The 144179-nt window shown below is 36.4% G+C and overlaps 2 protein-coding genes and 1 long non-coding RNA gene across 3 annotated transcripts; 1 reads left to right on the plus strand and 2 right to left on the minus strand.

Moving 5' to 3' along the window:
* Positions 1-3765: 3765 nt before the first annotated feature.
* LOC134136792 (uncharacterized) lies at positions 3766-23542 on the minus strand. The gene is made up of 4 exons (XR_009957553.1): positions 23458-23542; positions 10226-10289; positions 5440-5537; positions 3766-4465 (listed from the first exon to the last, which is right to left on the minus strand). It is a non-coding gene; the product is annotated as an uncharacterized LOC134136792 (long non-coding RNA).
* PFKP (phosphofructokinase, platelet) lies at positions 23520-69269 on the plus strand. Its single transcript, XM_062568882.1, is given in 23 exon segments — positions 23520-24008; positions 32928-33001; positions 39386-39407; positions 39410-39462; positions 40335-40524; positions 43133-43298; positions 43962-44006; positions 44104-44212; positions 44648-44743; positions 45917-46009; positions 46420-46545; positions 47126-47190; positions 48676-48745; positions 49968-50114; positions 50965-51035; positions 51460-51547; positions 52498-52650; positions 63637-63801; positions 64893-64954; positions 65948-66059; positions 67355-67454; positions 68110-68215; positions 68736-69269. Coding segments are annotated over 23 exon segments (2352 nt in total). The 5' UTR covers positions 23520-23923; the 3' UTR covers positions 68890-69269.
* A 686-nt stretch (positions 69270-69955) lies between these two features.
* On the minus strand, positions 69956-97053 carry PITRM1 (pitrilysin metallopeptidase 1). The gene is made up of 27 exons (XM_062568881.1): positions 96960-97053; positions 96627-96729; positions 95685-95791; positions 94376-94527; positions 93847-93961; positions 93651-93747; positions 93087-93247; positions 91632-91758; positions 90797-90885; positions 90117-90245; positions 88143-88256; positions 87678-87774; positions 85095-85229; positions 82928-83066; positions 81711-81827; positions 79987-80119; positions 79172-79292; positions 78254-78330; positions 77781-77946; positions 77555-77655; positions 76409-76529; positions 75906-75977; positions 74471-74583; positions 73794-73919; positions 72742-72887; positions 71025-71127; positions 69956-70404 (listed from the first exon to the last, which is right to left on the minus strand). Exons 1-27 carry the CDS (start codon positions 97004-97006, stop codon positions 70311-70313), a joined length of 3102 nt encoding a protein of 1033 aa, XP_062424865.1. The 5' UTR covers positions 97007-97053; the 3' UTR covers positions 69956-70310.
* Between the last annotated feature and the right edge of the window lie 47126 nt (positions 97054-144179).

Here is a 144179-nt window from a genome sequence, read left to right on the forward strand (position 1 = left end):
TGGAAATTAACATACCTGAACAGATATAATATTGAAAGAAGAAGGAGTTTCACTCTGCATCAGCATCTCAAAGGAGGCGGTCAGAGACTTCTCAAAGTGGGAGAAGAACATTTAAAAGGGACTGAGATGCCTGATCAAATGGTACCCCAGGTGCCCTCCAGAAGAGCACAACCAGGAGCTGAATCTCATTCACCAGGTAGGTTTTGAATATATTGCTAAATTATTTTTTAGATGACAACAATTTACTCATTTTATTTTTCCAAGTGTGATACCAAATGTGTTTCATGAAAACTAAATGTGACTACAATGCAATCTTGTATTAAAAAACTATTATTTTAAATCATGTTACAAGTTATAGGGAACAACTGCAATTACTATAAGGAAAAAAAACCCTTTTTCTATTGTTCAATTCATTAGTTAGTTGAACTTGCAGTAGTTTGGTTACATTTACTGTATTAAATAATATGTCAATTTTCTAGATGTTACATGTGTTTTTCCATACAGAAATACAGGAAAAATAATATTTTAGAAAGCCCCTAAAGTCCAAACATGATTAAATATATATTATATATATATATTATATTAACATATAAATACACATAACATATATAATATATATATGCATATTTATAAATAGTATAAAAATTAAGTTTTCTTGAATTATTCTTGCAGCTTATAAATTGGATAATATATTTATTGTAAACTTTCAAGTGTTATGAAACAAAAATTGAACTCATTAGGCCAATTCTAGGACATCAATTACACTATCTTCCTATTGGCTTCCATCTTAGGGAACACCATGTTTGCTTTAAGATACCGAACTAAATTCTTATCAGGTTTAAGTAGATGCAACTGCACTGATTAAATATAAGTCCATTTAAAGTTACAGTTATGGCCTTTGCTAGAAATATTACAGAGTAAAAGTGAACAAGCAGGAGCAAATAATCAGCTGTACTTGCATGACTTTACAAATCCGTAAGGCAATCCTCATTATATTAATGTTTTGTCCTTGTCTTCGTTGTTCCAGAACTACAAAATGTATTTCCCCAGGAACTACTTCTTGCTCTTAACTGCCTGCCTAATTGCTACATCCCTTGGTAATCACCAAAGCAGCAGACACTGGTGCTTCGAAAGAGTGCAATGGAGTAAGCTCTTGAAGGAGATTGAGAAACTGGTACGCGAATGTGTAAAATACTGTCACAATATATAGCTGTAGCTTTTAACCTTTTTTTTATTCAGTTTGGAGATAAAGAAGCCTTTCATAAGGCTTAATTATGAATAATAATTCATAATTGTCAGATTGCAACTTTTTTACATTCTTTAAAAAGTATATATGAGCCATAATGCCCCTTCTCTACTAGGCCAAAAATCTTAGATTTTTTAAAATTTGAATTCATTTTGTTGAATCTATGACACTTGTGTGTCTTCCTAAAGAAAGTTCCACATCCACTACAGAAACGTCACATATTCTGGAGTCCACAGCAATCTGGGATCCTGCTAATTGGCATCCACTGAAACCAAAATATCACAATTTAGACCAAGCTACCTGGGACATTTTAGAAAAGCACAAAGAGCTAAAAAGTCCTGCTACAAAAGCAGTTATTTCCTCTATTTTAGGTAAATTTGGAAACTAGAAGTGAAATGAATTTTTCATAGACCCTCATGAGACATGTAGCGTCCTGTACTGATACAGTCCTGTACTGATTCATTGTTAAGAGTAATTGATTATTTAGTGATTTTCCTATGAATTGTTTCCAAGATAAACTTAGTTTTATATATGCTTAAAATATCTACACTGATTTTTTTTTAAGAACAAAAGAGGCTTTTCTTTGGAGTGCGAGAAAGTAAGCAGTGAAGATTTGTGTTTCCCTGAACAGATGCTAAAAGCAGTAAGTAGAAAAATACATGTATTTGATATTATTTTATTGTAATATCTCTGTCTCATACAGTTCATGTGCCTTGTTATGAGATTTTTATATCTGAATTACAGCACAGTGAACTACAGATTTAAAGGATAAAACTGATTTTTGACTTTTCTTTCGAAGTCCCTTCTCTTCAAGGGTTTACTGGCTAAAAGTAATGACACCCTATGCAGAGAAGACACATTTTGGAGTCCACAGTAGTCCGGGATCCCTCCTGACTGAATCAGCTCAAACTGTAATATCACAATTTACTTTACAAGGACATAATCCCACTCAAAGAAAAGTACTTTCATAGCTGTGAAGAGAAGTTTTTGGCACAAACACTCTCTGAAGGTGTTTCTGGAAATCAGCTAAGTGAAAGACAGGTTTCCTTTCCTGACTGCCTCCTTTTTTTTTTTTTTTGCTCAGCACCACATAGACCATAAAGCTAAGTAATGACTTAGCCAGTTAGGTAGGTACTTTCTTCTTCCTTAATATCACATTTTCAATTGCAAAGCCTGTAGCTCTGATAGTGTCTCCTTATATACCTAGTTTTTGCATTAAGATGAGTTCTCAACTGCCTTCCACATGCCATTCCCGTAAAATTTGGAAGTAATGACCAGAAAAGGAAAGGCAGAGAGCTCTGATCTTTTGTTTTTCCTATTGTTTAAATGTAAGCTATAATACCACTTTCCCCAGAAAAGGGTTAGATTCTTTTTTGTTGTTCTTGCTGTTTAAAGTGGACAATTAACAGGAAGTTAACAAAAGTAAAAATGATTATAAAATAAGGTATGTTTTCTTATGTATCCAATGGTCTTATTTCTGAAACAGGAATTAAATTATGAAACTAACAGAAAGGCCCAATGCCTTCAGTTTCAGTTAGAAGGAGACTACATAAAATTAGTGCAGGGGATAGTTGATGTACTACATGGTACATGCATATGCTTTATAGCTACAGTCCACTTTCAGACCAGGTCTGCAATGACACAAAATAAGAGTGTGCTTGTTTGAGAGTGTGCCACTGCTCCAAAGCAATTCATGCAGCCCACTTCCAGCTCCTCTCTTTAAGGGAGTTTCAGAAACCAGCCAGGGAACTAGCAAAGCGATGGACAGCAGCATCAGCCTCTTTTCTATTTCCATCTGCTCTGAGGCAGAGGGAGCTCCCCTTCATGCTCTCCTCCAGATATGTACTGTCCTTGCGAGGAATGAGCTGAAAATTCCTACTCTAGATTCTTGGGTCTGAATTTAAAAGACCTAGTTTTGCCTCTTGGTTGCTTCCCATATATTGTATAATATTCAACTATACTAATGTAGTCCAAATATGCAAGATAGACTTACATTACAAAACAAGGGTACAGCTTAAGAAAGCAAAAACATGTAACTGGGAATTGTACATACAGTTCCTGATGTTCCAATAAATATTGACTCTACAATGCATATTTCATTTCATAGTTTTTGTACTTAAAAATTTTAGAAGAATACCAGAAAGTGACAAAAATCATGGAAAAAAATCATAATCAGACTGGGCAGTTGGAAAATGTACTGTTAAGTGAAACTTAAATGCAAAATTCAAAAAAACCCTGTAGTTTACATATTCATTTTTTTCACATTGTTATAGGTTAAATATGATTATGCAGCCATTGCTCACATAGTTCATGAACTTGCTGAGTTTTTCAAGAGACCAGATGCTCCTTTTCAAAATAAGAATATTTTTCTAAGAGGAATGTATGAAGCTCATGCTCAGATCAGGACTTGTGTAAGTATGGCCATTTTTTTCATAGTATGATATTCAAGTCATAAATATTCATATTGAGTGAAACTCATGTACTGCTAAAAATGCAATAGAAAACTTTAATGGATACACTTTCAAGCAACGACACTTGAAACATTTGCATATAAGGAATGACATATAACCTTGAGCATATTTACTGACCTGTAAGATATCGGTAGTTTTAAATTTTACCTGTATACCTTTGGAGACTTAGTTCAGACACAATGCTGAAGAACTATTTAACTTGCTTCTCCTTAAAGAGTCTACTAGTTGTACAGGACAGCACTTACTATTTTCAGTAAATATCAACTTCATGGGTATGGTAATGAACGTATGCTTTTCTTCAACTACTTACGACTTCTGCCAAGACAAGCTGAAATAAAGAACTGCATGCAAATTTTATGTAAAACAATTCAGAATACATTTAGATCTACATTCAGTCTGTTTCAGCTGAGTAAACTGTTTAAACATATTTGTAAGAAGTTCTTTCAGTAGAAGTCACTTTAAAAACTATTTACAGACGATGAAGCCTCTGATCTATAAAAGCTTGCCTTGCAATAACATCCATCTTGCATGCCAGATTCACCAACAAACCCATGAAGTGAGAAATAATGTTTGCACACAAATATATACCCTAACAGATCCTTTTATGTTGCCGTAGAGGGAACCCACAATACACTTTTTCTGCATGACAGAAGGAGTTACATGAGTAGACATATTCCTGAGCGGCAGCACCCAAACCGCATTGCTCCTTCTGAATGTCTTCTGATCCAGCCAAAGCCTAGGACAGCATCTGTAACAAAATAATAATTTGCGCTTATTTAAACACATTGAATAGTTCCATTTTTTTAATGAAAGAACTTAACCACATAAGTGTATCTCTGATACAGTATGTCAAATGACCATCATTATCAGTTATTCAGAAACTAGTTTCCTTCAAAAACAATATACAAAACCAGCATTGTCATTGTCATAACACCAATATCTTGAGTATTGATATATTAATTTCCTGATCTATTCGTAGACATAGGTAGTGTTGTACACATTTTCTAACATTACTTCCTTCAATTCCTACTCAAATCAATTAATTCCTTAATTCCTACTCAAGATTTCACATGACACAAGCATTACAGTGCTGTCAGTCACCACTACATCTATCAGAGGGTAGTGCTTTATTGAGTCATGTTAAACTTGTTTTTATTTCAGTTTTCAAACTAATAGTTTATTTTCCCTTAAAAATAACAGCTGAAGTCCAGACTTAACGTTACCCATGAATCCATAGTGAAAGAGTGCTTCAAGAAAATGAATACGTTTGTGCTCAAGGTAGGCATGCTGGTTCTTTACTTCAAGTTCACTTTAAGGAATCTTGAAGTTACAGAAGAGCTTCTTATTCAAGCAGCCCCATTACTGATCATAACTGTAAGAATCTGTCAGACAGGGCCACACTGCTAAGAACTACATATTTTTATTCACACAAAATCTTTCGGCCCTTACCTGCTTCAAGGTCAATATATCATCTCTGGCTTTTACGAATAATTAATTAATAGCCACACATCTGATGATATCGGTTTCAGCTGGAACAGTACTTATCATCTTATATACAAAAGAACATTTCAATCTTAACTGAGCTCTAAGTGATTAGAAATATTTTCTCAAATTCCTTTTCCAATGGATTTTTGCATGCTTATTTTCAGTTCACATCCAATTTGCCATTATATTGAACATCATATTTTCACTGTTAAAAAAAAAAAAAAAACTAATATATACTTTTTAATGATCTTTTCTTCACAGTCAAATGATCTTTGCACTTGGCAAGAGATTCATGCACAATCCAGAGAGATACTTCAAAGAATTGAAAATTACTCCTTCAAGAGAAGAGAAACACATTAGCAAAGACAGTTTGCATCAAGTACTTTGAAGACCTATCATCATGTTGAGATAGATTGTTTTATTTTTCTAATAAATTAAAGAAAGTAGTCTATGCACGGTTTCCTATTTAGACCTATAAATCATTAACTTATTTGTCTCAAGACATTTGTTACTTATAATAACTTTAGTCTTAATAAAGAGACTATAAAGGAACATGGCCAGATGCACTCTTGTGCTCACGCTAAACAATAAGCTTCTAAGTAACACTACTTATTACTTATTTTATAGTATATTCTTCAAGGTATGGGAATCTGAACATATGACAGTCTAATGCTTTTTCATTGCACTTTTTCCACTGTAGTTATAAGGGCACCTAAAATTCCATATGTGGAAGGGATTGCATGTTTCCACAATGCCAAGCCATCAAGTTTCCAGAACTACTCAGGAAGAATTTGTAGATTTGAGTTTGATGATCCATATTTAAATTATAGAAATGACCATTCCATTATCTAGAAAAGAACCTAAATAGCTAAACACCTTTAAACTTTCACATGGTATTGAATAGGTATTGACAGCACTGCGTACTGGCATATTTCTCCAAACAGCTCACTGATTATTTGAAAGCCTGTAAAAGTGGATAATGTCTATGAAATCAACAGTCTTGAAGGAAAGACTGGAGGTGTACTGGGAACGAAGCGTCTCATAACATCTTTTGGCAGTGAGACAAGCCTTATTCCCATGATTCCAAATTTCTAAGCACTGGCTCACAGTTACAGAGAAACGCAGATGTTGAAGCAGATCAGAAAGTGGCTTTGCAAAGGATTCTAATATTTATGCATAATTTAGATTGCACAAAATAAACATATATTTACAGGAAAAGAGTAAAAATACATGTAATTATTAATAATTACATTAATTATTAACATCTGTCTCCCTTACTACTTTTGAACATTTTTTTACATCTGTTTAAGGTCTTTATGTATAGTCAGGTACCCCACTTTCTCAAATCCCAAGACACCCTGTAAGCTTTCTTTTCAAAAAGAGCTTAGGAATATTTTTCCTATAAATTAGACTTATAAGGTAATCAAGATTAACTCCTTTAGATCTACTGCTTTGTCATCAAGCTCAAGGACAAACATAGTTTTCATGCTTTGATTACTTTTTGTACCATATTCATTACATTTCTTTGTTCATGTGTCAACTAAACTGGAACCTATTTGCTCAGTTCAGCCCTGCGTCACAGATCAGTGTACAAACTAGAGTGTTCCAGCACAGAAATTAACTCTTTGAAATCATACAGCAATCAACACAAGATTCAAACTTGTTTAATGAATAAAATAAACTAAGACAAATAATACATTAAAATGCAGGAAATTCCAATATCTTTGATGACATACAGCCAAGCAAGTGCTTTTGTACCCACCGAGGTTTTAAGACTCATAAGATTGATGTATGTTACAGCACTTTGGATATGGTTCCAAATCTTCCATCATAAAAGGTATACTGTCAGTGTAAACACATTATATATATACAAATAGCATTAAATATTTTAATTTTTAATGTAATAATTTAACTTTTAATGATTTTTCTTTCCTTTACCTTCCCAGTCAATGAGTTCTTTGACTATAGTTCAAAAAACTGTTGTTTTATCCCTCCAGATATGCCACTTGTGAACTGAGGTAGGATATGATTATTATGCTAACATTTCTGTCTGAATAATTACTTTCCTGGCAGGCAGAGCTCATTTTAATTAGATTAGAAAGAACATTAACTATTTAAAATGTTTAATGCAGAAAATATAAACATGCAAAAACAATTTTGCAAAATAAAGGAGTGAAAAGATTCACTGGACTTTAAAACTTTAATTTTTGCTGGAAAAGTCTGCAATTTCTAACCTTAGATGTTCATTGAATTAAACTTGTATTTTCTCTGTACAAATACAGCTTCCTTTGTGTTCACAGATATGCAGGCAAATTAAAGCAGTATATGCCACTATGAAGTCTACATCTGTTTTTTGAAAGAAAACAAACAATGATAAATCATGGCTGCAGAATACTGCGAATACTAGATAGTGACAAGAAGCTTGAACTGGCAGCTACCTCCACTAAGGACTGAGAGTATGTCTAAACAGCACAAGGCAGTATAGAAATACCTGAGCTAGTTCTAAAACACATGGCCACAACTTTACAAAAACTAGGCCAGAGACAATAATATCAGTTCTCTACCTAGTCAGTGAAGAGTAGACTAACAGCAATCCCAATTTTATGCCACACATGCAACATGAAGTAAAAAATACCAGTGCCTAACTCACTTTCAGGAACTACGGAAAATTTCTTTCTGGAAAAGTGTTAGAATTGCTAAAGCTTTTTATGTTTTGGTAAAATACAAGAATTCATCAGCATCTTCTAACACTAATCATATGTGCACTAAGACAAAAATGGGACAAGGTAAAAAAGAGATTTTTAAAATGAAGAGATATGAAATTATAAAAGAATGATCATGTTAATAAACAGCCTGTATTTTGTCTCAGCAAACTTCAATTACAGAATTAAATATGCCTTGCCGTATACGGCATATTTTTATAAATTATTTCATTATGAAAGCATTTCAGGATATAAATACAGAAAAAACAAACTGTATGCAGTATGAAAAAAGCACTTTTGGAAAAAAACTATGATCAATGCACTTCATGCACATTTCACATACAGTCTGTCTACAGCATCGTGAGAATGAACAAAATGACTGGAAGAACCTACCTTGGAGTGGTTCCACGGGGTCACGAAATGGATGGCAGCCCAGGTCACTTACATAAAACAGCGGTGGCCACATTGCTGCTCTGAGCAGCACACAGACAGTAAGCAGCTCAAGCATGGAGGCCTGGCCCGCACTGCATCACATGACTGGGTAGTGATGGCACAGAAATTGCTTGCTAATCCCAATTTCTTTCAGTGGGAGGGAACTGACATAAAATTCCATATGCATCATAGCGCTATGAAAGTTAGCCAGCCCTGTTGTTAGTCCGCAGCATGAAACTCTAGACAGTCTGCTTAAGAAAGATGTCTATCCCAAGATTTTGCCAAAAAAGATACTCACTGCTGCCAAAATAAATTCAGCTCTAGGGAACTAGTAATACTGCTTAAAATGTTTAAGAAGTTGTCAAAGAAAGAGGAATGAAGACTGAAGACAGCTAAGTCATTTAGATGAGTATAAATAATGTTACAGCTTTAGATACAAAAACAAATTAAACAGTATTCAGTAACCCAAAATCTAAATTTATGTATTGAAGTAACTGAAAAACATAAAAAAAAAAAAATCTATCATCCCTAACTTACCAATAGTAATAGCTCTGGGAAACTAAGGAATCCATCCATTCACATACAGATGAAACTGAAGCAAAGAAGGCATTCTCAGCCTTCACCATGTCCTTGTCATCAAGCCCCTGCTCCATTCAGCAGCAGGCCCACATTTCCCCTTGTCTTCTTTTTGTTACAGATGTGTTTATAGAAGCCTTCCTTGTTGTCCTTGATATCCCTCCTAAGATTAAACTCCAGATGGGTTTTGGCTTTCCTAGCCCCATCCATGCTACCTGGACATGTTTCTGTATTCCTCCCAGGCTTACCTGCCCCTGCTTCCACCTCCTGTATATTTTTATGTCTGAGTTTTGCCAGAAGCGCCTTGTTTACCCATGCAGGCCTCTTGAGCATTTTAATGCAGGTCTAATATTGTTTACTGTTTGCTTCAGTTGCACTTTGGCTAAGAATGAAAGAGTCTATACTCAGATGTAAAGACGGGGAAGTGAGAGTGCCACAGCTACTAAGCAGAATTGCGTAAGATACATTAATAATTTACATAGTCCACTCATAACAGCAGTAAAAGACCCCCCCAAAAAAAACTCACAATATTAAAGGTAAATGCAGCATAGTGCCCTTATTACATCAACACATTTAATACTTCTTTTGTCACTACCTGTTTTTCTCCAGCAGTGAATACATCAGGCTATTTTTCAAGTAATGCATGACAGTTTCCTGTCCATACGATAGAAGACTGATACATATTCCTTGAAAATTAAAGCCTTCATATGTTCAATATTATGTAACACCTGCTTTGTGATACACAGCTTGTTTGTTTTCAGCTAAGAACAGCCTTGAGTCTGAGACATACCTTGTTTTATTTTAATGGATTATTCAGATACAACTGAAGCCAAAAAAATCTGATCTGATAAACCCAAGTTTAATTCAATTGATATTTTACAGATAAAATAGTAACTAAAACATTTTTTTCCATTAAGAATAAAATAATAAAATGCTGAGTACTCAACACTAGTACAGAAGTTAGTATTTTAAACTAATTTCTAAGCTATTTTAAAATAAAATTAAATCATAATTAATATTTTTTCATGGCTGTTTTCTTAGCTTTTTTCTCAGCCATAAAATCAAGAGTGTATTGTTTCTTTTTCCAAAATAATGTATATTTCATATAAACTAATGCACCATAAAAATATGAATTATAAGACCATTTTCCCCCCAATTCATCAGCTTTACTATGTATTCAAATATACACTGCTTTCTTCTTCATGCTTAAAGAGGTTATTTTTTCAATAGCTATCAAAGCCACTGCAGTTAAAGATATGGTGAGTCAAATCACTAAAATTACCGAGTTCCAAGGCTTAACCAATGTTACTTACCATTCGAAACAAAGAACCCTTCTGGTACTCCGACACTAACAAATTCATGTCAACAGTATTTTGGCTGAAGAAAAATTCAAAATAACAGTAATTGCAAGGAGGAAATATAACTATCATTTAGTTTTAACAATTAAGCTTGATTGTTAATGAAACAGTAAGTTACCAGAAAATAAAATATGGAGAATAATTTCACATCATCAAATGATAGATAGGTAGGGGGCCTTGCCACTTCTCTCAAACTTTTATGAGCTTACTAAACTGCATTTTCATTTTGGATAGCAAAGCGGAAAGGAATAGGAAGAAAAATTTGTAACTTTTGAGTAATTGTCTGTTATTACATGCAAACAAAAGCATTTTACATGAAATGAAGTTTAACTTGAAACCCTAATACACATCAGATTGGAGCATGCACTGCAAATGTGACAGTACTGACTCATTATACGACCAGAACGGTTGTAAAATTGAAGCAGCTCCATTAAAAAGCAACGGAATACAAATCTCTTCCATATGCTCTTTTAATGCTCGCCTTGTGCTGGACACCTGCTCTGCTGTCTTTCCTTCCAAGATCCATATTATGTCTTTCCCATTACGAATTGTTATTACACCTTGTCCAAGTGTTTGCTGACTCACTGTAGCCAGAGGGTACCTTGCAAGGCATTGCTGCTCCAGACCTTGCCGCCATACTGTCAGGCCCACTCTACAAATTATTCTCAATTTCATTTCCACTACCATCTGGACTCTTTAACAATAGCATATAACTTGATCATGCAGCAGCACAGACCATGACTTCTTGCCAATGTGCCTGGCCACCTGAGAAATTCTAGGCCTAACAATTACAAGTAAAAGGATGGCAATTTCAATGATTTTGGACTCTCCATGCTCCTAGGTATGCCCATTGGAAAGGATTCCTATTTTCTAAAACTACATTGATTCTTTCTTAAAACTGAAAGATTTTCAGAGCTGCTGCAACTCAGTTGTCATTATAGCAGATGCTTCCTCCTTCAGATACTTTTATTCTGTAATTGATATCCTTCTTTTCTATGTAAGCTGCTATATCCCCCAATATTGTCACATTCTACACTGAAGAATAGGGGAAAAGGCTAGCCATTTCTGCACTAGAAACAGGAATCTTCAGATTTCCTGGGGAACAAATTAAAGATATCTATTCCATAACATTTGTAAAAGCAAATCAAAAGATCTGCTTTGCCAACCCTCCCTCCCTCATCCAAAAAAAAAAAAAGTCAGAACTTCACTACTCTGAATTTGTGACAGTGCATGGAGAAAGGAGAATTACTCTTCCTGTGTTCTTCCAGTGAAGGTTTCTCCATGTTACAGGAATTGTGGCACAGGACCTGATCCACTGCACTGGACATTACTGTTATGGGAAGCTATTAGAATTGGATTTCAAACTCTTGCAGATATAAAGCAGTCTTAACTTAACCTAAGCAGACTTAACTGTTCTGTGTGACTGCAGCTAACAGAGGGAGCCAACAGACGCAGCAGTTTGTGCAGCAGTTTCTGGGCTCTACTTAGATCTTCTGAGAAGCTTGTTGGAGATTGTAGGGAATTTCTGGGAACCCTCTGAAGAACTAGAGAGTGTTTACTGCTGACACCTAAGGAGAGCTAGGTATGGACTGCTATAGGAGGCATTAGCTTCTGAGAAGCTCTAGCAGTTTAGCTGCTGCTGCTGAGTCAAAAAAGGCTTCTGTTTCAGCTGACCCTTGATTTGGGAAGGTCAAGCACCTTCTTAGACAGTGCTAGGGAGAGGTCCTATATAAGAGCCAGGTCTAGAGCACAGCTCTATGAGTACAGCCAACAGATACAGCAGTTTGAGTAGAAGGATACAAAGAAGAGGTCCTCATCCTTGTTCAAAGCAGCAGATGCATTCTCAGGTTGTGACACACCACAAGGCGCACTCCCCAGTTGGAGTTACTGTTCTCGCCATGTGGGAGGCTTTGACTCAGAACTTCTGATGCAGCTCTGCAAGTTTCAGGCTGCAAGGAGCGCCTGGGGCTGTCTGTGAGGCTGGGGCTGACACTTGTCTTTCTTGCAGCAGGTGTGCTGTTGTTCAAGGTCTGTGTTGCCAGGTAAAGCAGTTGCAGGAGGAAGTTGGCAAGCTCTTTATTGTTAGAGATGACAAGCAAGAGATAGACAAGATCTTCTCAGACACTCTACAGATTCAAGAGTCCCAACTGCAGTGCAGACACAGGCAAAGTCTGTGCCTTGCATTAACAGTAAGTGGTAACTTATTGAGGAAGACGAAAGCTGGTGACTTCTCATACCAGAAGGAAGACTTCTGTTCGTTCTGAAGGTTTGCAGACACTGATCAGATTCACTGCTCTCAGAGGAGGAGACAGGTATGCTTTTGAGAGAAGCAATTGGGCTGATGGACCTTGAGCCATGTAGGAGCACCTGGGGGAAGTGATGAGTGATGGTAATGATCATCACAGGGGACAGACACACCCATTTGCTGACCTCATTTGCTGTCTAGAGTTGTCCTCTGCCTGCTGGGGGCTTAGATCCAGGATGTTGTGGAGATACTGCTAAAGCTTGTCTGTCTGGCTATTACCCCCCATTCTCTTCCATGTGAACACCAATGATACCTCCAATGACAACATGGAAAATATCAAATATGACTACAGAGCTCTAGGGGTGGTGGTCAGGGGTAAGGAGGTGGTTTTCTCCTCAATCCTGCCAATGAGGGAGGAAAATACGAGCAGTCGAAGAATACTGAGAGTCAATAATTGGTCAAGTACATGAGGGGATAGCAGACCTTGACTTCAGTAAAGCTTTTGACACTGTCTCCCGTAATATCCTCATAGAGTGGCCAATGAAGTATGGGTTGGATGAGTAGACAGTGAGGTGGGTTGAAAAATGGCTGAACGGCCAAGGTCAGTGCATTGTACTCAGTGGCACAAAGTCTAGTTGGAGGCTAGTAACTTGTGGTGTCCCCTACCACTCAAATCTGAGTCCAATCCTGTTGAACTTGTTCATCAATGACCTGGATGATGGGGCAGAGTGCAACCTCAGCAAATTTGCTAATGATACAGAACTGGGAGGACTGGAAGATACAGCAGAAGGCTGTGCTGCCATTCAGAGCAATCTTGACAGGTTGGAGAGATGGGCAGAGAGGAACCTCATGAAGCTCTGCAAAGGGAACTGCAAATTCCTGCACCTGAGGAGCAATAAGCCCATGCACCAGTACAGGCTGGGGCTGACCTTCTCTGCAAAGATGGACCTAGGGGTCCTGGTGAACAGCAAGTTCAGCATTAGCCAATAATGTGCCCTTGTGGTAAGAAAAGGCTAGTGGTATCCTGGGCTGCTTTAGGGAGAGCATTGTCAGCAGGTTGAGGGAGTGATTCCCTCTACTCAGCCCTGGTGAGGCCACACTTGGAGTCCTATGTCCAGTTTGGGGCTCCCCAGCACAAGAGAGAGATGGAGCTACTGCAGCAAATCCATCAAAGGGCCACTAAGATGATTAAGGGACTGCAGTATCTCTCATATGAGTGAAGGCTGGAACTGTTGAGCCTGGAAAAAAAGAAGGCTTGGAAGGAATTTGATCAGTGCATATAAATATCTGAAGTGAAGGGTGTAAAGAAGATGATTGAACCAGACTCTTCTCAATGATGCCCAGTGACAGGATGAGAGGCAGTGAACACAAACTGAAATACAGAAAGTTCTGTCTGAACATAATGAAAAACCAGTACATATGTGATCAGCAATTATTTCTGGATCTCAAGATAAGGACAATGGCATTGCAGCAGAAGTGTTTCAGGGGAGTGATGAGACTTCTGTTCTTCTCAGTCACCTACCAAAATGGAGCTACTCTGCCAGAAGTGTCTGATTCATGCTTTGCCAGCATCCCCTTGTGCCACTAGAATGGAAAGAAGCTTCACAGGAGCAGAACTTGACCTCACAGAGAAATTAGACTGACTATGGACAAATACATTAGGGAGGAGGGCTAGAAGATCTTGGCCCATAGCTTCCCAGAATTAATTAAAATGCTACTAATTTCCTAGGGCTCATCCTCCTCTGGAAGTCAGCTGGCCAGGCCACCACCTATTATTCCCCAACTCCCACTTATCTCTCCTACTCCTGTCTACTCCCTTAGAATCTATCCAGCAGATCACAACATTGAGTTTTGCTGCTGCAAACTACTTTGTTCTTCATCACTTGATAGTAAAACTCAGTCTGACAAAGTTCTGAATTGAGTAAGCAATTAATTAACAAGAACTAATTTTACATCTATCTAGAATATTCATTTTGCTTTTTGACAGTAGAAATTTTATTTTGAATGTCTCTAGTTAGCTATTTTCGTTGCACTTGTTCTTATAGCAGTTCTTTATAATTTTTAAAGCAATCATTTAATACTTATTATTTATATTTTAAAGACACGAGATTGCATGAGGCATTCAGTCTCAGAAGCAAAACTGGCATTCAATATGGAAGAAATATGCCTTCCTGGAAGTGAAAACATGAGGCAAAGATAGTTGCGGTTTTAGATGTTCCCCACTGTAAACATTAAATATGCTCCATCCATATCTCATTACAACAACCATCATTCCATTTATCTACAATATACTAAATATTTGGACACAATGATCCAAACTGAATTATTCAATTATATCATAGAAAGACTTTGGTCATTGTTTGAACAATCTAATAAATCAGTTCTTTCCTTTCTCAGGAGTCTAAAAAATTCCAAGGAATTGTAATGCCATTACAGGCAAAGATAATCAGTATTTAAAAAGTCTAAGTATTTGATGTGTACTTAGTACTGGAATGTACTTTTAAATACTAAACCCCATATAAGTTTACAACATTATTAATTCTCTGTAAATTAAAACAAAACCAGTCTGTTTTTTTCCCTAGTTCTCTCCCATAGTTCAGATATGTTGTTATTTCACCCCTCAGGTACGCTAGGCAAAGTATTTCTCAACCGTAAGTTCTGGCATATGACCATATGACTTTGTGTGTGCGTATGTGTGTGCACGCATGTGTGCTGCAGAATGTGAAATAAAACTTCTGGTGTGCTTATGAGATGAAAATGTACGTGAATGTCTTTTTACAATAAACCTTTATTAAATGCATCTCTACTATTTAAATTTAACAAAGATAAATGGTAAGATGTTATTAATTCCCTTTGCTGATAGCCTTCATCACATAAGGAATCCAGATTGGCTTCTTGCAAATGAAAATGGCTCTGCTAGTCATTAAAGGATATTTTCTATTCCACAAATGGGAACATTCTGTTTCTCATCATCAGTTATGGTCTCAAAGGAATGTCATCAAAAATATTTAGAAGAAAGCATATGTAATTTGTACTAGTTAATATACTAAAACTACCAGAGGAGTGAAAAAATGATTCCTCTTAACATTCTTAGCATCTTCAACATTAGGAAAGGAAGAAGAAGAAAGATGGAAAAAAAGCAGCAAAGTAGAGAAAGTAAGGAAGACCAAAAGGAAAAGCGCTAGGAGAAAAATACATGGAAGGAAGGTGGAGTGGAAAAGAGTGACAGAGCACTGTCCGTATGTGAGAAAATAGTAAGTACTGACTGACTAGGAAAGAAGAAAAACTAGGGGAAACAATCCTTACTATTACACATTATTCATAACATCATAGCAAAAAACTCTCAAACAAACAAAAAACCCAAAACCCAAAAGGCAAAGACAGCTTTTCCAAATGCAAACTATTTGGACCGAATATCTAGCTTTATCCTTTAATTACTCTTGTAATCTCTCTCAAAAACTGCTGGCTGCTAAGAAACAAGCGCTATTGTAGGCCCCACTATCTGCTTTACTGCCAAAATTCCTCTTCTAACCTCCTCTGTTCTGCAGAAAGACAACTTTGTGGCAATGTACTCTGCAAATAGTTTGTGGAGGACACAAAGAAGTCCTGTATTTTTAACTCAGGAATATATTTGCATTTTGACTAGTTATTCTCTCCACCCTTCCCCCAAAATAATGTTTCCCTTCTATTCAGCCTTTTTGAAGAATGAAACGTTTTACAATCCAACAGTAGGGCACTACACTGAATAACAGACACCTGTGATCTTTTTAACAGTACATTTCGTGAGCATTTCTCAGATGAACATTTCCTTAATAAGGGTTTACACATAAAGTAGGTTTCCATTTCACAAATACAAGAGTAGTAATTTATTTATATATGTATACATATATACAGCATTCCGTTATTTACTGGCATGAAATACTGAATTTCATAGAAAGAAATAATCCAATATGCATATGGACTTGCAAGTTGCTACTAGAATATGGAAGTGAAGCAATGATATTTTTTACCATAAATTCATATGCCATGAATTCTTATTTATACCTTAAGTGTAAGAGAGGTTTTTTTCACAGTAAGACCTTTTGAAGGATTACTGTTAAAACAGCTACAATAAAAAATGCAGTCTCATAGCATATTCTCTCTTTGAACTGTACAAAATACTTCACTAAGGGCTGTCTGAAGTCTTCACAACCATCTAAATTAATGTTAGCATTGCTAGGGCTTCCATTTTCTCCTAAGTCACAAAACTGTGAGGAAAGTAGACATAATCTCTATTATGAAGAAGAATGAAATCCAACTCGAAATGAAAAAAAAAATCCCATAAGGACTATACAAAAATCTATTGTAGATGAATCTAACAAAATCAATACTATAATTTACAAGAAAACATAAAGTAGGAACTTGAGTGTTTACAATGCAGTGGAGAACAAGTTTACGGTTTTATTGTAAACTACATTTGCATTACCTTAAATTATACTGTCCTGTTAATTCAGGATTATATTATCTTTCCACAAGCCTTTGTGGAAGGAAGCAACCTTGTGAGATCTGTAGGATGTAAGAGCTTATGTGAAAGAAGAAATAAAATTACAGAAAATAAACTACTTGATTTATATTAGATCAGATCATTACTTACGGTAGTCCACTTCTTGAAGTATGATTACAGGCACATTGCTTTAAGTAGCAAAACATGTCTGTTTTTTTTTTTTAATGAACCCCAAGGTCATAAAATAAGAGAGGGTACTCTTCCTTTAAGCAACCCTAAGGTAAACAAATCATGTAGTTCCTCTCTCTCCTAATTCTTTCAGAATTTCTTTTTCCTTGCAGTTATTTCCACTAAGCCTACTGGGGGAAGAGAGATAGCTTCAGGCCAAGTTATCCATTTTGGCCCCAATCCACATAAGCACTTAACTTGATGCCTCTTTTATTCATGTCCTGTCAGAAATAATGGACTAAGCACTATTCCATCCAAACTCTCCTGAGGAATGTGATATAATAAATTTTTTAGAGAACTCCTAAAATCCGCTCTTCAACAGAGGTGACCTCCACATAACATTTCACAGTGCTTACCTGTTATATAAAATAGCCTAACAAATACAGCACAAGCCCAGAAAGTGACGCTGTTGAGGTCAGTTCCCTCTTTTGTCCTAAGTATGTTAAAGCTTTCCTCCACAATCTGCCCTATCAGTCAGGACATTTTTGTACAAAGCCTTTCCATATCTCCTGCTGAAGCTGCTACAAGAATTCACTCCAGAATAGTGGAGTCCAGAAATATTGTGCAAAAGTTAATACTCTTTAATAATCAAGTAGTTAGGGCACTCATACAAGAACAAGAAAGTGCTCTGCTCTAGCCACTGTTCTAGGGATTGTTTGTATATTTTTACATTGAACAATAAATATATATATATATATAATGCACATTACATAAATAGTAAGAATTCTCCTGGATATCTAGAGATCATTTTTACTGCTTAAGAGAAAGCCACAGAAGGATATTCTGAGAACAGCACATTAATTTTTATCCTCTTAGTGCAAGCTATAGACATATACACATGGCCATACTCATCTCCCAACCACTCATACATTTTTGTGTCTTGTAGTACTGAAAGCTCACAAATTATCCTGTGGCACCAAATGATGGCTCGCAGTGGAAGTTCTCTAGGTGAGAAAGAAAGACTTGCATATTTTCCTCCCCTTAACCAGGAGAAATAATTTAGTCCATTGTATGATTCACTAATTCTTTTATTAACACATTGTTTCCTTTTAATGAAGTAGCTTGGGCAGTTTTTTCTGAGTTTTTTTAAGCCTTGGAGCAACTATGACACATGTGTGACTAGCATGGCTCAATCATTCTAAGCCCGGTATATCTGACACAACATATCTTTCACAATAACACAACTCCTCTTTCATCTGCAATATTTTTGGGCGGTGCTCAGCTCAGTCATGAATTTTGCTACAAAATAAGAAAACAAGAAAAACAAATTTATTAATTTATTGTGGACTCCAGGGTTACTGATAGGTCATGTCAAGACTGTGAAGGATGTATTTTTAAGGGGCTTAGAACCATGTCTTTTCAAGAGTCAAAGTTTACAATTTAAATAACCAAGAAATATATAGCATGTTAAAATTATTTGTTCAGTGGTAGTACTGAACAGTGAATTTTGCATCTAGTAGCAGGAGGAAAAGAAACAATACTACATAATGAACCAGCTAACACCACATTAGAAATCTTTTGTACATATCATTCAAGGAAATGTATGTCACTTTATAGTGGAAGAAATAACTCTCAAGCCTGAAGACCACACCAACACATTTTCCATGTAACTATTGACAGAACAGTTTCCATAAAAAAACACGGAAGCTTCAAACCTACCAAAAGCTGAACAATACTTCTGGGGTTTGAAATTATATAACAACATTCCTATTAAAAATATTTTCAGTAGGAATTAGTTTGCTAGGGATTTATCATGGTTTACATTTGGATTCTGACATAAGTAAAAGCATTATGGGTGAAATAATTTCTAGAAAAATATTGCCTCTTCAATTTTCTTTTTCTTATAAAGAACAATTATAGTTAGCTAAACTTACAGATTTGATTTGTGCTTTTCTTTTATACAAGGCCTGATTCAACTACCATTAAAAACTCTTGCCATTTGATTTTAGCAGGAATTTCACCGATGTTTTTAGTACCTAAACTCTCAACTGAATAATTGGCTACTGCAAATTCAAAGCAACAGCCACTTGGCAATCAAGAAAAAGTTCTAGCTGATGTCCAATAAATGATTTTCTTTCGTGAGGAATACAATGACTTTTTATATTATCTTCCTTCACTGAAAATAATATAACAGCCTTTTCTAGATGGTATTTTTCCTCTCCCACTTTTGGTGCTACTTGGGCAGTCTGACTGGTTTAAACTCAGTATTGTATGTTATTAAGTATTTTTGACCCTGTGTAAAATGAGCATATTCATAAATGAGTGATACAGATTTTGTCTCTGTCAAAAGCTGATATTACAGTAATTCAGGATATTACCTAACTGGAAAGAAACAGGTTAATATTTTGATTACCTATTCCATAATATCTGCATCTGCTGGAATTTTAAGTAAATTTCTCTCCAAGGCTGCTTTATCTGCAGTTCTCTCCTTAACAAATTCAGCATGAGTTAGACATAAAAAATACATTAGAAAATCTTGTTTAAGTATTTATTAAAATACTTCACTATTCTGGATACAATCATCTCCCCTTCTAAAATCTGTGTTAGTTTTTCCTCTGCCCTCATCTACTTTTCTCACCCATCCCTAACAGTAAGTCCTTTCCATTTTTAAATCTCTTACAGATTTTTCTTTCTCTTGTCCGAACTAGCTCTAGTTCTAGACTTCCTCTCATTTACACTATGTATTTTCACTATGAGAGAAAGTCTAGTGGACATCACTGCCACTAGGACTGTCAATATATAAGATTAAATAAATAAACAGTAAAATCCAATTCCTGCACAGTAAAAGTATACAGAGTTTAGATGAAATACAGTAAGAAAGAGAAAGATGAAGTAGCGCAAAGGTTTAGATGCAACAGGTAGGGACAAGGAATTCTGCAGTATTAATGAAAGAAAGTTATCAGCTCCTTAGCAGAAATCACTGTCACTATCTGCCCAGAAATGATATCCTGATGACTTTTTCCTTCCTTGCTCACTTCATGCCAACTTGTGCATTTCATGATTACCCTGACTCAATTTAAAATGCTGTAACTTCTACAAATCCTTCCATCTCATTGTTTCCTGTTTTTAATAATATTCAAAAAATTAATACATAAAAGTTAATTGTATTTATGTTTTATAAGTCTCACTAAAAACTGATAGCTGGGTAGAAGAGACAAATCCTAAAGAATGCTTCAAAAAAACATGTACTGTAAGCACATGTACCACTAGATGCTAGAGAATCCGTATTTGAGAGAGAGCTCTAGCGACAGAAAATAGCTTCAGCTTGAGTTTCTTCTAGGTACTAAAAGCTGGAAATCCATTTGGAAGCCATTTTTCATCTCTGTTACTCATGTAGTAACCTTGTCCTTTTCAGAAATGGCTTGTTCTTCCTAGCCAATTTCAATGGAAAACTTTGTGCTAAATGAAGTACTGGATGCATCTGTGATACTACTTCCACAATAAAGAATTGTTCTGTAGTTCAAAAACATGTTCAAAGCATGTTTAAAGAAACTAGCATAGTAAGTTAAGCAATACAAAGAATTTTTAACGGGATGATTAGGATTTCTTAGGTAGTGACAGAATTTAAGCATAGGCTGATAGCCTTGATGGCATGGGGAGTAGGCAAGGGGAGCAGGATGCAGTAGAGCAACTGCCACAGTCACTATTGGGGAAGAGTCAGAACTCATCTGTCTTGTCCCCATCCCATATAAACTTGATCCTATTAAATATTTAAGTAGGAAGACAATTAGAGCACTCAATGTAGTGTGCAAATAAACTGCTTAGGTTTTATTCAGAGATGCAGTTTCTTTAATTATCAATTTACATATCCCAGAAGAGTCTATTCTCTTAGTGTCAGTACGATTTACACAGATGTACCTAACTGCATTGCTAGCATAACCCACAAGGTTAAATAAATAGTTTCCCCTAACAACCTTCAATATTTAAGCCAAGAAGTCACTCCTTTTAAGATTATAAGCATATGTATTTCTGGAAGATCTGCAAATATATCAAGAAAGCCTCAAGAACAAAAAGTTCCACATCCTTTCCTTTCCTCCCACCTCTATTCTAATGATCTGACACAGACAAAACACAATTCTTTCTTGAGAGCTCTGCTAAAGAACAAGGAGTAGCTATAACGATGAAAACAGTGAAATCATAGGCAGTCTTCCAGTTAGAGAAGAAAAAAAAAGAAGATATCATTTATAAGGACAGAGTTCATTATGCTAATAATGAACTTTCATAAGCTAATCAGTGTGAGAGAGAGAGAGAGAGAGAGAGAGAAAACACCTTCAGAAAATAATAGCTTTTTATCATTAGGGGTATATTTGAAAGCAAGAGAGACAAGTTTACTTCCAGAGAAAGTGCAAATGGTTTAAATGCACTTAATAAACAAACATAATAAGCCAATTCTAAATTAGGGCTAAATATCCACATCAAAACAAATAATCAAAGCAAAGCTTCCTCAAAGACTCGTTGAGATGAGAAATTAACATTGGTCTAATAGAGTCATGATAGTTAATACTAGCCCAAGATACTGCTTTTACAGGCTTTAGATCAAGTCTGGAATCATTCAGAAACTTACTTTAGCTGTGGAGCTGCTCTTTAAGAAACTAATATTCTGATTCAAACTAGAATATATGAGACGTATGGGATAACTTTATGGAGCTTTATGTATTTTTGTAATAAAAGTTCACCTTACTGATAAGATCAGACATCAGCAAAAAATATAATAAGTTCCATATAGAATCAGTATTTCGGCTACTTACAAGAATAAAGTGTTTGTGAAATGGGGCAGGGAAAATATTTGAGATTTTTTTTTTCCATTGTTAAATCATGCACACTCATTTTAACCTGTGAGTAGCTTTGCAAACATGAGTTGCCTACATGTAGGTATCTATTTGCTATATAGAAACTCTATTTGGTAGGACTTTTTCAAAGTTATCTATGAGTAATTTTGACTTAATTACTCAAATGATGGTGCTTCTAAGTATGTCTGTGTGAAAGTTGACAGGATGAGAACATGTATTTTTAGAATGTGAATTAAGTCTAAGATGTGATGAAAATGTTGAATAGAAACAATAATTATACAGCAATTAAAGTATAAAACATGAGTCAGCATTTTGCTTCTGCTCCTGACTCTCTCTTTGACTTGCTTTATAATTTTGGGTAACTTGGTCCTCGATTCTGCAAATACTTTTACTTATGCTAAATACAAAGAACTGTATATGGGATAATATAGCTATGTGTTGAATTAACAAGATTAGAGTGTTAAGCTGCTTCTGTGACTACATGCATTGCTATTATCAACAGAATTATAGCAGGTGGCATTATAATAATGTGAGTTTAAGACAGCACTACTGTATCAGTACTGCCCAACAAAATCAGTGCACAGCAGAATGAGCGCAGAAGGGAATGCAGAAAGACAGGCACTTTCTGCAAGAATCTCAACTGTTTTACCTCTACTGTGTCTTTAGACTCGACCTTTGTCTCTAAGCTGTAAATATTTAAAGGAAATATCTTTCTTGTTCTACATATGCAGCAAAACAGTGCCTGAACATCAGCTACAGCTTCTAGATGTCACAACGATAAGACATAGCAGAGGAGGGATGGCAAAGGCCAAGGAGAGAGGCGCTTTGGGTTTCACCGCCCCACAAGGCAGACACGGCTGGTGAGACATAACCCTGTCCTGTGATGGCAGAAGTAACTCTGATCGCTCCCGCTTCACTCACAACACGAGCTGTTTTCATCACTCACTGAACATCCTGGAAGCAACAGTGCAGCACAAAAACGAAGGCCAAACCGTATTAGGAGAACAGGGCAGTAAGTAACTGGATACACTGGAGATTTCCTATCTGAGCCTCTAGTGGAGATGGGTGGGATCAAGCAGCGAGCCGCCTGCCACGCCTGCAGGCTTCCCACGGCGCGATGGGAAGGCACTGGCGGGCAGGCAGCGAGCTCCAAGGCAGGGGCTCCGCGCCCGCCCCCTCCCTCAGCCCAGCGCCACAGCGAGGCGAAGCGCTCGCTCGGCGGCGCAGAGGACGAGCTAACCCCGGCCCGTGGCGCTCCCCCTCCCCCGCGCTCCCCGCCCAGGCGCCGGCCATGTTCCTCACGTCACCCACCCCCGTCCCGGCGCGGCGCGGCGCGGCGCGGCGGCGCTGGGGGAAGGGCGGCGCCGCCGCCTCCCGCCCCCACCTGGGGCCCCTCCCCCCGCATTCCGCCGCTCCCTCAGCCGCGCGCCACCTCCCCCACCTGCGAGCACCCCGCAACGGCTCCGCCCCGCCGCAACGGCCGCGGCGCGAGGCGGCGGCCCGCCGCCCGCTCATTGGCCCCGTGGCCCGCCTGTCAACCGCCGCTCGCGGAGGAGCGCGGGGGCGGTGTGGGGCCGCGTCCTGCGGTGCTGTCACAGCGAGCGGGCGGAGGAAGCGGCGGCGGGGGAAGAGGCGGGTGGCCGGGCTGGGATGTGAGAGCGGCATCCCTGCCTCGTGCGCTTGATCGCTCTTCCCCTTCTCCTTTTTTTTTTTTCCTGAGCTTTTTTCACTTTCCCCCTTGTTTTGCTATAGAAATATACATAAATATCCGACTACGCTGTTTCCACCACCTGCGGAAGCCAAATATTTAATACCCTAGAGAGCCCCGCGGCCAAGGGCTCCCTCAGCGACCTCGCTCCGTCTCGCCCGCAGCCCGCCGGCGCGCCCGGCGCCTCCCCGGCTGCACCATGGATCACCAGCCGAAGTTTTTCGAGAACCTCTCGGGCAGCGGCAAAGCCATTGGCGTGCTGACCAGCGGCGGTGATGCCCAAGGTAGCTGCGCACTCCCCGCGGACCGGGGAGTGCGGAGGACAGGCAGAAGGTGGAGGGGCGTGAGGGCGGAGGGAGCTGCGGACACGGTGGGGCAGCTGAGGCGGGGAGGCCGAGGGTGGAGAGCTCCTCGGGGGGTGGTGTGAGGGAGGGAGAGTGCGGAGGGCCTTCCAGGCAGGCAGGGTGCCAATGCGGGAAGCGTGCGCCGGTGCGGGAGGCAGGGGAAGGAGCCGGCGGGGAGCAGCGCCTGCGAGGAGGCCGCTCCGGTAGGGGCACGGTGAGGTGCGGGGAAGGGGGCCGCGGAGTGGGACGCAGAGGAGGCCGGATGGGATGCCGTGGTCCTCGGGTTCCTGCTGCCGTGCTGCTCTTTGGGCTGAGCTTTTTTTTTTTTTTTTTTTTTTTTTTTTTTTTTTTCCTGAGTATTTAAACTCATTTTTGCGTGATCTGAGCTGAAAACGTGCCCTCATCCTTCCTTTTCTCTTCCTCTTTAATCGCATTTTAAAACGTCTTATCTTCCACGAGCTTGCCTTCGACAGGGAAGAGGATAGAAACGCTCCACTAACTTTTATCACCGAAACGTCTTCACCTCTCGGGTGATGGTGGGGAGAGGGCAGTGGGGAGGGAGAGCGGCTGGTTGATGTGCGCGGGGGAGGAGGTCATGGTGCATTGCAGGAGGGGTGGGAGGATGTCTGTGCTGCTGGGGTTCTGCCAGTCCTCGTCTCATCTCATTTTCACTTCATTTGGGCACCAGAAACATGATTTACGTTCCTACACATGATTTAGAAAACTCAGATAGTAGTTTACACTCCAGCCCAGTAGAAGGATGTTGGAAACGTGTTTCACCTCCTTAAATCGCTACGTGTAGAGGGAGTCCTGGCCACGGGAACAGGAGGAATAAAAGACCTATAGATACAAAGAGGGAATGAAAAGAAAAGAAACTTCATAACAGTGTACTTCAGTCATTTAAAAGCATATTTTCTCACATGTTGATTTTCCCTTTTGTACCAGAAAACCGCGTGTTTATTAATAGTTTGAAATTTAACCGTTAAAATTTTAAATATGCAGTGCCTCGTGTTATTTGAGAGTATTCTCTATTCACTTCTACCGGGAGAGTTGTTTCGTTAATATGCAAAGCTATGCTGATTGTTTTTAGCTTCTTTTCAGTTACTTTTTCCTTTTCCTGAAGAGTGTTTCGAAAGTCCTTTCATCTAAAGTCAATAAAAGTAATATTTGCATTTATGGAGTGAAGAGGACAGAAAGAAAAAAAAATGTGTCTCTTCCTTTTCTTTGTGTGGATTCGGTAGTATAATGACCAGTTTTCCCTGCTTGCTCCATTAGAATGTGCAGGGACCAAGATCATTTTGCAGTGGAGGTGTTCGGTCTGATTTTCCAACCTATATGTAGGTAAAGGGACTAAGTCTCCTCTCCGCTCACGTTTCTGCGCGTACACGAGATACTAGTTTGCATGGACCAGTGCCTCTGCGTTCCCTCCCCTCCTCTTGTGTGTACGTGATCCGGTGCGAGTCGCTGCGGATTCCGCCTCTTTGCGTCATGTGGGCTGGAAGAAGCATCCTCCCTCCCTCCTTTCCTCCCTCCTTTCCTCCTTCTCCACGCAGGAGTAACGGGGTGCCCCCTTGTTTTACTTGAGATTATCTGAAGCCCTTTCTAATCAGGAATGAAAGTGAGGAAAAATGTTGCCATTCCGGAGAAAAAGAAGGCTGATTGTCTTAGTTTGGTTTCTCTTTCACCGTCAGTTTGGTTGCATTTTTAAAGTTTCTTTCCACAGTTTGTTCTTCAGACTCATAACTTCCGCTGCTAAGTCATTCTAGGAGGGACTGTGAATTGAGGCATCTCTGTTTTAATGGTCTAGCCTCCAAATCGCCATTTTATTTTCAAAGTGTGACAGGGCATGACCCTAAACAGCAGAAGCATGTTCAGGGAGAGGCTGAGCTTCTGCATGGCTGGCGATTATGTAATGTCAGAACAGCAGCAGATGTGTCTCTCCTTACAAAGTATTAATCTGCATTTGCCACTATGTGAATTAAGGCATTTAAAGGACTTTCAGGATCCAAGGGTAATACCAAAGCTTAATTGTCTGACTGCAGTTGCAGGGTATTTCATGAAGAGGTAAAAAGTTTGTTAAAGTTGCTGTCTGCACAGTGAGACCGTCACAAAAACGGAACAAAATGAACTGGACATCTTCCAAGCATTTTGTAGGCAACGTTGGTCTTTTGACTTAGAAAAAATAAAAAAAATGCAGTATTAGAACATGAAAATCTTTTTGACTGAATGACACAACACAGCTGAGGTTTATAATCCTATCTTGAAAACAGTACAGAAGTGTAAAATTAACAACCTGTACTCTGCACTGTACACTAGGGATTAGAACAAGGGACAAAATGAGTCATGCCCTCTCAAGGTCATTTGCCCTACATAAGGCAAATGTCCGGGAGAAGTGAAGTCATGAACTATAAGCAGAAGGAAATAAAAGAATTATTACTGTCAAACTGTTTGAAAATACATATTCAAGAAAAGTGTAGATCAGGCGAAGCTCTGCTAATGCTGTTAAATTACTACTCTTTATCTGCTTTAAGAATGTTAATCACCTGCTTCCTCCAACTTACATTTGTTGGATAGAAGTCGTTAGGATGTTTGTAATACAAACCAAACTTATCAGGAAACTGTAGGGGACACCTTTAATACTGCAATAAATATCTTCGTATCAGTAGATAAATTGATTTAGATAGGAGGGCTGTAAAATCTTAGACCACAATGAAACATGATAGTTATTATTTCAAAATAAAAGTTGCTACTTTTGGTGCTTTTGTACATTTGAATAATTTAGAAGTAGCACTATCTAAAATACACAAACCTCTATTTATAGAAGATGCTAAGGTTTAAAACTGCTTCCCCACATTTGTGGTATTTCCTTGCAAGCTTTTTTTCTAAAAAAAAAAAAAAAAAAAAAAAAATCTAATTATTATTATTTCCTTTAGCTGCCTATGAAATATTAAAGACTATAATGTATTTTTTGTCTTACTGGAATTACTATGATTTAGTTTCCATACTTTAAATACAGATACATGTTTTTCATCTGACGAAATTAAAGAATTTATTGAGTTTATTTTGCATGGAAGAGATGGATATCTTGTACATTGACAAATTTAGTACCATACATATTTTAATCTGTCACTTTGAGTGGCCAGCTGTTAGGGAACTAAAACAAATATGTTAGGCCTTACTCAGAACTACCTTGAGAGGCAAAAGAAATTTTCATAATTTATTGTCAAAATTTACAAGTTAGTCTAGATTCTGGACTATTTTTTAATTGTAGTGGTTGCAGCTCAGGAAGGTGGACTAAGAAATGAGTTTTTAAGTCATGCTTCTGTCTTTGTTTTCTGTGACTCATTGGCTATGATCTGCTCCAGGTGACGAAGTAAGTTTGTTGTATTTTATGCTTGTTGCCAGTGGCTGCCACAGGCAGTTTTGACAGCCATAGTTCACTGATGCATTAATGTGGCCTCCAAACTGATTTGCTTATTCTAGGACTATGGTAGGTATGGCTCAGCAGCAGGAGTAATATAATCTGAAAAATTTCTAGAGAAGGCAATTCTGTGCTATTCAGAAATGAGTTTGTGGCTACTCTGGTTTAGGATTATTATATGGTCACACTCAAATATAATACTGAGGTAGTCGCTAAAATAGTAAGATAGTCTCTAAGGTTCAGTGTTGTGGAAGATGGCGTGAGTGAGGGAAACATGGATTACATAGTAATGCTGTTCTAACTCCAGTGTGAAAACTGGCAGGTTAATTGGGTTTTAACATACTAAGACATGTATCCTTTTTAAATAAGACATCCACCTCACTGTCATACACAGGAAATGTTTGTCTGTTTTAAATACAGATTTTCACAACAGGATGAGTCAAACATACCAAACATACTTACAAAATCTTGACATTTTTCCTGGGCCTATGTAGTGCTCCTTTTTTTTTAAGTCTGCTATTCCGAAGAGCTCATAAATATTTAAAAAGTATTTAAGTATTTAAAGGTAAGTTTTTTATTTATTTTTCCCCTCTTAATTGGTGTAGAAAAGTAGTCAGCAAATATTGAGCTTTTAAACAGTGCTAAACAAAAAACAATGGCCTTGCGGATTACATAATTCTAGAACACCATGACTGGAAGGAAAGAACTGCGTATCTTTTAAGCTTGAAACATTACAGGTATCGCAGGAATATTCCAAGACCTATTAAATATGGAAGTGTAGATGTACACTGCTTGTCCTAAAGCCTTACATTGGAAAAACAGTTTCTGTAACTGAATAACGCTCCCCCCACCCTCCACACGCTTCTCTATGTTCTTCCAAATATAGAGTTTATATATGTGATTTGAAGATAGTCATGGAATTTTTGGAACTGTAGCAAAGTGGAAGAGAAGATAACATCAGCTTTTACAGCAAATATTGTATTTGTGAGTGGGTGTGTAGATACACACACAGACACATATATATATGTGTATGTGTAAAGTACATATTAATAAATGTTTATATATGTTAAATTAAGGAATGTAGTTGGTAACGAATGAGAACTATTTCAGTGCACTTAATGTTTTGGAGGATCTGCTTCTATAGTTAGTGAATTCTATGATTGAAACTAATTTCCATTTTTTTTATTTTGAAGAAAGATTGTAGTCTAGTTGTTATGCTAATGTTTATGTCTACACACAGTAGAAAACTCACATCTAATATGGTGTTGATATTTAGAAAAATGCCCTCTATATAGTATTTGCCTTTATGTATCCATAATCAGCGTTGTGATTATGTGCAATGGAATCTGTTATGTAAATGGAAGTAAATGGAATAAACCCAAACTGTTTTTATTAGTAATTTTTACCCTTTTTTAGTTGGTTGGTTAGAATTTTTTATATGATTGCTTCTTCTCACCTTTTTTTCTGATGATTATAATCTTTGAGGACTTTTTTTGCTGCCCTCTGTCTTTTCATTACAGATATACCCATTTATATTATTTATACTCCTTATCTTGTAAGAAAGTCTTCTGTTCAGCTGTGTTAATACATTTTCCTCAGTTTGTGTATTTTGCTGCATAGGTTTTTTTGTTTAAGTTTGTATCCTTATTCAGGACATACATCTTAAGCCATTAAACCATTACGGGGGAAAGAAGTGGCTTTGAAATAACTTAGATTTCCAAAATAGTGTTTGTTACCCTGCTATGAAAATTATTATTGCTTCCAAAGACAATTGAATCGTTAATATCAAGAAGGAGGATAGTATATTATCAGCTCAAAAATTAATTTCAGGCATTATGTAAAGCCATATAAGTAGCTGCAGATTACTTAAATCTTCACTAAATTCTATAGAGCAAAATATATCTTTTTATTTTACTCCTTTTCAAAGGGTTTAATAGAAAAGCAAGCAGTAACTGAGAAAGACTTCAAATGATTCTTAAAATATAAGAAGTATTGGTTTTCCCATGATTTACTTCTAAAGCTGCTTTAATCCTATGTATAATCAGTACTGTTTTGTGTTTTTCAAGACTAAGTCCATGATTGACTAGGTACTAATCTGTTTTTTTTTTTTTTTTTTTTTGATAATAAGCATGTAATTATATTTCATAGATATTACGGTAATTTATAAATACTACTGTAAGAGGCTGCAGTTAATGAAATAGAGCAGCATTTTGTTACACAAGTTATGCAGAGACTTCACAAAGTTCTGTGTATTGGCATACTTGAATGCATTGTAAGCAGTGTAGTGTATTGGGATTAACTATCCAGTGTGTAAAAGTCTAAGCTACACTCAAAGTGTCAGTATTTTAGTTAAATTTTTGTAGATACCAAATTATAACATTCTTCAGTCCTCAGATATTCTGAAATGTAAGCCACTTCTTTATGGCCCTGCCTATAGACATCCAGTCTTGTCTTACCTAAAGAGGTAAAATATACATCACCAAATAATATTCAAATGTTATGCAAATTTAGAGTTTAATTGGTGATATTGAGAAAGTGCTTTCAGTCTAATTCCTGTGTTGTGTTCCCCTCTCCGAGCTTTTGCCCTTTCTTGCATCAGGTAAGTTATGAATCTCACCAGTTTGTCATATAAGGCACATGGAAAGTAGAAAGTGTTCACTAGGAAAGTATGTGAATGTGTTCTTGTGAATATATTCCCTTTGAAAGAATGAATAATTTGCCGTTTTGAGAAATAAAAGCTTGCATCTCACTCAGTTTTAGAAGTCAAAAAGTTAAACCCAATCAACATTTGTAGGCTAGTCTATAGGTAACAAATACGACAAATGGAGAATTTGGAATGAAGACAGAACAATTACATGTCTTTAAAATAAACTGATTAAGAGATGTGTGTTGAAGATAAAACTTGAAGTTAGAATACGTGACCAATAAAGCAGAAATCTGAGTAAGAAACTGATGAAAGACAAACATATGCCAAACATGTGCCTTCAGTAGGTATATGGATGTTTGTATTTAATGTTCTCCAATTTTACTAAATATTTCTTTCAATTGACAAAATATTCTACTTTACTTGTTTGAATTGTAGCCAATCCTTGTTATTTTACCCAGATACTTGTAATACAGAGACTGCTGATGAGACACCAAAGACTTTATTGATGAATGTTTATTAGATATCTTAAATGTCTTAGATTCTTCTCAGTTGCCATATAAGAGTGTGGAAAAGTTGAACTCCAAGAACAGACTGAAGGCTTTTAAGGAGCAGTTCTGAGTAATCCTTACCCAGCGATGGCGAGCCTCTTTCCTGCAGAGTCAGCTTTCTCATACTCTGCTAGAATTTTGCAGCCAAACAGATGATGATGATAAAGGTTATTTGTATCATTGGAAAAAACAAAGAAACCCCCAAATAAATCTTTATTGCTGTGCGTTATGAGAATTATGTTGTGGGCTTTCATTGAAGGAATAATTTGTGGTTGTCTTCTCAGTTTGCAGAAAGTGGCAGTACTGTGATCTGTGTTAATTTTAAGAAAGAGTTTTCTTTTTTGTTACAGTTACGGTGTTTGATCCCTGCTTTTCAGGGGAATATCACTCCATTGTCTTGAGCTTCCTGGGTGGGACGGGGGGTGTCTGAGAAAGCTGTCTTGTTGAGAAGATACCTTTGCTCTATGTAATAGAAATTATAATCTGAGATTTAGCAAATTTTCTTTGCAGTGCAGTCTTTCAAATTAGACTCTCTGCTCATTGTTGGCATGATCCAAATCATGGTCTAAAGGTACAGCCTTAGCTGTGTTGGCATTTGAGAACCTTTTTATGCTCAGCAACAAGGCTGACTCTATCAGAGATACGTGTTTGTTTATGTTACACACAGCTTCCAGATTTTTTGATGTGATCATGTCATTTGATCTGTGGGAAATGTGTTAGTGTAGATGAAGCACCAACTCAAAATGGTGAGAGAAATGTTAGTATTGTTTTTGACATTTATTTCCTAGTATGGAATTGATGCAAAGACACAGTTAGTAATGATTTTTTATTTAATCAATATAGGCATCTTTAATCTTAAGACTAAGTGACGTCTGTACAAATAATACAGTAGTTGATGTAACTTGTGTTTGTCAGCCTTAATTTCTTATGTTTGTGTTCAGCAACCTCAGTGACCTTTTGGTATGTTTTCTAAGTAATAAGTCTTTGAGAAAACTTAAGTCGCATTGATATTTGCAGCCTCAGTGATTCCTCTATTCAGACTGGTAAGCTTTTTTTAGCTTAGTATTTTTTCTAGTGATGATAGATATTATAGGGTTCTTCAGGATAGGTCTTTACAGCTTACTGTGTTTTAGGCTTTCTTACTCTGTTTAATTATCCCAAATTGGGTTCGGGTGACCTACACTGACAACAAAGCTGATCTACTTTGCTATTTTTATATTAATTGAATTCAGATTTAAAGAACGGCTGCCCGGTATTTTGGGTTGTCGAGTATCTGGCATCCCTTTTCTACTGATGTGCTCAGGATATTTTTTACAGTATAAACTTCTTATGTCCTCAGGCTTTTGATGCTCAACTGCCCTTTTTACACTGTATAGAACTAGTATATGATTTATTATGACTTCATGAATAACGAGTGAGTTGCATTGCAATATCAAAAGGCATGCATTATGATCAAAATTCACTTGAACCATGTAGGGGACCAATGGAACTTACACAAATCATTCTGAGAAAAATATTTTTTCCTCAGGAGGTCAGAAGCATTTGATCCATGGGGACTTGAGTGGAAGATTTCATATTTGAGTGGAAGTGTCATATAATTTGTCAGTTGTCTGTGAGCAGAGAATTCCAGGGTGATCTTGTCGTTCAGGAAAGCAGAATGTCATTTAGACACTTTGCTGGAGCATATCTGTGAAATAAGTCCAAGTACTATTGCTGGTGTGAACTTGCTACTTCTTTCTTTTAAGCAGGCAGGTGATATCAGGAGCTTTGGCTGCACTCCCCACTACATACTGTATTTGCAACTGTGTTGCTTTGGAGAACTAAAGGGCTGTTGCGGCATAATCTTTCCTTTGAAAAAGCTAAATTTTGATTGCTCGCATGTTTTGCACTTCAGACTGAAAACTAAAAAAATAATTATAAGGAAATGAATTTACTTTCTGTTAGATATAAAATCAGTTGCTCTTACTTTTAAAATGCTGTTTATTATGATTGGCATTTATATAATTACTATAACAAGACAAATAGGTCTGCACCCTTTGTATTTATGGGCTAATTCCACTAGCGTTAAGCAAACTTCTGTTAAAATAGATGCTGATTATTGTCTTTAGGAATGAGTTAATATTTCCTTTTTTAAGGAGGCTGAGAAAATCTGGGACTAGAAGCTTTCTTGTTGACTACTATTTACAGTATATAAAAGGAAAGATTGGATAACCTGTAACTGTGAATTTGCTTTCTCTTCCCAGGTATGAATGCTGCTGTGCGCGCGGTGGTACGCATGGGAATCTATGTTAAAGCCAAAGTATATTTTGTTTATGAGGTTAGTTTTTGTGTCTTATTCTATGTTTATCTTTTGACCATATTTGAACCATTTTGGTGTGGGATCCTCATATAGAGTAAATAGCATAAAATTTAAAAAGTTGTAGATATAATTCCCTCCAATATTAATATTTTATGTTTTTTATTTCAATGGAAAGTACTTCTCACATGGTATATACTGAAACAATTTAAAATTGTTTTCTAAGTAAACAGAATTCTTCATGTGCCTGCAGAAGCTTGAAAATACTGAGAAAAACAGAGGTAGCTGTCACCTAGCATTGAGCTATGCATTTATTATACCTATCTGGCCCCAATTATTGTACTGCATAATTGCCTTTTTAAACATGATTAAATTACTAGTTCTCAAATCTTTGACACCTCCGCTGCCATGGTTTGTTTTCCCAAGGTATGATAGATTTGTGCTATTGTTCCAGTTTCACAGCACAGCTCCTTTTTGACCAAGGGAACTGTCAGGTTTTTGTCACCTGTCCTATTTTAAAGATTGAAAGGCTGTAACAAAATAAAAATAAAAATAAAAAAAAATAATAATAATAAAAAAGAAGCTTCATCAATAGTTATAATTGCATGTAGATGAAGACTTACATAATGTAATAATTACTAGACATTAAAATTTAGAACACTAATAAAGATGTTACAGTATTTTTTCAATAAAATATGTTAAGTTAGACTTTAATATGAAAGTCATTTTCAATTAGTATAAAATGTGGATTCCATAATGCAGTAAATGGTTTTTTGGCAAAAAGTCATTCTGTTTACAGTAGAATTCTGGTGTAACTACTTACCAGTTTGGGGTGGTTACAAATGATAGCAACCATTTAATAGGGGACAAAACATGGTGTGCAACATTCCTGGCAAAATGTGATTTTTAATATTTAACATAAGTCAGAATGCTAGAATTCACAGCAGCAGTATAAAGTACTCTGTTTTGTTCTGTGCATGCAAAATATCAAATAACTTTTTAAAAAGGTATTTACCCATTTTCTTTCTATATCTGCTTATTCCTAGAGTTCATTTACTGAAAAGATCTGAAGTATATTGACATGCAAACAAGCACAGTACTGTACTCAAATTCTTTTGTGCTACAGCAAGTAGCTCTGAATACTTAGTGTGTGCTCATTACATTGCCAAATTCTAGAATTCTTTGTGTTCAGCTGCTTAGTAGGCTCACTGAAATGGGTCAAATATTTTTGTGGAAATAAGACAGGTTGCCAAAAAAACCTCCTTTAAAGTCAGAATATGGATTTTTTTGAAACTATATTTAACTTAAGAATTATCATCTTTTGAGTTCATCTTATTACTATAACTACTCGTTTCTGTTACCTGTTTAAAAACTGTCTATATCATGTATTCAGTGATAAGTTTCTAGAGATCTTTTTTTCCCTGAACTTACTGAAATTCTATTATTTAAAGTTATTATACTCCTCAATTATTAAAATTTGCCTATATGAAATCATAAATACTTTGGAAGGAACAGTGATTAAAAAAAAAAAAAAATCAAGCCACATTTGGAGATTTGGCTTTCCATCACATATTGTCATTCTGTCTTGTTTGTACCATGTAGTCTGGGGCAGAGATGCACACGTTTCACTATAAGTATGGGAAATACCTCTGAATGAGAACTTTACTTCTAGATTAATTCATTCAGTCCTACACTTCAGAAAGTGCCAGATATTGAGCTTTTTCATCTCTGTGTGTTGATTAAAATATTAAGTCAGTTTTCTTTTGAAGCGCATATTTATATCTTGAGAAACATTGTTCTTCCAGAGCTTTGAAATGAAACAACTATGCAATTTGAGCACTTTGAAACAGGAAACAAAGGGAGGTGATAATTGTAGTCATGATAAAATCTGTGGGTGTAAGACTTACTACTAATGATCCCTAAAGGAAACATATTTTCACATGTACTTGAGTTGGTAAATTATAATTTAGGAAATCCCTATTAAAACTATTGAATATAACAAATGTAGAATTCAGTGCATTAAGCAAAGAGAATAACACATGGTCAAAATGAGGTGATAGCTGGTTGAAGTTGCTCTAAACGTAAAGGAAAAAGCCTGAACTACCAACATCCTGAAAGTGGGCTTTTTTTTTTTTTTTTTTTTTAAGTTGGATCCAAAAATGGTTTAAAGGCGTCAGTTAAGATTTAAAGAACCTACTTTGTTCTAATTGTTCTACACTTTCTCCCGCAATCTTTGTTTCTCTTGTAAAATCATCTTGCACTGTAAAATCATCCATCTATTGTAGCTGCAGACAAAAGTAGCTCCATGTTCCAAGTAAAACTCTTAATTTTCTGTGCTTCATTTTAAGGCACCATATATTAACAAGATAAATGCATAGAAACTTGTGAACTAGGACTAAGTAATTTTATAGTATTTTGTGTGTGTTTCTTTAAATCAGGCTTATCAAAAAACACGTTGTTTACGTATAAAGTATTTGTACATAATTGATACTCGAAATGGAGTGTGAAACAAATACTAGCTATACAATATAAAAAAATGTTTCTTTGAAATAAGCACATCTGAAAATTCTGCTGTTCAGTTGTGAAAATGATGCTTATTCTAGACAGTTTTCATTTTATTGAATGTTAGTAGCTTTACCAGTACCAAGTATGGAGTAAAATACATCCTTCTATTCAAGACAGTGATAGGAGAGCTCACCTTTTCTGTATAATTCACTTAATATATTTAATCTGTAGTCAGCCTTGTTGACTAACATCATGTGTTTCCCCAAATCTATCTTTATTTCAATAAAATTTTAATACTGATGGATTTATTTCACTCGTGCTGTGGAAATCTGAGAGGTGAAAGTACATCTAAAAGTACCAGGCTGATAAGAGGTTAGTTTAAGTTTTGTCACTAATTTACTAGTTAGAGGCAATTATCTCCCTCCCGCTCTCCCTCCTACTCTCCCTCCCTCTCTTTCTCTCTGTGTGTGTGTGTTTGTGTGTATCTTATTTAATTCATTGCAAATGAGAGGGAAAAAGTGGTGCCTCTCAGGACAGTGAATCTTAGAATAGAATATTTATACAAATAACTTCCACTTTTTCCAGGACTGAAGTGCATAGTTCCCAGTGGATGCTTGCTCTTACCACTAAACTATGGAGATTTTAGATTCTTCATCTTGATTAAGAGTCTTTTTCACAAGAGGCCAGCATTGGAAATATGATGATATGCACTCATAGATTTCTGTGAGGAAACTTCATGTGTTTTATGTGGTGGCTTGTGCACCCAGCAAAATTAGTTCTTTATGTAGTAATAGCCAGAAAGCTGAGTAATTAAAAGTAACCATTGAAACCCCGTATGTCTCATGTAGTTTATGAGAAGATGGCTTGTTCTTTTTCCAAACTCTTTTCTTTGTAGAGTTAAGATTGGCAGGAAGGTTTGCCAATTCTGCTGCTCTCCCCACAAGTTACAGGATACGTATGTGTGTACTGTATGAATGCGTGACACAGATTCCCTCCTGCTTTTCTTAGAATTCTCGGATACTGGACAGAAGAAGAAGCAAGCATAAAAAGGCATTGATAATCAAGTATGGTGCCCCCTGTTTTGACATCTTATTTTTCCATACTTCTCCTGTAGTTCTGTATTAGCACTCAAGCTGCTGCCTTTGGAATCTGAGTAAGAATTCTTGTTTGGTTTTGTTTTGTTTGTTTAAATGTAAATTGACAGGCTCTTACCTTTTTTTTATTGTTAAGGTCTACATTTATTTCTGCCAGTAATTTTCAGTAATTGGCAAGTGTAACAGTACTGAATCTAAGATCTAGTTTGAAATATTTAATGAAGGTATTTCAACTTGAATTCAACCTTTACAATGGATTTCCCAGTCCCCAGGTTAATATCAGTATTTAAATGAAATAGACTACTAGTTAAAATGGTAAATAGCGAACACAGTCATTATTAATATTTCAGTTATACCTGGTCCATAGCGTTTTCTAGAAAACTCTTAAAATTCTGTTTGTACATGCTAATGGAAGACCAGAGTTAAAATTCCAGCTACGTTGTTTGGAGCACGCACCATTTGGCAAGTGGAACTGAGTTAAGAAAAGCTAATATAATAGAGCTAAAACAGATCAAGTTCCTTGTCCTTATTTTGTAGTGAAAGGAATTATTAATATAGCCCAATGTTACTGTTTTTCAGTACAAGGAAAGAAGAATCTATTTGGACTACTGATAGGAATGCATGAGTTTGTTCATTTAAAATACGTTTTGTAGAAGTCAGTCATAGTTTATCCTTAGCCTAGCTGTAAAACATTTCAAATCTTCTGGCAGATTTCAAGTAGCAGTTTCTGTTTGCTCCTTCCTATGATTTAGAGTTACTAATTAGTGATTTTTGGTCACACAGCTCATATGATGTGTCTTTATTGATATAATACTTTCTTGAAGTCTTAGATATTCCCCACCTGCATCACCCCCCCTGCCCCCACTTTTTTTTTCTCTTCCTCTCTTGAAAACATGGAAGGTGAATGACTGGAGCAAATATGTGAACTGTGTATGTATTTTTGCCAGCTTGTAGTGCAGCTTGTTATAATCTGTGGTTAAAGAGGAATTAGAATGAACTATTCATTTAGCTGTAATGAATTTCTGTGTAAGTGTAGTTGCAGCACTAATAGGAAAAGCTTTCTATCTGCTACTGTGTGATATAAGGAACATTGGATTTGTTGCAGGAAAAAAAAATTCTCTAATGGGGCAATTTACTAATTTGTTATCCTTCATCAGGCTTTGATTAGATCCATTGGAATGTTTCTGTCTGTGTTGATGCACTTTCTCAGATAAAGATTTTATTCTTTTAAAAAAACTTTTTTTTTCCCAAACTTGCCTTTCAATTTTGAAGGAAATACTCAAATAATATCTCAGTTTCAAGGCTTCTATTTTTTTGATATGCATGTATTAGATAAATATTTAAGATATGTGGAGAGTAGGCAAAATAATGAAAAGGTCTGTTGAATAAGAGAAATTGGAACCGTAAGTCTTTATTCATCCAGTCCTTTTCCTTGGTTATTTCATCCTCTTAGAATCTACACTTGAATTCTAGAAAGTTTGGTTTGAATAACTCATACTTCTGCATAGTTTTTTTTTTTCTTGTTTTTCTTATCCTATTGTGCTACTGAAGGACTTCAAATAATATTATACAATATTTATGTAATATTCATATGATATGAATAGCTTTTAAAGCCAGTTCAGATGTAGTTCATTTCAGAGTTACTGAATTAAGCCCACTTTTAGTCTGGATTGTATCAAAGTTAAGTGCCTCCAGTTTATTTTGTCAGTTTTGTTCTTCTAAACCTCCTTCTGTTTCTACTCCCACTATTGAGAAGCCTGTAGGTCAATACATACAGTCTTCTTAGTACTGCGTACAGAAGAATGTTGAATTTCTTGTGGACACTCATGCTTAGGAGCAAGTAGTTATCTAAAAATGATTTTTTTTTTCTCTAGCAGTTAAACAGTAATTCTATTTTCCCTGCTGTTATTATCAGTTACCTTTTTTAGGTTAGAAATCATTGCATTTCCCCCCCCTTTTTTTTTTCTCTCTCTCATCAGTGTCCAAAGTATCACCTAAAGAAAGTCTGTAATTGTCATTATCTTTCTTTTAATACTTATGCAGAGAGTTGATAAAAGCCAGGCATAGCAAACCCCTGCAGCTGCTCACTGGATAGTTTTCCTTCCTTCAAACCAATGTAGTTCTGTATTACAGTCCACAGTTCCTTTTTGTTTTGTTGTTTCTAAGACCACTTAGATTATGATATTTCTTAAATGTTTCACTGAAGTAGTTACATTCTTTCTACTAAATTTCTTTCATCTACTTATTGTGTAACTGCCTCCAAAACCAGAATACAGTTTGTGTGACCTGATTTCTTCTTTCTTTATGAAACACTTTTGTTTGTTGTTCATTGTTTTGCTCATATATCTTAGGGGCAAAAGTATACAAATTTCGGAGCTAGACTTTCTGAACAAGTGTCCTTAGAAAGCACGTTTTTATAATGATTTTCTAAGTCCTCTAGTCTTCCTTTTTTTCCCCCTCAAAAATAGCTGAAATGCTAACAAAGAAAAAATTACATTGCCATTCCATTTTATTGTCTGCATATTTTGGTGTGTTGCTTTAGCTTGGAGTTCTTTGGAACTGATGTTTTAAGAAGAGCTTGGATTTTTTATCGTTTTTGTTTTTCTCCTCTAATCTGGTAACTGCTTGAAGATTATTTCATTTTAAAATGAGTATCTTTCATTCAGTGTTTTTAATTACTTTAAAGTTATATTAAAAATAAAAGTTATAATATAGTAAAGTTATATTAAAATATACAAGGTATTACTACAGGGGAAATACTACACAAGCTTTCAAATCAGAATTCTGAAACATTTTTCTTTTCCAGGGTTACCAAGGAATGGTTGATGGAGGGATAATATTGTTGAAGTCTCATGGGAAAGTGTTTCAAGTATCCTGCAAGTGGTAAGGGTTGGGAGGGGACAGGGAGGGCAAACTCTCACTTTAAATAATGAACCGAAACCTGAGATCCAGACTTACATTTTCACCCGTAATTATGTAATTATAATGCTATGACTAGCATATACCACTTTTAGCACTGATTTTTACAGTGTGAGTGCTTAACACTTTCAAAATAAGATCTGTGGGCCCTGTATTTCGTACAGGGATGCAATCTTGAAAACCTTATTCCAGTTTTCAAAATTACAAGTTGTTAGTTTTTTAAATGCATATTGGCAAGCATATATTTAGTTAAATAAGAATAATGAATTCCCACAATATAGGGCCAAATTGTGAAATAAACGTATTTTGTAAGGCAAGTTTTTATGAAACACTGCTGGCTTCCTTTCTTGGGGGATTTAGAACTAGACCTTAGGAGTAATTATTTACCAGATCTCGGGTAATACCAGTGGCTTTGTTTTATATTGTATTACACAAGCAAGGTGGGCATTTGGATCTCTGTATATACTTTCGACATATACTTGGCAATGTATTGCTCTTACTATTATCATATAAAAGTAAAAGTAGTCAATTAACTAGAAATGAACTGCAATTTACTGCTGAAATTAATCTTAAATCACTCAACATCTTCCTTCAAAAATAGTTCGTTATCAGCCATCTTTGAGCATCTTTCCCTTTTTTTCGGTGTACATATCCACTATTGAGAACGTAATTTCTCACAGATTTGATAATTCTTCATTTTTCATTACTGTTTACTCAATGTAAAATTAAAGATGGAGATTATGCCTATTAGTAACCATTAGTAATTAGTCCAGCCAAAAACCCCACATAAAATACTGTATGAGATAAAGCAAGACTGATACACTTCCTTTCTCTAGGGAGGTACAGTTATTGGTAGTGCACGCTGCAAAGCCTTTCGGACCCGTGAAGGCCGCCTGCAAGCAGCCTACAACTTGGTTCAGAGAGGAATCACTAATCTTTGTGTGATTGGTGGAGATGGTAGCTTAACTGGTGCAAATCTGTTTCGTGAAGAATGGAGTGGACTTCTAGAAGAACTGGCACAGAAAGGTAAGTTTGCACTTAGACCTTCTAGACCTTTTGTCCAACTCCCAAGAAATTACATAGCAAACATATACGCAGACTATATTCAGAGCATATGTCATAGCTTTAAAAATCAAATGCATACATTCTAAGAAATAACACAGTTGTCCATAAAGTATTAGTCTTTGATTTCTGTACTTCCTCTCCTATATATAGCATAAAGGCTCAAAAAGATCAAATAATCTACTAGGCAACTGTCTATGTGGTATTCCTAAAAGTGCTTATGTAGTTCTACAAAATGGGGTGGACTTTGCTGTTGTCTTGGGGGTTTTCTCTTCATTTTTCCCCTGTATGAATCTTTTACAGGTCAGAACTTTGAACTTCTGCTTCTTCACTACTTCTGCTTGAAAATCTCTTTGCCCCCAAATCCACTTAGAGATAGTAATTCCTTTGCTACAAGTTAGGCTTTGTTTGCTGTTTTAATTTTCCTGCCTAAATATCATTTTTATTTAAGTTCAGGAAATTAAGTGGCAGTTGCTGAAGGTGTGTCCAGCCTGATATCCTTCTTTGATAGCATCCAAAAGAGTGTTTAGGGAAAGTATAAGAACAGGACAGACCTGTACAATGTTATATTGGTATTATATGATATTCAGAGCATGTAAGTACTCTCCTAGCTTCCATCCATTTGTGTCCTCAGGATTTCCTGAGCTAGACAGTGTTAGCAACCCTCAAAGGTTTCTCTTCCTTTAATATATATATGGTCTCCTTAAATGCATACAAAATTTTTGCATGAAAACATTGTGTAGCACGGAATTCTACAGTTTAACTAGATTATGAAGACTATGAAGAATCTTTTCCTTCTGTTTATTTTGATTCTGCTGGCTGTTAGTTTTATTTGATGTCCTCTATTTTGTGTTAGATCGAACAGTAAATGATCGATCCTGCTTCCTCTCTGCATGCCACTCAAGATGTTACAGCTGTCTTATTTCCCCTTCGTCATCTCTTTTCTAGATGAAAAGTCCTAGTCCTAGCTTGCTTAGGTGTTCCTTATATGTAAGTTGTTCTGTACCTTTGATCAGCTTTCCACTTCTCTGAACCTTTTCCAGTTCTACCATGTCCCTTTTGAGGTGGGAGGACCAGACTGCACCCAGTATTCAAGATGAGGGCAAACCATGGATTACACAGTAGTATAATAATCTTTGTTAATCTTTGTTCTCTGCGCCTTTCCTAATATCCTCTAATATTTTGATTTGGTTTTTTTTGACTGCTACTGAGTACTGAAGCTGATTTATTAATGAAAATAATTTCTTGTAACACTAGGGTTCAAAACAATGATTAAAAATCTTTATTAAAGCATTATTTTGTTTGTGATGTTAGGATACTTTTCTCATGTGTATTGATCTATGCTTATCTACACTGAATTCCATCTGATACTTTATTGCTTACTATATCTTGCAAGATCATTCAGCAGTTCTTAAAAGTCAGCCCACGCCTTAACTACCCAAATAATTTATCAAAAGTTTAATTGGTAAATGTAGCACCTTACTACTCATTCCCTTTTCTAGGATGTTACTGAATATGCTGAACAATACAGATCTTTGTAGAACTCCGTTGGTAACTTTCCGCACCTTACCATTTACTGTAGCGCTTTGTTTCATGTTGCTTACTCCATGCAAAAGCATTCTCTTTCTTATGCTATGTCCCCAAAGCCTTTGGGGACAGATCTTTTCAAAGACATTTTTGAAATCCAAGTATCCCTTTTTCGTTCATTATTAACTTAGCTAAGGAACTCTAGAAAAGGTTTGTAATAAAGGATTTCCATTTACAAAAGACATTTTTGAGTCTTCTTCAGTATGCTATATTTATCTGTATGGACACTAGTGTTATTTTTTCATTATGATTTCTACTAACTTCTCTGGTGTAGAAATTAAGCTTACTGGTATGTAGTTCTAGAATCCTTCTCTGATTGCTAAAATTTGGCATTTTATTTGCCACCATCCCATCCACAGAGGCTAACACAGTTTTAAGCACCTAAGAAGTTAAGGTATTTCATCCTTGAGTTCCTTGAGAATTCTTGGGTGATTCAGTGTTTTCACTGATGTTTCGGGAGATGCACACTAAGATTTAGAATAGGAGCTTTTCTGCTCTGTTTGCTTATTAATTGTGAAATCAGAGCCTTTCAGTGATGCAGAACATTTTTTTTTCCAGAAATTTAATGCTAACCTTTTATTTCTTCTGTTTTTTGATTGTTTGAATACGCCCAGTCACATATAGTTTGCGTCCTTTTGTTTTTTTGGTTACACATCATACACTGAGACTACTATTTGGATGCTATTCTTTAAGTGTGAAACACCAATTTTAGGATGATCACAAAACTTCATTATCTGTTTATCACTTTGAAATACTGAAAAGCTCTTGTTTCATCTTTTACTGTAAGGAGCTCTATGCAAGGTTCTCATGTGTGGTTGTTTGATTGGCTTTTTCTTTTTTGCTTTAACTAACGTTATTATCTAAACGTTAAATGATGTTCAATTAGATATGTTCAGTTTATAAAAACAAGAGACCCTAGCATTAAGTCTAAAATGTGAAAAATTTGTTTCATCTTACAGCTTTTCTTCTGGATATTTCTTTACAGGAAAAATTGATGAAGATGCAGTTAAAAAATATGCTTACCTCAACATTGTGGGAATGGTTGGATCCATAGATAATGACTTCTGTGGCACTGATATGACCATAGGGACTGACTCAGCCTTGCACAGAATCATTGAAGTTGTGGATGCCATCATGACGACTGCTCAGAGGTAAAGTGTGCATATACATAGAAAACTAAAACAAATATACAACTGTTTGCTTCAAATACTAAGTTTCCTATTGCTGTGTGATAGCTGAGGATTTACCTGGTATACATGATATATATGTGATATTCATAGGCTCTGAATAAAAGTTCTTTTTGGTTGTATTTCTCGCATTTTTTTTTTCCTTTTTCTTCCCCTCCTCCCCCCCCCAGTTGTTTTTTTCCTCATTCCTATTCTGACACTACTTCAAACACCTGTATGTACAGACTGAATCACCTACAGAGTAGACTTTTTAAATATTTTTAATGTTTCCCAGACCTACTGTTATAGAAAAGATTCAGGCACTACTTGAATCTGTATCTTCATATAATAGTATCAAGTAGCCTATATTTGTGTATAAGCTTTCCCTAGATAAAATTCAAGCAACTAAGTATTTTGAACACACAAAAAAGTTACACTATATCATTGCAGCTCTTAAATGATGCATACTTACAGTTACGCATCAAGTGAATGCTTAGCAAAATATAATAGGGATTATATTTTGTTAATGAAGTCTGAAACAAGTATGGTAAACCCAGAATATTGTCTGACACGTGCTGCTAATTGCAGGAATTTGGTTTGAATTTTTGAGTTGCAGTACTGGAGTTCATTATTTTTCCTATTTTACAGCCATCAGAGGACGTTTGTCCTGGAGGTTATGGGAAGACATTGTGGGTATGTACTGTCATAAACTATTTGTGTTTAGTGCAGATAAAACTATGAAAAATTAAGAAATCTGAACCGTAATTGTCTAATTACTTATGTTTATTAGGTATCTAGCTCTTGTTAGTGCCTTAGCCTGTGGTGCAGATTGGGTGTTTATTCCCGAATACCCTCCAGAAGAAGGATGGGAGGATTCAATGTGTGTTAAGCTTTCAGAGGTAATTTATTCCTATGTTTTGGATTTTATGTATACCTTGCAAATGCTTATTTAAATCACTCTATACTTTTTTAATAACAACGTTATTAGACCTTTCGGCAAGTCTTTGCTTTTGGTGATGTTTAATCTTAAAAAGCTCCTTTTTAGCCTTCTGCAACTGCTTGAAGAATGATATGATGTACTGTAGTGATTATGTAAGGTTATTTGTGTATAACCAGTGTGTACATTTCCTCGTTAATTTGATGCAAGACATTTCACTTTACCCATGTAAGACTCTCTTATGAGGGTAAAATGTAGGAGAACTCTAAAATAATCAAGCATAAAAAATAATTCTACAAATATGTGCAGTTTAAAATGTAACAATTGCTTTCAAATTTGTGTTGTAAGACATTTTCAAACTTTTTTTTACATGGATGTGCTTTTGGTTTTGTTACAGAACCGTGCACGAAAGAAAAGGCTGAATATTATTATTGTAGCTGAAGGAGCTATTGATTGTCACAACAAACCTATAACATCAGAGAAGGTTAAGGATGTAAGTGTCAACATCTTTATAATGTGATTTCTGCTTTGTCTTTTATTTAGGGCTTGTTAATAATAACATCCACTTCATGGGTGCCTTAATATATAGGGAATATGAAAATTTCTCAAATTAGTAATTACTATCTGATTTTACTTTATGCTTCTTGTGAAATTTAAATAATAGTCTGTCCCACTCATTGTGAAATAATAATGCCTATGTTATAGAAAGGTGGAGTTTTTTTTATTTTTTTCCCTAAACAGTTACATTGCCAGAAACTTTATTGGTGAGTAAGAAACATTTTTTGGGGCTGAAATTACTCTGTTTTTCTTGGAAATAGTCCCTTTTCAAAGAGAAATTGAAAATTCAGTCATTGACAGGAAAGAATTATGAAAATTCAACTTTAATAGGCTTTACTTGTCCTGTGGCTATAAAGTTTTGTTTTTTATATCTATCAGATACTTTTTAGTATCAATAACATGGTGCTCCACTGAGAGTCTTTGACTGTTAATATAGAATTATAGTTTTCCAAAGTCCACATTAAACTGTGCAGTATTAAATTCAATATACGTTTTTCCAAAGTCCATATTAAACTGTGCAGTATTAAAGTGAATATACGTTAGATAGCTGTTACTCGTTTATGAAAGAAGAAATGCTTGTTACAGACTCCAGCTAGTTAAAACTTGAAATACACACACACACACACACACACACACACACACACACACACATTTATTAATGCAAGGAGAAAGACAAACAAAAAAACCTTCTCCAACCTTTTAAAAAATTAACAAAATTAAGGTTACAAGTCTTAACTAAAGTTCTACTCATAGAATCTTTCAGGATATGTAGTGTTGCACATAGATGAAGCATAGAGTAAAGAAAACATACTGAAGTTGAACTTCTTTCAAGTTTTCTAATTATAAGATCTAGGCCTGTTGAGATTGAGGAAGGTTGAGAACCATGCATAAAGAAGCCATTGTAACTCTCTGCAGTTAAAACACTGCAGTCTAATGATTACATTATTAAGGAAAATGTTCCTCTAGATTAGGAACCTGGAGTTTAATTCTAGGTAGAATTATGTAGAATTTCATTACTTCAATAGCATTTAGAGCACAGTGTAATGCTAATGTATGCATATATAAAATAATGGCTAACAGAACCACTATATTTTGAAATTATTTGCAGCTTGTAGTTCAGCGGCTCGGTTTTGACACTCGAGTAACTATCTTGGGTCATGTGCAAAGAGGTGGAACCCCATCAGCTTTTGACAGAATTTTGGTGAGTGAACCTACAATAACTACTACACATGCTACAATTAGGCAGTTCACTTCTACTCCCTTAGCAGTTTTTATTAAAGTTTTGATTCCTCTCCCACCCTGCAAATGAATAATATTCTTCATTTGTTGAATTTGACAAATACAATTGTTGTCCCGAACTAACTGACTGAAGAGCTCAAGTTTGGAAGAGTGGAGCTTTTGAACAAGAGCAAGCTATAGCAAGGTTAAAAAGCAGAGAACAATCTTGCTTAATTTGTGTATCATACAGTATTAAACAACTTGCTGTAACTTCAGCTACCAAGGAGTAACTGGTTTCAACTTCATTTACAGAGAAATTGTGAGCATTTCTGTGATTGAAAGCCATTTGATTGTGAGCGCTTTCTTGAACACTCAAACACTTTCTGTTTTCAGGCAAGCCGTATGGGTGTGGAAGCCGTACTTGCTCTTCTGGAAGCTACTCCAGATACTCCTGCCTGTGTTGTGTCCTTGTCTGGAAATCAGGCAGTCCGTCTGCCTTTAATGGAGTGTGTGCAGATGGTGAGTTACTGGCAAAAAGCCGGTTTGTTCAACTACAACAAGCCACTGTACACAACAATCAATGGTTTGTTGTAGCTAACACACTGATGGGAATGTGTGTAACACTTACCAGCATTTAGGAATAATGAACTTTAAGCATATTCTGTATGTTATTACTTACTTGCAAACCACGAACAAACAAGAAAGAAGATTTTATTTTTAAATTTGTTTAAAAATAATTTCATTTCAGATCATCTGTCTTTTATCTCTACAACAAATTTCTTCAGACCTTGCATCCATTTGTGTCATACAACAGTCAGGTTTCTTCACCAAAACTATTTAATGCTACTTCAACTTAAACACAAGAACAACTGAAAATACAAAATAAATATATTGCCCTTTCATGGAGACCTCTGGTGTCTCTTCTACTCTGGTTTTCTCCTTTCTGCTATGATATGATAAGAGCATCATTAGTCAGATATTAGCATTTTTTAATTTTCACTTTAGAAAGCTAGTTCAGGAAGATCCATTTACAGAAATGTATTAAGTGATTAACTTACTTTTCTTTTAAATAAATTAAATATCAACTACTTCTTTTAAGACTCAAGAAGTACAGAAAGCCATGGATGAAGGAAGATTTGTTGAGGCTGTGAGGCTTCGTGGAAGGTATGGCCCATAATTCATACTGAAGTATTTGTTTTAGCAGAGGGTAAATTGCTTGCTGTTCAGTCAATGCTTGACGTCTCTACGTCTCTTCCTAAATAATTTAATTTCCTGTCTCTCCTTTTTTTTTTTTTTTTTTTTCATTTTTTTTTTTTTTGCATTTTTGATTTTTTTATTGTATTTGAGAAACAGGAGTATAGCTGTTGCAGGAAGAGTTGCTTAAAAAGAATATTGAAATTCTTAATTTTATATGTATAAATAAGAAAAAAAGAACAAAAATAAGATGACTAGTTCAGTAATGTATCAGATTCTACTGACTGTTTGATATTAGGATGACTTTCTAGCACACCAAGAAAAGAGCTTCTGTGATGCTTAAGCAGACTGATAGGAACCATGCGTATGTTTAAGCAAGATTTTTGAAGTCAATTCCACCTAAGATAAGTCTGTCTGTAGACAGCTGGCAATTTCCAACAGCAGTATTGAAGGGAATATTCTGCAATATTATGTGTTGACGAAGCGTTTTCTGTTTCAAATCATTTAATAATAAAATACTTCATCACAAATGTATAAAACTCACTTGCCTTCTGTAGAGTTGTTCTATATTTTCACAGTATTATCTTACAGACATAGGTGTTTTTTAGTGTTCTTTTTTCAGATATTAAAGAAAAACAGTAAAAACAGTAATAACATACTGGCCCTTATATTAGAGAACTGTTTCTAAAAACTTCCTTAATTCAGCTAGAGGTAAGGTTGGTTGATCAGACTACATGTTACGCAGTATTTTCAGCTAAGGATTTAGCAAGTATACAGTCTTCATCCTTAAAAACCTGTTTTACTTGTTAAGATAGTACTATTTATATAGAGTAATTACTGATAGTTGCAAGAAAGAAGATTAAGATTTTTTTAAATCCAGCATTGTAACGGAAGTTGCTGCATTTGGTATTATTTGCATTCAGGTTTAATATCATATATGGAAGGGCAGTTTTTATGTAGAACTTGCTTTCTTTTTCACTATATAAATACAGTAATTTTAGATAAGTGGCATGTCCTCACATCAACAGAACACATGAAAAATCTTAATGGTCTTTTTTGTAGATAAACACGCAAAGCTTGTCTGTTCATCTCAATTATGAACTTGCAGGTCTGCCATAGAAAATGGGATAGTGTTCTATTGATGAATTTTCTGGACATAGTGTTGCTTTGGTCGTGGATTTGGAAGTTCAAGTCTAAAGGCAGTTTGAAAAAAAAGAGATCCATCTTCTAAAGGATCATTTTTGATTTTTAAAAGAACTTTTTGTAAAGGCAGAATATTGGTTTTGCAGTTTCTATGCTAGGAAGTCGACCTAATTAAGATCTCAGATTTGTATAAAGAATTAACATTTCTAATACTTTTTATCAGTTTCTGAAAAATTCAGTAGTTTCTCTCAAATAATGATGAGTTGAAAGTTGCTACTGTTGATGTTGTTGTTGTTCTTAATATTTATATAGGAGCTTTGAAAACAACCTTAACACCTACAAATTACTTTCACATAAAAGACCAGATGCTGAGCTTCCAAAGGTAAATTACAGTAAATCAGCCATTTTAATTGGGGAAAAAAAGCTATATAACATGTTGTGGAAACTTATTTACAAATGAAAGAAAACCTGTCAAAAGCCTTTAAAGGGACTACAATAAAATACCTCAAATTAAAAAAATTTTTTTGATTATATTTTTATATTATTTACATTTTATATATATCTATATCTATCTATATAAGATAAATAATATTTACACCTGTACACCTAAAATAAGTATATAGACTAAAGCTATTTTGGTAGTATTTTTAGCAGTATTTCATAGCTATAATGTGTGAATATAGACATTTGGAATGTTCAGACTGTAGTGCTTACATCCATTTACACAGAATTGTTTTATCTTGAATAGAAGTGATAACTAACAGAAATAAATGTATACCTACAGGATACTTGTTATATACCAAAAATATTTGATATTTTTCTTCTACGCAGAATCTTTTCTTAAACTACTTGTGGTTAAATTACAAATGTATATTTGATGTCTCAGGCTTTTCCGTTGGAATTACTGCAACATATATAGAGCATTTACATGGGTCATGTTAAATTTACAGGAGGAGAGACAATATAAACACAGTTAACTTAAGTCAGCAGGAAATACTTTAAAAATTGTCACAGTGTAATATCGGAACACTTGCTATATATGAACATTGTGAAAGATCTGAGTGCTCCTGTTTACTACTCTTGCCAGTCAGTCTAAAAACCTGGCTGATGTTGTAATTTAAAAGTTATCATTGTTCTGCTTTGTGTATTAATTGATGAAATATGCTCAATTGCCGTGTTGTTTGAACTAATCAAACTGGTTCCTATGTTTTTCTTGGCTGCCTAAGGCGTATCTTGCAACAAACTACTACTTTGATAATATGAAACTGGTTGGATAACTTTGATCGCATTTCTTGAACCTAGCTGAGCTATAATATAAAAACCTGAATGACTTGACTGGCAAATCAGATGAAGCTGGTGAAAAGTCTTAAACAAACAAAAATTAAGATTCTCTTCTTTTACTGTTTGTTTCTATGTAGTGTTCCACAAATGGAACAAATAAGTTTATGTACCTTCTAGCTGACCTTAAATTTTGCATGGTTCCAGGAGATCTGAAAACTACTCTAGTACATTCCAGTATTTAGCATCTGCATATGTCGGAAAAATCAAACATGGTGTACAAATGAAAGTGTTATTAAAAATTGTTGTTTTTTTTCCTTTTGCAGACTAACTTTAATGTGGCAGTTTTAAATGTTGGTGCTCCTGCAGCTGGAATGAATGCTGCAGTGAGGGCTGCAGTAAGAGTTGGCATAACTGAAGGCCATAAAATGTTTGCTGTCATTGATGGATTTGAAGGTTTTGCTAGAGGGAAGGTTAGTATTACATGTGTGGATAATACAGTACTGTGTATCCCTGTCCACACCACCACCTCTGTCACCTTCCTTGAAGGAGCGTTTTGTGACATCATTGTGAGGAACTGATTCTAGAGACTCTATTTCACAAAAGTATGCATTGTGGCAGTATTTATAAATCGTAACAGTATTTCTAAATTCCACAAATTATATGTAGATTCATTTATCTTTAGTGTTGCTAATCACTTGCTGTAGAGAGACAAAATTAGTTCAGAAGAATCCCACCCTCAGTGTTTGGTCAATATTATATTTTACCATATAGTAGGTTTTCCACAGAACCACCGATTCTGTGCAGTGAGTTGTTGCATCTGTTTTCCTTTGCTGTAAGGAGCATCCAGTGGTGCTTTTTAAAGGTTTTTTCCGGATGAGTTAGTTTCTTCTGTTCCTCTGCTTTAAATGCTGGGTGTCAGTCGGTGTTCTAAGGAGAAAATGAATACAAGACCTGTCCATTTCTACTCCCTGGTTTGCCTAGATGGAGCCATAAGTCCCCAAACTAAGCTCAAAGATGTAGTTTTAGATTTTTTTTTCATCTCCAGTAAGAGACAATTTGAAAACAGGATCATGTGATGCATCCGACCTCCTTGTTTGCTCCTGACCTGAAGGAAGAAGAACAAATAGACAAAAATGGGACGAGAGAAGTTCATGAGAACTTAAGTTATGCTCTTGGTACTGTGTATTTTTTGTCAGGTTATTAATGGGTGCTGCCAAAACATCTTTACCTTAAGCAATACTTGGCAGTTGCTGCATATCAAGAGAAGGAATAACTGGATAATTATTTAACAGAACCTCCTTTTTTAACTTTAATTCCAAGATAAAGGAAATCAGCTGGGGAGATGTTGGAGGCTGGACTGGTCAAGGAGGATCAATTCTTGGTACAAAACGGTAATGTCAGTATTTTGGTCAATTGTTATGTTGAATTCTAGTATGCTATATACCCTGCATATGGTTTCGTGCTCTTTTCCTTCCATGGAATGCTTTAAATCTTTTAATATTTTTTTAAGTCGTCAAGTTCAAACTTTGTATTTTGATATTGAAGTATCAATTCTGAAGAGAATGGAAACAGGAATCTGAACCTGCACTGAAAAATTCCTTATGGTCCTTAAGACTTATAAGGATTTCAGAACTCTTCATTTCTTCACTGGTGACATGATTACTTACTGACAATCAGGAAGGAGTACTTGTATCGATAGATAAGTAAAATTAAAGCTATTTCATTGTTGTCTGAGAGTTTACTTTTTCAGCTTAGTAGTTATTGTTACTGCAGTGTCTATATTTTTACCTTTCCTCTGGCTTAATTATTTTTTAGTACTCTTCCTGCAAAATATTTGGAGAAGATCGCTGACCAGATGCGCACTAACAACATTAATGCCCTTATGGTTATTGGTGGATTTGAGGTACATAGAAATTTCTCCTTATGTCTTAAGTAGAACAGAATTTCTAAGAAAAAGAATAGACTGTTTTTTCCCCAAACTTCATGTAAAATGTTTAGTTACTACTTTATTTGATGTTACAGCATTAATATGCTGCAATATCATTAACAGCTTTTAGGATCAGAAACATGTCAATTGCTGATTTATATGGAAAGCAAACATTCAAGATAATCACTAGTAACTGCAAAATGAGGTGTGTTAAATGGATAAATGAGGTGAGATTTATTTAAAAAGTAAAGTTTTTAATGATTTCCTCAGTGCAAGTTCCAGATAATGTATTAATACTTAGAACATGCCTGTAGCAGTTCTTAAGCTTTAGCAATAGTTGTACTTTGGTCCCTTATTTAAGCCACTTGTTCTCATATATCATATTTCAAAATCTAAGTAATCTAGAAATGTATTTCTATTTTAACCAAAATATTTATTTGTGAGATCTTAATTCAGGACAGTGTTTGGGCAGTTCTTCCCCAGGAATAACGTACTTACTTAAATACTTTTTGATGAGGAATAGATCATGCTTCCCTCACCCAACCACCTTTTTTCCCCCACTCACCTTGTTAGGTATAACCCTAATTCAGTAATATTAAGATTTTAAAAGGAAAGAAACAGTACCTGAAGATTGGGAAACTAGTCTGTAGTGTATTTTTGTCCTGTAAAAAACATTTGGGTCTGGGTAAATTATGTACTCCCTTGCAAATGAAAATTTTATTTATTGTTTGTTTTTAAAGTTATGCCTATTTTTAATGCTTTCTTTTGTGTGTATGTGTGTTAGATTTTAGTGATTCTTTAATGCTTTGACTTGGAAGTGTGCTGTGGTAGAAATGGCTCCCCCTGTGGCCCTTCCCATTTTGTCATTCCAACCTTGCCCTTATTTTATTCATCCTAATTTTTCACCCGATGCCCGTGCCCAACAGGCGTACCTCGGACTCTTGGAATTGTCAGCAGCCCGAGAGAAATATGATGAATTCTGTGTTCCAATGGTTATGGTTCCTGCAACTGTATCCAACAATGTACCGGGTTCAGATTTCAGCATTGGTGCAGATACTGCTCTGAACACTATAACTGATGTAAGTCTATTCTGGTGTGTGCACTTATTAACAAAGCAGTTCTGGTTAAAACTAACTAAATTGGCTAGAACTGGATATTTTTATAGACCAGAACTTTGGAAATATAATCTGGAAAATAATGCAGTTACTTGATACAGCCACCTTTATGATACTCTTTAAAAAGAGAAGTCTCAATCACTTCTATTAGGTTTCTTCTGAGATTACAGCAATTTATTCTTAGGTTTTGTACTTTAATGCTTTTGGATTTGTAAACTACTAATTAGGATTATATACATTTACTTTATGTGGAGGAAAGGAACCTAAAGCTAAGACCTGATAATTTGATGCACTATAGAAGAAGAAAAAAAAAATCTTTACATAAAATATTAGAATACCCTAACAAATATTGAGTTAACATTCCTCTGTGCAGGAAGAGGTCATTATTTATACAACAGTTTCTTTAATAATAAGAAATAGCTGTGATCTGCTAATAAAACAGTTTTAAACAAAAAATTGAGATATGTTGTGAAGCATTAAAAATATCCAGTAGCATAATGCAAATTAAAAATGGATCAATTAGTACTAACCTCAGTTGGGAAGAAGTAACATTATTGACTCTTATGCAAAATCAAATTTAGATTTTTGTCATTTGCACATTTGCAATTATCTGAATTGCTTAAGAAATAGCAATTCAATATATTTCTGCAAAGAAGAGCCATTCTGTTTCCAAATTTCTAAGTTTTGTCCACGATGTAACCACAGTAATACTAAATTAAAAAGAAAAGTTTGAAAGAAGCATAATCTGTAGGTGCAAACACATGTTGCAGATATATTTGCAGAGTATAATAAAGCATTTTACTGCTAAATAGTAGTAAGTCAAATAAAGCATTTCCCTTTGAAATAGAATTTTCATTTTTAATTATGAAGTAATTCAGTACCTTCTCTATAGCATGTTTACTGAATTACTGTGTTAGAAAACTGCACATTCCACTTGATTTTTGTCATCAGTCATGTTGGAGCCAGCATATAGTTTGTTTGGTTCCTCCTGCCCCCAGATTATACATATTGACCTGCATTCTAATAAATGAAAAACAGTGAGCATGATGGTCATGCAGAGAGGGAATAGAATTTCACATTGCTTTTGAAAATGAAACATCAGTTCTTATTTTACTTTGACCGTTTGAAAGATTCCTCAAATCCTGTCAACTCCAAGAGCACTAACATAACTTTTGCACTTGTTGCTTTTGTTTACCTTATTGACACAAAAATATTTACTCTTGGTATAATAAACCTTGAGCTGTGAAATTTCAGTTTTCCTAACACCATTGGGTTTTTTTAGAACACTGTAAGCTAACTAAAATTTTTCTTGAAGGTACTCTTTATACACAATCTAAGTTATAGAAATTGACCTTGTTTCTGGTTCTGGTAAATAAAAATATCTCCAAAATGATTGATAACAAATTAAGGTGAGTAAATAAAATAATTGTGCATAACACCTGCTTTTCTTCTCTTCTACATAAGCTTTGTGTGTTTATCTAACTACCTTATTTTTATAGGCTATTTCATGTAGAACAAAAATAGTATAGTTTTTGTTGTGTTTTGCTCTATACTTAGAAGGTTTCTAGATATCCTCTCTGTCTTCATTAGATAGCAAATTGTCAGTGTCTCCTTATTTTTCATACAGTAGTTGAACAGATTTCCATCTTGATAGTATTTACTAATAAAAGCTTTTGTACTGTTCTTGCATTTGATTTTGACCAGATTTTTCTCTGAAATAAATATGAAATATAATTGCTTTGTAAGATTTGGATTCAGACCAACAGAAGACTGAGACCTCTTTTTTGGGGTGGAGCAGCAGGGGGAGAAGACCTTTTGTTGTGGAAATACTTGTATGTCATTTTCTCTTTGGTTCTTTGAACATATTCCACTCAAACTGGTAATGAAAAATGGATGCTTTCATTCTTAGGTTATATGTTCAGCTCAGGCAGTAGTGATACTGCCCTCTATTAAATGTGATTGATAGCCTCAAAACAAGTCATATAAATGACTGGTAAAAAGAAGTAGCAAATGGATATGAATGTCCATCGTATTTAGCTTACAGTATTTTTATTTCTATTTCCAACACTGGATGAATAAACTTGCCATAGTTCTCAATAATATCAGATTATCACCTCTTATAAACATCAAAATGTCACCACATTGTCACAGTTCTGCTGTGGTACTGTTCTTACTTCTGTGTCCATGCTCTTGACAAGTTTCAGTAAGGTAAGTAGATACTTTCCTGTTGGGCAATGAGGCCTTGTTTAGAGTTTGGCATTACTACACACTTCTCAGTGTTAAGCTGTTTGCAGCTTGTCCCAAGCATGTAAATGGTACCTTGAGACTAAGTCATATTTACAAATATGATGTGTTACAATGCTCCATTTAGATAGATATGGTAGTTAGTTTGACATCAGTTGTTTCTTACTTGGTAGAATCAGTAGTATATGATCTGTAAATAGTTACATGGATACAGAACTTCTGAATTAGAGGTCAGGTGAGAACATGCTTTGCCCTAATCGTAGGTTACAGATAATACTTAATGACTGATTGTAGATTTTTATAACCGGCTCTGTGACTGGCTTGAAATTCTCCATTTTTTTCCATTTTCATTGTAAAGTTGCAGACTTGAAATAAGTTAGTGTGGAATTCGACTTGTCTTTCAAATAGTGTTTTAAATTTACATTATGCTGTACTTTAAGTTCAGTTTTCAGAATGTCAGTGCAAACAATTGTCAATGAAAATTGCACAATATAAAATACCTGGGGAAGGCTGCAGATACCAGAATGAGAAGTCGATACACCTAGGGCTTTTATGTCTAGATTGACATAATGGATTATTCAGAAGTGCAGAATAAAAACATGAAGACTTCTATGAGAAGTAGCATCAGTAAAATAATACAACAAAAATATGAATATTCTCAACTCCATGTCGCTGATGTAGTGAAATGCTTAACAGTATTAATTTGGCTAGACCTGCAGAATACAGCCCAAAAGAAATGTTCTTTTTCTTCTTTCTTATATAATCATAAAGGCTAGAAGTTCTTCCTAAATGAAAACTGGCTTGTTTATTAAAAACACTGATCAGGAAGAAGGTTTAGCAGTACATTTTGCACTGATGGAACTAAAAACAAAACTAGAAATCTACTCTATAATTAAATAGTATATATATAAAAAAAGGAGGCTCTTTCAGCTACAGAATGTTGTAAGAGAGTGGATGAAAACTTAATTGGAAAACAAAGCCTACTGATTGGCTAGAAGATACTTACAGAAGTATAAATCAGAAAAAGATATGGAAGAATATAGATTTGATTCAGGAGATGGAGAAGTAAAAGGGGAATGGAAAGAAAACGTATCAGCTGGAGAATGGGGGAGCAGGAGAACTGAAGACAAGAAGAAGCTAAAACTCCCAAACATGTGCCTTTGGCAGTATACTTTTTCCCTTCCTCAGAAGGAAGGGTGCAAGTTGATGAACTAGTTTGACAGCTAAAGAGTCAGAGCCCCAAGAAGACCCTTCCTTGCTGCAGAGTAAAGGAAACTACAGTTAGATTGCCTTAATGCAGTCTCCATACAGTTCCTTTGGAAGTCCCCACCTCCCAGAGCTGGTACTAGCACACATGACTACACACTAATCCAGACTAGTGTTCTGAACTGGTTCAAAATTAATCCAGACAAATTAACAACTAGTTAAACTTTGATCCAGTGCAGTTTTGGCAACAGCTAGCTGTGGGCTAGGGCAGTTAATCTATCTCTTTGAATAGCAGTTTACATGCAGATCGACATGAAGTTAACACCACGCAGTCTGTGCTTGACCGCAGGGATTTTTACAGTGCCTTTTTGGTTACACCAATACCTTTAGTCTTAATAAGACTATGGAAAGGTTAATCCATATTATTAACATGATACAGTATTCCCTCATGATCTTGATCCAGCCTTCCTTTAAAAAAAAAATTAAATTTTAAAACCACTGGTGAATTCCTTGTCCTTCGAAATTGTTAAATCTATCCTTCATTGAAAGTGTTTTCCTGTTTCACTGCAGTGATGTGAAGATGTTGCATATAATCATCTAATGCTTATGCTGGGTGAAGGTATAATCTTTGGATATGTTTGCTAAAATCACTTGCATCAAATGAAATGATAATATTTAATGCAAGGAAAACATATCTTACACTGCAGACTAACTGTGATGGTTATTTCTCTAAATCTTCTTTCAACACTTTGACTAAGACCTCAGTATAAAACTTTTCAGAGAAACTCATCAGTGTTTTGCAGATCACCAGGAAACCTTGCAGTGCTACCAAACCACTCTGTGCATTTCTTTATTTTTAATAGTAATAAAAATTCAAAGCAGCCTGACTGAGCTGGATTGGGTTAGGTAATTGCTGCTTTGAGAAACTGAGAAGGTTGGACTTCTGTGAACATCAGTCTTTTCTGGGAGAAAGAGATGATTGACAAAAAAGGAATATACTGTGTGATTAGACTTCCTTGTGTAGAGTCATTACATAGATGGCAATTTTTTTAAACTTCCTATCATGACAGATGGTAAAAATTAGTTTATATTTGGAAGAATTGGAATAATACAACTAAAACAGATTTACTCAGTTAAAAGAAGCTATACAATCCTAACACTTACGTAGTATTTTGATATCTATTAGAAACATCTAATCCATTTTACATACTACACTTACTTTGTAGTGTTCGTAATCCTCCCAGAAACTTATAGATGCTTCTCTCAAATCTTTAAAACGTACTTGCAAACTTTAACTCGTCCATGTGCATGTGTGAGGTTGTTGGGTGGTTCTGGCCGTAAATCAAATTTATGGGCTTAGGAGTAGATATGTGGTGTTCATAGAATCTTGGAAGTCATAGGGTAACCTATTTCCAGTCAGATTAAAAAAGAAAAAAGTGTCTTGACCTTATAGGATAACAGTTTTTAAAAAGCAGCTTTCCTTATAGTAGTATGTCTCTAAGCATTTCCTTCAGATTGTAGATGTTTTGGTAGTTAATGTCTTTCTCAACTCATTAGCATATGTCAAACTTTGTTCTTTAAGTGACTTTTTGTAGAATGACTTTCAAACTGCCTTTGTGCTGTTTCTGCTCAACTGCTTCAGATCTGCATGCTGTGCGCATTTCATATTCACTCTGTATTAACCTGGACTAATTTTTTGAATTTCTTCAAAGAGTATTGCACCAATGCAATCCTAGTGCACTGTTGTGGGATGTGCAGGATCTCTTCTTCCCTTTCCCCGGGAATCTCACTAATTTTACTCATTTGGGCCAATGGACAGCCAAATTTCCCATCACATGCAAGGAGCCATTAGCAGAACAATCCAAAGACAAGGAATGTGTTGCTAATACTTGTACCACTGCTTCAGGCCTATGAAAGTTGTCTGCAATTACATGAGGCACGTTCCCGCTTTGAGGAGTTTTGCGTACCTATCTGTGTGTTGCCTGCTACTATTAGCAACAATGTGCCAGGCACAGACTTTAGCATTGGTGCTGACACTGCCCTGAATGCTATTGTGGAGGTAAGACTGCGTATCTTTTAAGAACTAAGGTAATAAAATATGTAACTTAAAGATATCTAAAGACCTTGAAATGTCTATTTTTCTAAAATAATTCACTGTCATTGAAATTCTGTTTTTTATAATTTTTAGACTAATTTAAGGATTAATGTAATTTTAATTACCTTGGATGTTTATAGTTTGGGGCTCTGTTTCGTTGCCTAAGACTGATGTGTTAGTGTGTAAGGCATTGGCTTTTATTCTTAGAATAAAAGCCAATACTCCATTTTGATTTTGTTCTGTCTTAAGTAGTTCCCTAGCATTAAAGACGAAAACACGTTTTATAAATGTCACATTTGCTGAACAGGCTAATGGCTGAGCTCTCGGGCAACAGAGCATTTTAAATATGTGGTTAACACTAAATGCATGAATAATTCGATAGACTGCATTAATCTTAATGTGTGTTAAATGTATATGAAAGGAAGGGTATAAGCATTGAAGTCCTGTCATTGATGCCTATAAACAATTTGGAGCCAGAACTTGCTGTGAATGAAGTTTTCCAGTTCACTCGCAACAAGCCCAGTCCTCTAGTTTTAGTCTTCTGTAACTTTTTTTTTCTCCTCCTTCCTCCCCCTAGCTATAACTGCTATATGAGGTCTAAATGATCTACCGTTCCACTGAGGTCTATCGCAAATGAATGAGTTAATCCCTACACTATGCAATTAGCTTTGAGATTTTTCCTAACCTTCCATTCATATAAAGAATTACAAAGTAATTGGCCAAGAAAGTCTGATTTCAGAGTTAGGGCTTTGAGAAACACAGATTTGCTTTCCTGCTCTGATACAGAATTATTTACTTACATAGATTGAAAAAGCTCCATTAGTAATTTGAAAGAGAGCTATATCAGAATACCTCATGGCTTCATGAGTGGGAGATGCATTGCTCGTCTCCAGGATGCAGGCAGCCCTGGTGCTGCTCCTGAGCACAGATAAGAGTAAGGTGGACGCTTGGAGCTTTCACTTCATTTTGTCTTAAGGGAAATACCACATGTCAGTCTTAAAACATCCTGATTCCACTAAGATGTAGAATGGATAAATAGCAGCAATACAGTCATACGCAGGACACAAGTACTTTTACCACTTCACTATCTGTTTCCCTCTTACCTACTTGCAAATGTCATGTTCTAAGCAGTATGAGTGATATCACTAAAGCCTTTAACAGTGATTCACCCTGTCAAAATATGAAAGAAGAAAAAGTGATTGTACATATATTGCTGCTTCCTCATTTCACTGTTTTATTATTTTCATTACAGTTTGTAGAGCTTTTAGTAATGCTCTAGTTTAAAAAAATAGATACAACTATTTAAATTCATTAAAATTAAGATGTTTTGTTTAGGCCCAAAATAGAATAAATTTAGTGTGGGGGTTGAGTATCAGATTTTCAAGGAAGCTAGCTCAGTTCATACGATGGCTCAACCTGCAATTGAATTCCAGAAAGTACTTTAAGTCATCTTGCCAGCATGTCTAAAACTTTTGGCCTGTCCAGCCTGTGGAGTAGCATATGAATTGAAAAGAACAAAACAAACAAAAAGACATGGTCAAGACTAAATTACAAAGCAGAATTTTGTTTTGAATGTGGTCTTTGCTTAGGAGGGTCAATCAAGTAAATACTTGCTGCCATTTTTTCATAGAAAGCAAGTTAAATGATAGAAATTAATACAGGTGGTGTAAACAGAATTAGTTCTGTTTGCAGGTAGTACCTTTTTACTGTTAAATCTAACATTGTGGTTTCTAATCTTTTTTTAGGGGTGTTATTTTGCATATTTGGTTGTTACTGATTTGTTAAGTTCATCAGGAAATTTGTCAGAACGTATTTTGTGGAGCTGGAAGGAGGGGAAACTTACTTAGGAGAAAAAAAAGGGCAATGGGGAGGAGAAAAAGAACAGAGAAGAATTTGAGATTCAAACTTGTTACCTGATTCAACTCACTACAAAGTTTCAAAAAAGCTAGTTAGCATATGGACAAGCCGCAGAGGGCTGCTACCACCTTCTGACAGCAACAGTCTTGAAAAGCTTTCCTCAGCTTCTTGAAAGCTGTTCCCATAACCATGAGTTAAGAATATCTACTTTTATAACAGCTGCATATTTTTCCCTGAAAATACCTTAGTGCTATAAATAATCCTGAAATATTTCTTTCCTAAGTTGATGATATAGTCAGAAATCTTCTGTTGCCTACATGAGCACAGTTACTCAGATGCTTTAGTGCCTCCAGAATTCAACTTCTATTTTCTCTGAAGAATGAAGTTTAATAGGAGGAAGTAAATCTTTTTGCTATTCCTTAGATAACCTAACTTTAATTTTGTGCATAACTGTGCAAAACATGTCTTTGTATAGACTAGTATAGAAAAACTGCCACTAAAGACAATCTGTGTATTTACACATAGATTATCTTTACTGGCAGCTCTTCTAAAGCAAAAAATCCAACCTGACTGAAAAGCAAAAAAAACTTTTCTCATCAAACTAGTAGAAGTAAAGCTGTGAAATTCTGTTATATGAAAATAGTAAGATGCAAGGAGACAGCAATGAGACAAAATAAAGTAATGACAATGAGAATCCATAAATCAATTCAGTAAAAATATTCAAGATTTTTTTTTCTTTTTACAGGAATTTACTTGTTTATAGTATGTGATACCATAACTTGCCTTTTGTGGTAATTGATACTGTAAAGTTTAGATAAGTTGAAACTAAATAGTGTTGTATGAATTTTTTAAGACGGTATATTATAGGCACATAGAGGAACACAAATGTGTTGCTACTAGGCTGCAGAAGACTACCACTACCATTAAAACAAAAACAAAAATACATAGTTATTAGAAAGGATCTCACATTGATTTAGTATTTCCTGTATTTTGGGTCTTCTAATCTCATCTTGTAGCATTTGCGTCAAGCTGCTGTTTGAATAAGAAATCTTGAAATCTTCTATTGTATCTACTGTTCCACTACCCAGGATTCTCTGAAATTTATCAGTACCATTTTTATGTTTGGGTATTTTTGTCACAATCATACTGGAAGAGGAAGAACAGTAGACAGAAGACTACATCTCTTCCCTTAAAGTTAATAATAGAAATTCTTAAACACATGCACACTTAAGGTCGGTATTACTGACCTTATACAAACAACAATAAAAAACAACTCCATGTTGTTTGAGCTTGTTTGGTGTTTGGGAATGCTTTTAGTGGATGGAGTGTGTTTAGGGGGAGCTATCCTTTTAATTTATCCCAAACTCTTATTAAAATTACTTTCCATCCTCTGTTTCAGCGTTGCATGATAACTTGGGAACCATAGATTCTTTCCTTACTCTTGGCAAAAGCCTATCACTCCCTGTCCAACTCTGGAAACAGTATCCAGCTTCCCAGCAGTCCCTAATCATTCTTACTCTGTTTTCTAGATTTCTGGGAAGAAAAGGGGAAGAAGAAAAATGGGAAAGGGAGGGAAAGAAAGGAAGGGATACATACTACAAATGAAAACAGAGGCAACATTATGGTGCTCTGGTTACAGGCATATCAAATCTGCAGCTTTGTCTGGTCCTTAAGCAGATGTTGGTGACCCAAGGTACCAGAATTTCTAGGTGCTCAATTTGAGATTTCTTAAAAGGATATTATTTTATATACATATATATAAAATATCTAAAGCAAAAAATTTTTATGTCATAAGCTAAGCATGTCGTAGCATCCAGTTTCAGGCATCATGTTTAAAAAGTTAAAATTGATGCCGTGCAAGTCCTCGTAAAAATAGTAGGGTTTTTTATTGGTATGTAATTGTTTGTTATAAAACAAATACCAGTATTTTGCAGTAAGTCTCATGGAGTCACACTTGGAAGAGGAAAGTAGAGTGCTTGAGGCCACTATAAAATCCAAAACTGATGGAAAGAATGTGTCATTTTAAAGAACAGATAAAGTTCAACCTAGCCTTTTGTGACCTAGTTTGTTATGGGGATGTGTTATGGCCAGAGCAACAAACATGTTAATCTATATTATGAATGCACTCATGTGAATTGTGCACATATTTACATATATAGAGAGAGTGCATAAATGAAACTGCATGTATATTTTGGTAGTTGGACCCAAGTAAATGAATATGTCATTTTTAGGGCTTGAACGTATTAAATATTAGAAATTCTTGTCATCTATTTTAAATTCTCTAACATACCAATGAATGTATTTATTCTGTGGTCTTTTGGATATATTTCTGAAGACAATATTGCTTGCCATATTAATTTCAGCTTGAAGTCCTATATTCAGTTACCTGAATGTTAGTTCTGGTTATAAAAATCTGTCATGGAAAGATAGGCAAAAATGCCTCTAATATCTGCAATTATTCAGAAAATCAGTAAGGTATGGAGATTTTTTTTTTAATGTTGTTGTAATTCAAGTTTCAAGATGAACTCTACAGATTCTTCCATTTCTTCAATTTTTATTAAACAGAACTAGTGTAGGGACAGTACATCAGTTCAGAAAAAATTCTTCTCGTGTCTAAGCTTAGTATAATTTCTGTTTTCCTTCTGAATAAAAAGAAGGAAATAATCTTTTTGTCACTTACTTGCTTCATGAAAGGAAGATGCATTGTTTATCTGATAACTTTAACAGAACCTTGAAAGGTAGAAATATTTTCAGGTTGTCAAAAGTCTTCTGGTTATTAAAACCTGAAGATAGTTAGTAATATAATTTTTCTGGGTCCTAGTACACTGAAGATTTCCTCTGTTATTTTTTTTCCTAAGTCTCTTAAGCAGCTCTAGGAAATATTAGTGTTAACTAGTGCCTTTTGGCAAAAAATGTTCCTTATGCTGCTCTAGGTAAGATGCAAGTGGAGATTTCAGTCTTATAGTAAGCATCTATAAATAAAAAGAAAAATAGCTCCTGTAGTTCTTGAGAGAATATTTGTGTGGATATAGTTATTAGAAAGTAAACAGGCCTAGGATTTAAGTTTAAGAAATTTTTACTGCATTCTCAACTATGCTTAACAGTAAACTTAAAAAAAAAAAAAAAAAAGAAAAAAGAAAAAGAAAAAGAAAAAAGGAAAAAATTTCCAGTGATATGTAGAATTAAAGCAAAGAAGAAATAAACTTATTCAACTTGAACTGCTGAAAAGCGCTGTAATATCTAGTTATATCTGTTAAAACACTACTATAACTTTTAAGTTGTGAAAGGCACAAAGTATTACTATTTTAGTATTTGCAGGAAACCAACGTGGTTTGATATTAGTAAAGCATTTTGTGTTACCTCTGGTGCTCCACATATAATTCATAAGAAATACTTTCTCTGGTGATAATTATGGTAGTTAACTGAGTTGTCTTGCAATTTTAAAAATGTTTTTTATAAACTCTGAACTGTATACCAAAATGTGAGAGGCAATTATGACACAAGATACGTATGTATATTTTAATAATGAATGTTCTGTTTTTGATCAGACCTGTGATCGCATCAAACAGTCAGCCAGTGGCACCAAGCGTCGTGTATTCATCATTGAGACCATGGGTGGTTACTGTGGTTACCTGGCCAACATGGGGGCCCTTGCGGCAGGAGCTGATGCTGCTTATATCTTTGAAGAACAGTTTGATATTCGAGAGCTCCAAGTATGTGGCATTAGAAATATTTTACTAATATTTAAGTAGATCCTAAAACTGCTGTGCATATATAACATGCTCTAAGTAGATGGTTAATGTTATAAAAAAGGTACTGTAGACTATATCTAAAACCTGCACTTCTCAGTTTCACATTCATATAATGCAAGCTTTTAAATCCTTTTATATTAAGGAACAGCTTCCTAGTTATTCCTGGCATCATGTTCAGTTAACTGGCAAAATTATTCTGTGAGTTGCTAAACGCTATTATGTCAATTACTACATTTGTATTCATCTGATTGAAACTCCAATTGCATGTAAATGGACAGAACTGAGCATATTTAAAAGAATAACAAAACAAGATAAAAAGAAATACCTTTTTCACGCTGATTGTGCCTCAGCTTATTGTCGCAGAAGGCTGTTCAGGTCAGGATTTTAGCAGGATCTGAAGTGGAATAGATAGTGATAGCAGAATTATTCAAAGCATGTTTGAAAGGGTTATTAAAATAAGAGACTCAGGCTTTAATGATTACAGGTTAGGATGCGACTTTGCATATGGTCTGTTGTGAGACTTTTAAACTTCTGCGGTAGTTGGTGCTGGTTGCTGTCATAGACAAAATACAAGCCTGAACAGATACAGATTTCCTGAAACAAAAAGATGATATGGCAGATGAATTGTAGTTCCTCACCACTCCTGTCTCGGTGGCGTGCACTCTTGTCATGTATGAGAATGCCAACACAATCCCTTACTCTATTCATAACAAGTGTATTTTAAATACTGAGAGTAAGAGCAGGATATGATGTTCTATAGCAGTTTCTATATTTCAGTGTATATCAAAGTTCCAACTGTGCTTTGCCAGTATAACATACAGAAAAACAATATATAGTCAGTAAAATCAGTTATGGTTATGTGAAGGAAGAAGTTAGTTTTAATCCAGGATGAATAACCACACAGAATAGATTATCCTGGATTTCTGAAATCGGTTGATTTTTCGAATTTGCATGTAATACTTCATGTGGAATCCTTCACAGAAGTTTTCAGGCTCATTGCAGTTATTTTTAGAGTTCTGCCTGTGTTCTGTTTAAAATGTTGTTGCTTCTAGGCTAATGTGGAACACCTGACTGAAAAAATGAAAACCAGTATTCAGCGTGGTCTAGTGCTGAGGTAAGCAAATGTAGGTTTAGTAGATTGCAAGTGTGATCCTGAGCTTTCTAGGCAAGCAAGCTGTTTGGCCTCTGGTGAAGACACTCCAAAGCGTATATACGGTAGTTACTCCAATAGCATGAGATTGTTAATAAAGCTGTTGCTCCAGAAGGCAAGCCAGCAGCTGTCTGGAATCTGAAGTCCAAAAACTTCCTCCTCCTTATGTAAATACATATGCCCTAATAGTAGATATTTTTCAGCCTGTTTCCTCATTGGCAGTCTTTTACCATAGCCTCTTTTCTTGAGGGTAGCGTGAAGTTATGCACGTGCACACGTGTACCATAGTCCTTACGATAGAAGTCCTACTTGTATTTTACCAGGTATCACAGGATAAAGCATTTTTCAAAGAAATCAGAACCTTTAAAACATGTTGGTTAGCATGCTTTTAAATTATGCCATTTCTTTAGGCAGTCTGAGTAAGTTTTTACACTTCACACTCTTCATGAGCATTTATTTTGCCTGCCTGCTAGCAAAGTGATGAAAAATGAAATCTGTGTTGAATTGTATGAGGAAATCATTATGTATATTCAGATTCTGCTAGCTTTTTACAGGGCTGAGAAAGTGACAGCATCTAGTTATGTGATCAGGGTGAAAAAATACTTGATGAGAGCAGAAGGTACTATTCATTATGTTCTTTTTATAAAGGACAAAGTGATAACTCTGTATATAATTTCTGGTTTTATGTGTTTTTCCCTTTCTATAACGAACTTGTCGGACACAAAATGGTATTTTTCACTACCCTGTACAACAATGGATTTCAGCTGACTTGCTAGTAATGTCATTGTAGTAAAAGTAATACAGACTTGAAAAGTGTGAACATGTTCCAAAAAACAAACCTGTGTGGTGAATGTTGATCACTGGTATCAAGAAAATGAAAAATGTATTTTGTGACAGCTGTAAAGATATCTACTACTTTACAATTAATTTAACTGTATCTGGCCTGAACTGTTACAGAAATGAGAACTCCAATGAGAATTACACAACTGACTTCATTTATCAGCTGTATTCTGAAGAAGGAAAAGGAGTTTTTGACTGTCGAAAAAATGTGTTAGGCCACATGCAGCAGGTAAAAAAAAAAAAAAAAAAAAAAAAAAAAAAAAAGTAGTTACCTACCCTGATTGTAGGTAACTCAAAAAGTATTTGTTAGCATTAAGTATTATTCCCCCTTAAAAAACAGGAAAAACTGTCTTAGATTCTTCATGACTCCCATTTTTATTTCTCCCACTCTATATATTAATGTAACAATGAGACTTTCATAATAAATACTACAACTATTTTATTATAATGAATTCATAGAACACACCTGTCTGACCATCAGTAATGTATCCAGCTTATGAATCCTGGAAAAGATGAAATCTGGGTAATAAAATACATGCAGATGGATTGCAGATATTAGAAGAAAGAAATTAGCTTATTCACTGTGATCTTTGCCCTTCTAAAAGCTTATCCTTGTGGTCTTTATACCCTCCCTCTCTTTATCTCACTGTACTGCTTGTTAATCGGCAAGCAGTGAATTTCTAATTTGGTTACATTAACCACTAAGACTGAGATGGAGTCAGGAGTACATGTTGATCTAAATTTCTCTAGTGCTAAGAGTGAAAATCAACTCAAATTCAGTGTATATTTCACTTTTTCTTGTTTATTTTCATATCATTCAACACAAAGTTTGGCAGTTTCTCTTTAAAATGGTACTATTTTAAAGGTCAAAACCAGCTTTGACTGAACAGTTTTCTGTTTGGAACTTTGTATAATACAGACAGGGTTTTTTCATCACTTTTGTTCCCAGAGCTATGTAAAGTATCTTGCAATGAAAGCTGCCATAAAAAGTGCAATTACTAGTCAAAGAAGTCGTAGCCTAGTTGCTTTAATTTAGGTTCATATACAGCACTCCAACCTTCCTCATTCCAGCTGCAAGAGCTATGCTATCCAGAGTTCCTCAGCACTTACATTTCTTATGCATATTCTAACAGTATCTCCTTCAACAGTTTCCTGTCATGCTGAAACGAGGTTCCCTATGCCAGTGTGATAGCTAGGCAGTGCTTTATAGTCAACATCCAGGCGAAGTGGAAGAAAGGGAAAAACACTGCCTTCCATTTCTGCTTTCCATTTCTTTACATGTAAAAATCCTATTGATTCAATGAGAATTCCAAGAGCACTTTGTTTTACACTTTGTTTTAAATATTTTAGCTTAGTTTTTGCCTCTGACCCCTCCTTTTTTTTTTTTTTTTTTTCTTTCCCCCCTCCTAAGTGGCAGAGGGAAGTAAGAGGTAAAGCAGGCCAAGATCAAGGATGACTGATAAAAGGAAGACACTGATACTGGGTTTGATAATTAAAATAACCTACAGTTATATATTTATACAGGGTGGTGCACCTTCACCATTTGATAGAAACTTTGGGACAAAAATTTCTGCAAAAGCTATGCAGTGGATCTCCAAAAAACTGAAAGAAACATATCGAAAAGGTACAGAAATATTTAGTGCTATCTCTCATCAGTCTTTGATTAGCTATCACTATGCAAGACTAGTCTACTGTATTTAAGAAAGACTCCATAAATGTATAAGAGTGTATTAGCTTGTTAGTCTTTCCATTTTGAGTAAATTTTTATTATTCAGTAGTATCTTGCTGTGCTTCCAGCTGTAACAAAATTTCTTCTCAAGCAAGGCTGATGCTCTACAGAGCTATTGTCTTATCACCTTTTTTTATTTTTTAATAAAATGTTAGTGTAATTGCAGTTTTTCATGCATGCAGGAATTGATGGTTATATAGTTACATCTGTTCTTCCTTTTTGTTTCATGGTGGCTACATGGGAGACAGAAGAAGGTAATGTGTTCTTTGGGAATTTTTGTAAAAGAATTTTACTTTACTAAAAGAAATCTAATTTACATTTGGATGTTAAAATTCAGTCTTATCATTGGTTAATTACACTGTATTTTCACTCTTTAACCACCAAAATGAAATTAAGAAAGTAAAGTTGTCCTAACCCTATTAAAGTACTAATAGATATTTTACTGTTAAGAATTCTACTGTAAGCTCCCTATACAATTTAATTACAAAAATGGGACAGTTGCCCAAACAAGTATGAACAAAAGAGATACTGAATTATTTACTCTTTTTAGGAAAAGTATTTGCAAATACTGATGACTCGGTTTGTTTGCTGGGAATGCGCAGACGCAACCTTGTTTTCCAACCAGTGGCTGAGCTTAAGAATGAAACTGACTTTGTGTAAGTATATAATGCTTACATTTTAAACATCTCAACACAGGCTTCCTTTCACCACATCAAAAGAATCTCTTCTCCACAGTGCTGACACACAGCATTTGCCAACCTTTTTATTGCACTTTTTGGCCTGCATTCAGCCTGTGATTCACTTTGCTCACTTTTCTTTTCAAATAACTTCCTTCATGTTTTCTCTTCATTATCCTTCAACTTGGCAATCTAATTATGAATTCTGAGTGTCCACTATCCTTTCAAGTAACTCTCATAATTTTTGTTGTAGTGCCTAGAATGTCTTAACTTCTAGTACAGTTCAATGGAGCAGCATTTTTTGTGCCCACAATGGTTTATAATTCTATAAACACCACTGCCTTCCTTGTCTGCCTTCCTTCATTTTTATATCCTAATTTCTCCCTGTTTTCTCCCAGATAAGGAAGGCCAGTTGTAGTGTCAAATGAGCTACAGAACGCATTTGTCTTGGTTACTGAAAAACCACCTTCTTTCTTCTTCTATCTCGTCTCTTGAACAGGCACAGGATTCCCAAGGAGCAATGGTGGCTGAAGCTCCGACCACTGATGAAAATTCTAGCCAAGTACAAGACTAGCTACGATGTTTCAGACTCGGGCCAGCTGGAGCATGTTGCTATGCACAGCCCAAAAGAAGCAGAAACTGGAGCCATCTAAGAGATCCTTTTAGATAAAGTTGTAATAGATACATATTGTGAGTAACAATGCTTTAGAATTGTTACAGCTTTGTTTTGTAACATTTAAATTATTGTACCAGCACTTTACCTGAAACAGGACACTCAGATGTCACACAGATTTTTGTTCGGTATTTGTGTTAGGTTTGAAACAAACCCTGCATCTAACAAATAAGCACCGTTTACCAATATTACCCTTTAACAGTAAGTGCAGCACAGTTCTATGCACTCTAAGTTACTCATCTACTGCACTTTGTTTCAGAGTACTTACACACAAAAATAAATGTAGAGGAGTAGCTTTGTGTTGAGTTACAGGATGTGTTTATGTATCTGAAGTGAAATAAAGTATTGTTGCAAACATAAGTGGTATGTACGTGTCAGTTGTATTCACCTGTTTTCAAACAAACTGAGAATAATACTTCATGAAGGAATCTCTGTACACACCAGTGAAGGAAAATAGCAACTGCTCTTTTCTTTCCATAACCATAGAGGAGGTATTGCAGGAGGACAAGTTGTCTTTTGTCACTTCTTCAGAGTAAGGCTAGTAAGTTTGAACCTTCTTTCCGTGTACAGAGATGAGAAAACTTTGAGAAAAAAGCTGTAACAGCTTCCGATTCAAAAGGGCTTAACCTGCTCCTTGCATGATGTTTCTTTTCACTTCATGAGTATTTCACTTCTTCCTCTCACTTCATAGGTATTTAATAATAATAAAAAAAAAAGCACTAGTTCCCTAGGGAAACAGCAGAATTGTCGTTATTAAAATTAGGCTAGCAAATTGTCATAAGGAAACTTTTCTGATTAATTGTGCTTAATTAAACTTTGACAAAAAGTTAATAAACAGTGTCATATTAAAATAATAGTTTAGGCAATACTGCCTAAAGGTAAAATACTGACTGCGTACCCCAATTCATTAATGACTTGCCCACTACACTGTAATCCACTACAAATTCGACCTGATGTGAGAGGTACAGTCACAAAACTACCTGAAGGTGCCCTATGCAAAGGAAGTTTGATATGATAATTCTAAGAAGAATGAATCTTACACTGAATGGTATTCATAGTTCTTTACATATCCAATAGCATATTATCAAACAAACACTATTTCATTTTATGTATACAAAAATATTTAATTTATATAGCTTCCATTTAAGATTGGAGGAGTGAGTCTTCAGTAAAATATTATGATTTTTCTCTGCCATAACTGAACAGACTATTCTTGCGCTCAAATACTATATGGTTGGAAGAGCTTCACAGTTATTTCAAGAAGGACAATTTTGGCTGTTCAGCTCAACTTGTTTGACTATTTAAGTTGGACCATATCAGGGTTAAAAGTTAATTAAAAAGCCAATTACATAGTCACAAAGACTAGCTTGTTTTACAGTAACTTGGATGTTCAGCAGCGATTTATCGTTTGACCCATGAGGGATCTTTGGTGATATCTGTATTTTCTGGGCCGAGTACAGCCAGACCGTGAGTGCTCTTTCCAACTGCAAGGTACCTGCAAGAAGAAACAAATGAGAAGCTTCAGTTATATGCAACCACTCTATGTATCTTAAAAATATTCCCAGGGAAAAATGCTGTTTGCTATCTGTTGAATGTGTTCTGTGAACATTTTTGCTTTTACAGCATGTTTTGGATTTGCACTGTTCTCTTCCCAAAAGTCACAATACATCATCTTCTTAGCCAGATGATATTGTTAAGCAGTAGAATTCTTAAGTAGGTCATAACTCTAAAGAAGCACAAAAAAATGTTAGTTTCAAAGAACGAGCTCATAGTGCCAGGAACTGGAAGTCTAATGTAGTCTTTCTTTGACTAAGGTGAAAGATAAACAAGAAACAGGGCACTTTTGCAGTCCATCCAAAAGTAAGAGTTGCCAGTAAATTTGGAATGTAAATAAGTTTAGGATGTAGCAGTCATGTCTGCTAAAATGCAATAAACCAATCAATTAACTAACATCTCTCTTTCTACATTACAAAAACAGTGAAAGCATTACATTCTAGTGATTATTTTGAGAGGCCAAGAGAAGAAATAAATTTATTTTGACAACTTTTACAAAGTCTCTTCTCTTTCAAATTAGTTATTTGTTCAGTTTCTTCAAGTAAAGAAACACAGACTTACTTGTTTGATACATCAACCAGTTTATCCCTGTTGACGGCAAAAAGCTGCTCCCTATGTGACTGCTTCATTTCATCTGAAATCCCATATAAGAAATGATCCATTCCTAAAAATAAGAAAAAAAAAAGAAGAAAGTACTGTTATACTGGGATCTCAACAGTCAACTCTGTGGATGCAGGAGTGCAAACCACCATAGGTGTATGTATTGGAAGGAAAGAACACAGCCCATAATCAGGCCGTTGTTCTCAGGCTTGTCACAAAATACAACTGTAAATCGAGTGCCAACGGCTAGAACTGAATAAAGAAATACAGTTTCTGAGGTAGTAAGAGTTTCTTTTTCTATGTAGGAAAAAAGAATAACTAAAACCTCCTATCCTGAAAAGTGATTTATTTTGTCAAAAATATAAACATAATTCTGGTCTTCAAAACAAAACAAAAAAGAATCCTAAATTAATTCTAAAGAGTCTCAGTACTTTCTAACAAAGTATATATTTTATATAATATATTTTAGTATTTTAACTATATTTATATATAAAACTAAATTGTAGGTCAGTAAACAACCAGAGAACTCATATTCAATTATATAATCAATTTGGGAAGACATCTGGAGGGCAACCTCCCGCTCCAAGCGGGGCTAAGTTCCAAGTTAGATGAGGTTGTTTGGGAACTTACATTGGGCCTAATGATCAAACTTAAAGTAGCATCAAGAGATGGGCATTTCTCTCTGCAACAACATCTAGGTCACTTCAGTAATGCCCTTCTTTTCAATGTATCATTAAACTTCCCAGTTGTGTGCTCAAATATTAAAGAATGAATGTCATTACTCTCTCATAAATACTAACATCCAATATCAGTGTTTTTACTTACATATCCACCTAAAACTGATCAAAACTTATTTCCAACTTCTTTTGCTGCCCAGGTCAAAACCAAAGTTCAGCACAAGGAGTAAGCTCAGCTTCACTTTAAAGTTTTCTTGTTTAATAAGCTAGTGTTAATACAAGCACATTTAAAAATAACATTAATGTTAACATTACAGTTTCTTTATTTTTAGGGAAAAAATGTATTCTAACTTTGCAAGCTTTGGATTACACTTAAAATCTAAGAACTGAGGGAGGGAAAAGTGGGGAAAACAAATCAAGGTGTGAGCAAACTAGAAGGATGTATATACTACTAGTCATCGTAAACAGGTATTAAAAAAAAAAAAACTCTCCACTGCAGACATACATATTTTTATGCTCTAACTTTCTTACAAAGGTATGCACAAAAGGTTAAAGAAATTCAAATCGTGTTATTTACATCAGGAAAATAATTCTTCAACTGTTTTGATCAGAAGACCCACATCATTGCTTTTTGCCTACTAACATTTAATGCTTCTTCCAAGCCCAAAATTATTTCTTTAATCTACCTCCATCTTCTAAGTATATTGCCATGACTTCAAGCAGCAGTAACAACATTTCAGTAAAGAATGAATGTGGGTGGTGTTTTTGATGGAGAGCAATGAGAATTCAGGAAATTACTGTGTTTTTTTGAAACTGCAACGCCTTGGCAAATTTGCCAAGAAGAGATGATAGGGATTAGCAAAGTAAGCAAAGTAATTATTTTCTTCTCTTTAAGCCTAGACAAACAAGCAAAATACATATTCATAAAAAAAATATATATATTTTCACAGGTATGTATATATATACAGGCTCCCAAAGCTGCGAGGCTGATGGGAATGTACCTTTGTCTGACGGAGCTATTGGTGCATCGACAGCAGCAAATACTGCTAATTTAGCTTCATCAATATCTTGTTGTGTGAATTCTCCAGACTTGGCCCATTCAACTGCTTCTTCAAATGTTTTCAAGGTGGCTAAAGAATTTGGGTCTCTTAAAAAAAAAAAAAAAAGAGCTAATATTTAGATTAGTCTTTTAAATACTGTAATTCCTTTTCTTATTCATGTTTCATTTCATTCTGAGTTTACTATGTGTATATGAGGATTAAAACCAAATGAGAAACTTCCTATTAGTTTATAAGATTTTTTTAAGAGTAAAGTAGTGCTATAAACTAGGCTTTTTTTGAATTTTAGATACCCAAGTGCAGCAAGCAAGTTCAGTAGCCTAAAGTAGTTCCAAGGCAGCACAAAGAGTACTGATATTTAAAAGATGGTAAAACAAACCTGTTTACAATCATCACTATCAACACATGCTTCAACAGCTTAATAAGCAAAATTTCCATTAATATCAACAACAGTAATATTTACAATATATGATATCTTCCTCTGAGTTGCTTTTCCTGCTACACTTCTTGTTGCTCTGTAGAACAGGTGCAACAGGTTGACAACTATTGAAATGCTAACCAAGACAAGTCGTACCATGTTAAAGCTTCACAGAACTGCAAAGCCGCTCAAATTTTAGCCAGGAATCCTGCTGTGCTAGGCTACCTTTGGTCCAGGCAAGTGATTTAAGCCAGGACTCTGATCACACTTTTAGCGAGATTTGATTATAGTCAGTCTTTAGTACTTTCAGTTCAAATTTCACCCGAAAGCACCTTCTTTTGTAACAAAACACTTTTGGAAGACCACTTTGGAAGACAGAAAAAAAAATGACTCTTTTTTAGTAGGGCCTCTTCAACCCTCAGCAGCAGCAGCATTGAATCACTTTCTGTGATTAACATTCTCCTTTTTATTTCACTTAATCTTGAAAGAAAGCTACAACTAATTAAAAAAAAAATCCATTTAAGCAGAGTCAGTTATCTCCTCAGACATGAACAGAAAACAATGAACCTGCCGTTACCTGTAGGAGTAGAAAGTGAATATGCCGTTGTGACCGAGTTTAGCACCTCCACCATAAGCCCCTCCTTTCTCTCTGATTTCTCTATGCAGAAATTTAGCTGTCATCAACCGTGCAAGAATTCGAAGGCTGTAATGAGAAAATGGTAAGTTTGTCAATGGCAAAGCTGTTAAAGTAATTGGATGGCAGCAATATTTTCAGCTTCCTCTAAAATTTGCAAAGATTGCCATTTAAAATGCATTCACTCTTGTAATCTACAGTAATAATGATAACAGTACATTTAGTAAGAGCTGAATAATGTAATATCATTTTAAGAGTAACACTGCTTTGGAACACTTGTTTTTTATATTTATTTCAGCTTCCTCAGTGAAATACAAAATCAGTCACCTAAACTTTGTTAAACAGAATAGCATAGTCAGCTCAGAGAGGTGAGTAGGCAGGCTTTTAGGTGAAAGCTAGGGGATAGTAAACCCTAGCTTCACAGTTGAAACACTTACTTAAAAAAGTACATTTCTAGATCCAGCCATGCAAAGATTGCTCTTGTAAAGAATCCGTCACAAATAAGCTGCGAAGTATTTTTTTACTGACACACCACATTTGCAGCGTTCAGCCTGCAACTTTCAATTTTGTGTAGTGCTATACAATGTGTGTGGTAGCTGACTGTTGATTCTGCTTCCTACCTTGCATAGTCTGGAGCAGTGTAGGGAACTGTTCGAATGCATTCCCCAATATAGTTGACTGGGAAGGAAAGTACAAAATGGGTCTTCATCTGGCATGGTTTGAAAGTAGGATCCTAGGAGGAAAGTACATTATTGCCACAGTTAGCAGAGATGAGACAATTTGTCCATTTGATAAAAAAGCCAAAGTTGAGAACTATGAAATTAGGCCGGACATACAGACACACAGGAAACAACGGCTTAAGCCGCCACTTGATCAATACTGCAACCAATGATGTTTAGCATATGCCCATATTGATAATGCTCCATAAATCAAACATGAACATATAATTATCTTGGGAAATTAAAGTTCATGGATACGTATGTACATCAGCTGCCCATCCTCATACAACAGCTTCTCAGTTGTGCAATTCTTAGTACCACCAGACAAAGAGTTTGATTATTTTGCAGTATCTTTACTTTGAATGGACTGAGTGTTCCTAAATCTCCATTTCTGCACCCAGATAAGTGCATGGTCATCACATCATACTTGACTTAATTTTAAATATTGAAACCAAATTCAGAAACTGAATTCCACAAAAAATACAGAAATTGTTTTATGAACAGCTTTATGAATTTCAGCAATCCTCTGCAATATATTCAGTTCCTCCTTACACTCCCACTTCAGTATTTCATCTTTCTTTTATTTCCAGACCCCTGCAGCACCTCGCCTCTCCACCTGTCTCACACACACATGCTTGTGTTTGCTTGCTTAAGTGTGAGCAGAGCCTTGGACACCTTTAATATCTTTTATGACTCCATCTCAACACTCCCAAGCTCTTTCCTAATTTCAGAGACATGCTTTCCAGCACCCAGATCCTGATATCTCTGGCTGATTGGGCCAAGGACAGTAGCATATGCACAACAGATCTGCAAGCAAAACCCTGGGCTGAGTTCTCCCTGATTTCTTCTCAGTGGGAAGCTCAGGGTATACTGTACTGGGCTACTCTCCTGTAGCCAAATTTTCACAGAATTATCACTGATGATTTCCTGTCAGATGTCATTAAAATTCAAAATAACATAGGAAGGCATGAAAGGAAAGGAGGGAGTGAATTGGGAATGACACTACACAAGTGTAGTTCTGGAAGAAACTAGGATAAAAATAAAATAAGCATCACTTACAACAGGCAGCATTAAGTGTATACTTGTCTGCATGCATGGATGTGAAGTTAGTTAAACAATCTTCAAAACAGAACTGAAGGGAAGATAACCAAAAGATCACAGAAGGATGAAGAAGTTTGATGGATAGTTTTGAGAAACAATTCAGTAAAAGTGTAGAACTACAGAGTACATTATGTTTCAGTGGCATGCTTCTAAACACAGAAATTGCAATGGCTGAAGATGGACCATTAATATCAATAACAACTCAGTAATATAAATATCCCCAAACTATACTTACATTAATTAGTTTCCTTGTGATCTGCAAAGAATTAAGCATATCACATCCCACAGGTTTGATGTCTGAAGATTTCTGCAAGAGACATAGCCCTTGTGTTAAAAAATGATTTAACAATTCCAGTACAACTGAGGAACTACGTTACGCACTATTTCCCTTTAGCCAACATTTCAAGGAAAACTCAGCTAATGAAGAAATTACAGGTTTATGTAACAGAGAAAGGCAGAATTGCCTTTTCCTCAACCCATGCAAAAGCAGTCACCCCAAGGCAAGACTGGACAGCTGATCTTATTGTCTATTTTACAGAGTGAAAGAAACCTTTAAAACAAAATATATAGCACCTTATGACAGAGGTGAATTTTGCAAGTTTCTTTGGATATCTTTGTATGGAAAAGGCGTTTGAGTTTAAATGAGTTTCTCCTGGTAGCACAGTGGTCTTTACACAACAGTAAGATCAAATTCAACATTATTTATCACACTAGTCACAAATGGAAGTAATTTCCTACCTCAATCACATGAGGACGGACAGGTTTTCTCTCTTTTTTACTTTTAGTTATGCACTTTATGAATTTCTCTACTTCTTTAGATGCTTCTGATATCTGCTGAGGTGCAGCATTTACTGAACATCTGTTAGAAATACATTTTGAATGCTTCAATAGGTTTTTGTGTTTTGGGACAGACCATTATATTTTGTATCACTTTGCCTTCCTGAATACTTTGTATTAAATCATCCCAGTGTCAGCTCTATGGTCATTGATAATCATAATGCATGAATAAAGCAGGAAAGTACTCACAATCCAGTACGAGACAGAGAGAAACAGGGAGAGACAGGGAGAGACAGGGAGAGAGCCCACCATGGTCCAACTAGTTTTCTTTTGCTTGCTCCAAAATGACTTCAGAGCTACCTAAACATTTGCAGTAATTTCAACCACATAGTCCTGTCCTAAGCATATAAATCAGTTGTGAAAAATATTTGTGTCTCATAAAGAAACTGTAATGTCCTCCTCTATAGTCTGTCTTTGCAGACACACCTACCAGGGTTTAGAACTGTACAGATATTTGAATAATTTTATTCATCATTTTATTCCATCATTTTGTTCTTCACAAAACAATACCTTGTAACTTAATTTGCTGCACTTCGAACAAACCTATTTCTGGAACTAATGTGTCTGATGCTAAGCACTAAAGCCCCCTCTTACTTTTTCTAACATATACCTACAGCAAATTTCAGAATGTCACTATTTTCCTTTCACGAGAAAAAAAAATCCAAAACCAAACTATATTCAACTGTTTTACAACACTTTTTTTCTCTTGGACATCTTTCAAGATGAAGGGCATGGCAGGGAAGAAGCAGAGCACTGACAGAATCTTTTTGCCAAATCTCACAGAACATCTTGTGAGCTTTTAGTACAATAGCTACATCTGAAATTAGTCTAATTTTCTTATATTTATTAAAATAAAACAGAAAAAAAACATAACTACCACCAACTTCTTAAGCAAGGAGAATTAATAACATTTGATAGTTGTTCCATAGATCTCTGTCTCCCATTTCACAAGACCCCAGGGCTCGAAGAAGCACATACAGAAATGCCCCTTCACAGGCCAAAGCCTCTCTGAATAAAATGCCCCTTTTGTACTTAGCTGGAACTTGCCTGATATTGTCACTATTTAATAAATACTTCTTAATGCGTGGTAGTTTGCGTAGTACTGGTTTAATATCAGACATTTCTGCTATTCTCTTCATCAGTTTCACCTGTGTGCAAGGGAAAGACAGAAAAAACAGAGATGAAGCCATTAGATGAAATTAGCAAAAATGAGGACAGTAACTCCAAAGTGGATGATTTGGGCCTCATTTAAAAGATGCCATTTACTTTTTACCTGATCCATCCCATTGAACATTTCTTGCAGTTCTCCAGAAGGAGTAAGGTTTCTGCTGGCTCTAATAGACGCATATAAATGCCCACAATCAGGAATTCCATTCGACAGCTCCTGGGCGGTCTTCTTAACTAGTACTCTAAAATGTTCTTCCTCCTCAAACCGAGGGCTGAAAAGGAGTAGAAATAACATTTTTATTGCTATAGAACAGATTCTTAGTAATACACAGAATAACAAGTTTCCCCAGGTCTCACACAAAAGCACACCAATTCTATAAACAGCTTTAGACAGTCAATTCTCCACTCAAATTATATAGTCATGCAAAGGTTGGAATATTTAGGTTTAGAAATTGAGTCACTCAAAGACACAAAAACATCTTCAAAACAGGATCTCTAAGAAGGGGTAAAAGGTTGAGGGAGAAGGAAAAACAGTCCCAAGACACATTCACAAAATGAAAGAAATCTAATATACTGTACTTGTTAAATATTTCACTCCATAAATGCATCATGTCTGGCAGATTTCTGTCCAAGCACAGAGATGAAAAGAGTACACCCTAAAGGAAAAACAACACACACACACACACAAAATGTTCACAGATAAGACAACCAAAACAATGGTCTGAGAAACACACAATAACCTGTTATGAAAGTGATGCTGTGGTGCCAACCTAATACTTCACATCACAAAACCACTTTAATGCAGGCAGGGCTACTAAAATCAGAGCAGACACAAATGTAGTTGAACATTGCATGAACAAAGCCTGCCAATTCCCTCTTCACAAGCATTAGTACAGGAATAGGCTTTCTCACATTTCATGTACAGCATAAAAAAAAACAACAAGAAAAAAAAACCCACACTGCTCTGGGGATGCAGGCTTTCTGCAAGAAAGAGTCCCCTTGATCCAATTCTGGATTCCATGGGGAGCAAACCACAGCAGCAGTAGACCCCAGAAGTTAGAAAGAAAAAACTTAAGAGAAACTGCTAGGATTGTTCTGCTCAACACTAAGACCTAACAATCTTGCAAACTTTGAATGTCTCTGAACCACATTGACAGCATGCACATTAATAGCAATCTCTTGATGTATAATGCTATACTATTCTGTCCTGTTCCTCCTTTTTTCCCTAAAGGTTTTTTGCAGTTCTCAAGGCTGTGGTAACAGATGTTTATAAAACACTGCCTTAAAATGTATAACTATGTGAATTATTCCCCTTAAAATCAAACATCAAGTTACTGTAATCCTCAAATCTGTATTTTCCACAAAAAAACATGACTCCTTTTCATGAGCTAAGTTTCCAGTGCACACTATCTAACCCTCTACCTGGAAGCCATGACTGACCCTTAACAACAGAGTTGTTATTGTAGTGCAATAGCATGAATTTTATGATTAATTTACCTGTTCATACGCATCCAGGTGTGAATCATCTGGAATAATATGTGGGCTGACAGACATCCCACCTGTTTTTAGCTCTATTTTCTGGGCTTGTTCCCTGTAATCAAGAGCTCCACATCCCATCCTGTGAAAAATAATTAGAGCTTTATTTTCATTTTCAGTGTATGGCAAAACCAGGACCCATACACTATTTGCAAAGGAGGCTATATAGGCCTCCTATTAATTTAACAACTAAATAATTTGGCACATTATCAAAAAATAATACTTCACAATTTATAAAAAGAAAAAAAGCCAGGAAATATACAAAGCTATTCAACTAAAACTCACTGTTAATTCAAAATAACAGATTAGAAAGTATACTTTATGTACAGGTTCACTACCTGTACATCCATGTGGCACTAGAGAAATACTATCACATAAGCTATTATCACAGCAGAAATAACAGATCCACGCAAAAAAAAAAAAAAAACAAAAAAAAAACAAAAAAAAAAAAAAAAAACTTTCATTTCTGCCAGGTTATTTTTCAGATCAATTTATTAATCTATTTTGGGAATATATGTTTTGACACAGAGGAACAAGGCAATGTGGAGAGCAAAGGAGAAAATGGAAAGAGTTGGCTAGCTAAAGGAGGTGAGGAGGAGGAAGTGCTGTTTTATCAGATCTGCAGGACATTGAGGCCTCAGCATTCCCCTTCTGTAATAAAGGAGCTGCTGAAATCATTATATGCAATAGTTCACTAAGGTATTCTCTATCGATATTACTTCAGAAAGCTGTATTACATCCTACTAGCGTAGCTTCTAGCAAAGCGAATCACTCACTTTGTAATGACATTGCAAAAAAGTGGCACATATGGTTTGAGCTCCTCTGGAAGCGTGTTCAAGCTGGAAACAGCTCTGAAATACACTACCCCATTGGTTGGTTGAGCACAGTACTGGACAGGAATTTCATCAGCTATAAATAAAAAAAACATAAATAAAAAAGCAAAAAAACAAATAACAGTTTCCTATTAGAAGCACACAAAAGCAAAACCATTCCTCAAAAGATCTGCATATTAGTTACTTTTTGTGGGGATTGTAATGACACTTCATGATTAAACTTTGGATATTGTACTGAGTGCTAGACTGAAGATTTTTTCGTTTTTGTCCATGGTAAAGTAATGGATAATTACAAAGTTTAAAGAGAAAATTCTGTTGATTCAGGACATATTTTAGATTTTAAAGAGGTAATGTTCAAATAATGAAATGGTAATTTATTTTTGAAAAAATGAAGAAGTTTATCTTATATTTTCACCTTCTTCCTCTCAAAGTTGAGAGGAGAAGATTGCCACACTGCACATTCTGTTCTAGAACAGGATATTAGAATATTCACAGAAACGGATCATTTTAGCATCAAAATTATACAGTACTTGAGACTTGCTGGTAACTTTCACAGAAAAGTGCCTGTTATCTATCTTAAAGTATCTCACAGTATCATAATCTACCTTCAAGTATCTTATCTTCCTTAAACTATCTTACAGAGCAATATTGCCTGTAAGATTTTGCCAGAACTTTAACAAAATTGACAGCTACAATTTCTTGCTTCCCAGCAATCCAGAAAACAGCCTCTGGCCAAACAGGGAGAATTATAAATTATAATGGATGCCATATTTTTCCCAGCTCCTGTGTATCATATGGTTAAAATACATAGGGATGGCCAGCAATAACAACAGCTCCCTGTATAAGTTGCCCAGAGTGCTGTATCCTGGATAAAGATTAAGTCTTTGGAAGATGTGGAGGTTGCTCAAGAGCAACTGAGCATAAAACCCAAGAGACTGCTCTGGCTGTAGAGTAGGACAGACAGTGAGAAAGCAGGTGGCAGAGAGTTTCCATCTGGAGGGCTACTACCAGGCTCCTGCAAAGGAGCAGGCCTGCAGCTGCAGAACAGCCCCACATCGCCCCTCAGAGGCGATGGCAGGAACCATCTACAGATCCAGATTCCTCTGGTCTACCACACTGAAGAGGTGGTAGACTAGAAGAAAAGGACCATCACCAAGGTCTGTAAGCTGGCAAGGGTTTCACTTTTGGATCTTCTTATTTACTCTTGCCCAACGGATTCTAGATGTGCTTAAAACATTATTTTATTTCAATCTATAATCTGAAGCTGAATAAAAGATGGCTTTAGAAACTGGAAGCTGGCTTGTCTTTAACAGGCTAACTTTTGAGACCAGAGAAGGGAGCTAGGTGGTCAGGGCTTCCACTTGGCACACAGCGCAATCATGGTTGCATTTATGGTATTGTATTTATCTTGTCAGAGCACCCTCAATTTTGACAAATACATAAATACAACCAGCGCAGGCCAAAATTACTGCCAAGTCCATAGTGCAAGTTTTGCTTTCCCACAAACTCTTTCCCTGTTTACTGTTCCGCCTCAGTGTTCTTATTCACAACTTAGCATGTACACACACTATGTTACAGTCTGCTAAAAAGAGCAAAAATTGGACAAACAGACAGATAACAATCGAATAGCACTGCTCCCTTCAGGGAGAAATACTGGTTACACCAACCTGCAAGTGCTGTCTCCAGCACTGTGAATGGGATTTGGGGCTCAATGTCAGACACTTTTAAAGCTGGGAGACAAGAGGTATCCTCAGGCTTGCTTTGAAGAGCAATTAATTCCAAACCTAATAAGGAAAGCAGAGTGCTTGTACATATCTAGCTTTTAGTGAAATGCTGTCAAAACCTACTGAGGTGACACAGATCAGAAAAAATACAAGTTAAAATCTAGCATTTATCTTCAACAGTTCTTTCACATAATTTACTGAAACAATTCTGCAGATCATCATGCTGTAACAGCAAACAGAATATATTATCTTTCCAAATTCTTCTTCTAGTCTCACTTTAATATTCTTTTCACAGTAAAACACCGACCTTGAAGAAATGGTCCTGCCAGCCTGACATGCTGCTACCCAGCTCTGTGAACAGCACAAAGAAGCTACACTGATGCAGCTACATCTTTTCTTTAATTTTATATTTCTGCCTCCATTGGATTCTGGCTGGTTGCTCTAAGAACTCTCAAACTCTTTTTCATAAGCAGAAAACTTCACCTGAAAAATTCCCCTCTGCAAAATACTATAGCTTCAGTACATTAACTCTACTTCTCTATAAATATTTCTGTGAATACTTGAATTTCAGTCTTCCTACAACTAGATCATTGTTTTCCCAAACTGACATGACTGCCTTCCAAGTTTAAGTAAGTTACTGATCAGAGTAAGTCACAAAAACACTATTCTATAGTTTTCTTTTTAAGCAGAAAGTATGATAAATATACAATTAAAAATATGAGCAACCTAGGTGCATAGTCCAAACCTTTTCACATGCCCAAAAGTAAACAGCTTTATGGTAGATAGTGTATATCTTGCACTTAGCACAAGCTAACAGAGGGAAGAGTAAGCAGAGAGTAAGCAGATTAATGTTTTTAAACAATTTTCCTTCTGCATTACTTGAAACTTTGATCATTCTATTTTTGAGTGTTTAAACTAATGGAATACACCAATTATAGTTCAGTGTGACCACTACACTGCATAATCCCATAACACATACACACAAACTTAAAAAAAAAAAAAAAAAAAAAAAAAAAAAAAAAAAGAAATTACTTTCAGAATAAATGCTGGAAAATGCCTAATCTATCAAAGAACATAAAATATTATTTGATCACAAGCTATATAACTGACTGAAATTTTAAATAGTTATCCAAATTAAAAGTAAAACAAAGGATGTTAACCTTTCTCAAAGATTTGTTTTTTTTCTTCTCCAGAAAGAGCATTGATCTTCTGTTTCAGTTTTTCTGCTTCCATTTTTGCTTGTTTGTCATAGTAGGCTTCCTCTGGACTCATTGACAGAGTCAATCTGTGTGGATTATCCTACAGACATATCCCAAAACAGATTATTATTAATTTTGAGAGCTACTTCTGTCTTCTCCTGTCTTCTCCTGTGATTACTGCTTCACCAGGTAGATAAAAACAGCCCATACACTTGCCTTGCATATCATCAAAGAATCAATTTAAACTCCTAACTTAATACAGAACAGTCTTCTGTTGGGTAGGGGAGGGAGGCACAAGAACAAGCAAGAACAATCTTCAGTGAAATTTTAGTAGAGTCAGAATCCCTTAACAGAACACAGTACTCATTAGTTTGATTAAATCAAAGTTAAACAATCGTGTATAAAGCTATAAAGCAGCATGACAGAAGTTATATCTGGATAATGTTCCAAGATGAGGAATCTAGTAAAATACAGGAGGGTTTCGCTAATCTCTCTCAACCTGCCCAAGCTTGAGTGCACAGAGATCCCACATGATGTAAAGTGTGCATGCCTTATCCTGCTCAGAAACACCTTATACCATTTTCACTGCCAGAGAACTCCATGAATTATGCAAGTGCCACAACATCTGTTAAATTTCTTTTGGTTTATACTATACCATGGAATTTTAATCACAAAATTACTCAAGCTGCTTCCATCTTTTATAATACTGGGAGACTAAGGAGAGTTGCCCATTTCAAAGCAGGAGTCAAAAATAGTTTCAGCAGTATCTGTCACTGAGAGAGACTGCCTGTAATTTGGGACAATTTAATTGGATTCCCTATTTTTAAAGGAGTTTCTCCCCTCTGTAGTTATACAGAAAGACTAAAAAAACCCAGCTAACTACAGAGCTGAAGAGTGAAATGTACAATTAGCAAAGCATAGTCAAATAGACAGAGTAAACAGCATTCTCCCCATTGCTTCTAGCCTTTCTGCTTTATTAAACTCCAGGCACAACGTATAAGAATACATAACTTTCTGATATAAGAACACCCAACTATTCTCATCACTTTCTATCCTGAATTGTAATTTTGTCTTAACCTCCACAGTAGAATTACATTGTTACGGATATTCTCAAAAACCTTGTATTATATTTCATCACTACAAAAGCCAAAAGCTTAATAGCTCCCTACTACTTTCGGACACTAGTAACATCTTTAGGAAAGCAAAGTTTAATTATGTTGATTCTCAAAGGCAACAGGAGACTCCAACACTTACCCTTTATTAAATCAGGTTGACCTACAATAGATCTGCCCTTCAAAACAGTATTAACAATTCAATTGAAAAAACAAAAAAAATCCCACACTTTTGTACTGCTATCACTGGATTCTACTTCTTTTTTTTTCTGGCACTAGCTAATACACAGCTTCAGAACTATCAAGTGACATCACACCTTAAATGTTTTCAAACCTTTAAGCACTCCAGTGGAAGGGAAAGAGAGGAAACTAAAATGAACAGAAAGAAATGAGCACTGATGGCAAAATTCAGACAGCAGTTCAATGAACAGGTAAAGCACCACAGCAACATTATCATAACCAAATCATTCTCAAAGGATAAAAGACATCTTGCTATGTGTACACTAAAAACATGTAACTAGGTCTATAATTCTCTGGCCATGTCTTAGCTTCTTTTTGGGAAAATGCCATTGCCCATCTGCCCTTCCCTCCCACGTGAAGAAAACTTGAGTACAAAGTTCAGAAAGGAGCTCTGTACATGCAACACAGGCTCTCTGTTCCACATGATGAGGGATGGGAACTGTGGGGAACACTGCAGAGAGCACCATCTCCACAGCTTCTGTACGCTGAGCAAAAAGGCTTGCTATAGCATCAGATATTACAGATCAGTAAAACATTAGCATTTTATCAACACTCTGAAACACTCTATATATGTTTCCAAATGTCTAACTATCTGTTTTTTCCAATTTTGAAAAGTTTTCACTTTAATCATTTAAAATTAGTATGTTCCATTCAAAAGTGCTGTTGTTCATTTACATGAATAATACAGTTATGAGAAAAAAGCCTTGAATTTAATTTTAAATTCAAAACCAATTTAAAAATTAATATCATTGACATTTTTCTGTAAGTTTTCCTACCTTAAAATAAGTTTCAACTTTTTCCTGAAGAAATCTGGGATTCTCTTTAAGGCACTGCCTGAACTGAGAGACTTTATCTGCAATCTTCAGAAGCTCCACTGGATCCCCATCTTGATTCCAGCAGGATGCTATATACTGAATGGGTAAGAATAATCAGGTAAGCAGGACAATCTATACATACATACATATATACACACACACACACACATTAGCACCACCTGCGATCCAAAACCACCTTATTTATAGTTTAATGGGAGACAAGCATGTAATACCTAATGAACAGGTTCACTATTTTTTTTCCTTTTTGTGTCAGTGTTTATGTCTGTGTCTGTATTCTGGAAATCTATTATAAAATTCTTTTTTTCCTCCCCATTTCCCCTCATATAAAATAAATCCATTTATCAACTCAAAGAAGGAAGAAAGGAACAGAAGGTGGAAACAAAGAAGTACACCTGGTAACATTTTATATTATTCTGTCAGTCAGTTGAAGTTATATATAAATAAGGAAACTAAAGCATGGAATATAGATGAAACATTGTAGAAATAAGATACTGGATAATGAGCAATATTCCCACGGCACTTCTTTTGGAAAGATTTTTACTCTTTAGAGTTTGAGATTAGTAAGCTTGCTCACACGAATCGTTGCAAGATGCTACTGAAAGTTCTTCAAACACATATCTAGCTATTAAAGTCTTCTCCTCATTTCTGTTTTGTGTGAATATTGGAAAAAAAAACACAATCCCAAGATATTTGAAACAGTCCTTAAAAGCACATAAAAAAAAATGTCTGAGAAGTACTAAAACTACCTTTTCTTATCTCTGTAACTACAAGCAGGTATCATAAACCTATCAAACCTATCAAACTTTTCCAGTACTATCTCGCGTTTGAGAAAATTCCCTGGTATGTTTTAAGGAATACTATTTTCTTAGAATACACTCAAGTTAATTCTCTTGAAATAGTCCCTCCCTATTTGAGGATTTTATTGCGTCATTATAACAACTCAGTGCTGATTCTCACTAAGCTCTTCACAGAAGAGAAGATGTCTGAAAAATTTAGCACTGGAAGATAAAGAGGTAGCTCTAGTATAGGGAGGACAAGGCTACAAGGCTATCTGGTTGTTTTTAAATAGTTGTACAAAAAAAAAAAAGAAAAAGAAAAAAAAGAAAGAAAAAAAGGGCAAGCTGTCACAGACCATCCTAGAACATAACTTTTGCTGTTTTAACCACCTTAGAAACAAATAGAAACCTAGAGGGTACAAAGAAAAGCTCATTAGTTAGTTACAGAATTCTCCTATCTGAATTTTAAACAACTAAACCACACAAAGCAAAGTCCTCCAAATGATAAGGCTAGCAAAGCACTAGAGTATAGCACGGAAATTAGAGACTCTTCACCACAGGACATTTTAAATTACAGAAACTGTCATCTATTACTCATTATTTTAGTTATAATTAGGTCCCTTCCAGCTCTCTTTTCTACATCTACCTCTAAAACACAACCATGGGTTGTGGACTGAAATACAATTCTTCTCTATGGAGGGTTTAACACTAAATGCTGTATGACCTTGTGGGCTTTTAAAGCAAGAATCTAAAGAGGATTCTGTTCCAGAACTAATCTTAAAACTTGAATCAACTTTGAGTCTTAGAAACTGAAAGAGAAAATAATTGCACAAATATTTCAGACAGAAGTATTCAAACCTTTTGAAGACATGCTAGAAAGTACTCGTTACCAAAGTCAGGCACATGCTGCCAGATCCTACTATGAAACATGTCAGTAAATTAAATATCCACAATTTGTCTATTTCACTGTATGTCAATCTGATCTGAAAGAACTTTTGGTGCTGTTCTCCCACTGACAAGATTCGTACTATCCAAGGATGTGCTTCTTTTCCTAACTTCTCATAGTGAAAGGGGAGGAGGAGTATTCCTGAAGAAGATGCAACTTGTGAGACAGAATGGAAAAGATAGGTAGGAGATTAAGCAAATGAGGTTGGTGCAGTTCAGAAAAAACAGAGGATAGAGGAAACCAGGAGGCAGCAGGAGGTTTCAGTTTCCAAACCTATTGTAAATACTATAGCTCACTGTTTCTTATATTTACAAGGACACGCAGACACCACATTCTGCTATGGAAACCCCTTTCTGTAATAGTTTTAGTAGCGAATTTTTAAGTCAAAGATTAAATTAGTGTAAAATTGCATGTGTGAATCTTGCAATTTAGTTATAGCAGTAGAATTAAATTATACAGAAAAATATAGTTTTCCTATTTCATATTTATAAGTATAAAGGCCTCTGGACAAAACATACAATTCCAGGAACCAGTACAGTATTTCCCTCTCACAGAGAGAAGAAATTCTACTGAAATCAAGCTACTATTCAGAGAAAGGTAAACAGCTCATTGCCTGATACAGTCATACAGTGTGAAGAGCAGTCATAGTTAGAAGTCTGCTGAAAACAAGGAAAAGATATACATGAGAAAACAAAGGAAAAGCCTTTTAGATTTTTCATACATAAATTTTTCACTACAAAATGATATTTTGGGAAAATGTGGGAAATACCACCACATATGTCCGCACACATGCAGACTTACAGATGTCAGGGCAAGTCCAAAACTTGTAGATTGATGCTTCAGTTGGATTTCAATTTTGTGAAGTAGAGCTTCAATTCTATCTTCTTCAAATCCTTTCCTTTGGGAAGAGGTGAAGATAGAAGGAAATATTATCCATTAACACTAATCACTCTCAGTGAAGCTATGAATATGAATTATAACATTGATAAAGCAAGCAAAAGAACATAACATCTTCCTCAGTGAATTAAAATTGACATAAACTTATTATGCTGTGTCATTTAGCAAAACAGCGCTAATATTAAACGCCTGAATGTTATGCTGGTGAGTAAGCAATAACAGAGAAAGGAAAAGGTTTTTTATTGTTCTGTAGCAGTTTTATTGTTTAATGCTCTTAAAACTACTTCTTTGGTGTAGTTTTTTATATAACTAAATTCTTAAAGTAGGAAGGAAAGGTTATAATATTCTAAAAATTTTAACATTACTCACACAATAACTTCATCAACTGTTCTAGCAATAATCTGTTTCACAGTATCAACATCTCTCTCAGCAATACCCTGCAGACCCACACTGAAATATGCTTCTCTTGTTGAGCCATTAAACCTAGAATAAAACATATTAAACTCAGTGACAAGTACTAGAATTTAAGCAGAAAGCCTGCCATTAAAATCAGAAAAGGAAAAGAGAAAACCAAACCATCACCTCCACATATGTACACACAGAATTTTGAAAGCTTGACAGGAAGAAAGAAGAAAAATAATTACCAAAAGGGGCAAGAAATAGAATTTAAAAATCATTTTTTGCTTGGTTTCAGTAGTAGTAGAACACTGATAAGAAAATATATGGCATAGCTGATACCAGAGAAGGCAAAACAATTACACAATCAAAGCTGTGTCTTTTTTGTTCATTTTTCAATTCATCTGTATGTATTTTGTGTTAAAAAAGTCTTTTTAGTTAAGATGAAAACTTTGCTGTTTGTAAAGCCAAACACATACATTCTACTTACGCTAGTGAGCAGAACAGTACTTCAAGTTAGTCCCTTTACAGCAAAAGGTGAAGGTGGAGTGTTCTGTGTTTATTGCAGTTATTGTCAATGTTAGTTAAAAAAATGTAAAAATATGAAAATCTAAGCTGTTAGGCACAGTAAACCGTAAGAACATTTTAGAGACATAAATTCACACTTGCAGAAATAAGAAACGCTTCACAGTTTAAAACGAAGGCAACAAAGTGAAAACCAATAGCTGTTCATCAACTCTAACCACACCTGTCTAAGAACCACAGAAAGAATTCAATAGTACTCAGGTGGAAAAAGTTGCATACTGATCTCTGGACTCAGCTATTCCCTTAGATTTGATTTGTCAGCACAGTGACTAAAGCACACCAAAGGCAACACTGCTCTATGGTTCAACATCAGATTAACACAGTTACAATTGAAAGGGCTTAGCTGAAAAAACACAGACACTGAATCACGCCTTCAGTATCTAAGCACAAGCATCTAGCACCAGGTCCCATGATACTCGAAACATCTGCATAGCAGTGGCACTGCTGTGAATGACACTGGATTCACAGAAGACCCATGCCTTCACGTAGTGACAGTTCAAGTCAGACTCAGTGCTGGCTTTAGAGCATTAAAACGGCACTAGATGTGTATGTTTAAGTATCCCACATGAACGTATGTTTAGGTATCCTATACGAACATCTCAGCTAGTCAGTGGAGACAGATGCATGATTTTTGTCATTCTAAAGTCTAAATCAGTCAAAAGAATCATACTCTAAAAATGTCTTTCTCTCTGCTAATAAAGGGAATCTATGATGAGCAGCTGACACAAGAGTATCTACAATACAGATGCCCATAGTTAGGCGAGAAGAATCCCACCCAGTCTGCCATGCAGAATTCAGAAGACCAGTAGCACAAGCTACAGTTTGAATAAGTAAATGTTGTCAGACACATACTTTTATATTGTGGCTATGGCAAGCTAATGGCACCTAATCTTAAAAAGCACGTTTGTACCAAACCTACCTATTACTAAATCACAGGAGTAAAGCAAAAAAAGCAAAAGTAACACAGTAAATAAAACAATATCAAAGCTAGTTTGCTAGCTCTTCTTGAGTGATGATAAAAACACACAAAATAAATCCCCACCCCAGTAAATTAGGACATTGAAGGTATATCATGTACCTATGTATGTATTTTTCTTGTTGATAAACATAATACAACACAACTTAATCTAACAAAACACAGCTTCTATCACATTATTTTGACAAGCCAACAGGTACACTTGAAGATGCTTTATATTTCATCAATACAAGCTCTAAGATATTTTAAAATTACAGTAAGAGACTTTCACTGTTGCTGCTTGTATAAGAGAAGACTTTTCCCAACTTGTTACTGGTTTACAACTTTTCTAAATTGAACTTCAGTAATACTGCTTATAGTGTTGAAGTATAAATTGTAACACTTACCCAACATCAGGAGAAAAGTTTGTACCAACACCAGACTCAATTAAAGCTTTATAGAAAGGAGAATTAGGCCCATCAACCAACAGGGAAGACAACAGGCTTAGTGTGAAGGTTTCAAAAGTATCTGTAATACTGAAGAAAAATTAATAGGTCTTATATCCTTATATTCATACACCACTAAGCTATGAATATGTGACACTCAATACCACCGAGTTCTTTTCAGAAGAATTACTTCTGTAAAAGAATTCAGCAGGAGTAAGGAAGGAATAACTGTCAGCTGTGCACAATGCCCCCAAACTCTGGGAACTAAGAGTTCTTGGTCATTCATTATAACCAGCAGCAAAGTTCTGCAAGTCATATTAGGCCTGAGTGTAGATGAAGTTCGTAGGGTCATACAGAAGAGCTTGCACAAGGCAGCCAATGTTCCCAAAAGCCTAACCATTGAGTAATTCTGTAAGACAGTGGCACTTTTCCTTACTTCTATCTACTAAAGAGAAAGACAGGAAAAAATCCAATTAGTATTTAAATTTTCATTTAATATTTCTAGCTGTCCCATGGCATTACTTAGCTTAAAGATGATGTTTATGAAAAAGGATTTTTTTTTAATTAAAAGAAAAAAAAAACACATTGCTTAAAGTTCTGACATAAGCCTTTAGTTCAGAATTTCGTTTTGATACACTTACTCTGTCAACAGGTAGCTGACACTGACAGTTGTCTGCTTGGAAGGATCTGCAGCAAATGAGTCTAAACCACATTTTATACAGTGTTCTCTCTGTAATATGTAATTAACACATATGATACAGGCTAAACTCAAAGCAGAAGCAACAAATAACAAAAAGCTGTTTGTATCTTTATAACCTTTGTTCCAAAGATTTCAAAGAATTTTACAGATACTCATGAGTAAATTCAATATTCATGACTAAATTCACAAACACAGCATATTTACGTAGTATCTCTTTAAAGATAACTGGTATTACCACTTTTACAAGAGGAGAAAAAGAGAGTCTGCCTTAATTTATATTCAGAATTGGGTTTAAAAGAAAAATTTAAGATTATGGACAAGCCAAGGAGCAAAAAAAACCAAAAGGAGAGAAAAAAATGCAAACCAAAAAAACCCCAGAACCTGAAGAGGTATTTTGAAACCAATGTCTGAAAGTTAATTTCCTGACTCTAAATAAACTGGTACCTCCGGTTATTAATATTTATATTGGTTGTTCTAGATGCTTTATAACAACACTTCAGTTCTTCAGATGCTAGGAGACTTGAAAGTGAAGAAGAAAAATGCCCAGCTGGATGCAATTGTTACAATAGTGAAACTCAAACACAGTTTTTCACCCCCTCACCTTTAAACCCCCCCCCCCAAAAAAAAAGTCATTTACATGCAAACAAACATCTAAACAAACAAGATAATCCCGTCAGGCTGGACTAAAATATTAGAATCTACTACACTTAGTTACTACAGTTGTAAGATTGGATGTGCACCTGTTTTTTGTTTGTTTGATTTATTATTTTACTTACAGGCTTTTCCCAGAGTTTCTGTTTTGGGATGTCAGTATTTGACTCAATTCTTTGAAATTTTATCAGTGCTTCCTCATGAATTTGTTTCAAATGTTGCTCCAGTGGAAAATTACCGTAAGTGAAAAACCTGCATTTTAAATGAAAATTGGGAATTAAGTTTTAGATTTTGAGTTTTTAGATTTTAACCTTTAGATTTAGTTACATTTATATTTACATTTATATTCTGAATATCAAGTAATTTCCGGTGATTTAGTTACATCTAGACAAGAATGTTTCATAAGTCCCTAGATTCAAGACCGACCACAGTTTCCACATACTTAAAATCCACAGAAATATGTAAGGGGTATTTGAAATAAAATTTCACATATTTTTTCATCTCCTGTTTCATGCTTAGAAATAGACATAACCCTAGAATTCAGCTTGTTGCAGCATTATGCAATATTCTAAGAAAAAAAAATAGTACTTGAAGCCAAAATCCCATGTTGAGAAGACAAGTTAGATTCCTTTGACTCTCATATGTAATGTAGGCAACACAGTGATCCATGTCTCAACTCATCTATAAAATATAACTAGGTTTTGCAGGTCAGTCCACCAAAGTAGACATCCATATCTGCCAGAAAAATTGCTGATTTCCAGTGTATTAAATATGAGCATGAGGTAACTCTTAGGTAAATGATATTCCTTGATTAAAACCCAAACTCAGGTATGTTAGAATACTTAGGATGATGAGAGAAAGAAAGGATAGTGAAATCACAATCATGACATAACTGATTTTCTATCAGTGAGCTAATCTGACCACAAAATTAGTAGTGAAGAAACAATAACACTGCATATTTCCTTCATATAACTTTTGAATTTGATGCAAAGACCTTATCAGTACCAACAGGGCTAGTATTTGACTAAAATGAATATCTATTATTTAGAATCCAATACAGCAATGTGCAACTAAGGAGTGACTGAAATGCCATAATTTTTAACATTTTTTTGGAACTTTAATCTGGACTGACTTAAAGGAGGCTAGGAATCCCTAGACTCACTTGCCCTACTTTTACCATATATTCCTAATGTTACTACTAAACAATTACAAGTTCTATTTGCCTCACCCATAGGAGTTCATGGTGAATGATCTGTAAACAAAGAAGACAAAAAAGCACCGAAAAAACTCAAATCCTTATAATTAAGCAGGCACATGTACTCTAGAAACTCTCTTGCATCAGTCAGCTCTTTCATTAGCCCCTGCTACCAGTTCACCCTGTGCCTCTCTCCCTAAAACAGCTTCCTTGATTTGATGGTCTGCCAGCTGCTGGCAGATACAGACTATCTGCATTGATGGCCACATGCATGGTAATACCATAAGTATCTCCATTCCCCCCTTGCCCCCCCAACCCCCCAGAAATATGAACACAATGATAACTCATTATATACCCTAGGAAGTTAGTCACAGATTTCAGATACCTGGAATTGCTTGGATGATAATGTGTAGCATGGAACTGTTTAAGCTGTTCCCAGGTAAGATCAGGAATACTTAATGGATCTCCACCAGATACCACACTGTAAGTGTGATCCGGAAGGAGTTTATTCTGCAGGTGCTGTGCAAATAACCTCTCATTATCTGTCTTAAGAAAAAAACATTATGTTTCAGTAAAAGTGACAAAAACACACTTTAAAAAGCACTCAACAATAAGACCTTAGAGTTTTAATTTGTACAAGAACTCTGCCTTGCATAAGCATTTTTTCTACAGTCCCCATCTAGTTTTATAAAACTACTATGTTATGTCAATTTTTAAGAAAAATCCTAGAGTAAGATCTGTTAACAAGTTGTTCTTTCACATGTAAACAAGCTTTCTAACAGACTAACACAAAGACAGACTGTGTAAAAGCTCTCTGACTTTTTTGAGAACAAATTTTACAAAGGAGGAATGGAAATCTCTGGTGCAATATCATTGTTAATCTGCAAATTAAACTACTTCAGTTATGCACATTGTATAAGATCTTAAAACAAAAATCCACAAAACTTACAAATGCCCCTTTCATTTCATTAAAAACAACTCCTTTGAAGACTAGAGGTGTCTCAGGATCAGTCGGGTTCTCGTGTTCTAACCTCCAACCTTCTTGCCTGGGAAAATTAATAATAGGAAGTGTTTCTTGGGGGAAGGAGAGGGTTTTTTTTCCCTTAATTTAACATCTGTATATTTCTCAGCTGTCTACATCTTACCAGAAATCTAGTTGCCTCAAGCATGGAAAGAAAGCTGCATCCAAGTACACTGAAAGGAGATTCTGAAAATCCTTGGGATTTTGTGTTGAAAATGGATAGAGTGTGTAATCGCTAGCTGCGTATAAATAAATGTAAAATAGGAAAGAATTTTAGAAAGTCTGTAATATATATTTATTTTTAATCTCTTATATAGATAAGTAACAGAAAGAAAAGAAACTTGCTATTTGAAATAAATTTTTGTTGAGAAATACATAGAATTTTAACACTGCAATTATTTTATCATGAAAACTTTTCTTTTGTCAAACATGTAAATAATTAAATGTCTTCTTGTTTACTATGAAGATCCACCTCTATTGGAACTTTAATCTGCAAATGCCAAATAAGTAAGATGTAGTTGGTTAGCTTTTTAATGTCTCAGTCACAACATTCACACTTAATGGATTTCCAAAGCGAAATCAAGCAGATCCAGCAGCAAGCTTTACTGCAAAAGCCTCATGCATTTTAAAAGCATTATTTGCTTTGTACTCACCTGTGAATGCATTCATGAAAGTGGAGAGAGATCTGTTCAACATTTTAAAGAACGGATCTCTGCAAGGATACTTTTGAGAACCACACAATACAGTATGTTCAAGGATATGTGGGACGCCAGTGCTGTCCATTGGAGTGGTACGGAATTGTATACTGTAAGAGAGACAGCAGAGAAAGCAACACGCTTATTTGGGACCAGAGGAAAGCTACCTGCTATATGCAGCTTAGCTTTACAGGAACAGTGTAACAGTCCAGTAACTGACAAGATACAGCAGGAAGCAGAGTTTTCAAGTTCACAAGAAAGACTGAGTTGAGTGCTCAGCCACTTCTAAGAGAAGGACTTCTATTTTTGGAGATGGTACAGAATTTTTCAGTGCTTCAGCCCTAGCATCAGAAATGGCTCAGCAGACAACCTGTGTAACTAAAGTGACCGATAAAACTGCAACAGTGTCAACATTCAAATTTATATCTTATTGGGAAAAAGAATCCTTTCCCCCTTACTAGTCAGTTCATTAATTGGGAGAAAAAAAAAAAAAAAAAAAAAAAAAAAAAAAGAAAAGCTCAGAGAAAATTTTATGGAGACTCATGGTAAAAACAAAAAAAAATTATATTTTGCAATGTAAGGCACTTTATCAGAAGGTCTAGTTTTGAGCCCACCAATACAAGAGAGATAATGACAAACTTCAATTAGTTCAGTAGAGAACTATAATGGTCAGGAGCTGGAGCACATGTACTGTGAAAAGAGGCTGAGGAAACTGGACTTATTTAGCCTGGAGAAGAAAAGGCCTAGAGGGGACTTATTTAGCCTGGAGAAGAAAAGGCCTAGAGGGACCCAGTAGCTTCCTTCCAATACCAACAAGAAGGTATGTAGATGAGCTCCTTGCATGGACACACATGACAGAAGAGACAATGGTCATAAATTGAAGCAAGAGTGGTTTCTAACTTGACATAATAATAATAATAAAAAAAAAGCTCACCATACAGACAGTCAAGCACTGGAAAGAGACTGCCCGAAGAGATTGTAGAATCTCTGTCTTTGGAAATTTTTAAGAGCTGACTGAGTAAATCTCCACGCAACCTTATCTGAATTCAGTGTTGACATAGTTTTGAGCAGCAAAGAGACCTCATGATGTCTCTTCCAACATGAATTACTCTATGGAAGTTCTACTTAGTAAGTACTCCGTCTTTGATAACACAAAAAAAATCCTATTTATGAATCTGGTTACAATTCAGAAAACATAATCTGACACTGAGATGGAATGAGCTATACACATATATACGCCCAACAGCTATACACAGGCGTGTTTTACCTGAAGAGATTATTGGAGTCCTCTCGAGCCACATGTAAATATCTGGCTCCTGTATTATCATGACTAAGCTTCACTGCAGTCAGGAAGAGCTCAGGAACAGCTGTCACCTGCATTGGAACAAAACATCTGTAACACAATATGACTACTAATAGGTCATATAAGCTAAGAATGAAATGACAATATCAGTTTGCCTTTCCTGTATAAAATGAGGCCATATACAGTAATATGTAAGTTCTTTGTTCCTATGTTTTGCACAAATAGAACATTGTGTCTAAGTGGAACATAAATAACAATCTAAAAAAAAAACAAACTACACTATAATCACAAAAATGTACTGTTCTTTTTATAGCTAATGAGACTAGAATGGTTTGATCACAAATTCAAGTATCAGCAGTTAGGGTGTCAGAAGGGAAAAAAAGTTCAGAATCCAGTTCTATTACTAGCTCTATCACTAGCAATCATTTTTGCAAGTTTCCTGAGTTCTCTTCTTCTGCTTTCTTTCTTTAGAAACGTAACGAAGTTCCACATGTAATTCCCACTGCTAGTTCTTAACAAACCTATTAAAAGCAGCCTAGCATAAAACAGCGCATAGTTCTGTGCATCTGTCTGTGCTTTTAGGAAGACTGAACTGAACACTCCCCATCTATACCAGATGCACAGACTCCCGTGGTGTGTCATTTATTCTGGAAGAATTAACATCCTTTAAGAACATGCATTAATGTTCTTACAAGGGTAACTACAAGCAACTTGCTTGAATTTGCTTGAAGAAGGATAACTACAAGCAACCACTGTATTGTTTTTAACCGATCGTCGGCAGCATCTGTGTAAATATTTACAGTGTGTAGACCTCCACCGACTTTCTCACATAAACTTTCCCTCCAAGGTGAAGCGTATCTTACCCAAAGCAGCGCACAGGAAAGGCGGCACGAGGCCCCTGCCTACCTGGCGGACCGTGAAGCCGTGGATCTGCTCTCCCACCCGGTACTGCAGCGCTCTTTCACTAGCGGAAACGCTCTTCCACCGCCATGACTTCTGCTTCCAGGACCTGAAACAACGTTTCTCTCAGAGTCCCACAAAACCCTCCCGCCGCTCAGCCGCCTGTCCGGGCAGGACGCGAGCGCGCAGGCCCGCTTTCCGCCTCGGCCCGGGGCGCCCGGCCCGGCGCTGCGCCCGCAGGCCGCCGCCGCCGCAAGGCGCTGAGCGACGCGGCGCGCTGGGGAAGGTCTCGGAGGGAGGCGCGGAGCCCCAGCCCCGCCGCCGCCTCCCCCTCCTCACCGGCTGAGGCTCAGCAGCCGCCCCGCTGCCCGGTAGCGGCTCCACATGGCTCGGCGCCTCCGCAGCGGGACGGGAACGGGACGCGCCGCGACACGCGACCCGGCCGACGCAGGCGCCGCGCCGCGGCCGCCCTCCGCCCTCCGCCCTGGCGGCGGGAGGCTCCGCCCCGCGCTGCCGCGGCGGGAGGCGGCCCGGGCCGGCGCCCGGGTGGCCTGGCGCGGCCGCGGCTCTGGCGGGTGGAGCGCAGGGCCGGGACCGAGCTCGGCCGCGCCGGGGCCGCGGGAGCCTGTGACATGGTGGCGGGGGGCCCTCAAATGGCGGCGGGGCCCCGGCGGGGCCGCGAGGGGACCCCGCGCCGAGGTGGCGCCGGGGCCCGGCGGGGCCGCGAGGGGACCCCGCGCCGAGGTGGCGCCGGGGCTCGGCCGGGGCCGCGAGGGGACCCCGCGCCGAGGTGGCGCCGGGGCCCGGCGGGGCCGCGAGGGGACCCCGCGCCGAGGTGGCGCCGGGCACCTCGGTGGCTCCCTGCGTGTGGCAGCAGCCTCGGGCTGCCCTTGGGAGCCAGCCCCAGTAGGGGCACCTGGAAGTATTTCACTCTTGTTTCCACCTCAATCTGCTTTTCCAGTTATCAACTAAGAGAAAAAAAAATATATCACTGTATCTTCATGACAAAGATTAAATTCAGGCAAATATATATATATATATATATATATATATATATATATATATATCTTGAAAATGTTCTCGTGTTCAGGAAGCTCTCCAGCAACTCAAGGTTTGCGCTCGTCGTCAAGGCAATGCCCTTTGAGCAGAGCTTGCCATTCGCTTCCTCAAATTAGAAGACTGCAGAGATAAATGTGCTTCAAGGACTGCATCTCTCCTTGCCTGTATGTCTTAATATTGTTTGAGGCGTTTTTGTGAGGGGAAACAGGCAAAACTAACAAATAAGTGGGAAACTAAAGCCGGCGTTAATCCTGCACTGGTGTCTGTGCATGCGGGCTCTTATCTTTGCGCAGGGCGTGCGATACAGCAGCAGCACGGTTTAGATAAGCCCGCAGAAATGTGGACGTGCTTGTCCCAGCTAAAATGTCCTAACAGGAACCCCAGTGAAGAGTCACTGGACAGCGCTGTACCCACTAGTAAAGTCGTCATTCTTCCATGCCTAGGGTTTTATTCCATTCATTTTTTTTTTCAAATTAATGTGATGAAATTGTTAGGTTTTAAGTGAATAATTGATTTCATTATCTCACTTTCATGGGAATTCCAAGGGGGGCAAACACTGTGAAGTTTGGCCACCAAGTTACCAGCCCTGCTTCCTAAACCTCATATTCTGGTTACATATTTGGACATCAGGAACCTGGTTCTAAATCAGCAGAATACTAGTGATTTTAAAGTAAGTACAAACAGCAGGTGGTTGACTTCAAGTTTTTGACTACAGTATTAACTGAAAATTTCTGAGTTCAAAGCATCCTAGGCGCTTTTGTCTGTATCGTCTGTGATTCCTTCCTCTCCCTCGCTATCCCACGTGCTCTTGTCTGCGTCGTGGTGCTGACTGCGGCCAGTCGCTTTACTGGTGTCACGGTCGTTAACGTGACTCTTCACATCCTCCTGCAGGTTGCAGCTCCCTGAAGCACACTGTAGGTCCCTCTTGTGGTTACAGGAATCCTTATGCTTCCAGTGCCTCTCAGTTTCTTATTTTCTCATTTGTATTTCCATTAACCTTTCCATTTCATTAATTCTTAAATAAAAAAGAAAAAACAATAACTTACTATAGTTAAAGTTTGGATGTTGTGTATTAACCTATATAATATTATTTATACTAATCACATTCTTTGTCATTCTTTTTAAGCCTAATGAAAAGACCCAATAACTTTGCTGTAAAGTTTAAATACAATGTACATTAAATAGAGTTACTAGCCAATGTAACTTAGTACCTATTTTCATTGTATCAGTTTTCTTCCTTGCTTTCTACCATTTCAACTATTGTGGGTTTTGTCCTTTTTTTTCTAAATTTTGTTTCAGATTAGATTAGAGATACAACATTTTGATAGGTGCTCTTTTCAGTGTATGTTTCTGATGTTTAACACCTTGAAGAACCAGTCATGGTGGGAATTTTTAAATTCTATCAAGTTTAAAACAGTGCCATAAACTGCCATAAACTGCCATAAATGTACTGTATTCTCAAAAGAATATTTGAAAAGAAGGACTTCTGAGACTCATATAGAGTGAACTTACACTATATGATAACATTTTCAAATATTTCTAAATCTTTTCAATTTTTATAGTTTCTCATAGACACAGCAAGGTTAGCTTGTAGCAATTTTAATTTTAAAAAGATTATGTTGGTTTTTTCTGTTGACTATTCAGTTACTTAGGTTTATTAGCAGTTTCTTAATTTGGCCATGTGCAACTGTCTCTTTTTACATATTTCTTCTCATCAATATTTAGTTTCCTTCATAGTCTATAAAACTCCATCTTAATGGAGTAACAGGCTGGCATTCTACGGCAGGCCTTTATTTATTTTCAACTGATATTGGAGCAATGATTTACTGGCTGTCTGTTTTCATATCAGGGACATATTTTCCAAGCAGGCTTTCACAAACTTACCCAGTCTGACAGGGCAGTGTTTCCAAATTTATCAAACATCATTCTTAAACTTAAAATTTAATAACAAAATGGTCATCTTTTAAAGTACCCCTTAAACAACTTTAAAATATTTTTTCTCTCTGCTGATTGATACATTTTGTGCATCAGAATTTTTGTTCTGGGAAATGGAAAAGAAGCTGATCTGTTACACTATTTTCTTTGGTTTTACACTGTGTAAGATTACTGCTGCACTAGCACCATAAGAGTAAAAGGATATATTCTTTGTGCATGTGCATGTGCACACATACATGCATGTAGATATATATATATATATGCACACATGTATGTAATATCTTAAGCATGACTTTTGCATCTAAAGAAAAGGGTAATTCAGAAAAAAAAATCACCACAATGGAAAAGCATGACAGATATAAAATGAACTTAGTGAATATGGCTTGACAACATTCTATAAAACAGTTTTAATACTATGACCAGATTTTGTTTTCAGTCTAAGTAACTGCAGTTACTTAAAAGTGGTTTTTCATTGTTGGAAATGAGGTGGCAATTTCATCTTTGGTGCTTCACTGGAGACACAATAATGATACCTTTACTTGGCATTACTTTCCTTCAAAAGGTTTTGTTTTCAGTCACTTTTAACTTTATCTAATTAAATATTTAGGCTAAAGATTTCCATATCTGCACAAACTGTTTATTATTTCAAAGGATTTGAATAAAACGGTTGAAGAATTTATGTGCATTAGCACATAATGAACTAAGACATATCATTTTTTTTTGGCACAGACTTTGGTCCTTCCCATTTGTTAGCAGTGTCTCTTTTACTGCCTTTATAGACAATAAGGCCCAAATTTTGCCAAGTTAAAATCTCTGAAAAGTATTTAATAGATGCATATTTAATAGAAACAAACTGAATAACTCTGTTTTCTAATGTATACCTTACAGAGCATGCTTGGTCCCTCAGCATTTCTGCCTGCACAGTGTTGACTACATCTGTACCTTTCTACTAGAGTGTTTTCAGGGCAAAAGTATGTTTTCTTCCAGACAAGATTGCAAGTAAGAGGCAGAAACTGAAGTTTATACTGTAGCTGCTTTTCTGCTTCTTTCCTACATTCACCAGCATCTGTTCAGTCTTAAGCTAAGGCAGATTAGAGCCTCAAACAATAGCAGTCACAATAACTTGGTGGATCCCCCAAAATGTTTGACCTTTAGCAAGAAGTCTGTCAGTGTCATATGGAGCATTATTAAACGTGTGCAAAGAAATGTGAAAGAGGGGGAAATGTTTACCACAAAGACTTTACAGTAATGGAAGACTCATAGAATCACAGAATCAGTAAGGTTGAAAAGACCACTGGAGATCATCTAGTCCAACCCCCCTGCTCAGCAGGGTCACCTAGAGCATGGTAGACAGTCTTGCATCCAGGCGGGCCTTGAAGATCTCCAGAGAAGGAGACTCCACAACCTCTCTGGGCAACCTGTCCCAGGGCTCCGTCACTCTCACAGGGAAGAAATTCCCCTGCCTCTCATGTTCAAGCAGAACTTCCTGTGCTTCAATTTCTGCCCGTTGCCTCTTGTCCTGACACACGGGACAACTGAAAAGAGTTTGTCCCCGTCCCCTTGACACCCTGCCTTCAGGTACTTGTACACATTGATCAGATCCCCCCTCAGTCTTCTCTTCCCCAGGCTGAAGAGGCCCAGCTCTCGCAGCCGTTCCTCGGAGGGCAGATGCTCCAGCCCTCTGAGCACCTTCATAGCCCTCCGCTGGACTCTCTCCAGTAGCTCCATGTCTCTCTTGCGCTGGGGAGCCCGGAACTGGACACAGTACTCGAGATGAGGCCTCCCTAGGGCTGAGTAGAGGGGCAGGATCACCTCCCTCGACCTGCTGGAAAAAACAGGGATATAGTTTAGAGTGATTAATTTTTGGACCATTTTTATCAAAGAGATTGCATAATATGGAAATAAAGTCTACACTGGGCTATGTGGCCTCATCCATGACTGAGGCTGAAACGAAGTACCTGCTTTGTGTTGTACTGTCAGAGTGCAGGATACCTCCCATTGCTACAGGGTTAGGAATAGATGAGTTCCCAAATAAAGATTTGAGAGAAAGAAAAGTATCTTGTTAAAATCTGGGTTAATATTGTATGTTTGGAGTGCTTCTGTGTGTATTGGAATATTTTAATTGCTTCTCCTGATGACAAATAGATAACATGACAGAAAGAATTAATTAGAGGAGGGAGGCAGAGGTTAGGTGCAGGTTAGGGCAAGGCTGACAAAAATTATCTTCTATAGTATCATATACCATATATCATTATGCATACACCTAAATGGGAAAAGCTAGAGTCACACCAGCATCAATTCTGTAGGAAAAAGATATTACAAAAGATTATCACTGACTGTGAAAAAGCTTTATTATAGAACATCACAAATGTAAGAGTGGAAAGATGCTCAACAACTCAGTTTCTCAGGGGTTGAGCAGAACTTCATACCAACTTAATTCTGTGCTGCATCCAAATTGCAATTTAACGCTGTATTCAAACTCTGCATAAGGTACTTATTAACAATGACAGCTGGAGGATATGAATCTCAAGGATAACAAAGAATAGCAATGAATTAGCGAAGTGGCAGCATTTTACTCCATAAGGAACATGGTTTAAAAATTAATAACATATAAGGACTTCTATTTTCTGAGGGTGAATCTGTCTGGAAGGATGTTCCTTTACTGGTTGCTTATAACACCCAGAAATGCTCAGCTGTGTAGCTTACACCTTCTTATCAATCTTTTCATTTATCCTTTTACAAGCATTTTGGTTATAGCTCTTCTTTAACCATTAGTAAAGGTATTTGCTGTAGGAAGATAGCAGTAACATAGATAATTATGAATTGCACTACAGAGACCATCTTTGCTACTAAAAGAGAAGCAAAAGCCTCATTACAGATAAATTGCATTGCTGTTCTCTTAGACTTAATCATAAGTTATAATCCACAACACCAAGAAGAAAAACAATCAGAAAACTCTGCCATCTTCTCTGTTCTTGATACCATGGAGTGATTCATGTTTTATGAAATTTGTTTTAATTGTAGTTGGATTCTCTTTCCTTTCTTCTTTGTTGCACCAGAGTGAGATAAACCAGAATAGATATTAGTTCTGTGAAGATCTCACATAACTCTAACAAGGTACCTCAATCTTGCTACTCTGTCACCCTGTTGACAGGGAGCCTTTTTTAAGTTATTAACAGTGTAGATTAACATATAGCACAGACAGGGCCAAACAGCAGTCCATGGCAGTGGGGAAGAAGAACATCCGCATAAAGGAGTTGTGGAGCTTATGCAAAATTAAAGAGTTCATTTAAGTGAGCTCACTGCCTGATATGCAGAACCATGTTCTAGATCCTTTAGGGCTGCAACAGTGGAAAAAATGAAATGTGTATCTTGATTTGGTACAACTGGAAACATGCTTTTGGAGAAGGTGGTACCTTGTCTAGTATCTGATGCTGTAAGAAAATCACTCCAGATCTATTTACTTTTCAGCTGCCACATGCTAATAACATTTTTTTTTCTTGTTATTTCTCATATTTTGTTTGGGGGATGGAGAAGAAAGAAAGAGATTAAATATTAACCTTCAGATTTATTGCCTTTTTTTTTACATAGTTAATTTTCAGAATAGCAGGGCACCCCCATCTTCTAAATGTAAAGTCAGAGCAGATTTATAAAAATTAAAGTGCACACATGGCCCTGGTTCTCCTCTGATCCCTGTGTTGCCTAAGATATAGCTGTCAGGGGGAGGAATTTCAGTTTAAATTGCCCAAAGTAGTGAGAGGCTGACTGGAACAGTGATTTTTTAATATGGAATTGTATTGCATCTCCCAGTGTGTGGGACAAGGACACTGAAGATATCAGTGTACAAACCCCCAGGATGAAGTAGGAGGATTGTGTAAGGTTAGGCTGTGTTGCTGGTAAAGGCTTGTCCCTTTCTACCTTTTAGGAGGGACCTTGGAGCAAACTTTCCCAAAAATCTCACTCAGATTTTGTTTCAGGACTGTTTGCTCACTGCAAAAGAGAGCCTGAGAGTGAACTAATATTTATGTGGAACTAATATTTATTAGAGGAACTGAACCTCTGACAGTGGTTCAGATATAGGACAATGTGTGTCTAGGCAGGGTCTGTAGTCCCATTGCCAGAGAGGCTTTTCTTTTTTAATCTTTGGTTTTCCTTATTTGAACGCTTTTTTAACACTTGGTGTACTCAAGTGGATATATTCTGACAGGCTGAAAGAGCAGTGAGAGTAAAAATGCTGTATTTGCATCTGTGGCCGGTTCAGGAATTGGAAGTTTGGAATGTGAAGAGGCAGGTGTTTATTTAGACAAGTTGTTCTGTGAGCAGCAGATATACCAAATCTTCTTTCTTGTTGGCTACATTCCTTACACTGCAGTAACCCAACTCCCCATTATCTGTTCCCTTATTGCAATGTCCTCAGGAACCCCTTGTGCCTACTACGAATTTCTGTTTTCTATGCTGGCAGTGTAAAACCATATGCTGTAGCTGATTTGGAGCGATGAAGGATGGGTTGCTCAGCAAAGTGAACATAAAATGGATGAGTTTTTCTCCCATCTGGGCACTGGTTAAGTCTTTTTCTTCTGCTCATCTGCTTTTTTTAACAAGACATGGAATATCCCTGAGACGTTGTCAGATTCCATTGCCATTAGTCAATTGAAGGAGGAGAGGGGAACTAAATGATAGACAGGAAAAACATAAGCTGTAGGGCTAATTTTCTTAGAAAACCGAGATTAAAAAAAGGTGTATAAATGATGTAATCAAAACATTCTCCACTTCACTTACTGTTTTTGAGAAAAGCAAAGCAATGTTATGTTTTAAGTCATACTTGGTTTTAGATTTATAACTGGCTTTTCACAACTGTTTAAAATGCAGCGCAAAATGCAACTTGACTTACACTTCATTATTATAAACAAATGTTAAGCAGAAACCATCTGTATCTTATGCTGTTAATGTCTGTCTGTTGCAGCAGTTGGCCAACTCTTATAATCACATTCTAGACATGAAATGCAATTGTTAGACTTGTTAAATATCTGCATTTTGTGCCTTCATTTTGTTTCAATGAAGTTAAACTTTAAAATGAAGGTCATTGTTCTGAAGATTGAGAGTATACTAGTTTACATATGGAGTAGTTAGCCATATTGAAGTAAATAGCATTGCAAAAAGTAAACTTCAGTGACTAATTGCCCAAAGATTTTACTTTTTTTAGTGCCTTTTACCAAACTATAGCTATAAGGACAGCTGTCTGGAAAGGAAGGTGCACAAGTGCCATGAATACTGCTCCGTGCTCACAGAAAGTCAGAAAAGCATACCTGCATAAGGACAGTTGCATCTTGTGTAAACCTTGCATTTCTGGAAGGATATATATAGCTTTTAGTCCTGTAGTAGTGACTTTCTGATACTTGTCACTGTGAAACCTAAGTAAGGTTGCAGAACTGAGCCAGAATTTTTATCATGCACATTTTATTTTTACTTACAATTTTCAAGACGAATAAGACTCTCTCCTTTGAATAATCCATAAAGTCTTCAAATAGACAATGCGACCTACTCTGCTGAATGATCTTAAGCTTTGTCAGATGTAAAATATTATCCAAAATGAATGAAATGAGATGGTTTGAAGTTTTGAAAGGATGTCTCTGGAATGTAGGAACATATTTGTTTCATCTTCCACATGTAACCCAAATAAAGAGCCATTATGATGTATTCCACATAGTATACAGTTCATTATGTTCAGCAACATGTCTTTCCCATCCTGTATTAAAGTGAATATTCTCTTTCATCTCTGTTCCTGATAAGGACCTGCCACCTTTTACTGCTGAATAATTGAAGGCAATCTACTATAGAAGCTTAGTGTTGGACTACTGCCTGCACCAATAATATTAAAAAGAATCAAGTTATTATTTCTGGTGGCTTTAGTTGCTGTTAAAACTGAAGACTGTTATATCGTGACTCCAAGACTGATGTTATATCATGACTCTGCCATTGATTCACAAAAAGAAAACCTGGCCTTGCTAAGGTTTATGGTAACTTCTGTATTGCTATAATCTCTACTTCTGTCATCAGGTCTTTCAGTTTCACGAAGAATTCATAAGTTAATATATTATTATCTGTTTTACAGATAAGTTAACAGAACTCCATTGATTAATCAATAGGATGCTCTAACAAGTTTCCTTTCTTTGCAAGAATCACTTAGCATCTTTGTGATGAATCCACCATGACATATCGTGGTGAAACTTCCTTTGAGGCTCATGTAGAATTGAGACACATTTTACTGAAATGCAAATTTACCTTTATGTATTTAAAATATATGTTTCTCTTAATCCTTCATTATGAATTGCAAAACAAGATAATTTCCACAAAAATATTTATATTTAGTTTGGATAAATGGATTTTCTGAGCAAGTAGATCTAAGTTTGAATAAAGATTTCTTCCCATTCAGAAGTGCTCCCCTGGGTGGTGCTGCCCATTTTGACAATTTTTTTTAAGTTAGTTTTCTTGGGAGTGTGAAAGCTAACCCTGTGGTAACTCTTTCACAGGATCAGCAAATTCTTTACATTTTCCACTATTGCCACTTCTCAAGCAAGATGACCTGCAAAGGGAATACAAAAAAGAAATGATTTTGACAAAAATCGTAGTAAAAATACTGTACAAGAAATTCATGAAATTTGCGTTGTAGCTTTGGTCTTGTACATCATTAAAACACAACAAAAACCATCCTATTTTGCTATGGCTTATATCCATAAGGGAATCTGTAGGTTGCTCAGCTTTTTATCTGAAAAAAGATCATTTCATAAACTGAAGGAAAATGAAGAGGATGTGAAAGTGGATGATCAAGTGTGCTTTAAGGACCATTCTGTAAGTAGGACTTGTATGCTGGCATTTCCTCTCGTTTTAACAGAAAAAAACATACCCAGAACTGGACAATATCATGACTAAGTGACATATAGTCACAAACAGAAAACTTAAAAGAATTCCAGCATGTAGTTGTGAGTCTATGACCAACGGGAATTAAAAGGAAATTGAAAGACTGTAATTGAAAATATGCAGCTATGGATGTTGGATACTGGATGCCACAGGTTACCTCCATCACTTATTGTCAATAAAATACATATAATATTTTTCATTTTCCCCATATTTCATCTTTCTGTACTTAGCAAGGTCTGAAAGAGACACTCTATTTCCAGAGTGGCAAATGCATTTTCTAACTGACTCTATAAAAAGAATGCATTATACAAAAACTAGAGCCAGGCAGTGCATAAGTGACAGGAGGCCATATCCCTAGAGTGACAGCTGAGCATAAAAGTGAACGTGATAATAACTTTGACTTATTCAATTCTTAAGCATAACTTCTACCGGAGGGTGCCAGTGCATTCAGATGAGAAAATTTCTAACCTTGGTGAAAGGACCCGAAGAGCTGCTGCGGGCCAAAGCACTTGCCCTCTTGCACTTTGTATTGTGTTATTGTTATAAGCTCTTTCATTGTAGTAATTCAAGCATATGCACTTTGCCATTCAAAAGAGCAGCAGTAAAGCTTTCAATTATTGGAATAATGTGTACTCTGAATGTCATATATGAACATTAGAAAATCACCATACATACAAAAATCTCTGTTTATATATGTCCCAGGTCTGCTCACAGATCCCTTTTCTTTGTTTAACAGTTCATCTGTTGATATACAACTCACCAAACACACATTTGCCATCAGTTAATTGTGTTTAGCTAAGACAAAATAGTTACTTGTGTGTTATGTAATGTGTCAAGCACTCATCTTTGTATATTTATCATACAAATCTAAATAACTTAAAAAAATACCAAAACTGCAAAGAACACATCCTGTTTTCGGTTATAGATGCTAACGTTGACCTCAAACCTTCTTTTGGTATATTGACAATTTTCAGAAGGAGGCTTGAAATCACAAGAAGGGCTGCATTTATTTGCTGAATTTGACAGGAACCTTTTCCAAATCCATTTAACACATCATTCAAAACAGAAGAGGTTGCTTCAGTCAAATTAAAAAATCATTTTTTTTTTCAAAAATATCAATTTTACACGAACAGACTTTGGAATAATATATCAAAGGAAAGCTTGTTTTGAGAGAGAATTAGTAAGAGAATTGCATAATACGGTTAGTAAACAATTAAAATTCAACTGAGTCTTAAAGTTAGGCCTTAGAGAACTCTAGTCAAAAGTATATGTATTTCAAAAATAAAAATAGTAACTGATTTTGAACTGTCATTACATGCCATGCATTTTTAAAATGTTTTGTCTTAAATAATCAGTTTAGCCTTACTTCAGGAGATTGAGAGTATATTTTAGATTATTGACATTTGAACTATCAAAGAATGCTTTGTTTTACACAACCAGACTTAGGTTTTATTATGCCCAGCACATACTGAGAAAAAACTGTGGGAAACAGCTGGTTGAATACTCCTCAGATGGCAAATTGTGCTCTCTTCGTGTGTATAAATGTCTCACCTTTTAGGGTGCTGATACTGGCAGTGGAGAATTTCAAGTCTGCTGGATGGCAGATATTGGATTAATGACAGATTGACAGAGTCATGAGCTCCTCCCGTTTCCAGGTCCGTTGAGACTTCCTAAGTGCATAAGGTAGAAGGAAAACTACAGAATGCAACAGAAAGCTGGTGAAGACCTGTTCCACCTGTGGGATGGACATTGGCGTTACTTTTCTGGCAGCAGAGAAGCTCTCTTATGGTACTACGTGAAAAATAATCTGACCATCTGGAGTTCGGCAGTGCCTGCCCATCAGAGATCCTTGCTTGGGCCACGGAGAAAAGAACAGATGTGAACGTTAATGCTTAGAGTTAAGCTGAGGAAGTTAAAGCCAGCCAAGTCGTGGACGGGAGAATGAGGTAAGCTGAGGCTATGTCATGAGAAAGGATGATAACATCAGTGTTAAACAAGAAGGAGGAAAATAACAGAATTATTACTCAGGAACTATATTGAGAAGTGACACCTGCCATCTGACTTTTTTCCCAGTGAAGTTGCAATTTTCAGCTTAATAGTTCCAGAAGAGGATGAAACATTTTCCAGGTAGCTCTACTGTTTAGACTGATAATGGTTTATCTGCAATAGCTTCTGGGAAAGCAAATAGTGTTTAGCCACCTACTACTTTGACTTCTCCATCGTCATGAGAGCATAATAGGATTCAAGGCAGGAAAGATAAAGGGAGACAGAATTTCAGTAACTTGAACTGTTTAGCATCATTCACAAGCTACAGTAAGGATCTGTTTTAGTGTGAAAGAGCAAAGTTAGCTGTTGGTCACTAAGCCTCTAGAGGGCGAGTGCTCCCCGTTGTATCATAAAGAATCATCCTAGAAGCAGTACTTCGTTCCATATTACAGTACAGCTTTTATTCTTGTCTCATTTAAAAATGGTGCTATTGCCTCTTTTTATGGCAAAGCCTCAGCTTAACCATTGCCTCCTTGTTGGTCACCCTGCTGGTTTTAGATTCCTTCATTTTACTGTTCAGGTCACCTCGTTGACTCTGCTTCTGACCAAAGGGAAATTTCTGTTCACACAGTTGGCAGTGAGACAAGCTGAACACTTATATCTCATTAGGTGGGTAGGATTATATTGTTAAACTAAAATTTGACACTGCTGCAAAATGATAGAAATTCTCCAGTGCTATTCACTGTCTTTGCTGAAAACAAAGTATAGTTGTGGCATATGCATTTTATAATGCTTTTTAAAAGATCTGGGTTGAGACATGGATTCCCACTGAAATCATGCAAAATTGTAGTCGAGGCTGTGTTGTGTTTAGTGTTTTGTTTGGTGTTCGTAGCTATGCCATGACAGAGCTTTGAAGTGAGATTATCTTAACTTGAAACTTAAAGCAAAATGTGATGGGTTTGCAAATGGGGCCAAAAGGAACTATACTTTAAAATGCCATAAAACACTGACTACACAGAAGAATTGGTCTGAAGGATTTCAAGATAGGAACAAAAAATGGATAGTCTATTTCCTAAAATGGGAAGAGCAATATCTACCTTTTTGCAGAATAGTGAAGATAAGGGCATGTATGTGTGATACAAGACAACACTATGTTCCAGATTCGTCTGCCAGGTTCAAGCAATTTAGTATGGCTAAAAAGAAGAATGTGTTGCCATTCAGAGATGCTAATTTGGGTCACAGAAACAGTGTGATCCTCTTACCATTGCAAACCCCCCCACTAAGACTGGATGCAATGTGATGCTGATGCATCTATGTTGTTTCTATCTTTTTGACTACCTTGTCTAACACCATAGTGCTTGGTGCAGATATACCCAGAGTTAATATTTATGAAAAACTGAGCGATAATATGAATAGTAGCACAGAAAAGCCAGTGAAGAGATTAAAAATCCAGGGTACATAAAACCAGGATTAATAAGAATACCTGAGTATTTACTGAGTACTATCTGTTCTCCACACCGAACAATACTGTGGAAAAAATAATATGTGATCAAAGACAGTATTCATTAATTCATATGCACTGGATTCTTAATTATGACATAGCTAACAAAACTCAAAGTGTCCTATTTTCTAATTTTTGTGCTTGAGTTTGTATAATAATTAACAATCCCTTAAATTAGTTTTTTTCTTTTTTTTTCCTTTTTTTTTGGAATAGAATGTAAAGATAGATATCCAGTGAATATTTTGCTAATGCAGACAGGACCTATGAGAAATGCTATACTGAAATCTGAGAAAGTGGCAATTCACAAGGAAGCTAACTGGATTAAGAAGAAACCATTTGAAGAAGGCAAAATCAAAGGCAAAGTTGTGAGGGCTCTGAAAAGCTGCCTGCTTTGGCTGCTATAGATCTGCAGGGAAATGCAACCAGAAGTGATCAGAAAGCTCATAATTTCAGCTGTTAAAAAAAAAAAAAAGAAAAGAAAAGAAAAGAAAACTAATTTAGGAGCTCTCTGATCAGCCAATAATACCCACTGCAAAAATGAAACTTTACAGACACAACTTTACTCTTCCTGTGTGCTGAGTGAGAAGGCACAATTTGGTTGGTCTGGTAGCTTATTTTAACAAACAGTCCATAGGATTATGTATTTACTATATTTTCTTGAAGAAATGGAGCATCATGGTTGAAAGGAAAGAATGCTTCTGCTCTTTGGACCCTTCAGTTTTCTAACAGAAGGAAACACTAATTCTTCTATGATCAAACAGACAGCTAGGTTTTCCCATGTCCGTTCAAGCTCTTGCACATCTATATAGAATTAAAAGCTATCATTTACAGTAATAAATATATATTTATAAACTCTATATTCATTATATATACTTGTGTTTAAGGGCTATGATCAAAGATCAGAATCTTCTTGCCTGAAGGACTTCACATGAAAATGAAAGGACAATCTTTGTCCCTGGACTGGCCAAGTGAAATCCAATTAAAGTATTTCCCCATCAGAAACGTGATTAAGTAATGCTTTGAAATAAACATAATGAAAAAAATTATCCATCATTTTCAGTTGTGGTTTTCCAATTAAGTCAGGGCATAACCTGTTTGATAATTAGCATGCAATGATGTCTGTCCCTAGTGGTAAATAAATATCAGTTTGACTTTGTTATGATGAAATCTTTTTTTTTTTTTTTTTTTCTTACTTTGCCATTGAGACATACGTGTGCTTGGAATCAGATTGATACCAAATCAGAATATATATATATATATCAGAATATGTTTTGCTCTCATTGAATGGAAATCTTGTGTGAAGTGTTTGCTATGGGGTAAGTTCAATACAAAGGAAAGGGAGAAAGGGCCAATATTGTAAGTGATTTTGAGCTGCACAGCAAATATTCCTTGTGTAAGCAATTGAAATAGCGAGTCTGTCGGGGTGCTGAATGACGCAGGGTGGCAGCATAGATCAGCAATACTGGCTTCTGCCCATTAAAAGGATAATAAGACTCCCATGACCTCCTTGCAAAAACTTGCAGTTTTTATAGGTGACGATTTTGTTCAGACCCTTTTGTCACAGTCTGGTCATGCGGCTATTCCCTTTAAATTGGATTGAAGCCATGCTGATCTCCTATTGTCTGATCTAGCTCCAATTAAAATCATTTGTGGGGGCAGAAACAAGCTCCAAGCCTAGAGAATGCTCATTCTTGAGTGGGCAAAGCTAGAAAGCCCAGATGAAATCCTGACATTGCTGAAATCAAATGGGTGTTTAGTTACTGGCTTCAGTGGGACCAGGATTTCAGCACTAGGCTGGAATTTTCAGAAGGTCAAAGGAAAGGACAATAAGATTCCGGCATTTAAATCATTTAGTCACTTAGATCTGAAGACAGTGTTGCAGAGGAGTGATCTATCTTCTTTTAATTTGTTTGAAAATCTTAATCCTAAATCCATGTTTAGTCACCTAAATAACTGACCTGATTCGTAGAAATTTTGTATGGTTCTCCTCCCTGTTGGTTTAATGCAGATACTTTGAGGAAGTCTGTAACACTACACCTAGGCAACATTATTATTGAAATTTCTTTACTTTGAAGGGCTTGACTTTGCAAATTGTTTTAATCTTCTTGTATTCGTGTTATGCAATAATATCCATAAGGGAAAATTAAGCTATCATTCCAGTAGAAGAAAACTTTCTCTCTCCATAGTTAATATACAAAAATTCAGATTAATTTTTCTGTTCAAATCAGCTGACCTGTGTGTCTAGATTTCTATTCCACAAAGGGTTGTGCAGCTGCTTGGCTTTAAGCATGCCAGTTTTTCCGTCACAGTCACGTGAAATTACTTCTGTGTTTAAAGTGAGTGTTAGCAAGATCAAGGACTGTAGGTAATATACTCTGAGATAGCGCATATTTCTCAAAATTCTGTGACTCAGTAGGGAATAATAAATGAATAATGACCTTGTATTTTCATGTCACTATGTCAATATTGCTTTAACTTAATCCATTGTGTTTATTTCCTGAGGAACAAAAATCTCATTTAACTGTGATCTTGAAAAAGAAGCAACCTGGCTTTTCTTTTGTTCGTTTGTTCATTTGTTCTTTTCTTTCTTATCTTTTTTTTTTTTTTTTTTTTTAACGTGCATTCAGCTCTTGTCCATCTTGAAAGACTCTATGGTAACTGGAGATACAATGAAATTATGACATCTCAAGAGAAAAAAAGACTGAAATCTGAGCAAATGAGAAAAGAAGGGGGTTTTAACCACTGTTCACAACTCTTTTCACTCATTTTGACTGACATCTACTGAGCAGCAGAGCCTACTAAAAATTGTATGAAAAAATAGATATTGCTTTCCTAATATATATATAGGTAGGACTGAAAACAGGTATTTTTTTACACATTGTAATTCTTGTCTTTTGAATTAAAAAGCCAAAACATTTTGTCTGCCCTTTAAATTCTGCAGTGAAGATAAAGGTTAAACCCTTTATCTTTGTATAAAGATTTTTACAATAATCTCCTTGCCCATTCCCTTTAAAAAGCTGACTTTTCAGTGTTCTCCATGTCTTTATTGCAGTCTTTTGCCTTTGCTTCTGGACATCCTTGTTTCATTCCCTGATACCATTCAATGGCAATGCATACATGTGCACTGCTTTGGTCTGAATTACTGCACATTGCACCAAGGATCATTATATGCAGTGAAGTTAGACAAAAAGAAGTTAGCCATAAGCAGGAAGAATTCTGCAAAGAGTTGAGACAAACTGTGCCAGTGTCAAGAGGAGGAAGGACCTTTACACAAAATACATTTTTTGAATATATATTCTGAACACGCAGTTCTTATGCTACAGATGCAAGGGGATTTTTATCTTTTATTCCTCATGGCTCCATCCTGTAATGTTGTGCTGAAAGGCCTCAGTTCCTTCTGAAATTATGAAAGTGGGGGCAAAACATTAGCTGATTTATATTATCATAGCTCCACTGGAGTCATTTAGTTTAATTCAGTGACAGTTTACACCAACAAAAGTCCTAATCCTTCAGAAGAAGGGACTCAGCACTTCCAGAAGTTGTTCGCCCTTAACAGAACTAGATCCATAGGCATCAACAGCATCATGAAATGTATTCTCAAGGGACAGCTGGGATTCTTAATACTTGGTTATCTTTAGGAATTCTGGAGCTAATAAATAAATCTGTGTAATTTCAAGAGGGAGAAAAACATGAGCTGCAACTACTTTTTAAATAATAATAAAATGGCATCTAATATTTAAAGGTCTAATCCTGCCATATTCTGATGTTCTCCCCTCACATTAGAGTCATTCAGCACTTTGCTAGATTAGACAGTAAATGAATTTTTAAAATAACAAAATGGCTAGGGATAATTATGACCAAATTGTCCTCAGCATTTTTTTTAAGAAGAGTTATCATTAAAAAATGACTTGAAATAGGCCAAATATATTATCTCACCTCCAAGTAAAAGTACCCAAGATGATTCCAACAGCACATCTGAGTGCTGAGAATTTTTATGGAGATGTGAGGTATAATGGATAATCTGACAATGTAACTATTATGGTTGGAGCACACCACCAGAATAGCTCACTGCCTTCTGGAAAGTAACAGTATGTTTTAGAATAGCCCAGACTCAATTCATATTGATCCACATAAAGAATAATGACTAACCACACTGTTTCAATAGAATTAATCCAATCTCTTTCCCTACTTCCCTTGTTGAACCCTCAAGAGAGAATTATAGATTTCTTATACTGTTATGCTCATTCACTTACTATGTGACAATGACCTACTTTCTGTTTAACACAGTGAACATGGGAATCTGAGTGTAAGAACATACAGCATTAGGCTTATGCATATAGCGTTCTGATTATCAGAGAGAAAATCTGACGACCAATAAATCTCTGATCTTGAAAGGAAATGGTGCTTATTTGCATCCAAGTACTTGCAAGCAATTGCAGGTAATCCAGATGGAGAATCAAAGCTGGAGAAGCTTTTTTTCCGAGTAATTCACATTTAAAAAATCTAGGTGAAAGACAATTTGGGTTTATTTTGCTCAGAAAAGTGCTGGCACTGAATTTGCACAAGTTACAAACACAGCTTCCTTCAAATTCCCCATGACCTTACCTTTAGTCAGGGCAAAAGAAATGCTAATTTATGAAGCATGAAGTGATATTTATTTGTTTCTTGCAAGTCTCTTATGTCAGAAGGATACAATTTTGAGGTAATGTTGATATTGGTTATTATAGAAAGCAAGTAACATCTGCCATCTCAAATGCTCAAGTCTTGAATTTGTACTGGATTGATGGAAAGCCAAATAATGAATAATCAGAAAGAGTTGACTCAAAGGTCTGTGAACTGCAGTGCAGACATCATACGTCAGAACTACACATACTTAAGCAGTAGCGTTAACATATATATGCTGGGCTTTATGTCATGATTGTTTTAGTACAGGGCAAAGCCATGATGAATCCAGCAAGTTTTTATTCCAAGAGGAAATCTACTTTACTTGAACTGCAGAAAATTAGAAGGCCCCATCATGCAAGTCTCAATGACTAATCTCCTTTATGTGAAAGCAGGAAGGGTCAAGAATGAAAAAAGGTTTCTGAATTTGGCTTCATTTGAGAGCAGATGAAAAATTATAATTGCAAAAATTCTCAGGAAATGGAAGTTTCACTGGATCAAGATAATATTTTAATGGCAATCTTTCTTTTTAATTATTTTAATTATTTTTGTTATTATTATTTACTTAGTACTCATTATTATTATTATTTGCTTTAATATTATATTTATTATTATTATTATTAAAGGTCATTGCAAAATAAAAATCAGTATTTTTCTCTGAAACACTGGGTAATACTTTTTGATATGGAGAGGACTTATCTTTCCGTTTTCTTCTAATTTAAGATTCTTCCAAATGAATGCACACTGTAGTACACATAGATTTTGATTGAATTCATATTCCAAGGAACATCACTTTTCAGTCAGCTGTCTTCCAGCGTCTTCATAAGATTTCTTGTGAAGCTGAGTGTTTGTTTGTCACCATGGATAAAAATATTTGTCTGGCTCTTGGTCAATAATTAGGGCTTATCTACATGAGAATATTTAGCCAAAGATAGAGTTACATGGCTATTTATCTTCATGTGGTTGTTCTATATTTCTGCTGCTGAGAACTTGTGAATCATGACTAGTCAACAGTGAACCTATGTTAAAAATGTAAAAACCACAAGTTTCTTTATTTTCTACTTGATTGGGAAAGTTAATTTATTTTCAATTATCCAAAAGAAAATTAACTGTGGAAATGAAAAACATTCAGAGGTCTTTTTAGTGTAGTCTTCCGACAAGCTGAAAATATTCTCAAGCAAACTTTAATTTTTACAGTTTCTAGAATCTTTTAAGAATGAGTCTTTTCTTTAAGCTGTTTGCTCTTTTATGTTTAACAAAAGTGAAGTTTGTTGTTGATCCCTTAATGAATGAATGCCAATACTGTCAAAAACATTTTCAATGGCAGATCCACAGGAGATTTATTTTTACTGTGCAAATACAACAATATGCAGATTTTTAAAAGTTCAGAGCTATGCTTCCCTAGCTGCTGCTTTCGCTATGGTATTTGACAATCAAATCTTTACAGTACATCAAAGAACATGATCACTAGTCATTATTGACATGCCAACTTTCAGATACAAGTTTAACAGTTTTTTGAATGATGTCTCTGAGTAAAAGGGCTTTTTTTTTTTTTTTTTTTTTTGCAATTCAGAAAATGTTTTTCACTTTCTCATAATTCAAAATAGCTAACCAACTTTGCTCACACTGCAACAGTTAATTAGCACCTATTATAAAATTCCTTTTATTTTCTGACAAGCCATACATATATAATTATAGCTTCACATCCTTTCATTCAGCACATTGTATCATCCGAACCTGTATAGTAAATGAGAATTATTGTCTCTGTGTTTTCTAGCGATATTAATGTTCAAAGTCACAGAGAAATGTCCTTCATATAAAGAAGTTTAATCCTAGAGTAATTACGTTCTTCTTTTATCTTCACTCACAAGATGGAAAAGAAAAAAAAACACTAAAAATATACAGTCGTTGAGTAAGTCTTTCCATGATGACTGTAACTGAACAGATAGACCGCAAACTTTTTGAAACAGTCAGAAAAAAGCCTTTCATGTGATCTAGATCTCAGAAACCATGTTTGAAAATGTCATATATGAAATGAATAATGTTTGAATCAAGACTGCTGCTCTCTGGCAGCTTTGTTCATAGTACTTTCCAAGATGATTGAAAACAGTCAGAAAGACCTGCATGTACAGCGAAGTGACACAAGTGGCCCTTAGTTAAGATACGTAATTTTCCTCTTATTATGCTAATTAAAGAAAATTGCCTTCAATAATACAAAATGATATGTCTATATTGGTTGAATGTAACTAATGTTCCATAGCTGCATAGGCAATGCTTGATAGCAAATAAAAAAAATATTCAGCCAGAATTTATGGAGAGTGTTCGAGCAATTCTCCAAAGGATGGTTGAGGTTTGCAGTTTTCCCACTACAGATTCTGCTTTATACTCTGCAAGAGATTTTCTGTGCTCTTTTCTAATTTTACAAAACAAAGAGTATTGGCTCTCCTGATAAATCTCTTTCAATGGAGACCATACTGCAAAGTGACAAATACTATCTTTTTCCTTAGACAAAGAGAAAGCCTATATTTTAATCAGAATTACTGAATTTTACTTCCAAAGAAGACCAAGAAAGAACAAAAAAGAAAAATATAAGTCCCAAGCCCTAGGTCTTACAGGACTCCCACTCAAGTCAATGGGAATCTTTTAACTTAACATGTATAGAATTTCAGTCTAAACTGCCTTAACTATGATTTAAAATGAGTAATATAAGTCATATTGTAGCAACATTATGCAGTGTGGAAAATATAATAGCTATGGTCAGAATCCTAATTTTATATTTTCTGATTCATTTCCAAACTCGTATTACATCTGTGTGATATACTTTCATACCATTTCCATTTGTTTTAGAAGACAAGAAGAAAGAGGGAAATGTATGGTTATTGAAGCGCTCTGATTTGTTTTGAGCGTAGAATCATGCTTTAACTCAAATATAGCTTTATTGGTTATAAGATTGTAATTCAAGTTCCCGCAGCAGCTATTAGGAATCACTGTTTTCCAAATGTTACTGCAGAATATTATGCTTTTTTTCTCCCCCCCCCCCCCTTTTTTTCTTCTGTGGGTGGGGGAACATGGGCTTATATCAACAAGGATGTAGTAATTTAAGTTTGTTGAATCTGTATGGAGACCTGGGAAATATTGGAGCATAACTAGGCCATCTCTGTGTGTTTTGAGTCTGGTAGCCATAAAGCTCATAACTTTTGAGGGAGGGTCCATTCCTTTACTACGTGTTAGTACGATCCTAGCGCTATGTGCAGGAGTCTCGAAACACACCTACAGCCAGCTACCAACTACAGTGATAAAGTAATAACGCTGTTGTTGTTAACAGTCCCAGGGCGACTGCCAAGAGAAGTTAAAGTCAAGCTTTCGCTTGCGAACAGAAGCCCGTGTGGGAAGTGGAAAGGCCCTCAGAGTTTCCAGCTTGGAGGCTGAGCCCATCAAACGCAGCAGCCGAGGGACCGCCTGCGCTCTTCCACGCTTTGATGGGATCAGGGGGCTGCTCGGCTTCCAAACCTCTTAAATCTGAGCTCGTTCTGTTCGGATTGCCAGCACGCCTGCCGGTAGGCGCCCGTTACGAAGGTGTTTCCTGTTCAAGAAATGAGGCACAGGGTGTTAATGGATTTCAAAACCAGTCCATAAGTGGTCACAATCGATTAGTTTTGAACTGGTAATTGAAGTTGAAAGATTCTGCTTTACTATTTCCTTAAATCATTAAAGTTCCCACCTCTGCGTTAAACATATCATCAGCTTATATTTTTAAGTTAAGTGAATATTTAGAAACTTAATTTAAAGCCAAGTGGCAGCAGAAGGAATGAATTAATTTATTTTGTAGCCTTGGCAGAAAAATGGGAACTGGACAAAGTAAAATATTTCAGTTTTGCTGGCAGGAGACTCTTTAAGGAAGGCTGTGTTATTAAGTAGCCTGGCTTTTAAATAATGCATGCAAACTGTACATTGAGTTCCAGTTCACTCATCTAGTTTTGGAAGTAACAAGTATTTTGCAAAATGTTCTACTTCTCAGGAGTAGACTGAATCCAGATTTTGGTTTCTCACTGTACTCTTCTAGAAGCTTTATCTGTCTGCCTTTTCACCCTAGTGTTTTGTGTGCACGTGTGTGTATATGTATGTGACCATAGTATCTAATCATCTCACAAGGTTTAATTCTGTACTTACAGCACAACTATTAGGAAATATTTTTCTGAATTTTGCAAGCAGGATATTGGAATATAAAGAGAAAATCTCCAAAGTCTCCCAAGAAATCTATCATGAAACCACAGATTTAAAAGAGATTATATTATCTGATACCCACTGCCTAAATCATATGCCATTGCCTACATCAAATCAATTATTGATTGCGATTCTTTCTTTCCACTTCCTGTGCAACAGTAGAACCCTTTTAGAAATTAGTGATGGACAAACAGCTGGTCCTTCCAGACTGTATTTATTTATAAGGAGAAAGGAGAAGAGGGCAAAACAGTCAAACATGAGGAACGAAGATTACTGCTGACAAGTTTTCTGAGCTCAGAGGACTGGAACATCAAGGTAAGTTTTCAAATATAAATGGAAGGTAGACAGTTGGGAATCCGTCTCGTGCCTGAATGGTGAGAAGAGCTTCCAAGATCAACCTGGACAGTGGTATGTTTTTGGTACACAGAAGGACAATTATGGGGTAGAGGCCCCATTTAGCAGATCCAAACTCTTATCACAATCAACCACCCCGTCCAGTCAAATCTACTGCCCAGTAATAGACACTTTCTTTTTTTGAAAGAAATCACTGTTCTAAGGAAAAAAATAGAGCAAAATTTCTCCATCGTGCTTAGCCACATCTCTTCTTGATCCATTCAAACTGCCTAGAGGAAATGTGGCGCACCACATGTATGCTTGCTTTCCCCATCCATTCAGGTCATGCAGTTAATTGCACGTCTTAGTGTGCAGACAGCTGACGAATCTGGATCTGACAGTGGGTTGAGGCTATGCTCATCTGACCATACAGATGACTCCAAGAGAGAGACTGTAGACTACAGCCATCTTACTGAACCGTTGTGTGGGTATTTGGGATAGAAAGTGAAGCCCTGAGGAAAAGTGGAACACACAGCTCTGGGAGCCACAAAAGGGAGGATGCTTACCTGGGTGCTGGTCCAGAGCTACATACCATCTTTAGCACACGGCCATACCTGTAAGATGCAAACACAACTAAGGATCTGAAGGAGCATGAATGTGCAGCATTCCCTAAGTACAAATTAAAGGGAATCTGTGAGAAAAAGTCACAGTCATGAAATATATCATAGTAATATCATTTATCAATAATCTATATGTTTGATTCTACTTCTCACAGTACAAATTGTGCCTGCTATTACAAAAATGAACAGTGGTGATGAGAGACTTAAAAAAAGATACAGAAATTAAAAGCAAGGCAGCAAAGATTTGTAGGAAGTCATTCTGTGCTGAAATAACTAAATGATCTTATATTGACTTTTAAGTCAAATTTTGCAAGTTTACCAATGTTTTGCTCAGAAGAGATCCACCTAATCTCTTACACAATCTATTTAAAGATTTCTTAGAAGCCTACTTTTTTCTAACTTCTTTTTGGGTAAAAAGTAGCTCTAATAGATACTACGAAGACAAAGAGATATCAAGAGAGAAAAACCTATGTTCTTTAGCGAGACGATAGAAATTCATTATTCACAGCTGCATACACACATGATTTTGAGTTCTAACAGCCAGCAATTAGTTTAAACAGTAATACCACCAAGGGAAGCATAACTTAGTTAAAATTTACATTTAAATGAGATCATTTGGAGAATCAAATGCAGAACAATCTGTTATTTTTATATAACATTTCATAGTAGATTTTCTTAGTTTTATTACGTGCTGTTCTGAAATTACCATCATACATTTGTACTTGCAGGAAAAAATGTCTCACTTACTGTTTGTTCATTAGCAACCTGATACAGCAAATTATCTCTGTTGCATATTAGCAAAATTTAACTTAAAACTCATGCTTTATCCTGCTGAAAGCTAGGCACATACTTGAGTGGTTTCCTGAATACAAATTGAAATTCTAAGTGCATTTACTTTTTTTCTTCAATCATGTTCTCAGCCTACAGTGATACACTATTTCTGTTATAAAGCAAAGTGCCCCTATCCTAGTAATAGTGTCAGCAATTTTTACTTATAACCAGTTTAAAGCCAACAATACATGATCCAGTAATAAGACTTTGCAGAGACTCAAATGCCAGATAGAAATCTCCTGATGTTTAATTGTGAACCTTGGAGTTAGAACTAAATGAAGATCAGGCATTCTTTCTTCTGGGAAAATCTTGTTTTTACAAAACCTTTTTCAAATCTGAAATTGTGATCATAATGATAGTTAAAGCTTTCTGCAGAATATAACATCTCTCAATAGTCTAAAGTATAAATCTTGACATTCTCAAGTGAAAATAAGTCCATTCAGTTTGCTGAAATATTTGATTTGATGTTAAACTTTAAAATGCATCTGCCAAAGAAGGGGTAGTGGTTCTGGAATCTCCTTTTCCCATTTTCCTCCATAGCTGGCTCCTGACTGGCTTTTGTAACACAGCATATGGGTCTTTTAAGGACTCTGGAGAGCAGCTGGCTCTGCTCTGTAACAAAACAAAATTTCCAGATGATTAGCTTAAATAAGGTCCAGATTAGGAGGAGGAAAAAGGTGTAGGGGCATAGATCTCTGGAAAAATGCCTTGGCATTATTAGCAGATGCTCTATTAGCAGAAGAGCATCCCAAACTCAGAACCATCCAGCCTGAGGAAAGGAACAGGTTTCTTTCTTTGTAGAAAGTCAAGTCGCTTTCTTCCCTTTTGGCTATGAAATAAATCCTGTTTAAGGGACTATTTTTTGGATTGTCTGTGGAATTTGCTAAGTTGGCAGGTAGCACAGGCAGCCTATAGGCAACAGAAAGAGGTACCTGCAAGAATGCAACTTTTAAAAGCAGATGGGAATATGCAGTTTATTATCAAAAATGAAACCAGTCAGGACTGTATGTCCTACTGGAACGGCTTCCGTAACGTGGCATCTATGTCCTTGAGACACTTCAGTGCTAAGTACTGAGTACTTGTATGTCAGAGAGGACCCAAAACCCTTAATGGATGACTTAACTTCCTTAATGGATGACTTCATTTCATTATCTATTCAGCACTTAAAATGTGCAAGCGTTTCATATGGAACACAGGTCCATGACAGAAAGCATCTAAAGACATGATGGAGCAGCTAGTAATGAAAAACTATTGCATACATAGAACAAGAAGGTCCAGAATACAGAGATATCTGAACTGAATTAGTAGTGAAGAGCTATGTAATTTATTAATTATAGAAGAATCCCTCCTTCATGTCTTATTTTTATCATTATTATTTCTTATTTTCCTCTCATTTTGTTCTGTTGACTTACTGCAGCAATTTTTAATACATCAGAGACATGGCGTTCTCTAAAAGCTAAACTGGACTGTTTGAGCTTTCCTCTCTCACTACCAGGCAATGCTAATAAAACCTCTCCTAAAGAACATGAGGTAACCTATTTTGACATTAGTAGTTGGATGGAAACCAATCAGGACTGTGCCAGCAAAAAAGTTAAAAAACATAACAGTAAATGGTCAAGGCCAGAAATGATGTAAATTAATGAAAACTTGGCCATCCTCAAACCGAAACCCAGACTCATCACTCATTCCAGATCACTGCTGCGATCTCCAGTGTAATAAAACAGAGTTTTAAACAGTCTAGTTTTGACATGTTTATGCATTTGTGATGCACCCTTGTCTGTATCTGAAAATGACCCTCTGGCAATGTCAGCAGACAGTGAGACCAGGAATGGGATAGGCATGGAGTCTCTCGTCTCTAGTGGTCCTCTGTCTGCCCTGGTCAAGAGAGAGCAGGACACTAAAGGAAGCAAACACTGATGCTGTTTGTGCTATTCTTGTACTTTAGTCTCTGCCATTTAAAAAAGCACTAGAATTCACTCTTAAAAATGTCCCTGTGAGGAATTTTAACAGCTGACAACAAAACTCAAAGTGATATCATTTGTTGAATTGAGAAATTTCTTTTAATTTCCAACTCGGTCTTTGTTCCAACCTCTTAAATGTGCTCTTCCAATGTTTATTTTCTTTGCTTCAGACAGGTCCTTACATAAGACCCTGGCTTTCCTCTCTTTGTTGTAGACAGAGTGACATCTTGTCAGGTTTTATTATAACAGTTGCCAACAGTTTTAGCTTAGAGTTAGAGAAAACCTAAATTTGAATATTTTTTTCAGGCTTTAGAATTTTCTTTATGCAGCACAGACATATTACTGAACCTAGCAGTCAGTCTGGGTGGAGTTACGTGTGATAAATATTTGGCTTCTTGTCTTGATTAGTTGATACCAACTGAGCAAAGTCATAAGTGTGAAAATGCTGCAGGATGGATGATTCATTCTGACTTGGGGGCCTGAAGGCCTGCTGACTTTAGCGGGCTCTGGATCAGACCCTGAGCGTCCAGCAGTCCTTCAAATAGCCCTTCTGCTGAGCATCTGTGGAAGGGAGTGGGTGAGTCAATTTAGAATTAACTCCTTGCTACGAGCACATTTTGCTGCAGATTCTCAATGTGAGAAATTCCTCTGAAATGACTACGCAAATGCCATCTTTTAAGAGCAGTGCTTTCTTCGCTATGTCATATATGCAAAAACAAACTTTCCGCTACTGTAATTGGCAGGACCCTCACCAGTGGGTCTGAAAATAATTTGAGCTTGCAGCCCCCAAATCTGTAAGGAAAGATATATTGTATCATCTGTGTCTACAGTTTCTCCGGTCCTGAAGTGTATTTGTCACTACCTGTCTTCACTGAAAATTGGTCTTTGGGGTATGCACCATTCCATGCACACAATCAAACAACTATTTTCCTTGCACAGGAAGATGTATTTGGCACTAAAAGAACAGTGAAAAGGTAAATATAACTATAGGCTAGACCTGTAATTTCAAGAATTCTTATCAGTTAAAGCTAATGTGATACAAAGGTTTATTTGAAACATTGCACTGGTTTTCCAAAATGTCACTAATACTTTCTTAAAGGACAGTCTCTAGACTGTCCATCTCTAGAACTCAAAGGGATTTTTTCAACAATTTTTTATTTAGAGCAGAAATGAAATAGCAGGAAGCATAAATTTGAGGGTATTTCCTTTCTGAAGAAATGTGAACTTTGAAAAATGTCTAAGTATCCTTCTGTAACATTTTTAAAATTAAATGAAACAATTATTTCAGCTGTCTAAGTAGTCAAATTTAAACGATTGAATTTGTGCAGCTACTCTATTCCTAAAAATTGCCAAAATTTTGACTTTCTCTCCTGGAATGGAAAGAAAAATTTTCAGATCTAAACTGGAAATCTTCAGAATTCATATGGTACTGTCATTTTTTTGCCTTGCGGCTCTGCTATTTCTTATACCATGCATAACTGTTGACTTAGTATGCGTTACAGCAGGCTGTGGAGAGTGAGCTGCACGTGTCGAGGAAACGTCGCTGCCAAGCGAGGGTAGAGAGGTGCCGGGTCTGCGCTGCTCTTTGCTAGCGGCGGAGGGAATCGGCCGCAGGGAGATCACACGCGGCTCCTCCCGGCCGAAGCCGCTGCGGCGCGCCACCGTCTGCGCGGGCGCCGGGTGTGCGCCGAGAGGCGGTCGGGCTGCGCGGGTTCCAGCCGAGCTGAGCAGAGCAGGAGATAAAAGGCTGTTCCTGCCCCGGCAGACGGTGCCCCGACTTCAGCAGACCACACACGGTATTCACGCCCTGGCTGGAGGGAGGGACGGCCAAATGGCCTCAAGGAGAGCAGGGACGGGCAGAAGCCGCTGGCCCGTGCTTCAGGTTGGACAGGAGCGTGAGCAAGGGCGAATACGGCCTTCTCGGGTCTTGTCTTCCTTCCCCAGGGGAGCTTTGTTTCTGCTGACCCCTCTCCGGGAGGTCCCGGGCCGCGTGCTCGCCGCCGTGCTCAGCTCCCTCCTGTTGCAGCAAACGCGACCCTGGTACGACTCGGTGGCTCGCGTGACAGCGAGCGAGCCGCTGAATGGCGATGCGAACCCAGATTCGCGCGTGTGAGACTGTGTTTCTCACTGCCGGTTTTGCTTCTGTCTGAAGTGCAAGATGAACTGGACGGGCTTACAGAAAGCTTCAGCAGATACTTGTTGTATCTCAGCTACCATGTTTTGCTAATGTTGATTAAATATAGGCAGATACACATACATAAATCATATGTCCATAAAACATAGATCCGTGTCTCGTATGGAAGCTGCGACTCTACTGAATTAGAGCTTCGCTGTTCAAATACAGTGCGTTCACTGCCATTTATAATGTAAAAGGACAACTCCAGAGCAAAAGAATAACTAAATATATGGCATTACTTGTAAGAAACTAGGATATTTATCTATTTCAACTCAAGAAGCCTTTTCAGGCTGTGATTTAAGAGGGAAACTATTTCAATAAATCAGATGAAGCAGAATCTAGATTAAAGACCACAGAGCTAATATAGCCAAAATGTATGCACTTGAGTAAAGCTACTTGTTTGTGTATATTTGCCAGTCTGGGCTCAGCAGTTGGTGTAAGACCCATCCTTAATTTCCTTGGTAACAGAACAGACTTATAGGCACCATCTTGTTTGTTCTATAATGCTGTGAAAATTTTATATTAACCAATGCTCATTCAATTAAAATTGATTGATATATGGCAAATCAATTTCAGTTTCTAGAACATGCTGAGATGCTACCTTGAATTGTCAAATCTTTGTAGCTACAATTCTAACTGTTTCAGTGACCTAAGGCCGTAGGGCTCAGAATATCCTCAAATAAGTAAAAAAATATTGTATGAGTATGTATGTAGGTATATATAAGCATATATATAAAATATATATAATATGATATTTTAGCTACTTATATTTTTTTTGATTACTAATTTTCTTTACCAGAGCCTTTCTCAAATAGCATATTTTGTTACTAATATTTTCTGTCCTTGATCTCACAGCAGAGGGTTTTTTTTTAATCTTTTCATTTTATTTTCTGTAAGCTTCAGCCATTTTATCTGATTTAACTATTTTAAAATTATTTCATTTTTCATCTTCAGGTATACTATGAATAGAGCAACGGGAAAACTCATATTAGAGAAATTGAAAACACTGGAATAAAAAGGACAAATAAAAGAATATGATAAAAATATGCAAAATAATATACAGTATAGAATAGGTAGATCTGGAGCATCTGTTCTCCCTGTCTCATAACACAAGAATATGGAGCATTTTGATGAAATTAGAAAGTAGCAAATTCAAAACAGGTGAAAAGAAATATATTGTTGTTGCAGATCAGGTAAATATTAAAACTTCTGGCAAAGGATGTTGTTAAGACTGAAGAGGTAGTGAGATTAAAAGGTAGCTGGATGATTATATAGTTTCCAAGAAAATCTCCATTTACAATAGTAAATGCTAATATACATTAGGAAAGGTTCAATAAACTTTAAACCACAGATTTTTAACAATCTCTGTCATGACTGCGAACTCTGTGCAACTTCTCGTACGTCATGTGAAGCATCTAGATTTCGTGATTCCCTGGGGAAGGACTGCAAACACTGGTCATAGCAGTTCTGGTGTTTCTATGAGAGGAAATGCTCTTTGCTTGCAGTATTGAAGTCGGAAGTGTCTCCTTGCATTTCTCAGAAGGAGTTTAATATAGAAATGTCAAATGTTCATTTTACAGAGCTGATGGACTCAGACCGCAGGATGATACCAAGGAGGGGTGGCCCCTTTCCTCTGCTGAGGAACTGGACAGGTAATGCACTAAGAGACTGAGCTTTCACACTACCCTCTTCCAGGGGCTGTGACAGTTTATAAGTGATATGGGAACTGACTCATGATCTTGGGGCTTCTGATAGATTTAATTAAGTGCCTTTGAAGGAGAAAGAAGGAAATGTAGAACTTAAACTAGAGGACCACACAGAAATATTCTGGTATAATACAGATTATGAACCCCTTATTTTAAAGGATAGGATCAAATCTGAAAATCTAGTCACTATGGATTAAAAAATAAAGTTTCAAGGAAGATGATTTATGACATTATAAGCATTTATAGGTGGGAGGAAAGGGAAGTTTGGATTTGCAAGATAGTGCAGAGGGATTAGCCAATTCCTATTCATTTTAATTAACAAATGAATTATTACCTTCTCTTATCAACATTAAGTCTTGGATGACATTTTAAATGAAAAATCCATAGTATTCCAGCCCTGGCAATGTTCCCCTTGCCTTTGAGCACTTTATTGACTGCTACATTTGGGGCTCACACAGTTGACTTACATGTATTAAGCACCTTGGATGGGACTCATCTGACTGAATGTAAGCATCTGTCTTGGATGTAAATGTGTACATTGTGAATACTGAAAATTAGAGGAGATAAAGTCCAGCTTCCAAGCCTGAGTTTCCTCCTATGCTAATTCTCTAGCCTTTTAACACATGTCTTTGGGAAGTGCTCGTTGTCTGTTATTTCTTCGCTAGGATTTAACAAGTTACACCATTACCTTGACTGGTTTGTCATTCATTAGTTCTGCCTAGAGCAATAAAACACCTCTAAGTATTTTCTTGCCTTATTGCCCAGAATTTTCTTCTAATCTTTTCAGCAATAGGCTGAAAGACCTCCAGGAGGCTGTGAATCCTTTCTAAATATGCTTCTTTCCCACACCATAGTCTTATCTTTGTCTTTTTTTTTTTTTTTTAACCAAATACTGAACTAACAACTTTGCTTCCACTATTAAGCAATAACTCTTTTATTCTTCTTCTCATTTATTCCTTTTTTCTGCCTAACTTTGCTTCAGAATGGCTTACCACCTCACTTTGACACAGTGGTTTCCTAAGCAGTAGATTTCACCACTTGTTAGTCCAAGCCAAGACTTCATATTTGAAATGTTGGAGTGTCCTGGACTATAGCCACTGCTTTGTTCAAAAGTGTTTATTATAAACAGATGATAAGTGTGGTTCAGATGAAAATTAAGGTTTAATGATCATTCATTATTATCCATGTGCCAGACGCAAGTTTAATTCCAGTGGAGTGAGGTCAATATAGTCAAAGCAGCAGGAAAGACAAACAAGCCTCACATGACACAGTGAAAAATCTCCAGTTCCAAGTCGTACATGGTGAGTTTCTTCAAACACAGTTGTTCATGGTTCAAATTCATAAAGATTTATTACTCCCTTGTTTGACTAACCTTCAAGCAAAAAAATGTAGGTCCAACATTATATCTTGACCAGTTATTAGCTTTTATCATTTTCCTATGTTCAAGATTTTGTCTCAGTTTTTTTTTTTGAATTTTGAAAACCCATTGATATCTACCAAATAGACTCAACTCAATAACTTAACTTGAGAGAACTAGCAAAAGCCTTCTTAACTCTTACAGGGATGGTCATCCTAGAGTATAGTATATTTGTTGCAAATAAAATTAATGTTCAAACCTTTCTTTCCTTCCTCCAAAATGTACTGTTAAATGTATAAAGAATCTATGCTGATCCTCTCAGTTTAGATCCTAAGCTTTAACCAGAGTCCTACTTATTTGAGTAAATTAAATCTTTGACCAGAATTCTTGGATATCAGTTTTCCAGATAGAGTTCATCAGCATAGCTCTGGTGCGTCAGCAGACTATTCCCTTTTAGACTGGGTGAAATTGTGACCCAGAGACAACAAGAACCTAATTTAGCAAATTCAGCATCTACTTTGTGAAATCTAAATGATCCCTCAAATGCTAAGAACATTTCTCCCACAAATGAAACCAAACTGCTGACTATGAAAAAAGCAATTAGAATGGGAAAATCAAATGGGATTGAACATCCTAGCACATAGTAAAAGAGACTGAAATGTTTGTAAAAAAATAACATCAATCTTTGTAGCAGGATAAATGTTTACATGGATGCTGTTGCTTGCTTAGGACACTGCAAGAATTATTTTCCCACAGCATCTGGAATGAACAACCTGAATATAAAGGAAGTATTAAAGGGGGTATTCAATTTCAGAAAATATGTCCTTCCTGAAAAAGTATACAATGTCTGCAAATGTGGTAAAATATTTTTAGTAAAATAGTAATAAGCATAAGGATAGCTCTGTTGCAATGAAAAACCTGTACATGTTTAACCCAGTGCATACTCCTAGATTTAACTGCAACCCACTAACCCACAGCTGTTTATGCTAGAAGCCCAGATGTATTTAGCAGCAAATTAGTTAAAGGATGTTTATGTATTTTCTAACATGAAATAATTTGCTAGCAAAAACAAGGTCAGGGGGCTTCTGAGTGGAAGAATTCACTCTGTTTTCTCGGAATGAGGACCTAAGAACATAATGATGACTTTAATAGAATATAAATCTTTCAGAAGGGAACATTTTTTATATAACCATCACGTGCCTTCTGGTTTGTTCCCATCTGTCCTATACATCTTCACTGAGATGAGTCAGTTCCAAGTTACTGTACTTTTCCTCAGGTACTTCATGTCACTGAGGCTATTTCGTGCTCATTAGCATGCAGTGCTCATGTTATGAATTTATGATAAAAGTACTAAAATAATTATTGCATTTTACAATCTTAGGCTCACCCTAATGAATATTTTAAAATAGTCAGAGAATGAGCTAACATTTTGGTTACTGTCCAGACAATCTCACTTGCCCTTCAGAATATGGCCAAACGTTGTATACTGATCATAAGACATAAACAAAAGGCATTTTTATAGCTTTTTAACACATTTGAAAAGCTATAATCTTTCCATAGTCTTTTTCTTTTTAATTGCAAGCTTTAAATGTTTTTGGATTGATTTTAAAGACAAACATTTATGTTTGAGTGATGATTGTAATAAATTCAGAAAGACATTCCCTTTCTTCGATATAAATGGAAGGTGTATCAGCATTGCGTCAGCTCCTGAGATGAACTGGCCGAGGAAGCTGTGACTTACTGATCTGTGCAATTACACTTAGTGGAAGAGCTCCGAGTTTGAGGAAATCTGGCTGTACTAGGCAGACAGCGTTTTACATTGGTGATCAAACATAGCAAAGGTTTTGATAGTTGTAAATTCCAGTCACATTATCTCTCCCTGAAAAGTTATGACTTGTTTTGACAGTATATCACTAAATATATGCCTCATAAATTAGGAATCTGAGTTCTGCAAGAAAGAATACAGGATGGGGATTTGAGGAAAGTTAAATTTGAAACTCATTCCGCTATTGACCTTGTGGCCTTCAGCAAGACACATCAATTCTCAGCCTCAGTTTCCCTCTTTTCTAGAAGTTACTTAAATATTCTAAACTGAACTTCCATTACAGATGATGAAAACTGCCTCATAGCATGGCATCATGTGAGTGTCTTCAGAATTCCTCCAAGGTGTAAAAAGGAACACGTAGTACCAAATAGTCATGTACTCCCGGCTTCTTTGTCATCAGTGATTCTCAGTTGATGTTTGTGTGTGTATTTACATACCAAATCCATATCTGCAGTTAAACAGTTCAACAGTTAAACAGCCTATTGAATATATAAAGTGCCTATATATCTACTGGATGATTTTGTGATATAGCACTCATTCCTGTTACATCAAATTCTAGCTTCTTTATTTTCAAAGGTTTTCTGAGATTTCTAGATCAGATCCTCAGCTGGTTTCAACTGTCATAGCACCAGTGAAATCAGTGACAATGTCTTTTAAATTAGACCTGCAGGGCTGAGGATGACTGCAGCCAACTGCATCAAACCGTCATACATCACATCATTCTATACCAAAGCGAAATGCAAATGCCGCTCTTACACATGATACGGTGCACCGAAGTCGATCAACCCCAGCTAATTCACATCAGCAGATTAGCATGCCCCCTTTGTATAACCAAACACCCAACTCTCAGAAAAAAACATCAGGAAGGGACAAAACCACGCATGGACTAGTGAGATCATGGAGCAGAGGCACAGACGGAGCCTGCGTTTGGTTGTCGTGTTTTGCACAGCGGGGCAAGAGGGACTCCTGGGCTTTAGCTCTCATGCTGTCACTGATTTATTGAGTGACCTTGGAAATGCCTTTGTGCCTTAGTGACCATCTGTAATACCACTCAAATATTTTGCAAGCTTAATTATTGCTTCTAAAGCACTACAAAACCCTTCAGTAAGAGACATCATGTCTGTTCAAAGTCACATTATTTGAGAACCAAAAACATCCAGAATACTAAATGCTGAATGTAAAGCTGTTCAAAATCATATTTCTTATCTCAATAAATCACTAAGTTTTTAGGAGAAATATTATGCAATAAAATCCCTTGTTCCTCTTCCTCAGATACTACAGTTGTGTGTTACCCCCATACATCTGTAGATTTCAGTCTGAGCATTTGTTGTCTTAAACAAATTTCTTAAACAAATGTCTTAAAGTCCAGCTGCTTTCTTAATTTTTAAATTAGGATTCTCATCCAGCTCCCACTGAAATCAAAGGAAAGACTTCCACTGATTTTACAGGGCACCGTATCAGGCCTAAAAAGAATTTTTTGGGAACAGCGGCCAGAAGGAGGAATTCATGCAGCATCATCATGTTTTACAGGAGAGCAGAGGTACAAAATCTGTCATGAGTAAGTGATATTCAGTATTTAATGACGATTAAAAGATGATCTGTGTGGAAAGGCTAAGATAGATGGAAGTAAAATACAGTGCTCGGCACTACGCTGTGAACAAAAGATGCTTGCACAATTCATTTTTGTATGGAATGATGTATGGTATAATTCAACTGGTTACAATAGGACACCTTCAGGTCCCAATGTTTAATTTGTTACAGTGAATCACTTTTCAGCAGTATGCATCTGATTCATATTTTAGTTGAAGTATAGTGAAACCTAATCAGGCTCTCACCTAGTGCCACTGGGAAATGTCAGAGATAAATTCCATTTTTACAGCATGTTTTTAGTCATATACTTATGGGCATGTTCCTAACTACAGTTGAGGGAATAATTCGTAGAGGATATGCTATTTGAAAAATAGAGCTTTTTTTCTTTCTGTTGAGAGAAACAGTTGCAAGTGGATGATGATGTCCTCCAGTGCATGTCATGGAGTTCATCTGGTGGATCTCTGTTCCAGGCTTTTACGCTCCAGTCTGTGGGTTCTCTGAATGCAAATGTTACCGAGATGACACTGGTAACTGATGATAATTCTGTTTTTCTTAAGAGATGAAATACGCAGGCGCACATACTGTCTCTGTTAACCTAACACGGCCCCCTGGATGACAGCGACATTGCAAGGAGACAAACGAAAGGGATTATTAATCCTCCATGTCTTCAGAGTTTAGTTTTCTGGTACGTAAGATCCAGCAGTTACTTTGGACTCCAGGAAAAACAGAAAGTTACCATTATCTAGTGATCTCTCTATCAAGTTTTGCTGGATACTGAAAGACCGACTGGGGAGTATGCCAAGGAGAAACTTCAGCTGAAGATGGCATAATTTGAAGAAGTGGAGCCTTGCAAATTTATGGCACTTGGCCCCTGGTATCCCTTACTTTTGAATACCTTCCCAGTTCCAGGAAAAAAAATATGTTCAGCTTCTCCATGCTGTGGCTGAGCTGCTGCTAAATGCCTAGTGCTGTCACATTTGCCTAAACATTCACAGTAAACAGCATTATTAATTGCTACTTTATAAGCACTTTTCAAATATGAGAAACAGTCTATAAAATTCTGCTCTGTTCTATTTGCAATATATCGCTCTTCCTCAGTGCCTGAATTTCTTACTTGTCATACAAGAATTGCACCTAGCAGAGTCCAGAAGAGCCATCCAATGCTCTGCTCTTCGGGTTACGTCTGAAGGACCTCAGCATAGGTACCTAAAGGACAGATTATCAGCGATAATAAGTTGTCTTTTTTGCCATTATTTAGGCATAGAAGGGCTTTGAAGAAGGTTGAAATGGCCCTGAGAGAATACTCTGTGGGAGATTAGGCACAAACAGTCTAACAGCCTGGCTGAGTTTAATGAGATTTTAGGGAGTCTGGGAGACACTGGTAAACAGTGAACACTGCAGCTCTCCCGTGCTCTTTGGGGAGAAGGGAAAGTGAGTTTGTCTTATACCAGGGGCTCGGCACGCTCGTGTACACCTCTTTTTATCCTTGCCAAAAGTAACTGAGATCCAGGCACACGCAACCAGATCTTAAAACAACAGGAAAACGAAAGGAACTAAATAGCTCTGTTGAGTAGCAGAACTAGACAACTACTGGAAGGTCTGGCCCAAAGTACAGTGTGTGTCCTATTCTTGCTGCTGATTATTCTTGCTGATTTATTAAATTGGAGGTTATTTTAGGGAAATCTATCTTATAATCCCAGATCTGTCAGAAGGCTCCTGTCTGGAAGAAGCAGAGGCTAAAAGTAAGTGCTACTTAAGACTACTGGTAGGAGTAATTTCCCTTTTAATACCAGATTATAAATCAAGTGCCTGCTATGCCTCAATAACATAAAAGCCACTGTAATCAGATTTAAAATAGGATGAAAGCAAAGCATGTTACTTTGCTTTGTCACGTGCTGTTTCTATCCTATATACAATGGAAGCAGGCATTGAAAGTAGGAGTATACATCATTAAATTTTATATAATATTTGCCAGCAGTGGATTTTAGTTTAGAGATATAGAGATAGTCTCTTATCCATTCATACATATAATTCTTATTTTTAGTGCTGTGAATGACACATGTATAAGAGAACATATTTCCAAACAGACAGAACTATAGAAGTGATGCTTTTGGTTGCCTGGAGATAATAACAGCAACAGATAGTCCCAGACTTTGCATACTGGGTTTCTTCAGCTTGTCTGTGATTTTTGCGTATACAAAAGCCTGTACAGTATAGCAGCAAGGAATAAAGCACCCTGACAGCAATGTTAATAGGGGGTTGCAGAACTGACGGCATTTCCTGGTGTCGATTTTAGTACAATTATGTTCCACTAGGTGTCAGTGTGTTCCTCACAATTGATGTTCTAGCATGTAAAACGACAGGATGCATTGAACCTTGTTAGGACTGTAATCATCATTTGAAGAAAAATGTCCCCTAGAATAATAACTAGGAAAACTGCATGCAGATTACATTGTCTTTTCAGGAAAAATCCCTTATGATTCTGAAATGCACTAAAAATAGAACTTGAATACATATAAGAGATGTGCCGGTTATTATGTCCTCACCTCAGGAGATCCATGCAGTTAACTGAGGCTAGGAACTGAATTCAGATTAGAAAATAATATTAAAAGAAAACATGATTTCTCTAAATTGTATTAGAAGATCAGATGCTCAAAATTGAAAGGAGAAAGTAGCCCCCTCGAAACCCCACTTTCCTGGTGGAAGAAGCAGAAAATCAAGCAAAGTGCAAATGTATCTGTCTTGGGGAATATGAGAAGACGTGTACAGTGAGAAGTGCACCAGGCTGCTGTCCTGCAGAATGGTCAGGCAGATGGGTTAGGAGAGGGTCCCGGGGAGTTCCTGGTTCCCAGACATTTCCCTTCCATCCAAAGAAAACAGTTTTGTAATTAGCCTATCATTCTGCATCGTTTGCCAGCCTTGTGCTGCAAATCAAGGAAGCCAAGATTTAAAATGAACACGCTGATCATGTAAACCCAATTAGAAAGAAGCAGGAGGATGTGCTTGAGGATCAAGGTATAGGAAAATAAAACAGTGCGATTCCAAATCCGGAAGGTATTTTCACACTGAAATGTTAATAGATGAGTTGTGCTTTTGCTTTCAGCAAGACTGCATGGCATGTTTCCACCGCATGCACTGAAATACCTGACTGAATTAGAGCAAGCAACAGAAGTAAGGTAACAGGACTGAGCAGCGTGAGATCCTGCAACCTCCTGGAGCTAACAGATCCTCTGGAATCTCTACATCATCTGAACAAAATACACAGTATTATAAAAATAGCCTTTCTTTGCATTTATCTCCAGGATAATTTCTTCTAAGATGACTTAATAACATTACTAATATTTCAAATCATCCTGTGAGTTCATCAACATCAGCGTTTTCTCAGTAAATTTAGTCATAGCTTTTCTGTTGCTTTTTTTTCTTTTCTTTTTCTTTTTTTTTTCTGTTTTGGCTGCTGATACGAGTATTCTGGGTATGGATGAGATATTCGGGAAGTTGTGCATGTGCAGTGTGATTGCTGATATCAAGTGTGCTTCCCAAAAGCACCAGATGTGGTTCTAAATCAAGCTGAGCCTCCAAGCTTTGGGAAGTGGCTGATATCACAGAGCCTCAGAAAGCCTGTAAAGAGGGATGTTGCCAAGTGGCACACATCCAATTAGCTTCCCCAGTGGCATATTTAGGACAATTAGGGGAGACTTGTGGATTCTATTTTTTTCTTCTTTTTTCTATCCAAAAAAAAAGTGTACAACAAGCTATACGTTCTGGTTGCTATTCCTTCTCAAATTTCACACTGTTGACTCTAGGTAATAGTGGTATTATGTTCTTAAGAATAAAAGGCACAGTATAATTAGGAAAGGTATAATTTTGTGTGTTAGGAAAGCACTAAATTAATGATATATGGGCATGATTCCACTAGTGCACATCCCTGTTACTATGGCAACAATATTATATCATGTTAGTCTGTCCTTGGTGTTACTTAGAGCAGCAAGGTCTCAGCAAGCTCCTCATTTATTTTAGAGACCTAAATAGACAATTTTGATGTGTGTGGAATGAAATCAGTTTTATTATAGCTACAAATGTTATATATTCCATTAATTGCTTCTCTTATGTTACGCTATTAATTTACTTTACTTACATGGAGAATTAGCATTAACATAAAACAGATAATTAGTGAACTGCAAATGACTAATGCACCCATATTGTGCAAATTCCTCTTTTCATATTCAAAGCACTGGCATGTGCTCCAACTTCTTCAACCCCAACCATTAACCTCAGGAGTTTGCAGACCAAAAAAGGAGATGGAGTCAGTCCAAGAGGAAACATTCCCATCTCCAGAAGCACTATCTGCTGATTCACAAAGAAAGAATTTTAGAAATTCAGCCTCTCTCCTTCCCCCATCGCTTTTCCCTCCAGCTTCTAAATAAAAAGAAGAAAAGAGTTTTGAGAAGGATTTCTGCTAGGGGCAAACGCTCTCAGTTCCACTCTGCTGTTTTCCAGCACGTAAACTGAAGTTCTTTAATTAGGATCATTGAGAATAGTGTAAGTCTGACAACAAATTGCTGTATAAAGAGAGGCATATCCTAAAGATAGTATCCGGATTAGACTTTGATTATTTTGATTTATTGTTGTATTTTTCCAAATGTACTTTGATTTGCAATAGTAACCTCTGAAATGTCTGAATCAATGTCAACATACAGCACACTTCTCTCAGGTTAATGCAATTGCCTTGGATAATGAGATTATTTTGCAGAACACTAGCCAGCAGATGGCAGCCTGCCTGTTACTGTTTCAGTTAATGTATTTTTTATAAAATATGGGAAAGTAAACGATAGGTACATTTAGTGTGTGTGGGGCGGGGGGGGAGGAGAGCAAATGTTTTGCAAGTCAGAATCGACAATTAAAGGAAAATGCTTTTTTTTGCATAACCTAGATGAATTAATCAGATTTGTTCTGTTATCAGTCTTTTTCATACTAATGATGAAACCTCGTTAAAACAAAATGATTTTCCCTTCCCCCTTCCTCTCACTTTAAGCTTTGGATATTTTAGAAAAATACTGTATCTCCAAAGAACCAGCTGGCCAATCAATTTATCTTGACATTTACAGCTGGGAAGTTCATCTATTAATAAGAGATGCATCATGTACCAAAAGACGATTAATGATAACCATATATCAATATACAGCCTGTACTGAAAGCTGTACTCCTCCTCCTCTGAGAATATAGAGCTAGAATGTAAGAATTTTATTATAAAATTTAGATTCATTCACTGTTTATTAATTCCTGGAAACACAGGGCAAGATCCTTAGCCCGCTTAAATCATGGTATCACTGATAAAGGCAAGTGAACGACAGTGATTTAGATCAACAGAAAATGTGATTCACAGGCTTATCTCTAGTTTTTCTTACTGTTAAATCTCTCCCCCTGGAGTCCTTTGCTTTCCAAAAATTTCAGCATCACCTACTGATAAAATGGATCATGAAAGGCAAAATACGTTGAAGGAAGGGATTCTTTGTACATGTTAAAGAATGACATTTATAATTTCTGAGGGGACCAGTCGCTTTGCTCAGTCAGATTCCCATTTTTAACAGTTGCAGAAGGTTAAAACCTTCCACACAGAGTAAGCTTTTTGCATATAGCTGAGCTGTCCTTGGTTGCAGGAAAGTAGAGGTCACAGGAAAGGAGAAATCAATTAAAACAGATGATTTTGTAGAGTATCACCGTAAATAAATACATGTTTTGCCTATGTCCTTTCATAACGTCCGACCCAGGTCCTACATGCACAGAAATACGATGTTATTCTGAGAAGGAGGCCCATTTGCCCCTTCCCCTATCCTCCACCATCCAGTCATCCTTCAGCCTGATTTAATGCTTACTAAGGTCAATGACAAGACACCATTGACTTTTATGGCTGAAAATCAGGATCTGAAAGAATATTATGTCCCAGCTCTTTTCTTTCCTTCTTCCTTCCTGCTAACATGTACCCTGATATTATATGGCAATAGCCACTCAGACTATCCCCATTTTATGATCCATCAAGCATCCCTTCTCCCTTAAACACTAGGCAGAATCTCTGTCAGTTTATACCAAGGAAGGAGATTACCTAAATGACTCCATGCAGAAAATACAGCTGTGTGTGGTATCTGTGCCACATAATGCAAGCTTAATTCATACAAATGGTCCCATTGATTTTATTTGGGTTGCTCAAGCTTTAGCAGCACCAGTTTCCAGTGCTAATGTAATAAGGGCTATATAGCCAATAAACCTTTGTGTTTCCTCCCCTCAGGATCAACCTCCTTTCTTTTTCAAATCTCTCCTTCAAACTTTTCTTTGCCTGAAGTCCCCTAAGTGCCCTCAGCACAAACTCACATTGTTCCACCAGTTCCATCTTTCCGTATCCATTTCTCTAACAGAAAGTGAAGTATCTGTTCTGGCTGTGTACATACCATAAGAGGATTGCGCTCTTAGTAAGCAAATAGAAAAACAAGGAAATGTATATGCCTGTCCCACCTTTATTTGCTGCCTTTTCCTCCTGCTTTTTTCTTTCTCCAAATAAACTAGCCTGATGTGTGATATGGTAAGTGTTAAAGGGAAAATTACTAATCCCAAAGGTAATATTAAGAATAAAGAATAAATATCAATAACAAACAATTATGTTCCCTTGAGCAAGCATTCTAAAATTAGACCTTGAGCACATCTGCCTTTTTGCTTCACTTTTCTCACCAAGGAAAGTTAAACATTGTATTATTTAGGTAAATCATTTTAGTTGGGTCATTACTGCAGGCTACATAGGTTAGATGATTACTAGCTTCCTTTTGTAGGTTTGCTATTTCTTTTTAGTTGCTGCTGACAGTGTCATCGTTACCACAGGGCACGTGCTCATTGGAAGGTTATTTCTGCAGTGGATTTTATTAATGGTCTTAATCTGCTGTCGTGTCAGTTAATGCATTCTCCGAGTGGTGTGACAAGGGTTGACTGAAACTTACAGTGAATACATATGAGTGAGATTATGTGTGTGTGAGGTTAAAAAAAAAAGTAGAGATTGATGCTTGCAGAGAAATATTAAGAAAATCCCACAAAGAATTGACTGCAGTGGACCCTATAGGAATGCACTTTAATCTTCATATTTGTGAATTTTGACAGCCTCTATTAGTTAATATTATTGTTAATAAGCTGTTTCCCCTAAATTTTGTTGTCCTTATTTTAAATGTAAGCTAAGACAGAAAAGGCCTAATCCAGAAGAGTAGATGCTTTGCCTTATACAGAGTAAGAGCAGAAAGACTTTAAAAATTAATGAGATAACTTGGCATTAGTTGAATAATACCTCTTAAAATGCTCACCCTACATCCAACTTCCCAGACAATGTCTATGAAATATCAAGATTCAGACTTTGAGTTCCTAAGGGCCAGTGTAGTAGTTCATCTTTGAGACCATCCTACATTTCTTTTTTTTTTCTATTTAAATACTATATATATATTCTAATTTTTAAGAGGAAAAATACTAGTCAAATTATATTAGTGAACCTCAGAAACATTATACACAGCCTGGTCTACTGAAATTAGTATTTCTATTGACCTGAAGGTTTCAAAGAATTGCCTGTTTTCAAAGGTAGGATTTGGGGTAAGTAATCTAAGGCAGGCCCATTTGGTCTTTAACAGGCCAATATGTAGAATTTTTGAGGCAGTACCAGCAAATTTTGAACTGGAAGCTGGCTACCTGTGTAGAGCTGGGCTTGGTTAGTGAGCTCTTAACATGCATCCCCATAAAACTTTGCTACAAAAAAATTGGCTGGCTTTGTTTTCCTCAAAGGAATTATATTTTGTCCAAAATAAATTGCTAATTCCTATGTTCAAAAATACTCTTTGTGTAACTCCAAACAAAGCAACAGGTCACAAATACCTGATGGACTTTTGGTCCGAATAGTGGGAGCTATTAATGTGTCTTTCAGCTGGGGAGCTGTTCAGTAGATGTGGCTAGACATAAGCCAAAAACAATAACTTGAAACTGAAGTAGAGAATAATGTCTATCTTCCTATTCTGGAAACAGAGTAGAAGTGTTTTAAAGCCAGATTCTGAATTCTTCTTAAAGTCCAGAACAGTTCTGATTTTGCAGACTGGGACCTATCTCATCTAAGTGAAAGTATCATTCTTCTGTGCTCAATCAGTCCTTGGCATCTGCTGAAACATCAAGAAAAAAAAATGCCATCTACCTGTGAACTTAGTTGTTTCAATAGGGATGTTTGTCTTGCAGGAACTGAAGCTGGAGAACTAAATTCATGTCTGGATGATCACTGAAACACCCTGACAGGAGCAAAATGCTTTCTTTGTCAGCAATCACTATCCTCTCACTGTGGATATAGCAGGATATTTTTAAAGTGATCTAGTGTCCTCATATTTTATTATTCTTCATAATCATTTAAATTCCTTTGGTTTTGAGTCCTTATTATTCCTTTGCCAGAGAGTCTCCCTTGCTGCTCTGCCAAAGACTCAAGAGGTTTCTGGACTGTTGTACAGCAGGCATGACAGAAGGTTAATAATAAAAATAACCCACCTTGGCAAAGCATCAAATTGGATGAAAGGAACCGCCTAAGTCCATGCATTTGCCAAGTAACCTGGCACATAACCAGGATGAATGGTTACAATTTGTATTAGTATTTCTTGAAGAAAATAGCACAGTTGAAGATTCAGAGCTGTTCTGAGTCCTGGGAAGAAGCATTCAGAATTTAAAACCCATTTCGAAAGGGAAATGAAGGAGATTTCACTGATGATAAACAGAATTAAAACAGCATCTCCAGGACACCATGGGGTTTACCAAGTCCTGACTCCTTACACCAAAAACACTGCAAATTTGTCATACCTGCTGCAATACATGTTCCTTCACCTTCTCTTTCAAAACCTAGGACTAAGGGTGAGCTTTGTTTTGCTCTCATTTGCACTGGTGTTAGCAGTCACCATGTTATGCTAGTATTAGAGAGCTAAAAGCCAGAGCCCTAACATCTCTCACTCCTGACACTATTCCCATTTTATGTTGGACCTTGCTTTTCATTAGAAGCCAATAAATGATTGCTCACAACAAGGAACTCACTGAACCAAATGTTAAATGACAGCTTCTGTGAAGAACTATTTTGTTAGTGCTGAGCATTCTGTGGTGATCCCCACACAGAATAAATATCCAGCATCATCTGCTGGATATTGCTCTTCTAATTATGTACTTTTATACTCAAAATATTTTTATAAAACCAGAACTGACTTTTTTTTTTAATACTTTACCTACCGACTTCCCCCTGTACCCTGTATTGCAGGTCACAAGCTCTGATTGTTTGCTCTGTTGCAGAATGACATTCTGCAGTTCCCCCCGAAAAAGTAAGGTTTCCAAGCTTCAGTCACCCACTTTTCATTGTATGGATTCTGATGTGACTCAGACAACGTGGGCATTTCTTTAAATTATAAAAGCCTCCAAAGGTTATCAGTGGATTATTGTTGCCCATCATCTTGATTTTACTTGGATGGCCCTCCGTGCGGGTTTGTAAGGGGCTCATTTTTGGGTAGCCTCAGGGTTTCCCCCAAATACCTTCTTGGAGAAGAGAGAGAAGGGTGAATTAGATGCAGGGTGTTTGGAGTCTGCAGAATTTCTCGAATGTGCTGTGAGTGGCAGTTCAGATTGTACTTAGCCCTATCCTAGGCATACCTCTAAAATTAGGTCAATGGATGTGAGTTTCTACACATTTTACATTGAAAATCAATGATTTTTAATCAGAGATTATATCTGCTAAAGATAAAAGAATTTGGTCCAAAGTAGCAGTATTGACATCAGTCAGTGAAGGACAAGCACCTTGTCTAAGTCTATGGGAATACACAACCAGTTTCACCAAGTAACCCACTTCTAGAAAGACAAAACTGGGTAAGATGCTGACAGTGCTGTCATAACTTGAAGAGAAGATTCTGAGGATTATTCAGAGTCTGTCTCTGCTTTTATGCTCCAAGGTTGTGGTGAGTAACATAGGACTGGGGGAGGATTGTTCTTTCTAGGAAAGCATCTCTTCTCCTTTCTGCCACGTAGACCTTGTTATACAATGTCTGAGAAAAAGATCAAATGTACTGAAGAAAAGTTTTCATTCATTATCCTCCTGCTATTAGAAAGACATTTATTTGACATTGCTGCTATTCATTAAAAACAGCCTGGTTTTCCTTTTTATTTAACAATGCAGGACTATGTGAACGCATTCTGCGTGTATAAAGCTATTCTGAACTAACAAAAATGTCTAGTAACGTTCTTCTAAATCTGATCTGGTCCATTAAGCATTAGGCAACATGCTCTATTTTTATATCAGTGACACTATTCAGTAAGCATTAAATTTGTTTTACCACTTAACACATGGTCTGTATTTATGAGTCTAACCTCCTTTTAAGGATAACTTGCTTTTTGGCTGAGTTGCTCTCCTTCCCCTATTGTTATAACTGGCTTTACAGTTTCACCAACGTGTTCCAAAACAGCAAACAAACTGCACTGTTATGAACATAGTGCAAAAATATAGTAAAAAAAGAACAAATCAGCTTGTTAGGAGGTTTATTTCCCCTCTTTTAGTGTTGACTTGGGGCTGTCATCGTTTGGCTGAGCTACATAAGCTCCTCACTTGCATTGTTGTACATGTTGGTGCAATAGCATAATCCACCTGGTGCTGCTTATGTGTTAAACATGGATTCTTTGTAGTTTCTACTACAAAATCTTTTCTTTTTTTTTTTCCCCCCTTTTTTCTGGAACACGCTATGTGCAGATGGTTGAGAGTGGCAGTGAGGTGGAGTGTGGATAGGACAACTGCATCTGTAGCATATAAATGAGTTCAGGGAGCAGCATATAAATGAATTTATCATATAGATGTCCAACAGGTATGAAGAGGTACAGGTATACTATCAGAGTCCATATAGGCACAGACAAAAAACTGTTTCAACTGAAAAGATAGACAAAAGAAGGACAAGAGAAAGTGGTATTGCTTTAACATTACATAGGGACAGAAGTATGGAATAGCAAGCGGTGTTTCGAAAGGTCTGCAGGAAAGCTATTTTAGCAAACCATTTAAACAAACTGGACAGGCACAAGCCCCTGAGACGAGATCATACCAGACCCACCTACTTGCCTTTTATGATAAGATTACTGGCTATGTGAAATGGTGGAAACAGTGGATGTTGTTTACCTTGTCTTTAACAAGGCTTTTAACAAAGTTTCCCATAGCATCCCTGTAGGCCAGTTGAGGAGATATGGACTGGATAAATGGACTAAAAAGTGGATGAAAAGCTGACTGGAGCCTCCAGGACCAAAGCAAGTTTTGCCCATAGCAAGTTTTCAGATGACACCAAACTGGGGAGGGCTATATGAGAGAGAGATCTCAAATAACTGGAGAAGTAGATCAACAGAAAATTGATAAAGTTCAACAGAGAATAATGCAAAGTCCTGAACCTAGGATGGAACAATCCCATACAACATTCTAGGGCTGTCCCTCCAGGCTGGGGAACTGACTGATTATGTAGCAGCTCTGCAAAATGGACCTGGTAATCTTGGTAAATAACCAACCGAATATAAATTGTCAATGTGCCCTTGAAGCCAGGAAGGCTAACAGCATGCTAGGTTGCCTTAGCAAAAGAGTAATAGCAGGTCCAGGGAAGAGTTTTTTTCTCCTCTACTCAACACCTGGAAGGCCACATCAGGAGCACTGTCTTCCATTTGGTACAAGAAAGACACAGATGGATTGGTCAGAGGGCTGGAGCACATGATGTGCAGAGGGGTTGAAGGAGCATGGTTTGTTCAGCCTGAACAAGAGGAAGCTCTAACTTGTCTTCAGCTATCTAATAGGAGTTATACACAAGACAGAACCACACTCTTCTCAGCAGTGTATAACAAAAGGACAAGGGGCAATGGTAGGGGCAATGGTCACAAGTTGCAACAAAGGAAATTCTGACTAGAAATAGGAGAAAAAAATCACATTGAAAGTGGTTAAGCGTGGGGACAGAGTGGTCAGAGAGGCTGTGGAATCTCCCTCCTTAGCAATATTAAAAACAGGACAGCCTGGAGAAACCAGGGCTAAGCTTTAGGTTATCTCTGCTTTGAATATGAGATTGGACTGAATGACCTTCAGAGATCCCTACCAACATAAATTATTCTATTATTCTGTGACTTTAAGTTATTGCATGATATTAAGGAAAAGTCTAGTACAGTCTAGTACATTAGTGGCAGAAAGACCAGTCTTCTTCTGGAAAGATATTCATCTATTATTAACAAAAACTACTATTTCAGTATTAATGACTGACAGAACAGGCATTTCCTGGCATTTAATGGCTTGTTGAGTGTCTGAAAAGTAGATGAGAGCTCTTTGCTCAGCTCATCATTAGTTGTCAGAAAATGACCAACTTGGAGGGCGCTAGTACTATTGTAGATGCTGAGAACATTTGAAAGAAAAAATACGTTAATTGGACTAAATTCTTTTCTTAGTTACACAGTGTCAAGAGGGTTGAATGTGTGTTACCAAAAGCAGATTTGGGGTCATTATCCTTTCAAAAATTTTTATTATTTGCTGAATAACTGAAAGTAAAACCTCACATTGCTATGGCTACTGTGTTTATAGTAGACAGACAAATTTCTTCCTGATGAAAATCTATTGAAAATGTCCTATAATTGTGAAAAGCTACTACTGTAAGGAGCAGGATGGCAGGATTCTATTCTCAGCATCATTCCTTTTTTACAACATTGTTGTTTCCCTTCAACAATGAACTGCCTGTCTCATTCTCCATTTATCCACATAAAATATGGAGTGATTTCCTGATATTATTGCTTGTCTTGAATTCATAATTAGTGCAGATCACAAATATTTGTTTCTTTATTTCCAG

Source organism: Rhea pennata, chromosome 2 (genome assembly GCF_028389875.1).
Source record: "Rhea pennata isolate bPtePen1 chromosome 2, bPtePen1.pri, whole genome shotgun sequence".
Classification (NCBI taxonomy): Eukaryota; Metazoa; Chordata; class Aves; order Rheiformes; family Rheidae; genus Rhea; species Rhea pennata.

Coding starts and splice junctions, on each gene's coding strand:
- PITRM1 (XM_062568881.1), bottom strand. CDS start 97,006: ATGTGGAGCCGCTACCGGGCAGCGGGGCGGCTGCTGAGCCTCAGCCG. Junction 81,828..82,927: donor AAAACAAATCTTTGAGAAAG/GTTAACATCCTT, acceptor TTTCCTTATTAG/GTTTGGAATTAATTGCTCTT. Junction 70,405..71,024: donor CTGGTTGATGTATCAAACAA/GTAAGTCTGTGT, acceptor TTCTTCTTGCAG/GTACCTTGCAGTTGGAAAGA.